Raw genomic sequence first — 114097 nt, 5'->3', positions numbered from 1 at the left:
TTCATAATGAACACGTGTTAAAAGAGAGATAATATCTGCAGAGGAATGATTCTCATTGATGAGATGTTTGAATACCCAGTACCCAGAATTCAACTGGCAAAAATGTGAAAAATAATTAAATCCTACAGTTTTAGAAAGCATTCCCTCTAGGAAGTTTAAGAGGAATTTTTTTTTTTTTTTTACATTTATGCAGCACAGTTTCACTGGGCATAGTGTTAGTTTTTCTGCAGTTTTTGTCAGAAGTGCTCATTTTCAGCAACAAAGACATTGGTGATAAAGCAATGAGAGCAGAGAAGCAAAACAAGGGAGGGAGGAGAGATGCTGAGGGAGATAAGCACCCTTCCAGTTCCTCTTGTTTCTTTCCCCTTAAGTTGCTGTGTATTTGCAGGGAATAAGTAAATAAATAAGAAACCCCCAAACAGCCTGTCCCACCCTCCTCTCCATGTCTTACTCCTAGGCCGTACCAAACGTCTGTTGTGTAAACATGACCTGAGAGAGATGTGCAGGCTGTTCTCCAGGACCTTTCCCACCTGCCACTCACATGTTTCCCAGGGGTTAAGGGACAGGTCTCTTTGCTTGGCCATCCCTGTGCACGACGCAGGTGGAACTGTGTGGGAGAGCAAGTTGTTTTTTGATGATGGTAACTAGGGAGTAACCTTTACTACTTGGATCTGCCTCCAACTCCAAAACATTTGACCAGTAGAGACTTGTACAGGGTTCACAGGGGCCAAAAAAACAAGTTTCATCTCACGCAATACATGTAGCTCAGCTGTCTTGAGGGAAGTTATTTACAGCTAGTTCTACCTACCTCTTGGCCTCTCTAGCCTTCTACCCCCCCTTCCCCAAATTCTTGGTTGATTTCCAAGGTATGACTAATGCATTTCTATAAATGCTTTGGGCTTCACACCTCAGTTCTTTCACTTTGATGATTTGTTTCATCATATTCCTGTTTACTAATGTTTCAGTCAACAAGAGTTGTTTGCTGCCCAGGGGCAATGCAGGACTAACAATGGCTTATATTATTCCTAATCAAGTTCCAACTCCTACCAGATGGGTGAGATGAGAGATTTATTATTGTTAATTTAATCCTTGTGAGACATCAAATGCTTTGGTGGTGGGTATCAAGATAAGAGCTCAACTACATAAACAGTGGATGAGATTAAAGAATGGTAGTATTAATGATTAAAATGAAAGATCATACCCTTCTGCCAGTGAATACAAATTGGACATCAGAACAGTTGCAAACACTTTCTGTTGTTTTATTTAGACTTGTCTAGGCCAGCATTTATCAAGAGATCTACCCCATTACAGCTCCATTGCAGTGGGACTCAAACTTTTTAATGTAGGAGAAGTGATGTTATTTTATCAGTTTTAGCCCAGGAAACTGTAAACTGTACACTTGTAAACTGTTGGATCCTGTCTGGTAAAATGAGTGGCAAGTAGTGCAGGAAAGCTACCCTAAAGAGATACAGAACGGAAGCTGCAAGCCCTGGAAAAATGGCCAGCTGTGTGTCTCCCATCTACATCCAACAGAAAGCACAGGTTGGGATCTGGCAGGGGTCAGTAGCTGGTAGGAGGCATCTGGCGAAGTGCAAAGGAGCCTTGAAGCTCTGCCTAATACCTGGAGAGGCTCCTGTGGGTATGGGGTGATAGGTACAAGAAGAAGGCTGATCTAAGCTGGAGTTCATGGTCAGAGGCTGGAAATGTCACTGGGATACTTTATATTCTTCTTCCTCTACTCTCTTGTACTTGGTTGAAGTGAGCTCTGCATCCAGCATGTACATGAATATTTGTATTCTTTCTGTGCACTGTCACCCCAAAAGACATTTAGACCTTGCTGAGTTGTTCACAGAGATACAGCCGTTAACATGATTGCATGTAGGTCCACAATGTCATGGTCAAGATAGTGTGCTGACAATATAGGCAAACCAAAAACTTGTAGAAAAATTAATTCATTTCAATACAGATGAATAATGTGTTGAGAGTAATCTATCCAGCTGAAAAATCAGGTGAGCATAGTCTACTCACAAGACTTTTTCATTACTTTTCTTTAATCTCACAGTACAGGGAGATGCAATACTTCAGGAATGATCCATCTAACAATGGAGAGAAAGCAACTGAGTCTGGAACCCCAATTGGGAAGAAAGGGTGCCATTCCCCTTAAAGGAAGATGGAATAATGCTCCCACAGCCTAGTGCATGCAGGCTGGTGATGACAACATGAGCGGTTGGGCGACCTTGGGCCTTTGCTAGGTTAACAGACACATACATTGGTTTTGAGCAAGAGCTGTTCTTGCACAGTTTTCTAAGTTCTAACCTGTTTTGAAGACTACAGTAATCTACGTAATTAACAAAATGTACACTTCTGCTCCTGCTGAGATCCAAAAAGATGAGAAAACAATTACACCAAGAGTGTTTACCATCCCACCTCCTTTATTGCAGCTGCTGTTTTATCAGTTGTCATTCCCAGATATGAGCAGGTAAACGCCTTCCAATTTTTACACTACAATTGACAAGCCCTTATCAGCTAAACTTTTCAGTTGTTGCTTTGTGGACGTTGTAGAGCTGATAAGTAAAGAACATTGGTAGCAGCAAGTGAAGCATCAGTTCCTTTCTCCAAAAAAAAATGTATTGAAAGCCAAACAGTGTTCACAAAAAGGAATTCCAGTGAAGTCTCTGCCACATCTAACCTAGCTTGTACCTCAGATACTGATAGCAGTGTTATATCACTTAAAAAAAATAAACTATATTGTTTGCTTGATATAAATTAACTGACATTTTGTATTTGAAAACCATCCTCCAGATATTTTCAAGTCTGTCTACTGCTTTCAATACTCATCTGTTTTAGATGATTTTGGACATAGTTGCTTTTGTAGAATTTTACTTGTCAAGGGTATTAGCAAAGTTCCTTTTCACTAGGCTTCTCACAGCAGAGACTCAGGCATGGATTACGGAAATTCTAAAATAGATAATTTATTTTCATGGTAGAGCATAGAACAGATTGAACTGGGTACCTCTTGGATAGGGATTCTCAGTGGAAAAAACCTCAGACAAGCCTAGCCTGACAGTCCAAGCCCCCATGCTCTTGTGTGTCGCTCCAGGCCAATTGCAAAGGCACAGTCTGGGGATCTCTTAACTTTCATCAAGCAGGCTGTCAGTCAAAGTCCTGACCTTCATTTGGTATTACACGTGCAGCTGGAGAAAATAAGTTCTTGACAACAGCCAAAACATTCTTCTGTTAGACACAGTTTTGTTTCTTTACTTATCTCCAGGGACATGGCTCCCCTTATCTTCTAGCTTGAAGACTCTGAGGCCTTTTTTACTTAATGAAGCAGAAAGTTTCAAAGTTTCACAGCTTGCAGAAGTTATGCTAAGAAAACTTACTTGTGCTAAGCAAATTCTATATTAGCAGTTTGTAACCAAGTTCTACAAGAAGCAGTATACCAAATAATTTAATCAGCTAAGGCAGTCTGTTCTCTAGCAGTGGAAAGAATTCTGCTACTTGTTTGTGTGTTTCAACTGGTATTTAAATTCTCATATTTTCTTAAATTAAATTGCACATGTTTAACAGCAACGGAAGTACATATTCTCTCATGTAATGTGCAAAAATAAAACTAGTGTATGATGCTGCTGAAGGCCTGGATGGTATACTCAGATAAAAAACATATAGTTCAGGGAGTTTTTGCTTTTTCTATTCCAAAGCATTATTAAAAAAAACAAACCAAACCAAACCAAACCAAAAAAAAAAGACTTAATCAGTCATGGTGGCTTTTTAAGTTCATGACAAGTCTAAGATGTACTTGCACTGGACTCAGTGTGCTCATCACTTAAAGTTTGTATGCTTATCCAGCACATTTTTCCTCTGATTACCCCACATCTGCACGTGGAAAGATTGAGTTTTCTTCCTGTGAACAATTCCCAGATCCTGTAAAATATGAGCATGGACAAATCAGTTGGAGTCATCTGTGGGTAAGCTTTTGCTGAACTCCAGCAAATCTTCAGCAGTAAGTCTATGAGGTGTGTGACCCGCAGGTAGACAGGGACTCCCCCATGGGACTTGCATACAATCCCTTCAGTATCTTCCAACTAAAGTTAAATGATCTGAGCTGCTCAGAAAAAAACAAGTTATAAATAATGTGATAGGATGCACTGGGTTGGCACTGTAGTCTGCTCCAGAGCTGCTGGCTGCTACAAGTCCAGCTTGACCTCCTGCTGAGCATGTGGGCCACTTCAGTCAATCAGGAAACAGCTGAGGAACTGGCAGGAGGAGGGGACATGAGCAGTTAAAGGACTCCTGTTCTTGTTAGGAGTAGGTTTTCTGGAAGTTGTTCACCTGGTTGAGAAGCACTTCCTGGATTTCTTAAGAAGATTCATCTGGTTGTAGAAAGTGGAAATGTGGCAGGAGAGGGCACCTGGATTTCAATCAAAAGTTTTTCAAACTACAGCCCAGTGACCTTTCCCTGAGATCTACCCTGTGTTCCTGCAAGGTTGCTGGCAGTAAGAGTTTATGTGAAAAGAGATGAGTACAGATTGTTTATTGTTTGAGGATTCCCTTTCTCAAAACCTCTTGTCTGTCCTGGTTAAACTAGTTAAGGTCTCAGAAGCCAGAGGGAATCGACAGCTGGCTGTAAACCCTCAAAGGGAAAAGCAAATTGCACAGGTATGCCATCTAAGCAGACATGACAATCAGCCAAACAGACAAAATCTAAGACTCAGAGAGTCAGAAACTTTCACATTTCCTGGTATAGGGTCAAGAAGCTCAGACACCTGACAGAATTTACTCACACATGTAATAAGGTTGACAGAAAACAAGTGACTCTTCACTGAATTTCTTCTAAAGAGCATTCCTATGGGAGAATAACATGAAATGAGGGAATGGGGAGTTGATACGTCACTGCCTGTTATCAGCAGGAGCTGTTCATACCAAGAATCACCCAAGTCATTAAATATGGGAAAGCTTTTCTGTCCCAAGGAAAATAAGGGCCCACAACACTCTCCTAACTTCAAACTAAAATTCTTCAATAACCTCACCTCTGACTGTAACAGGCACCCACCATGTTTGTGCTATGGAAAAAAACTAATCACTGTTTCTTGGATCTTATTTGTGAATGAGTCTATATAAAATTAAAAATGAAAGATTATGGCACATCCCTATAGAAGTGTAGATGTTTCTTAGTACTCTTCGTGCTTGGATAACCTAAACTTAAAAGTGAAATTTTAAAGAGTAGACTCTTGATTTCAAGTGCAGATGGTTACGATACTAAGATTTTATTTGACTATGACTGAGCTTGTTACAAATGGAATTTGTCCTTAATGTGTGTCCCCTGAAATGTTTTAGATGGTTAACTGGTAAGACTTATATGACCACATTATTATACAAATTTCAGGAAATAATATGGCATGATATTTTATGGGGAATAAATTGAGATTTTTTTTTCTTACAGCTGTGAAAATGACATGCTAGGTACTTTCAAGAAGTCTCTAGTGCAAGGGGTCATTATCTAAGAGGAAGACGAAATGACAGAGAAGAGGGAAGTAGAACAGTAAAAGCTAATTACTATTGAAACAAAATTCTTGACAAGAAAAGAAAAAACAAACAAAAAACCCCAGAGATCCCAGTGGTGTGTTTCTGGAGTGGGACTGAAGACAGAATTAAAAGTGGAAATAGTCATGGCCTGTGGAGAAATCCATGCATGGGCTGTGGGAGAGCTATCAAACAAGGCATAGAAATGACTATGTGAGAAACTGGCAGTCACAGAAACAGGAGTGACTACTTAGTGGAGTGCTGCGACATGAAAGACAATATATGTAGAGAAATATGTTTACAGAATCTTGAAAATGAAAAAAAAAAAAAAAGACAAAACCAAATAATACTGTAATTTCAGGAAGGAGAGAGAAGGTGCCCAAAGCATAGGAAGGCACATTGGAAAGGTAAATAGCAAATAAAATCTAACATACAGAGCCTACATGCTCATTTGTTCTGTGCCATAAGACGTTTCCATTTTGCAGTTCTGTCCCCCCAGTAATACTAAGAATACTGACACAAATAATGCTGCATCAAAATTGCCCCCAAATTCTCGTTTATTCTCAGAGGCAAATCACCTTCAGATAGGGTACTCAGATATGAGAAGAAATGAATGATATGGTGGGTGGACTCACAGAGGCCCTGGAATAAGAAAGGGCGGGAAATTATAAAGAGAAACTGCTGTTCCTATTCTAGATGAATCATCTTTATCTTTTATCATTGCAGGCAATTCTGTGCAGATCTTGCCTATGGTGGAAGGGTGTTCCAGTTAAACAACTAGGGATAAGGATCTTAATTTGTTCCGAAGGCTGGCGCTGTTAAGTGCACTCTTAGGTTTCTCCAGCCTGCTCTTTTCTTCTTCCATTACTTGAAGTTCCTTTGTCCTTGTGTTCCAGCCAAAACCAGGACAGCAGCCTATTTTTCTCATGGCTTTGTTCCTTCTCCTTTATACCAACAGTGCCAAAACTGCTAAAGCAATGGAAGTGCAGAAAACAAACAAACAAACAAACAAAGGAAACAAAGTGTTGTAGTTCAGAATCACATGTCTTTTTGCATAACTGTGTAAGGAAACCTCAGAAGATTGCACAGACAAAACAGACAGAGTTAGCCATTCACTTCTCACTGATCAATGAACACATGTAGTGGTTACCTGAAGAAAAAAAAGTGCTTCCAGTTTCTGTAACTGCATGTGACCATTCTCATTGCCGCAGCAGCTCTACAAAATAAAGCCATTCTTGCAGCCTCTATGCTTCTGACAGCTTATGTTATCGTGATTGTATATGGCACTTTAAAAAAGAAAATAAACGGGATACACAAAAATTGATTGATTTCTCTGGGGTCTAAAGCTTATCAATTCTGCTTTTTTTTTCTTTTGCTTTTTTTTAAAAAAAAAAAAAAAGAAAAAAAGAAAAAAGGAAAAAGGAAAAGGGCACAATCATGGATGCAAGTTGTGAAGAGAAATGCAAAGGCATAGAAGGTAAGCATGTGAGTCAATTCAAGAAGTTGTTCGGCAGATGACTGGTGTGGATGAAGGAGAAAAGATTTTCTGTGAAATAAATTGTTTTGTGCAGCCAGAAGGGGGAAGAAGAGCTCTCACAGTATTAATGTCTACAGGAGAGGAGATCAAGATGCAAGGCAAAAGCAACTTTGAAACAGAACAGAAGGTGAGGGCTTCAAGTACTTGAACATCACACAGCAAAGCTGGAAAGTTTTGAACAAATGTAACAAGTTAAAAACCCAGAGAAACAATTTTGCAGTGATGAAGGACAATGTGGGTGTAGGAAAGGCTTGAAACAGCTTTGTTATTCAGACATTAATAGAATAAAGTCAGAAGTATAGCAGTCTGCCTTCCTCCCATAGTTGAAGACAATAGCTCAAGATATGGAAAAGGGAGCTGGGTAAGACTGAGAGTTATGGGAGATCAGCAGAACAATAGAAGTGCAAGACATCAGTGGGTTGAGAAGCACTGACTGTAAAAGTAAAGTGGAAAACCTTTGGTGCTCCAGTGAGTGTGGGAGAGGTGAGGAGGACCTACTGAAGTATCTTTGCAGTGACTTCCCTGAATCTTGACAAAGTGGACTTAGATCCACTTATTTCAAAAGTACTGCAGAAATGGATGCCGGACTTAACTGATCACATCTATGCCTAGCCTCATGTTTTTACTTTTTTTGTCAGATAGATAGAATTGTTTAGATATTGTTACACATATCTGCAGAATTGAGTGATTCTTTTGGAACAAATAATTATGAAATTGTTAGCCAGGAGAAAGAGAGAGAATGAGAAGATTAAAAAAAAAAAAAAAAAGACTAGTTCTAAATAATCGAACCCTAACAAGAGTCTTACGCTTGTGTTACAATATTTAGTAGTGTTTTTTATGCACCCCATTATATCACTGTATTGCTTTCTGGACAATAAGGTATTTCCAAATAATTGATTTATTAACTATGGTTAGTAGAAAACAGGTATTTTAAGCTGTGTAAAGAACAATTGTGTACCATGATTGTTTTCAAGAATAAATGAGCTCAGACTGCAGTCTCCTCAGGGCAGGAATTTTGTGTCTTATTGTGTGCTTGCCTAGAGAAGTCTTTGTAGGGTAGCATGTTCACTGGTGGTGCTTCTGAAATGCTTATAAATAACCACCTCTTTGTAGCTTAGTGAACCTTTTTAAGTCAAAGACTTCTGGATATTTGGTAACTGAGTTACCTTATAAATATATACTACTCTGGGGAAGACTTTTTATTTTCTGTAGTGAATTCAGTGTTCAGGATTCACAGCTTTGAGGAATGCAACTATTTTGTCTCCCACAGAGTAGTGGATAGTGGGAAACAATGACTGCTAACCCTTCCTCCTTGTATTTTTACATGGTTGCATTTTATGGTAGTGCTCTGACCAGTTTTACTTGACAGCGAGTGAGTCTCTGGAGGTGCCTGCTGTATAATGTCCTCATAATTTAAAGATGCTTGTTCAAAGACTTGGCTAATCTACAAAGACCTGAAAGAAATGTGTTTATATCATTGGGGAGGATATTTTTTCTGTCAGTGCTTTCTCTTGATGTTTATGGTAGGTAGATGCTTTGGCCCAATCTCCTGGGGTCTGTCAACCACAGAAGCTCTGGGTCATCTAAAACAGGGACTGACCACTTCTGCATAATTCTCTGCCAGATTAGGAGATTATTATTACCAGCTTTTTGCTACCATCTGCTGAGTAAAGGTTACCACTAAAAGGCTTGTGCCTGTGGAAGGGATCCCATGAGCTGTGAGTTATCCACATCAAGAAAAGTCAGGTATGTCAACTTAAACAACCTGGCTGGATAAACCAATTTTGAAATGGACAAGAGAGTGCTTTGGTAATGCCTTTTCCAACACTGGCTGTGGCTGCCAGAGGATGGCAACAACCAGTCGTCTACCAGAACAGCCATTTGCCAGCTAACCATTTGTATTAAGCCCTCAAATATTTAGGCTTTTTCTTTTCCTGAGGCCTCTGTGAGTCAGGTATACCAAAGAAAAGCCTTCCATATATGAACTACCCCTATATGGTGTGTATTTTCTGCAGTTTTTGTGACAGCTAATTCATATTTTATTGCATTTGCCATATTCAGCTAAGCTGAGAATGAAACCTGAGGCAAAATGCTCAAGTGGTTGGATTTGGTTGGTGACACAATGCTTCCATAAATTAAATGCAGTCTAAGAATTTGTGCCCTTGAAATCTTAGAATGATGGAAAGATTGATGTAGGAGCTGAAGTCCACGTGGAGCCGAACATATTTTTATCAAGCTGTGACTTACCAAAAGACCATCGCGGTCAAGACCGGGTTTCCTGAGAGTCCAGACACAGCAAGAAATAGCAGAAGCAATAGTTTCAGTATGTACCCAAACCAGCCATTCTGAGTTTGACCTTGGAGCCCTTTCTATTACCATTGCTTTTCTTGTCAATGTTAATAAGCAGATGCATTACCCGACAACCCTGCTAAATAGGCTGTCATCAGAAGGAGCTGGTATTGAAAGTATGAGTAAAGATAAGGAAGATAAAGATGATTCATCTAGAAGCGGAAGGACAATGTGGCCAGTGACTGTCATCACTGCACTTCCACTGTACAGCATATTGCCCTCAGCAAAGCATGGCCTTTTGTTACCAATATTAGCCTGTTTCATTCTGCTTAGGTCTGTAGCGTTTTGGTTTTTTTGCGTGTGTTTTTTTTTTTCTTTGTGTTTTTTTTTTTTTGTTGTTGTTGTTGTTTTTGTTTCTGTTGTGTTTTTTTTTTTTTTTTTTTTTTTTTTACCCTTTCATAATTACTTTAAAATATTTCTTAAAACATTGGGGGGAAGAACATCCCATAATCATAAATGTCCCAAGTAACTGTCCCAAGTTACTTCAGTACCACACAAAGACATTACTTCATGGAAGAGAAAGAAAGAATGGTTGTTACATCTCCTTTTGGTCCACACAAACTTTCAGAAGTTTGTCTCTCGTAAGCCAATGAGCATTATGGAGCTTTTTCTTGGAAGAACTTCTTTATTTGGTAGTTTCTTGGGGAAAAAAAAAGTAAGCGTAAGACATAAGAACATTTAAAATTGCTGTAAATGATTTCATGGGATGCCAGACGACAGAAAACCATTTGAGCCAAGAAAAATGGTGTTTCTCCTTGGTGCCATAAGCATAGGCAAATAGTGTGCCAGACTAGCATGATGGAGACAAAGGATATTATATTGGTACACTTCAATCATTGTAATTGTATATATATCGATGTACTAATTTTATTGTTTGTTTTATGATCCTTGGATGGAAGATAATAAAGAAATATGGAAAAAATATAGGTATTCTCAACCTATTAATGAGGACTATTGATGCCAGATAAACTTTAATATCCTGCACTGTGTCTCTATAACTTGCTTTTCCCTTTCCAAAGAAAAAAATGAAGCCTAAAAAGTTGCACCCACCGTAATATATGTTCAGAAGGTACAAAATGGGACCTGTTCTGCCAGAAGTCCTGTAGTACATTCATTTTACCCTGTACTCTTTGCTGTTTCAGTCTGCCCCATGATATACTAAAAGAATGATTAACATAGCTGAGTAGTGCTATTGTTTCTGACTTTTTCCCCCCTTCCATGACTTAATGCCTCATTCTGAAATAGCTTTGAAATCCTGCCAAGAATTCTTCTGTTCCGTGATTAATAATTCTATTTTGCAGGCATAGAGTGTCATGCAGCATTTCATTTAGACTAGATTTATTCAGACTTGATTATGTGATCATTGCACATCACAAACACAGTGTATAGCTCCTTGAGAAAATTTTTTGGTCACTTCGCTGCATCCTGAGAGAGACACACAAACTTGTATCCACATTTTTAGTAAGTGGTATTACTAAGTGATTCCAGCTGTTATAACCAGAAATCAATCTGAGGTTCAGAGAAAGTCCTGAGGAGGTCTACCAATGGAAGTTGCCTCAAACTGCCATGTAAGAGTCACACCACATTGGCAAATGGTGGAACCTCCAAACACAGTGTGAACTAATGATTTGCTGAGTAAGACCTCCTAGGTTCAAATTAAAAGATTCTTACTTTGCTTCCTGTCCGCCTGTGCTCCATCCACCATAGCAACATGGCTTTGGACATCAGTTAGCATCTCTGTAGCTCTTTAGCACATGTTTTGAAGGAGCTAACAGAGCTCAGTGTCGTAGTAATTTTCACCTTGACTATTGCACAGAAATTACAGGGACGAGGATGCAGGGATGAGGTGCTCAAGCAGTTTGTATCTCTGCCTCATCTCTTAATGGCAGTAACAGGGCTCAGAAAATTGTATTCCTACAAGTGGATGGAAATCCCTCTTTTCTGAGCAAGGCTTTCAGTGGGTGGTGCCCATCTCTTCCCTCAGGCTGCAAATCAGAGTATAGTGTTTCTGTTAGCTAAAACAGACATGTGGTACATAAGAGTTTACAACTCAGTATGCAAAGTTAGCCAAGACAGATTTCAGCCTGGATTGCAGAGGCCTCTTGCTATCCCTGACTTGACTGCTCTAGATTTTGGGCAGGCTTATTGAGATGTGGGAACTGGCTATACCAGTCTCCCTAGTCTGATGTTTGGAGGTGTGAAAGGAGTGGTGGGAACTATCAGTGTTCTTGTGGACAAACCTGAACAAACAGGCTTTTAAGAGCATTTTGATTTTTTTTTTCTGGTAGCTAGTATTCAGTCAATGTTTAATACTTTGAAGTTGCAACTTTATTTTTTAATAATTAATTTGCTCCTGGTTTTCTTTCTATGACCTACTTGAAAAGGATTTATCGAATATTTATTTTTCTACTTTAAATGAATTTTAGCTCACCTCTCAGCAGATGTGTCTGTCTATGAAAAGAAAATCAACCAGAAATATTACATTTGACATTTCCAAACATATAAGTAAGAAAAACTTTTGTAAGATGTAAGTTTGTAAACATCCAGCAATACAAGAGGTATAAGTAGTCTGAGTCACAGTCTGTCTGCCCTGTTCAGGAAATTGTGAACAGGTTCTTATCCTCACAACCATCTAGCCTGTAGCATAGTTGAAAATCTGACTGAGTTGATCCCGTTCTTGATACAAAAGCTTTCTAAAGGTGTTGTTTCTGGAAGCTTTAGTCACAAGAGGGCATTTCATATGGCTTTTGACAATGGAAGGTGGGAAATTTCATGTGCTTTCTGATCCACAAGAATACCTTTTGTTTCTAGCTACTCTTCTCTGCTGGCTTAAAATAATAGCTAAGTGTATAGACCTTCATCCAGCACTGTTCTTTGCTAAACAATGGCTATGGTCTGTTCCCTTTTCATGCTGTACAAGTTTCATTTTGTAAATGCAGTTAGGTGAAATGCATGCTTTTGGGTCCCATTTGCTGTGACTGCTTTGGCAATGAGACCATGATAGAGAAGAGGTGAGGTTATTTAGTACTAAATAAGTGTACTATGACGGGTGTGAAAGGCTCCTTGCTTGTGTTATGCATTTGTGGCACAGTGAGTTGGAATTGTCCTGCACTATTCCTCGGGTGTGCTGTACTGTCAGGTGTGCACCACTTATCTACTCTGCCAGTGCCCTTGTGAAGTGCACCTTGTGTGGATGGCATAGCAAGACAAGTAAAGATTAATTATTATAGTGATTTCAGTGAAATCCATGTTAGTGAAACTTTACAAGTTGTGAGTTACAGCTATTACTGGTTTTAAAACAGTCTTATGGTTTGGGGATAATTTCTCCTGGGTTAACTCAGACTTGGTAAAAACATGAAAATGAAGACACAGCCTTGGTCTGTGACATCTAAGTCAGTGGGTGGAGCAGTTTTGTGTATAGGTACAAAATTTTATTTAAGGATATGACACAAAAAAGACAAAAAAGAAGGTTTTTTTGACTAATAGGAAGAATACTTTCCTCAGGAGGCTGAAATGAGTGAGTGAGCAGAAAGCAGAATTCTAATCCTGTTTACCAGTGGAAGATATTTACTAATTTGAAGATTCAAAGTAGGATAGCTTAATGTTTTCCATATTTTCTTTCTTTTATTGAAAGGGAAGGAGGAGGACAGCGTAAGGTGAAACTCTAAAAATCCTTTTTTTCCAGGCTCAGGAATGCCAATCACTGTTCTCATTGTCAGCTCTTCCCACACACCTGATGAGGCACAACTGGAAAGTCTGAAGAACCTGAAAAATATTTTTTTTATAAGGAGGGTGGTGAAACACTGGTACAGGTTGCCCAGAGAGCTGGTAGATGCCCCATCCCTGGAGACATTCAAGGCCAGGCTGGATGGGGCTCTGAGCAACCTGATCTAGTTGCAGATGTCCCTGCTCATTGCAGGGGAATGTTAAACTAGATGACCTTTAAAGGTCCCTTCCAACCCAAAATATTTTATGATTCTGTGATTCTGTGATTCTATTATAAGGTGGATTCAGATCTATACTGGTCTTTAGGACATATCTGCGTGCCACTCATGCCTGTGCCTGAGCACCACATGCCATGTCACTGTACTTTTCAATTTATATTCTTCCCATGACAACAATATCTCAAAAACGTGGTAAAGTTCTCAGTTTTCCCTCAACAATCAATTTTTTTTTTTTTTAATCTAGTGTGTGGGCAGGAGTTTTTTATATGTAACACTGAAGTATAAAATCTGAGCACTCAGTCTTCTGCCTAAGAATTAAGGGCTTTACCTCAGGTTAACATTGAGCTCAACCTTTGTAATTTGCAGCATGAGAAGATGTATTTTGCTAACAAAAACTTAATAAGTAATAAAACACTGCAAACGGCTCATTATTCTAATGCTGTTCATCCAAACTGCAGTGCTGGTTTTCTTGTTGAAATTAAGGATCCTCACATTACCTTGATTGAAAAAAACCAGAACTACATGGATGTAAAGCTGGCGTAGTGGAAAGAGGAATCAGTCCCCACTCTTTAAGGAGCTTCACAACTGCTTTTGTGAGGACCCTTGGCTTGTTGCTTTTGCAGTCATTCATAAATACTAATGCTCTGGCTGTTAGGCCATACATTTAAAGACAGAGTAACATCATGGAAAGCAGACACCTGCGCCCCCTGTCATGTTTACTTAATATGCAGACTAATTGGGAGCATCACCTGATATCAGCTCTGGGGAGAGATATTTCCCTTGCTTTAAAATAGGTCAGGAGGAAACCTGACATTTCTTTGACTACCTGATTGCTGTGTTTGGCAGTCTGGGCAAGCTTGCTCAAAATATCTTCTGGGAATGAGAAACAAAAAAGTGTGAAAGGGCTTGGAAGTCCTTACTCTGCATAATTTATCAGTTTCAGCTTTCTGCTTTTTTTTTTTTTTTTTTTTTTTTTTTTTTTTTTTTTTTTTTTTTTTTTTTTTCCCCCTGAAGAACAAATGACTCTCACCCTTTGAGCCTTCACAGACAAAGTGATGTAAGCATCTGATTAATTTCTTGGGTAATCCAGAGCAGAGAGGGGAAGTGGCTGGTTGGAGAGGACTGTTTCTTACTGTCTGGGGAGATACTGCGAGGTGTAGATATGATGAAGGCTTTGGGGGTGACTCAACAGATGATCATGGGTTGAAAAAGTTGTTCAAAAGCAGCTGGTGCTTCTCTTTCTATTTTTGTTCACTTCACCCATCTATACCAGCTCAACATATTACACCCTGTAATGACATGAATGAGTAATTTCTTTCATTGCTCAATATTTGTTTTGAAATTCTGATGCAGATTTGAACACCAGGCCACTCCTTTTTCCATGATGACTTAGTTTTAAAAAAAAGATGCAGAATTTTTTAACACTTGGTTTAAGGAGTTACAACAGGTAACAGCCCAGATCAACAGGAACATGCTTCTATGTGAGAGTAGCGTTCATCCCTGGGATGGCTCGAGGATTTTTTGTGTGTAGTGCAGCATACACTGGAGTGATGCTCTGGCTGGGGTCTCAAAAAGAATGAGTTTTGTGACCTCCAGACACACAGAGCTACAGCATCCATGTATACAAACAAGCAGGGAATTTGTTTTTGCACACACAAACATTTCTACTTGTGTAGTTGTAACAAGTGGCTTCTTAAAATAGTAAGCATCAGCAAATTATTTTAGATGACTTGCAAATTTTCAAACCCCAAGTCCTCAGGGCTATGCACCTACCTCCTACATAGCAGGAAAAGGAACAGAGTTCAACCAATGGTGTGCAAAGGCCATGATAAAAATTGAGCTGCACCCACCAAAAGATGATTTAAAAGTCTACAGTTTAGTGCCAGCCATTTTTCCTCTGTCTTCTGAGCTTTCTCTGACTCCTCCATCTCGGATTACTTCCTCCCTCTCTCTTTCTCCTTGCTGCTTGCACTACAAGAAGGTGATATAAGATGACAGATGTGAAAATCACAGGATGCTAGCCACTGACTTGTCCAGCTGAGGACAACCCTTGCAGCTGTTTGGCATCTGTGACATGCTGCCCTGTGTGGATCTGAGGAATGCGGAACATGGGCAGCTGCTGCCACCCTCTTTTCACTACCAGTCCTGGCAGCCTGAGAGAAGGGGATTAGAGGAAAGACAGGTGTCTGTGACACTTAGTAACATAACAGGGTTTGTTGTGCTGCAGAGCTTGCTGGGCCTACTTTTTCCTGCTGAAGGGTAGCTGTCCATCACAGCTGAGACAAGCTCTGTGGTTTCCTGTGACTGTCCCTGGAGGGGATGGAGGCTCATGCATAACACAGTTTCTGTCCCATTGGTGAAACCTGGCAGATCCTACAAGGAAAAAGTAGTCACTGGTGTGGCCTCACCAGTGTTTGTCTTGCAACCTCAATCAGCAGCTGTAGTTTCCCTTAGGAAGGCAAACCAGTCTAGTACATGCTGCAGCATCATGAATCATGGGCTTTGCTGCTCCAAGCTACATTTATCATGGATGGGTGAATGTATTTAAAGGGTATAGAGACCCTGTTTCTGTTTTATGTTTGCAGAACTGTGTCTTGAAAGTTTTCATGATGTGCAAATAGAGACTGAGTAAATTTTCTGGAATATGGCCCTGGACTGAAGAATTCAGCTGTCCCATCAGGGCTGCCTAAAGCAAGTGATTGCAGATGTTCACTAGAGTGCACCAAGCAATTCCCGTGTCTCTGACCTCTTTTACTGAGTGGATCTGTGACTGTTACACAAAAAATGCTGATCAGATGAACACAAGAGTGACAAAGACTTGCTGGACTTGGAGTACAGATGTGCACATCAGAGCTCTGTGATGGAGGAATCACTTATTGCAGTGTAAGGAAAGGAGAAAGGAACTGAAGGAGAGGGTGAGAGGGGGAAAAGAGGAAGTGAAGGTAAAGATTTAGCCATGTAGTACAGAGTAGCTGAAAAAAGGAGAAAGTCAAGACCAACAGGAGATACAGGGTGAAGCCTTGTTTCAGTAACAGTACTTGTGTAAGTACATTAATTTCCATGCATAGGGTGAAGGTCATTATACCATACTCAGGAATGCTGGGATATGGCCCTGCGGGGCGGGGAGATGCTCAGCCCCATTCCCATACAGTGAGTCTTACCTAGAGGACACCTGTCCGACTTCCTGGAGTCAACCAGACTTCACAAAATGCTTAGCTAATGCTAAGCCTCTGTACCTGCACTGCTGAGTATCAGCCAGGGAGACCAACCAAGGTCGGGAGAGAGGGATGGGAGCGGGATGGTGGGTTGGAGAGAAACTTAGTGGAACTACAGACAGAGGCCCCAGCTGCAGGAGCTTTTCAAGTGTGCATGCTCTGACTCGGGGCATTAGAAATGAGCTTTGAACAATCACATTGCCAGGATACATGAATGTTGCTTTAGTAATTTTTTTTGGGCACGTAAAAAACCAAACTCCACATCACCACTTGTAGAAGAAAAGAACATTGTTCACTAGGCTCAGAAAATGCTGGTTTTTTTTTTCTTATTTTTTTAACAATCAGTGAAAGAAAAAAAGGCAGCAAGAATTAATAAATAAACAAAAGAATAAACAAAAACCAGACTTAATTCTCATTGGCAGTGCGCAGCTTTCTCTCTGGAAATCATGCTTGTATCCATACAGAGATCTTAAGGGTCCAAATTGCCTCTGCTCCACTTTTCAATAGACATCTCTGACTGTAAGTCATGGTGACTTTTCCTGGTGTGTCCCCACAGGATCTTGCTGTTACTGCCTCAGGAGAAACTAGCAGTGGCTCCATTCTTCTCGTACCACACCACACCACACCACACCACACCCCACACATGTCAGTGTTACCAGTCCCCTCAAAGGTCTGGATTCAGAATATTTCTTCTACTGATATGAAATAATTTTGTTGATTCACTGCCCAGCACACAAAATTAGCTCAAATTGAATCTCCTAAAAATAAAGTGTTGGAAATTCTTTTGCATCTGTGGTGACAGCTATTATCTAGCTCTTAGCAGTTCTACATGCAAATCAAATAAACCACTTAGAAAATAAAATACTTTCATAAAACTAATGTTTGCAAAGAGGCCAGAAAACCACCCTGCAATGCCTGTGTTGCCACTGAGCTCTGTGACAACTCAACGACAAACCATCAGCTGGCCCCTAGAGAGCACAGCACATGTCAGGACTTGGCAGAGGATGGCTACATCGGAGGTATCAGTCTGTTGTGGCTTGTCCTCAGTGATCTAACAGATAATGAGTGCAGTGCATCAGGCAGAGTCATTTGTTTGTGGTCTCTTCCAGTATGAGTGTTGTGGGGAGCAAAAATCCAGGCTGACTTCAACATGAGCAGAGGTGCTGGTTTATCAGGGTGGTGGGAGGGTGCCAAAGTAATGCACAGGCTGAGGGACAAACTCATGGAAGACAAGTCATCTGAGTACTGGTTAATGCACAAGAACCATGTCAGGCTCACGAGGTCTGTGAGCCAAAGAGGGTTAGAAGGCACTAGAGGGAAGAGTCAGAGATGCCTGTCCTGCATAGCTTGTGCTTATAGCCACTGTTACAGACAGGATGGACCTTTGGTCTGATACAGATAAGCTGTTCTTATTTATATATATGCAAAAGTACACAAACTATTTTGAAATAACAAGCCATTAAAATAATGGTGTGTTACTTTGAAAAATGCCCGAGAAATATTTTTGAAGATGACAAAAATGACAGAGGATCTTGATTTTCCTGATGATTTTGAAAAACAGTGTTCTCTTGCTCACTCTTCTGATGTGTTTCTAAAATGTTCAGATGTAGATGAGGAATAATAACATTGCTGGGGGGTCTGTCATGAATAGGGATTTGCCTTTGTCATGGGGAAACGTTTTAACTCAGAATTTTTGTGTAGGCTTTTAGCATAAGTCTTAAGTGTATAGTTGTACATTTTTTTAGGAATTCCACGAGTTAGAAGGAAATTACAATACAAAATGTAGGTGGAATGGTTTCCAGAGGTAGTCTCCGCATTTGCAACAAGTGTTCCCACTCACGTTTTAGTGCCCGTGACTCACCGTGGAGGTTGATATTAATTGTCAGTGCCGGTGCTTTCATGCGAGTCTACTGATTTAGTGTGGCTCAGTGTTTGGGTGCTCAAATGAAGATGTAATCGGGAACTGCCTCTAACTGACTAATTCCTTCTAGCTTCAGTGGGTGTTAAGTGCTCCACTATGTAAACATCCTTTGTGAATCTCGCTGCTTGTTGTTCTGCACTTAGTGGTTATCTTCCTTTGTGCTTTGTTCGCCCCCTGGACAAAAAAAGGGGTGTAGAAGACCTTATTCACCCTTACATATGCCTCTGCTATGGAAACTATCCTGAGAAGATGGCCATAACCTTTGCTCATCAAAGGCTGATATAGCTGAGATCTTTGAAAGCACATTGATATTCCAAGGTTTTGTTAGCTCAGCAGGCAATGAGTAAACTAGCTATGCCTGGCATAGTCTACAAGAGTGACACAACTCTCACATGAGAGATCAGTGTGGTTAAAACCAATAAGGCTTTTAGATCATGGGGTAGTGTATAAACAGGAGCACACATGAGCTTTTTATAGCTAGCACTGATCGGTGCAGTTCATTAATATAACTGACATAATGTCACAAGCTGGTAATTAGCCTGAAGCATGTTTTGCCATGGTTGTGCTCTTCATGTTGTTTCACAATAAATCAGCACAAATAATGAGTCATAATAGAAACTTCATATTTTTGGTTGTGACAAAACAAAACTCAAATGATGGATTTTCTGCTGTTTAAATAGTAAGAAACTGGGGACAGAGCACAAATGATAACTCTTGGGTAGAATTTTGTTCTGGTACTTCCTGCCAATCAGGAGCATATTGCTTTTTCTTGAGTGTGTCCTCCATCAAAGCAACTGAGAACTAGTGTAATGTCATCACTGGCAATATTACACTATCTGTGTGCCCTGCTCTGGTTTCACTGACTTACTGACAGTAGTGCTTTAATTACACCGAGAGGCCCAGAATCCAGATGTATACCCTTGCAAACTGTGTATATGTTCTTTTTTAAGTGCTAGCATAAAACTAATAGAGAAAATAATCACCAATACTTATACTAAATCTGACCAACTCAGAGCACACCAATTATGTTTCTGCTTATGGACAACCATCTCTGATCTCTGCTTCAGAAAGAACGTAGGGACATAAGCCGATCATGTTAGTTCACTAATATGTAAACTGGCAGTTGAATGAAATATCTGCCCACAGTATGTAAACAGTGTCATCCACAAAAATGGGATTTTGCATGATTTTTTCTCTTCTGAATTATGTCATTGAGTCAATGAAATTTTACTTTAAAAATGAAATCCAATGCAAAAGTACCTTGTTAGTACAAAAGTAGCTTTTGTATTTGTCTGGCTCACTATAAAATTCTAGCTGTGAAAATAATCTGATATACTGATATTATTTTTTAATTATTTCTCTGTCCATGTCCGTTTTCCTGCCTGAGAAAATGCCGTGGGCTGTATACATAAAACACAGCACTATAAGCTTGCAAGATTTCCCTGGTACATTTTATGATTGAACAAGCTCCCTGTGCAACTTCTTCAGATCTTTCAGTAATGAAATCTGTTCATATTTCTTCTTATCAAAAATAAATATTTTTGATTGAAAATACGTGATCTCTGTTGTATTTTTTATAAATTAAATTATCAAGGCAAAAAAAGAGTGAAAACAAAAGAGTAAAAGAGAGATCACTCTCTTACAAGATAATAGGCTGAAAATAGGTGGGAGAGAAATTTATATTAGGTTCATCATTAGTTCTGAGTAAAATGTTAAGATAAGGAAAAAATAATTCCCACAAAAGATCTGAGATTTGCTCACTGCTGAGTTCAATAACTTTTACAAGTTCGATACACATTTTTCAATTGAGTTAAATACCTGAAACCAAAATAATGAAATGATTAATTGTAACAGTGCCCTACCATCTGTAGGAATACTCCCAAAAACCTCCATAGACTGATCTGGGCACTTTTCAGAGCATGTGATTTGGCTGATCCCTAGTCACTGACCTTAACGTGATCTGTTCTTCGTGATGGTTTGCCATTGGTTTTGCTGAGAATCTAACACATCATGCTTATGCCATTTGGTAAGTAGAAACAAGGTTAGTCACTTAGACACCTAATGGCTAATTGTTTTCCTGGATGAGACTGCTCACATGCTTCAATGAGCCAGAGTCTCCACTGGTCATCTGGGCAACCTCTACTGCAGTCTGCTGTTTCTGGAAAACAGTGACTCTTTGTCACTGTGAAGGTGGTTACACTTTCTGAAGGTTTCATTTTGTTTTCACAGTCTCAGAAAAACAAAACAAAACAACACAAAAAGCAAAACCAACATCACCCTATGCTTCAGTTAATTCCTAAGAAAACTCTATGAAATATAAATAGGAAATGCAGAAGCAGAAATAAAAGAAGAAATAAGGATTGCATTATTCTCTTACTCACCCTGCACCAGTGTAGCTTGTGTGCTACAACTTAATTTGTACAGATGCAGTTTTCTATTGCTAGGTCTCAAGGCAGTGGTATCCACTTGTAGCAGATGAGGAAGCAAGAGCACAGAAAGGTGAGATGTTCTGCCTAAAGTCACACAGCATTTCAGTATTAGATCCAGGTCACCCAAACACTTTCAGTCACTTCTCCATGCAGCAGGCCAGAGTCTCTCCCAAATATATTCAGGGGTCTGCATAGACAAATAAGTAATCTTGCATTCTAGAAATTCTCCCTAGCACTTGCAGTTTTAAGAACATTTTTGTAAGCTTATTATGAGGGCTATTTCTTTAAAAGAGAGGCTATGTTCAGATGACTGAAGAGCAGTGATTTTAAGAATAAATACTAAATATTGTGAAACTTAAAAATAAGTTTCTAGTGTAGCAATGTTATTGTTGGCTACTATTTAAAAAGCAGGACTGGAGGAAAGGAGAGGAGTAAAATAAAAAAAAAAAAATTGTGTCTATGCCAGAACTGAATCAAAGATATATATCTTCTGAGTTCCAGAATATATCATTACTGTTCAATTTTGTTTACATTCCTGATTTTGCCTGATCAGGATAAATAAATGCTTACATAGTAAAACTCAGACCACAGATTTTTCTGACCTGGCTTGAAGATTTTGAGATCTTATAAATGTATCTGTTCTTGTAACATTTAAATGTTGCTCTGCTGGTGCAAGAGGCTTATTTAGCATGAAAAAAAGAAAAAAAGCACCCATTCATGACTTTTGTTGTTCACTATTGCTGAGAGTTGGGATAGTGAGTGAAAGTGACTTAAAAGTTTACAGATATTATGTCAACTTATAATGTGAAGTATGTGACGTTTGAAATGCAACTGCTACTAGGAGCTATCTATAAGAAAATAACCCTTTTTTCTACTTCAGGTGTACAAGTCAGTTCCACCATACGCAGAGATAGGTGTGAAACATTAATTCTATAGGAAAAATGCATATTTTCTGGTAATTGCACTTTTTCAGTGTTAAGGATCTTTAGATTTGTTTGTAATGGGGAACAAGTAGCCCCATTTACTATGAAAATGAAATTATGACAAGGGAAATACTTTGGAACATCATAAAATATGACTGAACTTTGGGGTAGCTATAGAGGTTTTCATTTAGAGCCATCACTCTATGTGTACTCCAGTGACAGGCGAGCCTCTGCCTGCTGAGAAGCAAAATCTTTCCACAGATGGGTGTGTAAGAGAGGCCTGCCTCTGTGGTTTTAATGTCAGTGAGGCAGAGCCTCTTGATTATCTCCCTGTAGTTCTGTTCTGCAGAAGGGTAAGCAAAACCTGCGTCTTTTAAGATTTTCAAAACAACTTTTAAAGAACTTGGCCATGACCTGTTAGAAACAGAAATGTGCTGAAATCTCCCAAGGAAAAAGTCCTTTTTGATTTACAATGAGAATATCCTTAAATAGTAATCACTAAGTGAACTGGAAGTGCCTACTGCTGACCATGACTATTGCCAACATGGTTGTGAAAAGGCTTGTGTTTGGCAGACTGACTTGAATCAGCTGCCATTTTGTGGTTACTGGTTGGTGTTAGTGTCTATATTAAAGGATCTGTGACAGCGTTATCTGGGTTAAATATTCTTTCATTTACAGTGCTAGAAATTGAAGACTGCTTTGTTTATGGGTGATACTGCAGAGATCAGAACATGATCTGTAAATACACAAGCATATCCCCAAGTCAGACTTAGATGAAAATTCTGAGTTTGAACTACATTAAAATTTTAGGGAGGCTCTGATGCAGTAATGAATTTCATGTCTTTCCTTCTCATAACAAAAGTTGGATCCCATTTGCACAGGTTACAAGAGTATATTCTTAAGGCTATATAGGATTTACACTAGGGAAAACTTATTTCCTTAATCTTAATTTCCTTTGAACCTCTGAAAGAGTTCATCCCTGTTTCAAACACAGACTCATTTGAACAACTTATATTCTGCTCTGTGTAAAAAGATAGGATAATTTAAGCCTGCTTTACTTGCAGAACCTTTCCAGGAATCTCCACAAAAAGCTTTTTTTTTCCACACTACTGATCATCTTCTCCATCTTAAATTCATATATTGCATTTACATAAAGACAATGAAAAATATTCTCCATAAGTAGAACATGATGAAAAATTAAGGGATATTTAAGCCTACAGCAAAACCTTATTATTAAAAACAAAAAACCAAAAAAGACAGAACAAAACATTTTATAAAGGAGCTTGTGGAAGAAACATGATACTTGACAGAAAAACTGATCCTTTCCATATTTTTTTTTAATTTAGCTGCTCCCTGAAACACAAAATAAAACAAATACTTGGATTTTGTGAGAATTTTAGTATCATTTTCTTCACTAAAGGGATTAGTGATCACTGGAAGGATTCAGTGAAGCCTGGGGCTGCTCCAGTGCTGCCTCTTCACCTCCAGGATCCATATGTGGCCAGGCATGGCAGGCTGCATCTTCAGTTCATTGCTTCCACCCATTGAGCTATTTTGGTAGAGCCCGAACACTGCTGCTTGAAGGGAGAAAAAAACATGATCAGCTGTAATTTTGAACTCATGGCTGTTGATTTAAAAAAACTTATAAAAATGGCCACCAAAAATGGATTAGAAGAGAAGAAGGCTTGTGCATTCAAGGCTTTCCTCTGCTGGTTGTTTTTCTAAAACACTTCCATATTCTAACACCTACTCTGATTGGCACATTGAGTAGCTGATTTCTGCAGCTTACCCAGCTGAGCAATGAAACTTTGGTGATTCAGTGTAGAGGCTGCAAGGACCCTCCAATATCTTGGGAACTGTGGACACCTCCAGGAACACTCATATGGATAGGTATGGAGACGACTTGTTCTTGCGCCTGCATTTGCAATGTCCCTAAGAGATTCAGATTACCCTCTGCATGTAAAGAGCAGTTCATAGCAAACTGTAGGCATGTATAACAGCAAGTTTCATCTGTCCTTAATAATCCCACAAAGAGTGCTACATATTCTTGAGTTCCAGCTACTGGAACTTTCGCTATGTCATATAAAGTCATACTTATAAGCACTTTCATATCAGCTCCTTCATGACAGCATTTACTGCCCACTTTGGTGGTGGAGCTTACTTTATCCAGGACTGTAGGGTAAGTTCTTCACTACGCATCCCAAAGAGAACCCTCACTTCTTCCCATACATCCAGGACCCAGACCCCAGAGACCTGCACCAAGCTTCCAGACCTGCAAAGTCTTCATGCTGGTCTTCTGACAAACAACATACATATCTCAGCATTCTAATTCTTCACTGTAATGGTTTTTCCTTCTCTTTATCCTTTCTTCTGCCTTTGAATGTATCTTGGGACAGAAGCTAAAGTGCCTCCATTGATGCATATAAACAACGTATGCATAATTAGCTAATGGCAAACCGGCTGATCAGAGAATCATTGAATAACTCAAGTTAGAAGGGACCCATAAGGATCATTGAGTTCAACCTCCTGCTCCTCTCAGGACTTCCTGAAATGAAACCATGTGACCGAGAATATCATCCAGACACTTTGAACTCTGACAGGCTTGGTGCCATGACCACTTCCCTGGGGGCCCTGTTCCATTGACCGGCCACTCTCTCAGTAAAGAACCTTTTTCTAATGTCCAGTGTAAACATTCCCTGACACAGCTTCATTCCATTTCCTTGTGTCCTATTGCTGGTGACCAGAGAGAGGACATTAGCACCTCCTTCTCTGCTGCCCTCATTGAGGAAGCTGTAGACTGGGATAAGGTCACCCCTCAACTTTCTCCAAAATGCACAAGTCTAGTGACCTCAGCTGCTCCTTGTATAACAAGTCTTGCCCTCAAGGCCTTTCACCATTTTGATTGCTATCCTCTGGACACACTCTGTTTGTGTCTTTCTTGTATTGAGGCATCCAAAACTGCACGCAGTACCTGAGATGAGGCCACATTACTGCAGTATAGAGTGGGTCAATCACATCCCTTGACCAGCTGGTTATGCTGTGCTTGATGCCTCCCAGGACATGGTTGGACCTTTTGGCTGCCAGAACACACTGTTGACACATATTCAACTTGCCACCAAGCCAGACCCCCAAGTCTCTAACAGGCTGCTTTCCAGTGTCTCATCGCCCACTTGCTTATCGCTCCTGAAAAGTCTATAACCATCCATCATTGTACCCCAGTCACATGACTTATCCCACTAGGTTTCTTTTATACCAATGATGTTGTAGCTCCGGGATGAGGCCAAACCTTCAAGCTCCTCTTGCTTATTTCTTATATGTCTTTCCATACTTGAACACAAATCTTCAAATGTGATAGTGAGGATGGATTAATAGTCATAGATTTGGAAGGATGATACAGGTAAATAAATTTATGGGATCGATTATTAGAGGAAAACTGGACTTTATTTAAGAAGAGTGGACAGGTGAATAGCAAGGTTGATAAATATTCCTGTCCATCTCCCTGTCTCTGTTTATGTTTGTCTTCTCTGTACATACTGTTTTTGTAAGGAGAGGTTCACAAAATTATTTGTAGATGTTTAAGTCTTACAGCCACATTTAGGTTTTTGATTCATGTGCCTTCTGAATATGTGGAGATAGAATTTTGTTTCTAAACCTGCTTTTTCTTCCAGATGGAAAAAGAAATGGTAGAAAGCATATATATCTTCTTGCTTTTCTTTCCAGTTTATATTGTTGAGTGGTGCATTTTGTGTGCATCAGCATCCATTTACTGTTAGAAACAACAGTCAAAGAAATGAGATTTGTGTGTAACACCAAAAGTGGATTCTATTCAGAGCCTTTGTTTCCTGTAGTCTAGGTGTTGTTCTGAAGTTGTTTCATTTAAGCCATATCAATACAGTGAAAGAGAAGAGAGCATTTGTTTTCTGTCATTGCCTAGGTGACCAAGAATCATACTTTATCTCTGCCATCCAAACGCTTGATCAGTTTAAATCTAACAGGTCATGGAAAGTAGGGACATAGCTGACATGGTGCAAGATTAATGTAGTTTAATACTGTGCTCTCTCTTTTGTTTCTTCTAAACAAAACCTCTGTTGGGTGCTCCTTGGCTTTCTTAAGTAGTGACACCGTGATTTTCCTCTGTGGGTTTTGTTGGGAATGGAGCCCTTGCATTAAGGTGCGACTGATTCACATACATTGCCATCTGCTGATAGCAGCTGAAACTGCAGCTTCTCGGGAGAGGTCTTCGTGCTTGGAGTTTCTCACATTGTAATCCAAATTATTAATAGTTTAACAAAAGCTCTATCTGTCTGTGTCTGTCTGTCTGTCTGTCTGTCTATCTATCTATCTATCTATCTATCTATCTATCTATCTATCTATCTATCTATCTATCTATCTATCTATCTCTATCTCAAAGCTAGATATTCATCAACACTGCCCATGTTTCTAGCCTTTCATATTTTTACAAACTGAGTGAAAGGTTTTGAATATGTATGAAGGCTCTTTCCTGACACTTTTGACTGTTGTGGTAAAGAGTGACAGAAGTAATAATCTGATAATCTTTCTCTATTTCTTCAGAAGCAAGGAGTTATTAATTAAGTCAAGTAATATAATTTGACAGACATGCATATGTATATGTGGAAAGCTGAAATTAATAGGTGGGTGTTGCATCACATAATAAAAACAAATATGTGCTAATAAAACTGTCATATTTTTTTTTCCCAGAAAAGAAAAGTCTTTCTATGCCTTGTGCTCAGCTACCTCACCCTATCCTGAAGATGGCTGGAAAGCTGACCCAGGGTCTGGAGGACCAGGACTGTCACTAGTATTAAATCTTTGATTGTAGCCTCTTATCAGGACAATTCTGGAGTCATCTCCACTGAGGAAGTGAGACTGTGTTTTTCCCAAGGATCTTTCCTCCATAAATGATGACACGATGTTGCCATGTTCAGAAACAAGGACAACGTTATTCTGAAAAAGATCTTGCAAAATCATCTCTGTGTTTCAGAAACTACCAAAGCTTATGTGAAGTAAAGCTCACTTGCAGGTCTTGGTGGTCATGTTCTTGATAATTTGTTCAGTAACTGATGATCTACATTTTGCCTAAATCACATCGATTTTAAGACAAGCTTTAGACTTTGCTACATTTAGTGATAGTTTTCAAAGGACCTTTGATGTTGCAAATCATTCTTTCAAGGACACTTAACTTTGTAGCTTTAGTTCTAATTAGAATGTGATTTTATGGTTTCAAGAATATATTTCAAGCCTCAGTTTGTCCGTCTAAGGTTAGACCATACTAGTATTTTTCCTGTTGCTGTTGACTGCACGTGTGTGTATTTTTGCAGGCCTTCATTGTTTTCCAAACATTTAATCTTATTTTATCCTTGATTTGTTCTGTGTTTGTGTGATATAAGAATATTTATTTCCCTCATCAGCTGAATTGCTGGATTTGTGTCTCAAGAGATCATTAATAGTCTAGGATATTCTTAACCTGCAGTTAACTTGTTGAAACTTTAACCTATTGGATGTGGTTGTTCAGGGTTGCTAAATAATAAAAATTATGACTGTTCAGCAGCTATTCAAAGGGTCAGTAGAGAATGAATTAACAGGTTCAAAATCTTCCCTAATGGGGGGATGTCCATGTATCAAAGGCTGACAGTATCATGGACACCTATTGGCATCCATTCTGACACATCAGCTCACAAAACTGGGGTTGAAAGTGTATGGAAGTTAAAAAATGTCTTTTCACTCATATTATCATATTCTCACAACAACCCTGAGGCAGATGTATTTTATGGGAAGTTTGCCATATGAGTACTTGAAAAGAAACTTTTTGTTTGTTTGTTTGTGTGTGTGTGTGTGTTGTTTTTTCCCTCCATGAAAACAATTTTCTTTCTCTTCTTCTAGTGCGGGATTTGTCCCAGTACTACAATAAAGATGGCTGCTGTGCTTACCTTGTTTGACCTTGTCCTCTTGGGATACTTACTAATTCCTAGGAGCAGGCACTGACTGAGTACATTGGAGGACTATAAGCAGTGTTATTAATCTTTCATTCAGTGGCTGAAGAATTTGTCATTGAATCGACTACTTGTTGCACTGCTCTTCCCCAGACTCCTGCCTTTCATTTGTATTGTATTCAGTTGATTTTACAGGAAAAGCAGAAGAGAGAGGTATGAATAGACTGGTTCCTCTGGCTAAAGGTTTTATGTCCTTGATCTGCAGATGATGTTTTACCCTGGGGTTTTGCTTCACATTCAAGATTTTACTTTCTAACTGCTGACCATGGTGGAACATGGTTCTGATGCTTTTTATGATTTCCCTGAAAAAAAAAAAAAAAAGAAAAAAAAAAAAAAAAAAAGAAAAAAGAAAAAGAAGGGTCATTGTTGCCTTTATAGGACTTTCCACTTGCCATGGCAGCAGAGGCACCAGAGTGGGGTACAGATGCTAACTAGGGAACATGCGGAGCTCATTATGATCCTAGTGCTTTCAAGACATATAGACAGGTCCCTTCAAGCACTTGCAATGGTCAAAGTCCAAAGAGATGAGTCCCTGAAGATGATTACAACCTTTCCACTTCCTCTGACATGTGGAATGGTGAGAAAAGTTTTGAACTGTGCCAACTATGCCTACTAATTCATTACCAACAGCCTGAAAAATGCAATGAAACCTTGGAGTGGAAAGCAGACACTCTGGAATGTTATGTTTGCTGAGTGTAATGGCATGTGTGTTATCTGTTATAGTAGTGTGCATTGAAGTGGACATGGTATTTAGAAGGACCTGATCTGTGATTTACATGGGTCATTGATGGCTGTGGAGTCATAAAGTCTCAGGATTTTAGCACTCCCAAGCACATCCTGCCTTAACCAGTCTGTGCAAGCTAAGGCTTCTGTTCATCCCTTTTTGTCTGCTGCAGCTGCACTTACTACGCAAACAAGTGCTTCAAGACATGTAACAATTAGTGGTTAGTTGTGGGTTGTTTTTTTTTTTTGTTTGTTTGGTTTTTTTTTAATCTAATCTTAGAACAAATAAACAATAAAGAATTGCACTGAGAAGAAAATCTGGAGTCCCTCAATTGAGTGCAGCCACAACTCAGCAACAAACACAATTATCTGAGCAGTGTGCCTATTTGTCAGCATAGCAGTTGCTGTGAGAAGTTAGACATAGCCAACAGTGTGTGATATCAGATGTTATTAAAGAAAGCAGCTGTATTAATGACCATTCAGTTGGTCATTAATTTTGCTTAGGATAATGACAATAATATGATTCTAAGTAGAATTATCTAAGTAGCGTTATTGTTAGAGGAAATATATGTACACATATCTTCAGATGAACTTCCCAAATGCTTGCAGTGATGCATTTTTAGAAGTGTTCTAAGGAACAGTACATAGGGATATTTAGAAACTCTGCTACGTATTTCCCTTCCTAATAAAAATTATTTTGGCAGAATTGTAATGAATATTTAGGAATTTAAAGATGTTTTTGAGCTTTTAATTAAACATTCTGATTAATTCTGGAGCAGGATAGATTCAGTGATCAAGAGCAATTTGGATAAATACCTCTATGTCACATATAGCACCCTAATTTATTGTGATTCACATTAATTGACAAGAAAATTTAAAAAAAATGGCTTCTTCATGACACTTCTGAATTTTTTCCTCTGAATCTGGCAATCATGTCTACCAGGAGAGTGTAAAGCACCTAAGTATAATGCAAATTCCATCCTGCTCTACTTTTGCCTTAACTTCCACTTTTTCAGAGACACTTGAGATACAGTATTTCAGAAATGTCAGAAAAGCTACAAATGGCTTCAGAAGCAATAACTGCAGAAGTCTGTTTGAATTTTATGTAGATTTTTGACTTAGCTGTTAGATTTCCTTTTCATGGGCTGCTCAGAGACCTCTAACCAAATAAGGTTTTCCCTGCAAGTAAATTTAGGCTGTTGATGTTTTCGCTGTGAATACCACTGCACCATCACAAGAAGGTTACTTGTGTTTCTGTTACACAACATTCTCTAACCAGTGTTCAAGAGCTGAACATGTTGATTTGGGAGTTAATATTCAAAAAGGATGCAAAACTTTTGAAAGTTTCTTACATGAAATTAATCAATCTGATGTGTCATCTGACTGTGCCTGCCCACCCTCACCAGGGTCCTCCCAGTGCCACTGTGACAAGCCTGCTCTGCTGGCACTGCTGCAGGATGGTGCCACTCAGGGAGGTTTTGACCTCCATCCCCCCTCAGTCCCATCCTGCTGCAGCCTCCCACTGCTCCCAGACATGAGCAGCATAATCATCTACTCAGCTGTGAAAAAATGTGGGATAATGGGGACCGTAGGCTGGTTAATGCTGTTCAGGCTCATCTGACTCATCTGGATGAAGCAGGTCAGGGAAAGATCAACTTGAGTATTATATTACATAGAAAATGATGTTTTAACTGGCATAGCTACATTGCCAAGGGTTCAGCTTGTTTTCTGCTTCTAAACCTGCCTGATTTTACCATGTGCTTCAGTAGGGCAGAATACACATTTTGCGTGCTTGAAAGCAAAATGTCATTTTAAAATCCCACCCTGACAGAAAATTATTTATTGCCCTAAGTTTTGCAGTACGTCTAGAAACTGATGGAAAATACATCCAGAAACAGTGTTCACAGCTGATGTGTAGAAGCGTCAGGAAAGAAATTACAGTGGCTATTTCTTTGTGAATAGGTTGTGGCACAGTAACTTACACGTTGATTACAAGCAAAATTGATGGTTGTGGGTTTACTGAGGTACTAATGTTTGTATCAAACATAGTTATATCATAATTCTTTGGTGTTGTTTTTGTTCCCCTTGGATTTATCCAGTTGTCAGATGGCTGTCAAAGGGCTTATCAGTTTAGTGGTAACAGGTAACAGGTATGTGTACCAATACTTCCCTCTTCTCCTTTATTACAGGTTTTTCTATGAGTTTCAGCTGTGATAAAGGGATAATTGTGCACTTCCTTCCTTATCTTTTGTGTACCACACATGCTTCAGCACTTTGTATATATATTGTCTGACAATGAGATACAGATTTGAATAAACCAGCAAAAATGTGTCATGCTTTCCAACAATAGAAATTTTTGCAGTATTCCACAAATTCGTTTAGGACTGAGCCCAGTTCTCTGAACCTGTCTGCACTGGGGCCATTTTAGTCATTAATTATATCTTTAAACCGAACTGTGTTCTGATTTGATTGGTATTAAATAGAGTTAAATCACATTAAAACCCCTTATTTTATTTTATTTATTTATTTATTTATTTTCTTTTTCAGACTGGTTGCTGTAAGGTGAACCTTCTGTAGATGTAAACTGTCCATGCTCTCTATGCAATCATTTATATTTGTGCTAGGGTGCTATTTGTGCACTAGGGTGCTATTAAGTGAAACTGGTACATTTTGTCTGCAATCTCTGCATAATATTTGGTACCAGTGGTAAATAGAAACATAGGATGTAGCTCCATGCTGTATTATCTCCAGTGGCAATTCTGTCTTCAAAGGTTTGAGCACACTTTCTGCTTCCTGACCCTGGCTACCCTTTCCCACATCATGCCACAATTTGACTCCCCCGTCTGTGCTAATACAATTGTTTGTTGCACCATGATGTGGAAGGGATCACTGCACTAAGCTAACATAAGAAAGCGATTATTTGCTTTGATTAGTGACCCAACTTACAGGGCAGCCCCATGGACACTGGTAGAGGTAAACCGGTGAGGGCAGCAAGTGGTGGAACTCAATGAAACAGTTAACTTCTGCCGCCACAAAAATAAACCACAAACCAGACTGGATCTGGCTTGTCTAAGCTAAGCAGTTGCACTTTGGTAAAAGCATTTGACTAAATGTGATCACTGTCTGAGTCAGGAGCCCTTGAGAAAAAAATAAAATGGAGTGTACATTTCACTGATATCACAGCAAATGTTCACCCAGTGACTACATTCAGACTGCATGTATGACCTTCTTTTATTTATCTGTCTTTCTGCTTTTGATATTCTTGTATTCAAATATTTTCCAATGTGGCTAATAAAAGAAAGTGAGGAATTATTAACTTAAATTTTTGATGAAGACTTAACAGTTCCATCAAGACTAAGGTCCTGATTTGACTGCAACTGTGAAACATACAATTCTTTCACTGCTTCTTTTCACAAGTACTTGTAGAATCATTAACTTGAATGCCATGCTCATGATCCACACACAGAATCACAGAATCACAGAATGTTAGGGATTGGATGGGACCTCAAAATATCATCTAGTCCAATCCCCCTGCCAGAGCAGGAACACCCAGATGAGGTTTCACAGGAAGGCATCCAGGTGGGTTTTGAATGTCTTCTGAGTAGGAGACTCCACAACCTCCCTGGGCAGCCTGTTCTGGTGTTCTGTCACCCTCACTGTGAAGAAGTTTCTTCTCATATTTAAGTGGAACCTCTTGTGTTCCAGTTTGTACCCATTGCTCCTTGTCCTATCATTGGTTGTCACTGAGAAGAGCCTGGCTCCATCCTCCTGACACTCACCCTTTACATATTTATAAACATTGATGAGGTCACCCCTCAGTCTCCTTTTCTCCAAGCTAAAGATCCCAGCTCCCTCAGCCTTTCCTCACAAGGCAGATGCTCCACTCCCTTAATCATCTTTGTTGCTCTGCGCTGGACTCTCTCAAGCAGTTCCCTGTCCTACTTGAACTGGGGGGCCCAGAACTGGACACAATATTCCAGATGTGGTCTCACCAGGGCAGAGTAGAGGGCAAGTAGAACCTCTCTTGTCCTACTAATCACCCCGCTTCTAATACACCCCAGAGTGCCATTGGCCTTCCTGGCCACAAGGGCACAGTGCTGGCTCGTGGTCATCCTGCTGTCCACCAGGATCCCCAGGTCCCTTTCCCCTACACTGCTCTCCAACAGGTCATTCCCCAACTTAGACTGGAACCTGGGTTTGTTCCTGCCCAGATGCAAGACTCCACAATTGTCCTTGTTATATTTAATTAAATTTATCCTGCCCAACTCTCCAGCCTGTCCAGGTCTCACTGGATGGCAGCACAGCCTTCTGGCATGTTATTATAGAAGTCTACTAACTGAATCTTTAGAACATGATTATTCTTTTTTTTTTTTTTTTTTTTTTTCCCCAGATTTCTTAAAACCACGACTTATTACACATGGTGTAACTATGGATTTTCAGAGATTATTTGAATGTTTTCTTGCATTTTGTTTTTGCATCAGAAGTCTTTCCCAAGGACATAAAAACACAGGAGTCAGGATGTAATATGACGACTAATAAGAGAATGCAGTGAAAGAAACAATAATTGTTCAGAAACACATTTTTAGACAAAGGTGTAGGTCCTCTTATAATTGTATGTGTAGACTTAATCTCTCTGGGAATATTTAAAACATAGAAAATAGGACTAAATACCTGGATGCATTTTGTCTGTAAACTGAATTTCAAGGACAAACAACAGCCACAAATATTTTCACAATTTCCAAAAAACTTCAGTGCTAAAATTTGAAATTGAATAGGTAAGCTAGGCAACATCACTGGATAAACTTCCAGATGAACTTCCTTCAGGCATCTGAACAACAGCTCCAAAGAAAAACAAATGGCTTTCACTGTGATGTGGTAGGAGGATCCAGAAACCACTCAAGAGGATCTGAGAATGTGGGGTGTTTTGCAGATGCTTACTGTTTTTTTTTTTTTGAGCTGTGTCACATTGAAAGAACTCCAGAGGAGGAATACTGGGGAAGCTCTGAAGAAATCACCTAGTTAAATACAGATCGATAATTGTATCTTGTATTGTTTTATTTGTAACTTGTCATTTTATTTATAACAAGCTGTTTCAAATCTTTTATGTGACAGCCTGACCTGTCTTGTTAATTAAATTTTTGCCTTGTTGTACCATTAAGCTTGTCTTGTGTTGTAGATACAAGGTGAATCAGGGTAAAACTGGTAAACTTAAGATGTAATATCAGCATAAAGACAGAAGCAAGGAGTCTTAACAGAACTCCAAGGTCATGAAAATATAAACCAGCAGGTACATCAGCATCTGTCTCTTTTTGCCTTCAGAGGTTTTAAATCTGTGTCAGTCTGTTAAAGCTACACAATTTAAATATGTCTAAAATAAAGGTGTCTTTTGTGAGAAAAAAGAAATCCATGTAATGTCCTCTGCATGCTGAAGCGTAGACTTGCATGCAGCATCAAAGTGTGACTGTGTGGACAATGTGCAACATCCTCGCTCAATAAGGCGCTTAATCCTTTAGATGTTAGTGTTAGTCGTAAGTCAGTATAGTGCAGGAGTGTGTTTATTTTTTTTTTTTCAGTAATGATAATAAAGAAGGTTAACAACTTCTTCTATTCTTTTGACCCTAGCATGCCAAACCTAAGTAGTAAACTAAACATTCATAAAAGATTAATTACTTAGGAAATTAGTATCTTCTTATATTTCAGGCTGTGAAACTTCACCAGCACCATCCGTTCAGTGACAGACAGCAGACAGGACGATGCTGATGTGCACTTCTTGAACTCAGCCTTCAGACTATCTCTAATATAGGAAGCAGGTGGAGAAGCCCTGTGAAATACAGCCACGATGCCTCAACATGAAAAGCCAACTACCGTTGAAGGAAATGGTAATTGTAACTGGAATTATGCATCTTAAGCACGTATCAGTTTTCTGCGTGTAGCTCAACAGTGTGCAAGTTTTGTTTTCTTCTTGTTCTTTCTAATACAAACTGTCCTTTGTCACAATTCATTGTCTTTTGATTGGAAATGTATTGTACTTGGCTTTTGAAAGCAGCTTTGCTCTGTCAGTTGGTTAGTTGCAGCATGGCAGTGTGGCTTTCCATTGGTTCATAAATCAAGAGTGCAACCACAGCCCTGTTACTTGTCTATTTATATACAGTTTATAGGAAAGATTAATAAAACAAGGATATTGTGTGGCTTCTGTAAACTGAAGAAAAGCAATGCCTTCTTTTCTTATTACTTTCAGTATTTGATATGAAATATCAAACGTTTTCCATAGTAAGTTTAACAATACTTGTATGCTCATAATGCACTCTTCTTGATGTAAGAAATGTTTTTGTAGGATAATAATGCCTAACAGCTTATTGATATGGGAAGTACTTTCAGTTCTCATGGGCTTATCTTTCCAAAATATGTATCCCTTTCTATGGAACAGGCATGACATTTCTGATCTTCAGCGTGGAAGAGAACTACCAGGAACCTTATTTTAGACCAGCTTCTGAATGAATTCATTAGGTCTCACTGAGTAGCAGGGCTGGTACTACTAAACAGTGTTTTCCATATTTTTAATCCACGTTTATAATGTGCAGTAGTAATAAAATGGGATCTGCTTCCGTAGAAAACATCAGAAGGGACTACATAACATTTCAGCAGGCTAGAACATATAGCTGATTTTAAGAGTTCATCCTATTTTGTTTCCTTTTGTTGTCTGAGCACCTTCATTGCTTTTTCCTCCATTTTTTTCTACAAGCCCCATTACTGACCAATTTAATTTTCAAGCAGTACATGGTAATGGAGCTCATTGTAACATGAGCGAAGAATAGATTTTAATGTAGCATAGGAAAAATACTAGTTTCAGCAGACTTTTTATCTGAACAAAAAATAAAATGAGCCTGTCCATAGAATATACACATTTTAAAAATTATTTATAATTAACAAAGTCTTTTAATATCAATGATTTAAGTTTACCTTAAATATCTGCCTTCTACTTGCAGATATCTGGCTGAATTGACTTACCTTTCGATTCAGTAACTTATTATTCATTCAAAGTACGGAGGTTTGCATTCCCACAGTGAACAAAACCCACACATCTGTTAATTGGAGAAGGTTGAGATCTTTAGGTTGTAGAATCATGATCACTCTTTGTCCTTTACATAATTTATAATAAAATTTAATTATCTTAATGACAGTTATTAATATATTTGGAGATGAGATCGTGTGAGTAAATTCAAGACTCAGTCTTGATTTAAGAAGACTTAAAAAGCTGGAGTTCCACTATAAGTAACATGAGCTACTTTCAGAATGTGGTTCTGAGTCCACATTTGACTTAAAATGTGCTGAGAGCTGGAGCTAGTCAGCACAGCTCAGGCATTAATCTAGTTGCAATTTCTTTACAGGACATTTTTCTTCATCATTGCTGACTGTCTTGACAAGTATTCTTGCAAAGAATGGACCACACCAGCAATGGCAAAAATGAGGTCTAGGGCCATACATTTTTACCTTCTGATACCTTTAGCTCTAGTGAAGCCCTGATTTGGCCATTTTTCTTGTTTTGTAATAAGTCTTCTGCAATATCTATGATAGTAGGAGGTGTATGGTTCATTACCCTATGTTCATGAATGTGAATTCATTGTTCTGTGCTTCTCATACAGGAAAAGAAGACTTAGGGAACAAATCTTCAGAGTGGGTATTTAAAAAGGATCAGATGGGAAGTACCTGTTCTCTAAAAATAGCAAAGGGAATCTGTGGTGAGCTGGTCAGCCTCAGGTATCAATCTTAAAAGAGTTGTCTTCTTATGAGATAGTGAAAAATAAAATTGACTTCAGAGCCACTAGGACTGCTAAATTTGTAACTTGAATATAAACCATTTTTTCCATGTTAACATGTTCTTCCTGTGTTAACAGTACTATGAATGAATTATAGTAAGCTAAGTAAATAACATTTCAGAACCTGGAAAGGTCAGATTGCTATGATTTACTGCAGTCTCACACTTCCATAATACTATTGGACACCTAATATTCTGATCCTAATTCTTGCACTAAAGACTTCAATGTAAATGGAAAATTGTCTGCCATCAACCCAACCATGTGATGAAGAAGCAATACAAATATGTATTCTCCTTGTTTTATTGCAGTAATCAGTGTGTCCTGCAAGCTTGTCAGATCTCTAGTCTTGGGTAAGACAAAGAGTTACATGGTTAGGTCTTTGTCTGGTGTAGGTAGGGTAATGCAGGTGTATCCACAGAGATAATGTATGACACAGTGGCCTGCGAACATATATCCATGCTTTCCTGAAAAGAGTGAAATACTGAGGGGTTTCTCACTGAATTATCTTCCTCCTCTGCCTTTTGTAGGTTTTATAATAGTAAAATTAGATTTGACCTAAATTTTTTTTGCACTGAAATTGTGCAATAAACCTATTTATCCCTGAAAGGGAACTTTGCGTAAGAGACATCCTGACTCAGAAACTGAGTGACAATGCTAAAACCTTGTGGTGTGTAAATACAGATCTGAAGAAAACTGGAAAGAGGAGAACACAATCAAATTATGTGCCTGATGACAACCACAGTGCCAACTTGATCTATACAGGCTTAGTCTTGTCATTTTGGTAAAACATTTGTAATTTTTCCTTACCAGTAGAAAACAAATGAGCAATTTATGGATGTGAATTGAATGAATTCCATTTGTTCCCTGTGATCATCATATGTAATTTTTAAATGTTCACTGAGATACCATTAGTTGACCAAATTCTTCTTAGTGGCAATCTGAAGAGAGGGAAAGCTTATTGCCCCTCAGGCAACTTGTAAACTCATTATGTGTAGAAGTCTGCAGGCCACAGCAAAGACATTAAGACTAATAAGTCTCCTGAGACACTAGTGGCTTTATAAATCATAGTGTAAATATTCTGCTTACTTTAGCATCTACTACCTGGCCAATTCAGGTGAAGAAAAATAAGCAGTATACTCATGGTAGCATAACTGAACAGCAGTTATTGTTTTACTTCATAAATTTATAGCTATTGCTGGACAGGAGTTTTTTTGGATTGTGATTTTTATTTTAGGCCATTGGAAGAAAAGATTGCAACACTAACTGGGAAAAATATAGAACAGTCAAGCCTTGTCTCCAATACAAAGTGTGCAATTTCTTCTATAAATTCAATTTTTAGTTGTAATTTCTGTGTTTCAAGTCCCCTTCTGTGCCCAAGGTAGGCCAAGCTGTTTTTCCCAATGATTGGAAGCACTCTAAGAGGATAAGGTCTACAGTGTTAGGGTCTCAAAGCTGGGATGTTGAAGTCTCCACAAGTTCACTCTCACCATAGAGTTTCTGTGAGATCTTGGTATATATTTTCTGGTGTGTTCCACAGAGATCAGCTGTTACTTCTAGTGATATTTATCCTCACGGAAGTGTTGTGAGACATTCTCATATTTACATGATCAGAAAGAACAGTACAGAAATATATGTAAAAACATATGGAACTGAACATTGTACAGCTCTTCCTATTCTTTATGACTAATATTTCACATGCATTTCTTGTCTAATATGATCTCACATTGCTGACATTTCTACATGCTGGGAACCCAGTTTATTAGCTTTCTCAGCTGATGTCTTCCTGACACTGAAAAAAATCCAGCATAGTTCAGGCTGGAGGGAGATATAATAGTTGCTTGCGAGGCTCTACCTGCATATGATCCATTACAGTGGCTCGGTAATTAATAAATAGAGTAGAAATTTGTTTTATAACATATACCAAAAGTGTAACAGTATTTTTTTGAATTGCAGGTTACTTTGTGTACCATAGAACTTTTTAATGATACCAGCATGTAGAACTGCTTAGAAGTAGTCAGTTTTACATAGCAATAATGTGAGCAGTGATATCACAAAAGTGGGACATATTTTACGGAGTAATTCCAAGAGTCATTATCCCACTCACAGTGAAAAATCAAGGAAACTTATCAGTATAAAACAATTTTTTAAAAATCCCCAAAACATGAAATCTAGGCAGTACCATCTGGCAAGTGGTGTACAAATAACTTTGGAAGATAAGGTAAAGATACAACAGCTCCCACAATCTACTAAACAGACATGTCATATAGCAGAGTCCTATGGTTTTATACATATTTTTCTGTCCTTAATTTCCTTGCCAGACAACATGTCAACATTTTGAGCTCTCTCCTGAGATGTCTGATGTTCTGTCTTCGCTGCAGTCTTTGACTTGCAGGTTAATCTGAGCCTATATTCAGGACCTTCTCCTTTAATCTTTTTGCTTATTTGTGTCTATAGTCTAAAGCATAAATAAGACTTAAAGTAAAATGATAGCTTACTCATATTACACTTTCCCTGCCCTTAGTTTAGAAAGATGAGAAAGTTTCCCTTAAACTACTGTGGGGGGAAAAAGAAAAAAATCAGAAAGTGATTTGGTTTCCTACAGCATAAGGAATTACGGACTGTAGCTCCAAATATACCTAGTAATGGATGTGTCATTAAGGCAGGATAATGCATCCTGGAAGATGTAACAGCTAACAATGGTTTGCTCTGGGTTACGTAAATTCAAGTTAGCTGACTCAAAGCCTAATAAGCAGATATTAGTCCTATGAATATTAATACTGTGAAGTAATGAGGTCCTATCAACCCTTTTCTGGAACAATGAGTAATCATAGACAGTGCTTTAGTGAAACTTAGTTGGCTTTGGTGGAAGATTGATTGGACTTTTGATAAGTGGGATCAGATGATCTGTTTTAAAAAGCAGAAGACAAGTATATAGACCTAAAAGTACCCCATATAGTGATGGTTTTGTTCCTGCATCAAAGACCATACATTTCTATTTTAAAAAAACAGAGCATAAAAAATACTCTTCAGTTTTTCTACAGGATGATAACATAGTGCCTGGAGAATGCACTCTATTGTTTCTCTATGTTGTGGTTTATAGAAGAACATTTAAATTTAGTACTAAACTGCATTTAGATTTACTGTCACTATGAAATGTAATTTGTTTATTATTGAAATGCTTCTCCCATAATTCAGTAAGACAGGCTTTGCCACAAACAGCTGAAGTGCTGAGTTATGAGCTGCCAAGCCTCTTGCTTTCCTCTTTGATAAGTATTACAGAATTAATGGCCTGAAATAGCTTTTTAATAATAATAATAATAATGTTAAGTACAGAAATGATTACTTATGACTCTTATTACTCAAATACCAAATCAACAAGCAACATTGGTCTTTTAATGACAGATGCAGAAGCCCCAAATACAAAAAGACAATTATTAATACAGCTTGTCCGAATTACAAGTCTCCAGGGCTAGCTGTAATGTGGATGTGGTGTGGTGTGGCTATGTATCTTGTAAGAACACATGCATACGCACTATTCAGGACAGACCTCCGGGGTGCTAAAGCTCCTTCATCCCTCCCCTCAGTGATTCTTTTCCTCATAGGCATTACAAACTGCTGTCACAGCTGACACAACTGAATAAATTTTACTTCTACCCTGAGCTTCCTTTTTTATGCCAGTGACACAGCTCATAACATAAAGTGTGAGGTAGCTGCGGGTTAGAGTGTTGTCCCTAGTTTCCAGCTTCTCTTGAAAATAAATATTAATACAATGTTTTCTGCATAGTAGCCCAAGACCTCAGAGAGATCTTTTATTTTGTGGATACATCAGAATTAGAAGGACAAACCTCTAACATTCTTCATAACAACAGGTTTCATCTCTCTGTGACCATGGGGCTGTGGAGTCAGAAATGTTCTGAAGTTCAGTTTGAAACCATAATTTTAAATTTTTGCAGAAATAACTTTTAAGGCTGCACTTGTGCTTGTTGGGAATGTGTGTAGTAACCACTAATCTTCTAACTACATGCTTCCATGTAATCACTGGTCATTTTTTTTCTAGGCTTTTGTTTGATTTTATGGTTTTGCTTAATTTATTTAAAAACTTTATTAGTTGAACACTCTTTTACCTGAAATGTTGGATTCTGACTAACATGTTTGTTACATTTATACTATCAGAATTAATTAAAACCAACAGCTACCTCCTGCCCTGCCTAAGCTTTTGTGTTGCTTAGTCCACTGTCACTTCTACTACTGTATCTACCCGATGTCAACTCGAGCATGATACACTTTCATTTGTAATGCATGTTCCAGTGTATGTGATAAACCTCTAGATGTTTGCTTGTATGCACTCATCAGAATTTGCAGTGAGGTCAATCTTGTACTATCAAAGTACTTCCCTGGGAATTTCTGCTTGGCTGGAGGAGATCAGCAAAAGCATTAGTTGCAATGCAAGACCCTGCCCTATTGTTGCATGAAAAGTATCTCTTTAGAAGCATCTGGCTTCATCTTTGCAAGATTTCAATAGCAACATAATGATCTTTCTCAAATGCAGATCCTGTTACTGTCAGCAGCAGAAGGCATATGTCCAAACAGAACAAAGGAGTGCTTATTTTCACATTCCACTGGTGATATTGAATTATAACATTTTTGCATAGTCTTAAAAAATTATTGTGCAGATGCTGTGGAAATGCTAGAAAAAGTAATTACAATGAAATGGAGGGACTCTCTACATATATTTTTGTTTTAAAATGCCTGTCAAATTCTGGATTATAGCCCTCTGCCTGTTACTACACTAAGTGAAATGACCTCAGATTCCCTCTTGTTTGCAGCATTACATATTTTACTACTTTTCTTTGATACTAGATAAAGCAAAGACGTTGTGTCTGATAGTTGCTACAGTGGTCTCTAGATAAATCAATTTGTGTATAAATTTTTGATGAATCACTAATGGCTTTTTAAAATTGATATGAAGAACTAGGGTACTAGTGAATGGATAGAGTAAAACAATATAAAGAAAAATTCAAAAGTATTACAGATGAATGAAAAAGGAAGAAAAATGTAGTTTTTTCTTGCCTGAAAAATTCAACTATGACATGATCGTGATGTCACCTGTCCTGTCTGTACGGAGGAGGAATTAGGCAACATACGTCTGGAACTTACATGATACGTAGGAGCAGAATGACAGCTGCCTATTTCTATTCATGGTAGAATTTTTTAGTCTTCTCATTAATCTCCTGCTACTATGTATTTCTATGTATTTCACTGCTGTGTCTTATGTACTGTCCTACATATACAAGATCAGAGGTACCCTAAGAGACCCTGATAGCTCCTGACTTCTCAGGTATTAGTTGGGTTGCTTCTGACAAAAACATTACTAGTGAATGCCACTAGCAGTTTCAGGAGTAACCCATTCAATAGTATATTTGTACCAATATTTGCAGAGAGCATATTCATTAAGTATTATGATGGATATAATGTGCATGAGAGGGGTATTTTATTTATTCTCTTTATATGCATGATGCCAGTTTCAAAGTGTATCAGGCAAATAAATTGGATGCTTTCCTGGTTACTGATGGGTAGCAGAGACAGCATCTCCCGTTGAACTTAATGAGACTGAAAAGCTTAAGCAACAGATCTCCCTCAAACCAAAGATGTTTCTGAGCAGAAATACTACCTGCTTGTGTAAATAAGCTCTCTCTCTTAGAATCTCCAATGTTTTTATCATCTTCTGACTGGTAGATGAGGACTGTGGTACAGCATACAAGCAAGCTGGGTCAACTTTTGTCACTTTGCTTAGAGATTTGATTGCAGAAATGTAAAGTAAGTCTCCTCTTTCTTCTGGGACTGCTCTCTGCAGCCATGCTGCAGCTGTGAAGCTTCATGCCCCCCAGTCATTCAAATCAGAAAATGATTCTTTTAATCTTCTTTAATCTCAGCTAGTGCCTATCTTTCATATGTTTAAAAAGAAATTTGCCTGAGAAGCATTTTAATCTTTCTTGTTATTTTCCCCAAATTGTGGGATATTGCTATTATGTTTGTTTTTTGAGGGTCCTCCTGTTTTACATATTTCTTCCATCAAAGGGAGTTCTTCACAGCATCAGTTTAGGGCTTACTTATTTGAGTGCTGAAGGAATGTGTAACTATTTTTTCTGTCTTCATCTTATTTCTCAAAAACTTTTGGCACGTTCCAAAAAGCTGTGTTTGTGAAATGGTGTTAGGGAGCACAATGCAGTAATTGCCAAGAATTTCTTAAAACCCGATGTTCCAAATGACTGATCCACACTTCACTTGCACTGGCCTTTATTTTCATTCCACAGATGGCAGTGATGTTGACAATGAAGAAGGCAGTGCAGCTGAGAATGAAGAAAATGTCAAAGGTACAGGTCAGTAGTGTGGATTACTTTGGGTCCACACTCAGATGTTTTCTGATTATCTGTGTCAATGAAGGAGGAGGAAAGTCCTTCCTTTAACATACTGCCTTCGCTAATGTGTTCTATTTTTGTTTTTTCTCTATCACAGATAAAGTGGGGAAGAGAGCAACACCGAGAACCAGAAGGGGACATGCTAGAGGGAGAACCAGGCATGGTGATGAGGAGGATGAGGATGATGAAGATGGAACAAGGAGAACTGGGTATCGCAGGCACAGGAACCGTAGAGGACGGGGAAGAGCAGCTGGAAATGAGGGCAGTGATTCTGATATAGACCCTGCAAAAGCCAGGAAGAACCAAGCAAATCAGAAATCCAAGGACGATGATGAAGAAGAAGAAGATGAAAAAGGAGGTAAAAGTGGGAAAGGCAAAGGTGAGAAGAAACAAGACAAAAAGCCTGATAAGAAAGGAAAAAAAGAGAAGGCCAACAAGAAGAAAAAAGACAAAAAGAAATCAGGATCTGGGTAATTCAGTAATTTTTTTTTTTTTCAATATAAAGCAATGTTCATCTTACATAAAATTTGCTTTCATTTATATTTTTGAAATATTAAGGGCCATTATGACTCCCTTACTCATTACAGCCCAATTAGGGCTCGATAGATTGTTTTTTCCTTTAGTGTAAAAATGCTGGCTTAGTGAAATGGAAACTTTCCACAAAGCCATATCTACTTCAGTGTAAAGAACTTAGGGGTTTGCCACAGGTCCACGGTAGGACCTTGAGAAATGATTAGCCAGGCCCTTCTGGGACTGCTGATATTCTGAGGATTAGGACCAATTTGGTCAGATAGAACAGGAACTCAGGCCAGGCTCACCCTAATTGTAGTTAAATATCCTAAATGATTCTCCATAACAGAGAACAACTCTCTGGAGAGATGGAGTGGAAGAGTAAAAGTAACAGGGGAGGGGAGCAAATGACAGAGTGAGGTGATAACATGTGAGATCTCTCCTGCTTTTTCTTTCCCCAAAACTAAAATCCCCCAAATACTAAGCTGATAATCCTCCAAAAACCCAAAGTCAGAACCAAAGTCTTGACACTCTTCGCAAGAATGAATTCTTGTTTCCCAGCCAGGTTTGAGACAGCTTTTTATAAAAGATCAGTGCCAAAATTTAAAGAACCCAGAAGCAAAGACTCAGATGGGGTTTTCCAGCCTCTCTCCCACTCAGTCTCTCTGAAATATTACTGTTCAGTTTTCCAAAGCATTTGATTCAACCTGGAGTCTTTGGAAGACCCAACTGACACAGAGCACTTTTGAAAATTATTTTTGATTTTGCTGGCATCCTGTCATTTCATTGTCCCTGTCCTTTCTCATGCTATTGAAAGGAAACAAACCCTGGGAATGGTGTATAATGGAGCATATGAAGCTAGGCATGCTTATCTCAATGGAGGGGTAGAGGGATCCCTTTTCCCCCATCCAGTACTTGCTACAGCTGTTTGTGTTCCCAAAGGCATCACTGGAGAGCACTACAAGAGTCAAAGGAAAGAAAAAAATACAGTGAGACACGTTGTTGTATTAATTTGTTCATGATCCCCTTTCAATATACTTCTACTTCATTTGCCTTCCCTACGAGAATGCCTAAAATCTTTGTGCTGGCTCTTCACTGTATTGCAAATTACAACCCTCTGTGCAACGCCCTCTACTGACATAGCAACAGTCCTGAATGTGTCAATCCATGTTCCTCTGCTCATTATTGTCTTCTGTTGTAAACATTTATTGAGTGTTAATCAAAGGAAGACCATTGAAAATATAAAATTGAATGTAAAATACATATGTTTGGACTAAATAATTAGAAATGGCTACCTGGATCCAGACTTGGTTCCTGCAGTAGTAAACACAACATCTGAGGGAAAACTGAGGATGCTGTGGAAAACACCTAAGAGCATCATATTTTTAGATTTTTAGGGGACAATCTAGACATCGTAGCAGAGTAATAAATGTAAGCATAGTTTCAAAGATTTTTAAAAGATAAACAAAAATCAGGTAAGAACAAAGGAAAATAAGCTGGTGATTAGTTCAGCTGTGATTCAGATAAAGGATTTACAAATGTTCAGGACAGAAAAGTAACAGTATAGAAATGCAGCCTGTCCAGCAAATACATGAAGACCTGCCACAACAAATGCTGTGTACTGTTTAAAAGTGCATCTTGTTGGTGCAGTTTTTAAATTGCAAAGATATTTTAGCCTGAAAAAGCATGATGAAAGTAAAATAAGGAGTTGAGAAAGAAAAAAAAAAAACTCTCATAAACAAAAATAAAAGTAAAATTAAATGTGATATTATTCTGCAGAAAGGTAATATTGTGCTTGCCCTAAAAACACTGCTCTTTTTGGTTAGGTCACAGTATGAGTCAGTCAAATCTGGTGCTGTTACCTTCTTCTTTCTTCCTACTTTTCATCTAAATCAGGAAGACCTTTTTATGCCCTAATTATTTTACATAAAGCACATAAAGGAATCCTAGATGGGCTCATGTTGATCCTTCTGCTTTCTTTAAACTGATTATTTTTATATCTATTAATCTGTGGTAGCAAATTTCACAGGGAAATTCCATGGGAAAAGGAGTTATTTCTGGGTGAATTTTGAATCTTCTGCTATTGATGCTATTGGTGATCGATGTGGCTGATTGTGGGAGGAGAGTCTGCTCTGCACTGTTCATAATCATTGTCCCAAAAATATTAATGATAAATTGCTCCTTGTAGTCTTACTGTGAGGATCTCTGATATTCCTAGATTGTTCTTTACTGGCTTGTCTGATTGCAACTGATTTGACTTAGATAGAAACTGTATGCAGTCACTTGAGCTACAAATTCTCAGTCTTACATTCTGCCTAGCCTGTGCATTTTCTGTTTTCACTGTATAGGTCTATGTATGAGCAAATCAAATGATTTTGAATGGGATTACTCAAGAGTATAAAGCTTATGTAAAAGTGAAATTATTTAGTAATGCTTTATGTTCTGTGTTAGCCTGAAGCTCACACTGAATCCTTCTGGCCTTCAATTGTAAGAATCACAACCTTTCATGAAAGGCTGAAAATTTTGGTTGCATAAGACAGAATTTTGACTTCCTGGATTGAATCTCATAATGTCCAACCACTCCAGCTGAAGGAAAATCTGCTGTAGCTATATAAAGTTTGACTACATAGTGTAAACGCTCTTGAAAATACAGATTTCTTAAAGATGCTTAGAAATCTGGAATTTTTATTATTTGTCTAGTTCCAGAGGAAGGTGAAAAATGAAAGATGAGATGTATTTGTAAAGACAAATAAAGCAGTAGTGGGCAATGGGCACAACATCCAATAGTATCCCTACATTATCTGTGTTCTTCTCAGCTTCCTTTCCTCAGTGAGCTCACTGCATTAGCACCTACTGATCATATTCCCCACTGCTCTCGCTGTAGTCTTGTAAGGATGCATATTTCAATTTTGCGTAACCCCGTAAACTTCTGTCAAAGGATATCCTCAATATTCGGCACATTGCTGTCTGCTTTATAAAATGCAAAACACCTGTTTGTAACAACTAAGAATTTAAAGTTCTCTCAGAATGAGACTCCTTTAATCCTTCTATTCTTCTTAAAGACACAACTCTTTTTTTTTGCATTGCAATGTCTCCAAATAAAATGTCCAAATATAATTATTGACATTCAACCATTTGACCTCAGTTTTCATGCAGTCCTTCCCTTGCGTCTTACAATACTGGAGTAACAGTATTTATGTCTGCTGTTTAGCAGCAATCTTTCATTCTGTAGATTTAAATTTTCTGTGGCACTGTTTTTTATTACATGAAGTCTGCAATTTTATGGCTAATGTGTTCAACTTTCTAACATGACCATCTTCTGAATCTTTTTGAGTCTTTAATAGCAGGGCATCTGATAACTATGAAAGTCTCTTTTCTTGATGAATTTAACTGCTGTATGTCTGAAATTTCTGAACAGATGAAAGTTAAAGAGAATGAGAAATTTGTATTTTGCTGTATTGCAAAAATAATTTTACTTTTATTGTATTTGTTTGTTTTGAAACTTTTCATAAAATTCTTACTGATAAATTCTTTTATCCTTTATGTCATACAAATAAACTCTTTGACCTTTATGTTACACAAATCTTTAACTACAGTTATGTCATCTGTTTTAGTAGAAGAAAAAGTTTATAGATTTTTTTTTATGCAGAGGATAGAAACTATACAGCTAGGTGACTTTAATAATGAATTGTTCAGCTTTGATGTCAAATTTTGAATATCAAACTCTCAGAAAGTAGAATTATAAGCCAAATATTGTTTGATAAAGTCTGAATGAACTGTGCCCCCCAAAAAAACCATAGAAAACCATTTTAAAATACCTGTGGTACATTTTTAAGCACTCAAAACAGGAAAAAAAAAAAGCAAAGGAAAACACAACAAGAAACACATAGCAATGCATCAAACTGCTTTTACTAAGAGTTCACTTAGTGGTAGTTGTCACTGTCAGGTGTTTAGGGCAGGAAGTCAGAGTCTAATGTTTTTCTGCTTTTTCCTGTTTGCTGACATAAGAAGAGGAAACACTTGTCGCTAATGATTTTCTTTATGCCATTGTCTGAGAAACAAGGTTGCTCATAGAAAAGGATATCTATGCAGGTTTTAGGAAAGCGGATGTTGCCTTAATCAGCTATGTTTTCCAAGAATACTGCAAACCCGTACATGGATACGAAGGTCAAGTTGCAAACACAGCACATATGGAGATGCCATTACTATTACATGTGCTTAGTCTGAGTGCTAGAACACATCGCAGCCTTGCTGCCACATAGCTTTGAATCATTCCTGTCTCTGAAATGTTACTGCCTTGATCAGTGGACGGGCTGTCGTCTGGTGTTGAAGCTTGTCTTTGCGGTGGCTGTGATATCTCTTTCTCTTCTCTCTTCTGCGTCACACTGAAGTGGGGAGAACAAGTACATTTTTTATGGCTGCAGTTACAGTGGCCTCATTTACCTGTTGTGATTTTGGGTTTGATACTTAGGAGGCTGGTTAGCACGTGTCAGCTACTTCCCCAAGAGTGCTGCCCACTCTCCATGGGATTCTCTGGGTGTAGGGCTGGTTCAGCTGTGGCTCTGCACTTCGTGTGCAAGTTTTAACTTTCATAGTAAAATTAATAACAAGTCTAAGTGAACTGTGTCCTCCCTTCTGTGCAACAGTGGAGGCATTTATCTAGGTCTCAAAGTTAACAAGAATTAATACCAATCATGTGCTTCAGTGAAAACTTCTGTTCTTTCTGAGTTTTGGTGACAGTTCTTGTTTCTGCTTTTGTTTGAAGATCTGATTCTGATTCTGAGGAGGAGATGATTACAGAGGAGGAACTGGCCAAGCTGAAAGAAGAGGTAGAAGAAAAAAAGAAGCTAATTGCCACACTACGAAACAAGCCATGGAAGATGAAAAAGAAGTTGTCAGTCCTGAAGTATGGTTTGATTTCCACAATGAATATTTGCTTTCCACTTAGCATTGTTTTCCTGAACCTTCACTTTATTTCTGCACCTACTGACACAAATAATTTTAAACCATTTCGAGTCTCTATTTTGCAAGATATGCTTTCACAGAAAGTGGAGGTAAGTGGCATTGCAGATCAGTGTTTTCTTGTCTCTGTAGACAAGAAATCGAACATGAAAAACTCAGTTATTTTTCTTTTTTTGTTTTCATCACATCCTCCTGAAAATACCTTTCATTTCCTTGTGTTAAGTTAATGTTGGTAAATTCATCCTCTGTTAAGTTTAATATCTCATCCAAGAAAAAATAATGGAATGTCAGGAATATCTCGAGATTACCGGGGTGGGAAGAGAGGATTTATTTTTTTATTCTAACTTTTTGGAAAGAAAAACTTTTTTTTTAACTTATGAAAAAGCAAACTTATTGGAAACTGAGCTCACATTTTTATGCATTTTTAGGTATGCTACATGTAAAACTGTATTTTGCCCTAGCAAACCTATCACTACATTTTCATTAAAGCTAAAAATTTTAATTTACAGTTAAATTTCCATGAGGCATATGAAACTGGGTAAACACAGAGAACTTTGTTCTTTAGTCAACACAGGTATGCTTCTCTGTTTAGAGTAACTCATTCACTGCAGTACTGCCCAAACACCAACAAAATGTATGATCATGTTTTGTGAGACACATCTAACAGAGAAAAGGTTGTTTCTCCTCCAGATAGTTTTTGTTAGGGATAGAAAACACAGACATAATGGTAAGAGAGAACATACGAAATATGGCGTGGAAGGTCTACAAATTTTTCATTCTAGAAGGTAAGGTCATTTTGGAAAGGATATTGTTACAAAGAGAGAATGGAAGGTATGTTGTGAAAGAAGCTGACATGGAAAGGAGTACAAGAGAATGGAGTACTTAGGAGACGTAGAGTGAAAGCATAGTGGAGGTAAGAGAAATTTCAGAAAAAAAACCCCAGATGAGCAGATTAGATAGTCAGATAGCAATTACATTATTTTGCGTAGTCTATAACTGAAGAATCTCCATGTACAAAAAGTTAAAATTTGTTGCAGTCTTACTATAATATGAACATATTTTCTATTTTTATAGACATTCTTCTATCCCAGCATTCCTAGTAATTCCTAGTTCCTAGGAAACTTCCTAGCCTGGTATGGCAGTTGGACTATTACACATTAGTTCTCTGACATGTGGTTGGCTATTAAATTGCAACACACAGTCCAAGGGCAATCTAAAGAGACTTTCAGGCCTTGGGACCATTGATGAGGGAATATTGAGCACAGGCAATTTTTTCCTCTGTCCTTCCAGTTGTAGTCAGGGTGAAGTGGTCCTTGTACATGCAGCATGGGCAGCAATTCTACCTGAAGGTCCATTAGTTTATCAACTTTTAATGTCTTATGTTTATGAAATCTAGGCTGGGAGACTAGACATGCATTTGGTTTTATTTGCTGCTAGTAGAAATTTTATTTTAATTAGAAATATGCATTAATGTGTGATTCAGGCAGTTCGCACCAGTGTTTTTGTTTTTATATGCTTTGCTACATTCCTCTCTGAAATAGGCTTGGAAACATATTGTCAGCCTATTTGCCCTAGGAAAATGTGTATTTCAAGAGCAAATGATAGTTCTTAGCTTAGCATATTTATTTTGGACTACTTTTATTAAATGAAGAGTCATGTTTATTGCTATGTTTCTTTGTCAAATAAGATTCCCAAAATAGTAACCTTTTATTCCAGGCAGTCCCATTCAAATTATCACACTTCTGTACAGAGTTGTGCATATCTCAGCAGACGAAACACATAAATCTAGCAAAAAAACAGAATAAAAAATAAAAGCTAAATGATAATATTTGGTCACATTTTTCAATGTGTATGCTGAGAATTAGACATTTAAATTAGTGTTTAGCATCTTAGATGAAAATGACAGAATTTGGAAGCACTCAGTACCTTTAAAAAAATCAAAACAAATGATTTACATACCAAAATACAGCCACAGGCAAAGTTTTCTAGAAACCTCTTTTCGTAATTGACTCTTTGGAGCCCCTGTTCAACTGACTTACAATAAAAGGCCTGGTGTTATTATGATGCTTAAAAGAAGAAGTGATATCTTATCAATGGGCTCGCTATTGTGATTGTGGTTATAACAATACAGAAGTACCTATATCAGCATATTTTAATTTTTTTGCATATTTTAATGAGTTCTTTCAGATTTATTCCAGAATCATCAGTCTGATTCATTTGTATTGTTCTTGTATGTGTGGAAAATAGACACATACAGGCTTTAACTGCCTTTAACTTGTTAATTAATAACAAGTGATTTTGAATACTCTTATATTAGCCTCTCTTGCTGTCGAAACTTTTGGCCAACAAAATTATTAGCAAGTATTTGCACATGTTGTCTGCTTCTTCCCCTGCACAGGTTTCAGAGTATTATGAGATATGTAGGGGGAAAAAAACCCCAAAATTAATCTTAGAGGTAGAAGAAGAAATTTCCCTTGTCTTTGCCTTCTAGTTTCCACAACAGGGAGATACTTACAGCAGAGAGATACTTCACTGGAGATTTCTTCTCAACATTATGAGAAATGTTCTTTACTGTGAGCCAAAACCCACTTCCATGTTTGTTTCGTATTAGCACCTATATTTTTCCAAGAATGGAAAAAAAAATATCCCCAGGAATGCTCAAGGATTTGTTACATGCTCATGACAAAATAAGACCAAAAAATATACTTTTGCATTTTACTTTGAAAAGTGAATATTTGGGTTGATTAGGACTCTCAATTCTAAATATTATTTTTTTAAAGAAAGTGTTAATGTGTCAGAACAAACTATATTTGGAGAGAGATTCATATTACACTAAATCTTGTGTTTTAAAAAAGTGATAAGAAACTTTAAATTGTTGAAAGATGATGTTTAATCATTTTCAAGTCCAAACAACCCCCATGCTTTGATGATTCAAAACTAGCTTTTTTCCAAGGGAGTGTTTCTTCATAGCTAAAGAAGTGTAGTGTGGGAAAGACGATTTCTAGTTAGCTCTAGTGAAAACTTTGTAAAATAGTTAATATTTTATGTTTTGCTCTGAAAATGCATAAATGAAAAACTTTAGAACACAGATGCAGAACTAGTTGCTCTGTAGAAAATGCCTTCTATCAAAACCTGGCTGAGATACTCCTTGCTGAAATGGCGTTTTTAATACAGCTGCACTGCTAAATTAGATCAGCTCTAATTTCTAATTTACATCCCTGTGTCTAGAAAATGCATTTCAAACAGCCCCTCGTTATTCTCTGAAGAACTGTGCCTGAGGATATTGTTCTGCTGCAGAGTGTTCCTCTGCGGTTTGAAGCTGGGTTATACTGGCACTGTCAGACTTCAAATGCACCTTGAGACATGGTTAGATCTTCACAGGTCTGGAGATGTGAAAAGACTGAGGAAGAAGTTGCAGAGAGGAATTAAAAGATGTTGTTCAGGAAATAGCATCACCTCTCCCAGGCCCTAAGGAATAGACATGTTAGACTGCAGGCTAGAGATTTAGTGATCCTTGCTGTTGAGAACATCTGTGTGGCTGGATGTGACTTTGTTGCCTTTCCAAGACAAATATCCTCCTTTGGAAGAGTTTTCTTGTTCTTTACATCTTCCTTCGACTGGTTTACATGATTTGTGAGTGCTGTTATTGTGCCTTTTCTGTGGGAGATGGTAATCTGTGCCCATTTCTTCCTGACACTGCCCATTCAGGCCAGCACAAAATTAACTGAAGAGACATCAGATGATAATGACCATCAATCGTTATTTACAAGACTGAGGGGTTAAACTATTGAGAAGATTTTTGGATCAGAAAAAAAGTACAAAAAATAAAAGTAATGGGCCGTAGTTTCAACTGTTGCAAATTGGAAAACCTTTATGGAAAGTTATCCCAGTGATTTCGGGACTGCATCACTCTCTGTGCATTCTTCTGGTTGGGTTTTGCATAGATAAGAAGGAAAGGGGAAGGTTTAAAAGCATGCTACTGTGTTTGGCTCTGGTACACCAATCCCCTTGTTAGTGCATGTAACACTTTAGATAGCCAGAATCTTGTGCTATTAAATAGCAAAGAGTATTAAGAGCTTTCTAGTTCATATTCACCAGCAAAGCCTGTTATGGTACTGTATAGTTAGAGAATTGAGCACAAGAACCCAGAAATGTACCAACAGTGGTCTCACTTTAAAGCTGTACCACGAACTGGTTAGAAAACTATCAAAACAAGTGAAATGACAATATTAAAAAAAAAAAAAAGGCAGGCAGTTGTCAAACTTAAGCTTTTTAAAGAACTTCCAATTAAATACAAACCATAAAGAGAGCCATGAGAACTTCTTGTTTTTTTTCTAAGAAAAACAGAGCAGAGCAGTCTCCTCTTCATCTGCCAGGAACAGAAAATGATATGACCATTGTTCGGGTTCTTTTCAGCACCATTTATTTTATTACAGGACTTTGATTACCTATAAAGACAGATTAATTGGAAACAGAATAATTTGTAAGTGTACAAAACCCAAAGATATATAAGGTGCATGTGTGGGCTAGTGGAAATTTCTCATCTTTGTATATGCTCATTGTACTTCAATGAATCAGTATTTCAGCTCTTTTTCTGTAGAAATACTGGCAGTCTTGGAGGCCAGTGTGAGTGTGCTGGAGGCCATCTGGGTATTAAATAACACTATAATTTGCCCATTATTACTGCTGAACTGCTTTTCAAGTGAGCAGTGCCTGACAAAAGTTGTTTTGCAGTCAGTTTTTATCCACTCTCTTTAAGACTTGGAGAAGTCCAAGGTAATAAATATTAATATGTCATTTCTTTTTAATGAGTTTGTAGATCTTGGAGACTGAAACCTTCCTGAACTGTTACTGAAAAATGTGACCAATCCACTTGAATCCTATTCATTAGCAACAACCTCTGAGGGCTGTAATTCATCCTCTCTCTGCAACACTGAAGTGCCTGAAGTACCGTACCCCTAGCACTTTGGAAGCTGTAACTCCACACCTAGTATTAATAATTAACTCAGGCTTCTGTGAGACGATGCCCAGCCCCATACAACATTTATTAGTGTCTTGTGTCTGTAATTTGATTAATAAGGTTTCTCTGAGGCTTCTTTAAATTCACAGTTAGCTAACGGTGCACACTTTGGCCTAACTTGTGATATGGATAATTTACCTATAACACATGATACCAGTGATTACAAAGCTCAGTTTTGTTACTCTGTGTTGTTTTTGACACGTCCTTGTGTCAGTGAAGTTGTATTACTTCCAAGTAGGCAAGCAGATATAGGTATGTGGTTTTGGTTGTTACTGTGGTTTCTAAAAGAGTTCTGTGGGTTTAGGACTACTTTTTACTGTTTGATCATTCTTTCTGTCCTAACACCTTAATTTTAGCACAAGACAAAGGGAGGAAAAGACAAAGGGTGGCAAAAGTCTGCAGGGATGTGCGAATGGAGGTGTTCTGGTGAAATAGTTTAGACATCAAGGTGAAAACCTGAATTAAGTAATATATTGGATTATATTTACAAAAAAAAGAGTATGTGTCGTAGACATGGAAAAGACAATGCAAGCCTGTTCCCCATCTGAATGGTGCCAAATTATTGCTGAACTTTTAAAGCCAGAAAGCTTAAGCAGAAGTCAGGGAAAGGTCTCCTTAATCTACAATTTGCAGAGGTCAGGAGTAACCCCGTGGGACTAACTTGCTGCAGAACTCTTGAGGGAAGAAATATTGGAAGAAAAGCTGAGCAGGAGGGAAAAAAAATTCTGTTTGATGGGTCCAGCATAGTCTGGTAGTTATAGTTGCTGTATTTCTTCCTTTTACATAACCGCATTCATGTTTCTGCCTTATTATCCATGGGCCCTCTTTCAAGCTCTGCTTCTGCATTGATTTTGCTTTTCAAATATTTAATTAAAACACTGGTGGGAATTTTTCATAGTGTCAAGTTGTTATTGAGATTTACATTTAACTACACTTAAATAAGATTTTTAAGTCATGCAAATATTTGTGGATGCAGCTAACAGATAGGCTGCTGAGGCACTTAACTTGTACTTTTGCATGTGATTGGATTCTCTTGTAAGTCTTAGACTTTCTAAATGAGTGATATGAAAATGCTACTTAGAATGCTATTGGTATCATCCACCAAACATAAAAAGGTAAGACATGCTTGTAGAACATCAAAGGTAACTTGATTTCAATTATTCCATGAGTGAGAGAAGACTTGCATTTTTTTCTTTCAGAAAACAATGTCTAAAAAAAGAAAGGTTCAACTGCATAATAATCATAGAATCATAGATACATTTAGGTTGGAAGAGACCCTTAAGATCATCAAGTCCAACCGCCAACCTAACACTGCCAAGTCCACCAATAAACCATGTCCCCTAAGCACCACATCTACATGTCTTTTAAGCACCTCCAGTGATGTTTCGGTTTGTCCAGGAGGAAAAGCTTAAATGCTGCTAACACTCTGACTTGAAAGGTTGCTTGATGGAGAGTCCAGGATGCAGAGAGGGATAAGAAATACTGATTTTTGTAGAAAACCCTGTAAAAAGACATTTCAAAAAAGTGAATGGAAGTCTTGGATTAAGAGTTTAAAAAGAAATATTTTTTTATGGCTTCTAGTTACTTCTTATTTTGGCTTTGCTGAATTTTCTAGCAGAAAATGTTTGTGGAGAACTTTTTTGTTCAAACACAGATACAAAATAGGTTAATATCCATTAGGGAGTATTTTTCGTCTGTTAAAGGTTGTTTTAATATTAATATTAATATTAATATTAATATTAATATTAATATTAATCCCCTTAAATTACTAACTTACTGATTCACTGGAAAAAAAAACCCACCTACAATTTGAAATCTTCATATGATGCAGCACAACTGCATATAACTAACTAGTGACTGAAAGCACATGTTTTCTAGAGCTCTGTATGTTTCGATTTCAGTAATTTTTCATGAACAAGCTCCAATGTTTCAATTACCTAGTGACAGAAGTGGTGGTAGAAGGGTTCCCTCTTAATTTCAGAATATAGTATGCTGACTTGGGAGATTGGTCCATGTCTAATTTATTGATTCTGACTGCTTTCACAGTACTTTTCTGGCACAGAGTTTACAAGGAAGCTGCCATATGCTGTTAGGACTGTCTTGTATCTCGTAACAATGCAGCAGGATTTGAAATCCCAGGGACATGGATTTAAAATAGACTGTCAGACACTGGTTTCCTGAATCACAGAATCACAGAATGTTAGGGATTGGAGGGGACCTCAAAAGATCATCTAGTCCAATCCCCCTGCCAGAGCAGGAACACCTAGGTGATTTTACACAGGAGTGTGACCAGGCGGGTTTTGAATGTCTCCAGAGTAGAGACCCAATAACCCCCCTGGGCAGCCTGCTCCAGTGTTCTGTCACCCTCACTGAGAAGAAGTTTCTTTTCAAATTTAAGCGGAACCTCTTGTGTTCCAGCTTGAATCCATTACCCCTTGTCCTACATTGGTTGTCACTGAGAAGAGCCTGGCTCCATCCTCATGACACTCACGTTTTATATATATTTATAAACATTAATGAAGTCACCCCTCAGTCTCTTCTTCTCCAAGCTAAAGAGACCCAGGTCCCTCAGCCTTTCCTCATAAGGGTAGCTCCACTACCTTAATCATCTTCGTGGCTCTGTGCTGGTCTCTCTCCAGCAGTTCCCTGTCCTTCTTGAACTGAGGGGCCCGGAATTGGACACAATATTCCAGGTACGGTCTCACCAGGGCAGAGTAGAGGGGGAGGAGAACCTCTCTCGACCTACAAACCACCCCACTTCTATTACATCCCAGGATACCATTGGCCTTCTTGGCCACAAGGGCACAGTGCTGACTCATGGTCATCCTGCTGTCCACCAGGACCCCCAGGTCTCTTTCGCCTATGCTGCTCTCTAATAGGTCATTCCCCAACTTCTACTGGAACCTGGGCTTGTTCCTCCCCAGATGCAATAATCTACACTTGCCCTTGTTATATTTCATTAAATTTTTCCCTGCCCTACTCTCCAGCCTGTCCAGGTCTCACTGGATGGCAGCACAGCCTTCTGGTGTGTCAGCCACTCCCAGTTTGGTGTCATCAGCAAACTTGCTGATAGTACACTCTAGTCCCTCATCCAAGTCATTGATGAATATATTGAATACGTTAGCTACAGTACAGAAAGATTAGACTCCAAAATCTAGAATATAAATGTAATTTGGAAGTGCAGAATTGAGAATAAGGAATCTAGAGCCCTAAAAGGATACTGAATCTATCCCTGCGGAACACTTAAAAATGGTGAACAGGTGGGATGTATGGCTGAGGTTGTGGCTGGATATTTTCTATTTTTATCTGAATCTGTGCATGCTATGTGTCACAGAGGAAATTAAAAACCAAACCAAACCAAACCAGAAAAGAGTGGTTGGATTTGGCTTCATGTAATCATGTGTACCTTTTTGTTTCTGCCAACCTGTGATTTTGAAGGAGGAAACGGGATCTCAGGTGGTAGGAATAGGCATGCTTAACTCCTAGGGAGTTCAGATGCACTGGTACTGATACTGATGCCTCACCAGTAGGGTTTATGTGTGAGCACCTGGAAAATGAGAATACTCACAGGGCTTTCGAAGAGGGAAAGCTCTCAAAGAGTGAAAGCTAAATTCAGTAGCTTGATTTTGCACTGTCTTGGGAAGCACAGAAAGAAAAGGCTGTTTGAAGACTTGGTATTGCAAGCTGGAGAGGTGAATGCAGAGGTGTCTAGTGGGGAAAGGTATGAATAGGACTTCAAATGATAGTATGAAGATCAACCTAAGCATTTCCAGTTACTAAAAATATGCTTTTTTTTTGAAGATGTTGAGATTTTTAACCATGAGTTAAGAGAAATTTTGATGTGGCTAATAGCCTTCTTCACACATAATTATGGTTTTCCTTTATCACAGCAACACCACTGTTCTGCCAATGTTACTGTCAGATTTTGCAGTTTAACAAAATCTTTTTGCTTGCTTACATAGAATATTTGAGCAGAAGATAGAAGCATGATAGTTTATTTCACTCCGTGAAATCTAGTGCTATTAACATTTTCCCAATAGTCTACCATTTCCCAAGTGGTTAGTGTAATACCTAATATAATATACAATTCTTTGCAGTCATTAAGTGCAATGATGAAATAGTTATACAGTCTTGTGCATACCTTGATAGCTAAGAATTCTTAGTCTATTTTCCAGGTTTTAGATTAGGATGTTTAGCCTTTAAGGCACATTTTCTCAATAGAACCACACAGGAAAGCCATACTTACAAATGAAAATGAGAAAATAGAAAATATTAGTAGAAAATATTAGTATACTCCTTGTCTTATCTGTTTATTTTAATCCATTGGACATTATGGCTTTTAAAAACAATCTAAAAATCTTCCTTTGATATTTGTATCACCAGGATATTTAACTTCCATATCTTTATAAGCAAAACTTCAGTCTTTTGGGAACCACTGAAACTACACTTCTAAGAAATTATTCTGAGAATGGTACAGTCAGAGATTATATATGCAGAGGTTCTAAAGAGCTGAATTAAATCTAATCTTGAGAAGGCCAGACACAAGGGAACCAAGGTTCTAGTGTACACGTATCTCCAAAACAAAAAATAAGAGTAGATTTCCCTTAGGTAGCTAGACAACAATTTATATTAGGTGGAACCAGGAGGAATAACAGTTTGTAAGTAGCACAAATGGGCAGCAGCTGAACTACAAGTCACTGTCACAAAAAATATTTGATAACATTATGTGGATGTAGGCAGATCTCGGAGCTCCAAATGCATTTGGATTAGAGCAGATGACTCAAGTTACTTGTTCTGTTTGCACTACATATGATTAGTCTTCTCTGAAATACAAAATCTCAGAGCTTTTGTTTCTAAGCATTATCAAGGGAACAAGATTTTACAAAAGTCTATGAGAAGTTAGAACAGATGAAAAATTACATTGCTATAGTAGAGTACATATTATGCTTACCATAACACCATCTACATCTCTCTTTTTGCCCTCATTTTCCAGGGAAGCACAGCTTTTTGTTGAAAAGTTTGAAGGTGCCCTTGGAAAAGGAAAAGGAAAAAAGTTCTATGCATACAAAGTGATGATGACCAAGGTAAATTTATTATTTTACTAACTTCATGTAATGTGAATGGGGAGCCTTTTGCAGATTATTGCCACAGGTACCCATCTTCCAAAAGAGAGTTCCTTGTCTTTATTTGCATTTTAACACTTTTATTTCCACTACTCTCATGTGAAAAGATTTCTAATGCAAGCTCAGTTTCATTGAGACTTGTCATAAAGACAAGAATAAACTCTTTTGCAAGAGTTCAATATTTTGTGAAAGTAAATTTCTCTTCATGTAGATTGGGTTTTTCTGTGGAGTGAATCCAAAGCTCAGTTATCCTCTTGAGAAAGGCCTCTGTAAAGGATAAAAAGTGTCCTTTTGCCCAACAGCAAAAATACTGGGGCATCTCCACAGAGCCAGGGCTTTAGGGCTGCGTATATCCTATGAAGCAGTATGGCACTGTAGGATTGTGACAAAAAACCACAAAGGGTGGTTGCTGGACGCAGTGTCCACACAATATGCATCTGACAGGTATTTCTTTGGGCTAAGTCCTGTGTGGTTCTGAGGATTAAATAGCCAGGAGCAGTGGATGTGGATTAGTTTACTACTCAAGTACACTCCTCAAGCACACCTTTTGACTTAGTTTTATGCTCTGACACTGCTTAACAGTGTAGGATAGAATCAAAGAATCATAGACTCATTTAGTTTGGAAGAAACCTTCAAGATCATCAAGTCCAAACATAACCTAACTCTAGCAGTAAACCACGTCCCTAAGCAACACATGTATACATCTTTTAAACACCTCCAGGGATGGTGAGCCAGCCTGTTCCAGTGCCTGATAACCTTTTCTATGGAGAAATTTTTCCTAATATCCAATTTGAACCCTCCCTGGCAAAACTGGAGGCCATTTCTTCTCATCCTACTGCTTGCTACTCAGGAGAGACCAGCACCCTCCAAACTACAACCTCCTTTCAGAGAGCTGCAGGGAGCAACAAGGTGTCCCTTCAGCCTTCTTTTCTCCAGGCTAAACAGCCCCAGTTCCCTCAGCTGCTCCTCATCAGACTTGTGCCCCAGGTCCCTCACCAGCTTTTTTGCCCTTCTCTGAACTCTCTCCAGCACCTCAATGTCTTTCTTGTAGTGAGGGCCCCAAAACTGAACATAAGATTTGAGATGCGGCGTCATCAGTGCTGAGTACAGGGGAATGATCACTTCTTCAGTCCTGCTGGCCACGCTATTCCTGATACAAGTCAGGGTGCTGTTGGCTTTCTTGGCCACCTGGGCACACTGCTGGGCACACACATGTTCATCTGGTTATTGTCGACGCGGAAGCCACAGACTAGTCACACGATCAATATGATCAGATGATAGCCAACTTTATTAGCAAAATCATTTGACTTATATATGCTATTTGTTTCCTCATCATGCACTAGCAAGTATCTGATTGGTTACATGTACTGTTCACGGGCTGTCCACGAGCCAGAAAGCTGCATATAATTGGATAATAGCTACTGTTCACGCGCCACAGACTAATAGATGATTGCATTGTACATTTCTGCACAAGCTCTAACATTAAGTAGAATGTATCTTTATTATAGCTAACTTGCTGACTCTTTTATTCACTAGTCAGTCTTTCTTTTGTTTTACTCGAGGTTCTACAAAGTCACATGAATCACGTAGGCTGCTTGACTCTTGCTCTCTTGCTGTCTTGCTCTCTTGCTGAACACGTAGGCCCCAGAGGCCTGCTCAGTTCAGTCCATTAACTTCAAGAAAATCCCTCAAATCTTCCACAGGCTATCAGTCAACACTCCCAGATCGTTTTCTGCTAAGCAGCTTTCCAGTCACTCTTCCCCGAGCCTGTAGCGCTGCCTGGAGTTGTTAGGTTGCAAGTGCAGGACCCGGCACTTGGCCTTGTTGAACCTCATACAGCTGGCCTCAGTCAGTAGATCCACCTGGTCCTGATCCCTCCGTATGGCCTTCCTACCCTCAAGCAGATCAACATTCCTGCCAAACTTGGCGTGATCTGCAAACTTACTAAGGGTGCACTCAATCCTCTCATCCAGATAATTGATAAAGATATGAAACAGAACTGGCTCCAATACTGAGCCCTGGGGAATACTAGTCATGACCAGCTGCAGATGGATTTGACTCCATTCACCAGTGTTCTTTGGGCCTGGCCATCCAGGCAGTTCTTTACCAAGTGAAGAGTATGCACATCCAAACCATGAGCTGCCAGCTTCTCCAGGAGAATGCTGTAGGAAGCAGTCTAAGCATAATTGTGGTAAATTTAGATGATTTGGGAGATTCATTTCAAAAGCACACTCCTACCCCAACCTAAAATGCTGATGCAGAATGATGCTAAGAATGTTTGGCAGGACTACTTGCTATGGCCAGGTTTACCCTCAGTTAGACCTGATTTTCTGCAAGGAGTTGTATAGTCACATCTCATAAGCATTAATGCTCACAAAAATTAATTAGGTTTTCAAACTCAGTTGGGCACAGGAATCTCAATTACAGAAGTTATACTTATCCGATAGATAAAATACTGGGTAGAGTAATTGCAATTAAATGATGGAGCTTGAGCTCCAGGTCTGAGTTTTGATTAGCAGAGGAAATAACAAATTAAATTCTCAGAAACATTTAAAAATAAGTCATGAAAGGAAGAGGTTATTTAATCATTCTTCTTGCAGAAGAACAGGGACTTCACACAAAGCCAGTAGGAGGCATACTCAGAACTAACAAAAGGAGATGCTTCTTCATAAGCTAGTGTTTCTATTGCAGTGGACTCTGTCAAAAGATACTGTCGATGACTAAGGGGTTACATTAGCTCAAGGGGAAACAATATTGGCACACTGAGATGAAAGTGGTGGTCGATTTAATTAATTAATTAATTAATTGTTTGTTTATTTATTTTTACATGTGATCCTTTTCAGAAATGGATGAAATTTCAAAGGGATTTTGAGAACTTTAAGACAGCCTGCATACCCTGGGAAATGAAAATTAAGGAGATTGAAAGTAAGAACTTACAGAAGTTAATAGTATCTAGTATTATATTCCTGATGAATGCCAAAATGATTAATTACTTTTCAATACCTGAGAAATATGTGTCAGTATTCAATATGTAGTAAAAAATCAATGTATTTATTTTTCATTAATATTTGTTGAGCTTGATATTATAGCTAGTTGAACATTTCATTAAGAGATTGTTAGTTACCTTACAATTGAAAATCCTCAACATAAAGTTAACAGTTCGGGAACCAGTGTTGAAGTTAATCTCAGAAAGTGGAAATGGGATTTAGCTATTGCCTACCTTCACTTTAGTATGTCTGTATTTATACTATAATTATTTCTGTGAGTTTTTTTTTTTTTCCATCATTTAAAGCCTTTTGTAAGAGGTATTTTGGTATTATTTATGTCATTTTCAACCACATAATGAAACACAGAGAAAACAGTAGTGGTCTTGGATGTCTCCATATATTATGCATAAACATAAACAAAATGGTCTAGTTGGTACTATGGGTATGTTTTAGGATATGTTTTTGGCACAAATCAGTTTTGTGTTCCAGTTTCAGTGACTAATTTAAACTACAGTCCTCTCTTTGAAGGAAATTTGTCTTAACTGCATGAGTACCTGAGTGAGGTTATTCCACTGAAGAAAGTACAATGGAAACTGATTTTAGAGAAGTTGTCTTTGAGAGAGGCTGCGAGTTGCATCAAAAGGCAGTAACCAGAACAGCAGAGGGACATAAAAATTATAAATTGTAAATTTTGTGGGGTTTTGAACTGCAAAACAACCCTTGAGGAGAACTTATACAATGTCCTTAACCATATGGTCTACAGATTGCTCAACAGATGATCTACTCACTTGAGATGCAGTTTAGAAAGAAACTGCTGCATATGTGTATTTACAATCAAACTCAATGGCAAGAAGTATGTGGTCTCTTACTAGTTTGAACACATAATACACATCTTGAAGATATGTGAGAGTGACATTCCTGGAAGTTTCCATAAAGGAGTAGTTCTGGCACAAGCTGTTCTGCTAGTAGTAACTTCCAAGAGACAATTTCTTTCCTTGTAAAATTGTAATGTAAAAATAACACAGGGTCATTTTTCCAGTCCTGCTATTGTATCTATTTGTTTCTTCATTTGAAATGAGTAACATTTTTGCTGTCACCTGGAATGTCCTAAAATCACAGTGGGTTAGTATTATAATCTCAAGTGATAAGATCGTGAAGTTTACTTTTTTCCTATTTTTGTCCTGCTCATTGTGTTGCTAAGGCAAGATGCAATTGGCTTTACTTGCAGAAACAATCCTCTGCCTGAATATTAGTAATTTAAGAAGCACACTTAAACCATAATATGATCAAAACCTCTGTACTCTAAGGCTTGATTTTAAGGGAACAGTTCTGAAATATTGCTGAGGAAAATTCCACAATATGATCCAAAAGATTGAAGTAATCTTAATGATGATGCTGATAAAAATGCCAAGTCCCACTAAAAATAGGGAGGTTAGATAGTTAAAAAAGGTTAAGTGAGGGAAACTGAAATGGAAAAAAGCTAGTGTGTGTATAAGGGAAGAGTAGAGATTAAGATACATTGAGTCAGAGGGACCAAAAAGCTGATGCTTCAGCGTTTTCTAGAAACCTAATGGCTATCTGAATTCATATTTAGGTAGGACATATACTAGATTGATCACATCGTATCACATTTAGTATAAGGGAATTATCCTCTGTTTCTTGGCATTTAACAAACTGTTGGTGCCAAGTCAAGGATTTCCCTACATTCTCCAAATTTCAGGTTGGCAGAGTCAGTATGAGAACCTTTGTAAAACCATTTTTTATATCAAGCTCTGACCAAAATTGCCAGATTTGATGAGACATCAAATACAGAACATATTGGAGGAACAGCCACCTTTTCAACAGTCACCCTCAAGCTTACATGTATAAACTCCAGGGAATAAAATTTTCTTAACAATTACTGTCCACAAATGTGCAGTTGTGTTAGAGAAGCAGCAGAAGCAATTCTGCAAGGGGAGGCTTGTTTCCAGATGGCTCCAAACTTAGCAAGGACCTGATTCCCCTTAGACTTCTAGCACCAATGACTTTGTCTTTCGGGGCTCACTTCAGGCCTTTGTAAAATTAGAGTAGCACTACTGACTTGAACACGTGACATCAGACAATGGACAGGACACGCCAGGTATTATTTATAAAGAATATGGCAGAAAAAAGTCCTTAGTTGCTTAGGACTTTGTATAAGATTTGCTAAATGCAGCACAGTGAACACCTTAGAGAATTTTGCTGACACAGACAACAACTCACTTGTAACCACTGTATCCTTCAGTCCACCCAAAATACTGAGGAATGGTTGAAGAAAATGATTAAACACCAGGCTTGGACACCAAGATCAACATTTAAATAGATACTCTTGTTAGTGTTTTTTATGGTGAGTCCTTAGTCATGAGTTCCCGTGGGCTGCAGTCTCATGTGACAAAAATAAAAAAAAACAGTGATTTGCTTTGAAACTTGTGCTAGAGAATTTAATATTAGTAAATATGATAGCTCTTACACAATCCTAATACTCTATATAAATAATACTTCTATATTTTTTGTTTCTGTTTCTCTTTTCTCTGTCAGGTTTGGGAATGCTAGTGTGCAATCTGGGAAAGTGTTACTAGAGCTATGGTAATAAAAAAATGAAAAGCCTCACCTGATTTTATTTCTTTTAAATGAACTTTGAGCATCTTTGCTTTAAGTTAAAATACTGTAAAAGGACTAACTTATCTGCCCTTTTTTCACATCTCATATTTTCATAGGTCACTTTGGCTCATCAGTGGCATCTTATTTCATATTCTTGCGCTGGATGTATGGAATAAACATGATTCTCTTTGGACTGACCTTTGGACTTGTAATGGTGCCTGAGGTAACAATCTTTTAATTGTCTTTGAGAATTGTCAAGTGACTTTCTGTCTTTGCAGTGATATTTCTTAGTACTGAATCTTTAAATAAAATTGTAATCTGTACTCCATTTAGAAGTATTATGGTGTACCAAGGCTGTAAAGATATATTTTCTTTGTGGACAGTTGTCTCTACAGAGTCATGTTTTGAAATAGGGTATAGGGTTATGTACTGAAAGTTGTTTCTCATGTTCTGGGATGTTGCTAAACTTCTTTATTTCTATAGAGAACTAAGGAGAAGAACTGACACTAAGAAGCAGGGAAGTTGAGCATCTTGGCTAAAATGTACATTGCAATAGAAAGATACATTCCAAGCCTCTGAGGCACCATGGATCCTTTTCAGTTGCCTGAATACTCATATGCTGATAGGGCCCAACAGGGCTGTAAAGACATGAACCCCCTCATGTTTTGCACGGTGTGCAGCATCACTGTTAATATTGCTGCCCAGAGCATATGTAATTCAAGGGGAAATCACTTCTGTGAAATGTAACATTCTTCTACTTCCTTTGAGCCACCATATTGTCTTCCTAAAAGAGGGCTTATATAGAATTAAAGGTATTGTGCCATCTCCCTGATTTCAGTATTCTACATCCCCTTACTACTAGTGAGGAGATGTGAAAGAATCAGGTAAGAATTTCCAATTGCTTCCTAGTGCAGCATTTCAATAGCATGACCCATCTTCCACTGAAGCCAAAACAGAGAAAATGCCCAACAGTTTTCAGGGTAAAGCCTGGAAAGGACCCTGTGAGGACATACACTGTAACTGGGCAAGCATCTTGCCAGCAGCAGCAGTGGGATTCTCAGAACTGAATTTCTATCATCTTTGCATTTCAATTAAAAGCCCAATAAAATCCATAATGCAAGAAAAATTAATCATCTGATCTTGTCTGTGGAACAAACACCACCCAGCAGAGGAATTTGGACTTCTGTGTTCCCTTTGAATGGAAGAGGCACAGTTTGACAACCCACTGGTACTACTGGGATATCACTTTAAACTTAGAAAGCACCATTAATGAAAACTTTAAACATAGTTTCAGTCATTAGAGTGAGGAGCAAAGAAAAGAACTGGAGAAATAGGTCAGCCTGCTTTATGCTTTATACTCTTCAGTTTAGGAGTATAAAACAAGTCTTCCTAAGAAAAGAAAGATCACTGTCCATTCCCTTTGTTGGTATTCTTCTTTAAAATGTAAATTGCTCTCATTTTTCGGTTCCAGGCTCTAATGGGGAAGCCATATGGCTCTTTACCTAGAAAGACTGTCCCAAGAGCTGAAGAAGCAACTGCTATGAACTTTGCTACTCTCTGGGATTTTAGTGTAAGTGCATAAATTGCAGTCCAACATATTCACATGACTTGTTGATTCTTATGAGCTTTTGCTTCATTATTTAATATTCAGAGATCTAAAATTTCAGGAGAAAATGTCCATAGTACTAATTTACATATTTTCTCACAACTTCTTTGTATAGATGTTTCCTTCAGACAAAATATGTAATGAAGCTCCATATCCACTCACATGTTTCAGTATCTGTAGCAATCCAAAGATACTGGGTAAAAAGTCTCAAAGTTGAATTATCATCTCTGGGTACTGACTTTCTATTTTTTTATGTATGTATTTGGTCATCTGTTTTTCTATGATTAAGGTTCTGACTTTGAGGATGCAGTGTGAATTAGGAAAAAAAAAAAAAAAGAAATTCCAAAAATGTGATCTGTAGTTTTTTTCTAAAACAAAGAATACTGGTTTTAGTTTTTCTTTGTCTTATAGTATATGCAGGTACTTTTGTTGAATTGCAAAACAGATAATAAATCTTCACTATTGATGTGATGCCCAGTCTAGCCTGAGGATCCATGTCTCCTGTACTGGCTAGCTAATGGTATATTTCTAAATATGTAATACTGCTTTTTCCTCCTGAAAAAAACAGTTTATCTAATTTTGCACATGGCTTGTCTATGTAATTTGAGTCTTTATATAGAGATAATACAACTTTGCAAAAGTCAGCTGGTGATAAATTTGTTATTAAGTTATGTTGTTTAGAATGCTGTCAGGTTTCTGTATGGCACATAGTCAATGTCACCTGTGAAAGGGTGTGAGTATTCAGTTAAGGTTTTCCTTCAGGCTAATGGAAGCAGCATCCATTGAACGAAGCGTGATTTCTCCCTCAATCTGCTGCACTCTTTCCCTTCTGTATGAAGTATCAAGACCTTTAAAGAGTTCTGCATACACATGCCTTTTAGCATTTGAGTTGTTTCAGCAACAACAAGCATGAATAGGATGTTGGAAACAGACCCCTTTCTTGGAAAAATAAAGTCAGGCACAGGTTCTTCCGGCTTACAACACATCTTCTCCATTTGTCTGCAGAATGACTCATCTAAAAGTGACCTGTCCATGTAGGTTTGGCCCGTGTGAGGTTCTGTTCTACCCATCCCAGTGGGGAGGACTATGCAGGCTGTGGAGTTACGAGGAGTGGCACATGCAAATTTACATACCCGTTCCCTTTCCTACAGGAGACCAGCTCTGAACTCTCCTGAAAAAAACAAAATAAACCAAAAAACAAACAGATAGAGGGTATGGTGTCTATGTTTCTCATTAATATTGTCATTTTTTATTATAGTTAAGGCCTGGAGAAATCCCTAATCTTGTGACATGCAGATCTCAAACAGGATCCTGTGTTTTGTGGCTCAGTACCTTCCTGTGGATACTCAGTTGATGTCAGATTTTGGTCCTTCATTTAGCTTCCTTGGCTCTATTTTCTATGTTCGACTATCAGTTGAGGAAAAATCAGGTTGTAAGATGACAGAACATTGGAAAAATCTTGACTGGATATAACCATTTTCTTATTATAAAGGAAAACTTCCATATATATATATATATTATATATATATTTAAAAAAATAACATAATAATGGCTAGAAATTATAATCTTTGTCCATCTTTTGACTATAAAGGTATATAGAGACAACAGACTACTTCTGCTTTATTTTGCCACATAAAGTGATGACCCTTCTTGTATACAAAAGGGTAGAAATATCTCTCTGAAAAGTTACATATGTAACATCTCGCAATGACTGCTGCATAAAATGACATGGCTTCTGGTTCATGGGAAATTGTATCTTTGAGTGACAGTGAAGAACAGATCTAGGCATGTAGCTGGGTAGTTAGATAATGATGACAACATTATCAAATGAGAAATTAAAACTTCAGGGAGAAATTGGAGAAAAAGGAATCGTAACTTGCAGATTTTGTAGAGAGAATAGAGTCTATAAGAGCTTTATACAGCAAATATGAATGGAGTTTTAAAAGTAAATGTATTTGAGGAAAGATGAATGAAGACAGATGGTGTAAAGAGAAGGCAAGTTTATAATAACTCATAGAAACTAGATCTGACAGCTCTGAAGAAAAAGTATAGTAAGAGGTTAGCAGTTAACAGAATGAGCAAATGCAAGGGTAATAAAAACAGAACAGGGCAGTGAAAGAGATGGAACCCCTGAATACTGAGGGGCAAAAAGAATTTTCTTGAGGCATATCACATTGACAAATACTCCCTGAGGACAATGACATCTATAATTTAACATCATGGGAAATAGTACCTTTTATCTACTAGCAGTTCTTGCATGCTACCAAGTAAGGTACAAAAAACTGAAACCACATCAGCAAATGTTATTTCATGCTAAAAAAACCCCAAACAAAACAAAAACCAAACCAAACAAAACCCCACCCATTTTTAAGATAGTAAAGATCAACATATCTTTTGCCTCTTTTCTTTTTCTTTTCTTTTTCTTTTTCTTTTTCTTTTTCTTTTTCTTTTTCTTTTTCTTTTTCTTTTTCTTTTTCTTTTTCTTTTTCTTTTTCTTTTTCTTTTTCTTTTTCTTTTTCTTTTTCTTTTTCTTTTTCTTTTCTTTTTCTTTTTCTTTTTCTTTTTCTTTTTCTTTTTCTTTTTCTTTTTCTTTTTCTTTTTCTTTTTCTTTTTCTTTTTCTTTTTCTTTCTTTTTCTCTTTCTTTTTCTTTTTCTTTCTTTTTCTCTTTCTTTTTCTTTTTTTCTTTTTCATTGTACTTATTTTCCTAACTCAACAGAAATTAATACTTTTTGATTTTTATATATTTTACTTGGGATTAAGTTTTAACATTATATATTTTACGGTTCTGATAATAATCCAAACATTAAAAACCAGACTCTCAAGGCTCATTTCAATGAAGTGTTAGATCAATATTCTTATTTCACTTCTCTTTTCTGTTAGGCTCAGAAAGAAGTGAAAGAGATCTTCCACACATGCTTACCTTTACACAGCTGAAGATATTTCAGGCCTCATGGTGAAATGTACACAGTGTACCCTGTTTCCCTGAAAATAAGACCTACCTACAAGACCTAGCATGAATTTTCAGGATTTCTCAGGATGCTCAAAATATAAGCCCTACCTCAAAAATAAGCCCTAGTTACCATTCATTAAAAAAGTCATTTGAAATAGCATCGAGGCAGCTATACATGTAAAAAAATAATAAGCTTTGGAGGAAAAAATAATGTTAGACCCTGTCTTATTTTCGGAGAAAAGGACAGGAATAATCTCTGACTTTGTAGAAAACAATGACTTAAGAAGCATTTTAATACTCTGAGGAATCCAAATGATTTTCCAGAGCAGCATTAGTACACACACACACACACACACACACACACATATATATATATAGTGATCACCCAACGAACAGCTGACAACATTGCTAGACAGAGAAAGCCTATCAGAATTTTATATCAAATAGGCTACTCAAGTACAATTTAGAAATGTGAAAATTAAGTTAAAAATTTTATCTGCAAATAATTTGTAAGGCAAATTTTGTAAACTGAGCTGGTTTTGTCTTTACAAGAAGTATGTTGATGAAAAAATTTTGACTCATTAAATAAAGAAGTACCCATGAAGACTTGTAATGATAAAAGATTTGAAAGTTGACATAAAATATTCTAAGTCTTTCTAAATGAAGGAAGAAATTTTCGGTCCTGTGAGATTTATTATAGCCATGCCTACAACTGTTTTGAATGCATTGAAATGAATGTTTCAGTTCATTGTTATTGGTACAATTTCTGATCACATGCATATTTAACAGACGTGATATTATAGTTTTTGCTGACTTTTCAGGGATTTGCACAGTATTCTGTACTCTTTTATGGTTATTACAATAACCAGAGGACAATTGGATGGCTCAAGTTCAGGATGCCTCTTTCATATTTCCTTGTTGGAGTTGGGACCATTGGCTACAGTTTCATTATTGTCATTCGAACGTAAGTTCTCCTTGGTTCTGGAATAAACTACATTCAAAAAGGCATATAACCCCAATGTTGATCCCTGAGACTATCTCTTTTAAAATATGACAGTTCTAAGGGCTGGACAACACAAGATTAAGTGCAAGATTAAAGTCATGTAAGATTCCTTCAGCCTGTATTTATTTGTCTGCTGTTCTTCACCAGTGGCTGTGTTGCAATGTTGTGGAAGTGGGAAAAATCTTTATTGAAATAACATAACACTTTCCTTCCTCAACTTCAGATTCAAAAATGAATGCATTAAGTAAGGAACAGAGCTGTCAGCCCATCTTTTGTAATATTTTGCATCCAGCAGAATATCAGTTAACATCCAGGAAATTAAATTGTTCTACCTTTAATGATACCTTATGTGAATTAAATTCTTTTAAGAAGGAAGAAGACAAGAATGAAAGAAACATACAGCAAATAATTCTGTGTGAAACATTCAGTCAGCAGTAACTGGTTCTCAGCAAGACTATAGTGGCTATGTCATGTTTGCACAGTGGTGTAGAAGAATCAATGCTACTGGCCATAGTAAGGGTTTAATGTCTTGTGGAATGCAAAATAATATCCAGCAGTGTGAAAACTGTGCTAAATATAATGTTAAGAACATGAATGTTAAAACAGCAGGTAGCATAGGAGTAAGTGAAATAAGACCTAGGCAACACAACTGATAATATATTAATCTTTTGACTCTCAAATTCAGTTTTGTCTTATTCTCAGAATTTAAATGAAATAAAATTATTTTATAGCCTAATTCACTACTGGAATAAATTGTGATAATTCTGAATCATTTTGGAGATAATCTACTAATTGGACATGATTTAGTGCTACAGTTATGTTGTGGTTGGACTCAATGATCCTGAGGGTCTCTTCCAACCGAAATGATTCTATGATTCTATGAATCTGTGATTGCAATCTGTAATACCCTTGATTCAAACAAGGTGAACACGTATAATGATAATACAGTTAGCTTTACTGGTGGATTTAAAATATGTTTAGGGTGAAAAAGATCAGAACATTGTATGTCAAGATTCAAGAACACTGGTGAATATAGAGAAAACTGTGACTGCTCTATGTCCAATATTTTGTGTTGAAGCCAGTATTTTCCCTTCCATGACCGCTACATTAATTCATGTTCAGTAGTTAAAATATTACCTAGGGCAAGAGGAATTTCAAAAGATAAAAAAATGTCTTTGGTTACATATATATATTTTTGGAAGAGGAACAAACTGCTACAATAAAAAAAGTAATTGGTTTAGCTCAAAAAGCATTTTAAAATATTTTTTTAAATATTTTTTGATAATGTAGCTGTGAAGATCAGAAAAGTCTTAGATGACTGTATTTCAATGACTGTCACCCAGACAAAAAAAAAAAAAAAGAAAACAAAAAAACCCTGCAAAAACCTTCTAGCAGAAAAACTTGGTGGCTCAAACAAAGGAATATCCTTGTGGAGAAAATACATTGTATTTGTTAACATTCCACCTGGCCATATGCCACTAATGCTGATCAATATTTAGGTAGTCTTATGAGCAGTTCTTGCAGGCTTCTGCTGTTTGCTGTTTCTCCAGAAAGCAACACAATGGACACAGAAATTAAAAGCAGTGTAACAGGAGGTGCTACAATTTTTCTACTGTTGACTGAGTCCTGAGAAAGGGAATGTGTATGTGAAGAAGGTAGTGAGGATTATAAACACTATTATTCTATTTAGGAGAAAAAAATAGATGTAGGGCTATTCTCTGCAGCTCTTCAAGTGCATAACATAAAATGGAAACATTTCCCAACCACAAGACTGTTCACTATTTAATTATGAACTCTTGAGAAGGAGTTACATTAGTCTAGAAACCAGCAGCAGGGCAGTTCCTACTAATAACCTTTCATGATCTCTGTCCCTTCTACATATGAGCAGTAAAACAAACAAACAAAAACCACCCTGGCATTGATATGATAGCTCAGAAGGATTTTCTGCATTATTTACTCACTATTATCTCCCTAGATTTCAGAGTACATAATTTACTGGACTTTTAAAAATGTGGTATGTAGAATGTATTGATTTTAATAACAAAACTTTCCTGCACTAACAAGCTTTAAAATACATGTTGTCTTTTCCTGACTAAGAAATCTATATAAGACTGAAGGCTAAATGGTTTTTATCCTACCAGTATACTCCATCTTTGTGCTTAATGGTTTGAATTAAGTGATAAATTATGCAGAATCAAGATCATAATTATTGCATGAATGACAACACTTTGAAAAAAAGAAGTTAGTAGTCAAGATTAAGTCAAATCACTGAAAAAATAATTTAATGTTTGTGGATATCATTATAAATCTTGTTCAAAAGGGCACAGGAGATGAAAGGGAAGATAGGGCAACAAAGATGATTAAGGGAGTGGAGCATCTCCCTTATGAGGAAAGCCTGAGGGAGCTGGGGCTCTTTAGCTTGGAGAAAAGGAGACTGAGGGGTGACCTTATTAATGTTTCCAAATATAAAAAGGGTGAATGTCACGAGGATGGAGCCAGGCTCTTCTCGGTGACAGCCAGCGGTAAGACAAGGGGTAATGGGTTCAAACTGGAACACAAGAGGTTCTGCTTAAATTTGAGAAGAAACTTCTTCTCAGTGAGGGCGATAGAACACTGGAACAGGCTGCCCAGGGGAGTTGTGGAGTCTCCTTCTCTGGAGGCATTCAAGACCTGCCTGGACGCTTTCCTGTGTAACCTCATCTAGGTGTTTTTGCTCTGGCAGGGGGATTGGACTAGATGATCTTTCGAGGTCCCTTCCAATCCGTAACATTCTGTGATTCTGTGAAAGCTCTATTAGTGATACTTTTGTATGGTATAACCAAGCTTTGTTCTGGCTTGTTATTTAGAACTTTTTTCCTCTTTATGAAGTCTCTAATAAAATCTATTGTAGTTCAGGATGCTTTGCAGCTTTCTGTTTGAGAGGTCTTCTTGATATTGTTTTCCTATTGAGTTTCTTATCCAACAGATTTTCTCTGAGGTGTTAAAGAAATGAATTAATTCTTTTTCATCAAAATGTGTGTTGTGAGTTCATGAATTGTCTAAATATGAAAATCTCCATCCTTACCTTTTGTTTCAGACTGAACATTCCAGATTTAGTATCACATGATTACCTGTAATAATACTTTTTTCAGAACAATGTTAGAATTTAAGAACAATTTAAAAATCATGCTCACATAGCAGAACAAATTCTAACAAGGTCTTCTTGTGTCTTTCTGGCTTTTGTAGAATGGCAAGGAATGCAAATGAAGAGGGTGGTGGGGATGATACTAGTTTTAATTTCAGCTGGAAAATGTTCACAAGCTGGGACTACCTGATTGGCAATCCTGAGACAGCAGATAATAAGTTTGCTTCCATCACAACAAGCTTTAAGGTAAAATAGAACTTACTATAGAGAGGTAACCTGATTTGTCTTTCCAACTAGTGTGAGTCAGATGGAACCTAGTCAAGTATTAGCTGTGCCTGAGGCTTAAAAGCTTAAACTAAAATTGGACAGCTCTATAGCCTTCCAAGTCTGGATCTTTGTGCCTTGCTGTCTTGATATTTTGCTTTTGATTGAGGAAGGAAGAGCATTAATGACATCCCTTGTGTCCTCTGTGACTGCAGTACTAGTTTTTTTAAAAAATTATTTTACTGTAAAAATGGTATTTTCCTTTTTCTTATCTCTGACAGCTTCTAGTTTACTTGGTGTTTGTCTGAAAAACTTTCTTAAAAAAATGCTGGTGACATTTTGCCAAACTCACATTATCATCTTCTCTTGCTACATTAAAGAGATACTATAAGATAAAGCAATAGAATCATCGATAGAGGGCTATCCATTTCAGTAAAATTGGCCTCAGAATTCTGAGTGTATACTTGCTTTTCAGTAAGAAAAAAAAGTTTACTTTCCTTGCCTGATGTAGAGTTTTTATTGTCAGATTAGTTATGAAATATAGCGCAGTTTGCAAGGCAATGAAAGGTGTTTTAGGCCTGTTTTCAGTTCACAGGATATATAAAAGGGGTTTTTGTGAGAGGAATCTGAGGCAGGATGTGAGATGCACTGCTGTGAGAACCGTGAAGGGGATACATTCTATGTGTTGAATATAAAAGAATGCGTTTCTATACTGGGGTCGCTGGTGCACAACAGTGCAGCATGTAAAGGCAAATTTAATCTTCAATGTAATAATGAAGAGGGAATACACCAGAAAGATGTTGGCAGGTCATGAACAAGATGTTAGACTTGCAGCCACACTGACAGCAGACTGTGCGAGAGATGGATGACCAAGCACGCTCTGTGCTATCCAATCACACACAACACCCTTCCTTTCTGCAGTGGTGATATAGACAATATACCTGCTCTAGCCTGCCTGCCCTCTCAACTGCAGGCATAAGAGGTAACTGGGCTCAAACGCAGTAGAAATAAAAGGTTCCAGGGAAAAAAAAAAAAAGAAGACAATGCTGACTGAAAGCACAGAAACTGTGTGAACTTTCCCTACCCACCTAATGAGGTCAGTTATTGACAGCTGTTTGGGCAAGAATACAAATCAGTTGAGACAGATACTTATTTTTGAGAAATAAACTAATGAATCTTTACTGTGATCTTTGCAAATGAGCAAGGAACATCAGAGAGAAAGGGTGAAGTCTTGGCTTGGGTGAGGTCATGGGAGTTTTGCTCAAGAGCTGCTGTTATCTCCATTTATGTAACAAACACAAGTCACAAGAAAAGCAATAGTCATTCAGAGTCATTATTACAATGCAGAAATTCATCTTCCCATCTGGGCAACTGATCTCCATGCTAAAGTGAGCAACTGTAACCTAATTCCCATTTCAAGAGGACACATCTTTCTGCTGGCAAAAGTAGGAGCTGCAGATCACAGCTCCACCAGAGTCTTAACATTTATCAGTCCTGGCCAAGGGTAAATGTGGAACAAATGTTTTATTCTGCAGTCTGAGCTGTGCACTGTTTGCCTTTTGTGGGATTCCTGCCTCTAAACTGCCTTCTGGAGTGCTGACTTTCAGAATAAAACTTTTTACTCTTTTTTCACAAATGCAAGTGTGACAATTCCTTTTCTGGCAGCTCATCACACATTTATCCTGCTGGGTCACTCAGCCTCATCGCAGTTTGCAAGCTGACAGAACATGCTGGTTTCCTTTTGGCACATGAGTGGAGGTGTAACGAGACTCAGAGGGGACACGCTCAACAGAAGCAAAGCAAACTCTGGGGAGCCAAAACCCCAGGATGTGCAAGCATCCAAAACAGATTTTATGAGACAATATAAACTCCTCTCAAAATATGATGCCCAGGTGTCCGTTTGCATCTTTGTAATTTATTTAACTGACTTCTAATAACTGAGAAAGAAATGTGGGGTCTTAACCATTAAAGTACTCACCGTATTCTTTTCTTTTCTTTCTAACAAGTGCAGGAAGCTATTGTGGAGGAGCAGGAGAGCAGAAAAGAGGAAAATATTCACTTGACTCGATTCCTGAGGGTTCTTGCTAACTTCTTAGCCCTGTGCACACTTGCTGGGAGTGGCTACCTCATCTTTTTTGTTGTCAGAAGATCCCAGAAATTTGCCCTGGAAGGTCTGGAGAACTACGGGTGGTGGGAAAGAAATGAAGTTCGTGCTAGCACATTCCTAAAATAGATGTGGTTTGAAACTGTGTTCCTCTACTCTGCATGTTGCCATTTTTTTTCCTGGGAATTTAAATCCTCTGACTGTGGGTAGCAAATGTCTAACAAAAGAATTGTTCTTGTCTCTCTGCTTCCTTCTTTGTTAAAATGATCGTTCCTTGGTTGGTTCTTTCAAAGGTCCCTTTGTATTTAGTTTTTATTTGGGATTCATTACCTTTCCTCCTCTGTGCTCTTAAGATTGTTTTCCAGCCACTCTATGGACTCACAAGATATCTGCAAGGAGCCCGCTCTCTTGTTGCTTTTGTCCAGAGACTGACTCAAACAAAGTGACTGATCTGTGAGCATGTCCAAAATTATTTTGGGTCTCATGGATACAACTCTGCAGTGTAGCAGCTCAATGAAACTCATGCCTTCCAGTTCCAGCTGCCCAGTTCAAGAGTCCAATACATTTTTTTTCCTGCTTAAATTGCTTCCTTCTGGGGTACACACAGCCTTGCCTGATAGAAGTGTGCATTGAAAGGGATTGTGTCTGCTCTAACAGTGTGCAGTAGGCACCTGAAGTCAGCACTGCTGTATGAAAACCCAGGCAGGTTTTACCTTCTTAGCAAACACACTGCTGTGTATGTTGTAAAACCAGTTGTTTGTTACTTAAAGCTCATCTTCTGAGCTGGAGGGTAAAGCAGATACCTGATTTAAGGTAAAGCAAAAAGATGCTAGCCTCACAAAGCTGCTGGGATGGGTGATGATGGAATGAGGAAAGTCAGTGCCTAATTTTCAACAGCAAAACCTGACTGAGAAGGTAACAAAAACTCCAGCAATTCACCTCTGGAATCCAGAGAAATGGGGTTGTTGAGATTGGGTTGAGTTACTTGATAAAAAATTTTACACTTTGGTCTGGTGGAAAAGACATGTACAAAATTGCTTGGCTTAAAGAAACTTGAGTTCTAAGTGTGACAACAGACTAGCAGAGAAAGGATGTTCAGGAGAAATTCAGTTTTCAGTTGGAAGGTGTGGTAGCAGATTTGTACTAACATGAACTGTGCTAATGAAAGCTGGTATATATATGCTTATGCTACAATGTGGAAAGTAGTTAAACATTTGCATATTTACATCCATTGTTTTACTTTGGTTTGCTTTACAAAAAAATACTGCTAGGGAGCCTCTGTATCACAGAACTAAGATCTGGAGCAGGTGTGTCTCTAAAAGACAGAGACATATAAGACCACATTGCCATTATTTGGCTAAAGAAGTTTTCCTATTGGCAGGTAATTAATATATTTGTGAGGTACAAAATACTGCTCTTGATTGGGTACTAATATTCAATTAAGTAAATATATATTTGGTTTATATGTAACAGCCATTAAAAAAAAAATCTTATTTTCTACATCATGATCTTTCATGTTTCTATCATTAATAAATTAATTAAGATTTTGATGAGAAAAAAACCCCCATAAACAATGTATTACTTAGAGCAAATTAAAGTGCAGGTCTTACATATAATTCAAGCAACAGCATGTGAAAATTGGCATTCTTCATAAAAACATTAAGCATATTTTGTAAGAATTTTATTTTTATCACACTGTAGTAAGGAATTAAAAAATGTTTACAGATGATTATGGTGTCCTTGGAGTAATCCAGGCAAGCTCACAGCCTAATAAAGTGCCACAGGTGACTTTGTGGCAGGACCTTTATTTTCTTCTTAATTTTTTAAACTCCCTCACGATATCGTCATTACCTAGTTCTGTCAAATTGTAGTTCAGATAAAATTGTCTAGTGTGTCATGGAGAGCAGGAAATTAGTGGAAATAGGCAGACTGGAACTGTTAAGAGATTTCATCAGCCTTTGCATTGCTCCTCACACATGGCTGTGGCCTGGTGATGAATTGTGGATGAATTATGTTTCTGCACTATGTGACAATTTCCACATGACTGTGGAAATTTTGGTAAAATGGAGAACAATGACACCGATTCCTTAGATATTCTGAAATTGGATGAAAATTACCAAACAAAATAGATTTTTCTCATTTGATAGAAGATAATTTGCAGAGCTAGAAGGTAGTATGAGCAATTCTCTGGTACTGCTGTACTCTATTTTCTCAAACATATTCCTGTTCTGTTTAAAAATAAAGCTATTATGCTTAAAAGGAGAGAAAACTTATGAGGAGACTGACTGATTTCTCTGAATCAGAATCATTAACAACATTTGGGCAAAGTTTTAAAAAACTTTTTTTTTTTTCAACAATAAAATATAGCTTTAACATTTCAAATCTTGAAAGCTGAAACAACTCCACAGATCTTTTGCCAAAAATATAATGCTATTTACTTTAATGTTCCTACTAGTGGATATGAAGTACATTTGTATTGAAGTTTTTAAGCCATGTTGTCAATGTTCTGTTTAATTCCAGAAACCCTCAGGCAGTTTTGTTTATTATAAAATATAATTTCTCTAATTTATTTTTTTTAAATATTAAACTGTATTTACTAGAAAAATAGGTCTTTCTTAGTGCTTTCTGCAGCAGATGCTAGATAAATCTGTGACTACTGCAATCATTGTTAGTGGAAAATATGATTTCTTTAGCTAGAGTATTGACTCTTAATGAACTTATAATTTAAACAACAAGCAGTCAGTGTTCAGTATTTAATGTTGTGTCGGCACAGTTTAATCTGCTCAGGGGCTGGTGTTTAGTTGTGATTGCAGTCAGAGGATTTCTTAGCAGACTCATAGCAGCTGGAAAAGCTTGTGTAAACTGCAATTTTCTAGCTTTCAGTGTCACATGGGTACTTGGTATCTGGAGTAGTTAATGTCACAGAGGGATAAAAAATTGTGTTTTGAACCAGAGTTTTAATAATTAGTGGGTGCCTCTTTGTTGTAATTCCTTTCTTAGAGAAAATTCTGGCTTAACAGGGCAGAGAGGGCTTTTGAGAGTCCCTTAGCAGATAGTGAATGTAAGACCACCTCAGCTATCAACAGTAACTCTGCCATACATGTATGCTGGCATACTGCCCCTCTTCTGGCATATCCTTGTTAATTTTAAGTCACACAGAGCAGTGAAACTGTCACTGATAAAACTGGGCCAGAAAATATGCTCCAGCACATGACCTTCAAGTTGACAAGAAGTCCAGAATATAAATTGCCTGCTCTCCAAAATCAAATTAGATTAAAGTGGCTAAAATTCAACAGACAATTCCATGGATGATTTCTTTGTTCAGCAAAATCCTTCACAAGAAACTGGAAAGTATAATGATAATATATCTATGAAACTTTATGAGCAATATATAAACTTTTGAAATATAAAAATAGTAGATTTTGGATTTTGAAAACTCAATGTGCTACATTTTTTCTGAGTTAAACATTGCATTTTTCGTTGTAATAATTTCTCACTTTTCAGCTTTGCAACTTCCTGTGCCTCATTTAACCTCTTATCTTAATAACATATTTTCTCTAGGATTAAAAATGCTCTTGAGATGTAGAACATGAATAGTCAAAGCATGGAAAAACAAGTATAGAAAGCAAATTAGGAAGAATATTCTTGCTTCAGATAACTGGTACAGGAGGCAGACACAATGAAAATAAATAAAATATTGAATGTCCAAGAGAAAGAAAGCAGTGACTTCTGTCCTGCCTCTCCCATGCAGCAAAAAGGAAACTTTCAATAAAGTTAGCAGAGACTGTATTTAAAACTGCCCAAAGTACATTCCTTTTCTTCAAAAATACATATTTACTATGTCTTCCAGTATGAGAACTAAGGGAAATTAAATGAACTGAGTAGAAGTCATGTTCAGAAAAAGCAAAAGAGAAGCAAGAGAAGTCATAACACTCTTGATAGCAGGAAGTTAGAAATTTATTAGAATTGATAATAGTTCTAGCATAATGGGTTACAGCATGGCTGAAAAATGCTAGTTTCAGAGCAATCAGAAAACTGGAGTTCTGTGAACCGTTATGGCTTTTTGTGATTAATAAATTATTTTTACTTAATTGTTTTAATATGATTCATCTCAAACAAACATAGTTGCATTTTCCAGCAACCTTTCTAGTTTAGATTGAGACATTTTCTGTTTCCTGTTTATTGTCTTAGTCCTTAAAGATATAGTTTTTTGTTATAAAATTTTATTTTAAAATGAAATTAAATATCTGCCCTCTCAAACTTTTTCAATTATTTTCATTTTTGTCTGACACAATAAATTAGAACCAAAAGGTTCAAGCAGACTTGAAATAATTTTCAGCAATCACTTAGGAATGTTATATTACTAGAATGTCTCACTTGTCTGTAGAATTTATAAGCTAGGCTGTATTTTAAACTTTCTGTAAAACCTAGTTATCTGTTTTTCTCAGTTCACTTTCAGTAAGCTTGTTCCATTTCCATACTGCTAAGATGGTGAGTTAATCTTATCAGAGGTTACTCAGAAAACAGGGTTGATTTGAATTTGCTGATGCAGTGAGGACATGAGATCTGAGATAGACTAGAGAGCTGTGCAATCACCAGCCTCATGAAATTTAGCAAGAGCAACTGCCAGATTCTGCACCTGGGTTGGGGTAATGCTGGTTATACATACAAACTGGGGGTGAGAGGCTGGAGAGCAGCCTGGCAGAAAGGGATCTGGGGGTTTGGGTTGGTGGCAAGTTGAAAGTGAGTCAACAGTGTGCCCTGGCAGCCAACTGTGTCCTGGGGCGCATCAAGCACAGCATTGCCAGCCAGGCGAAGGAGGTGATTGTCCTTGCTCTGCTCTGTGGTGTTGCAGCCCCACCTCTAGTACTGTGAGCAGTTTTGTGTCCCTCAACATAAGAAGAACATCACGCTATTAGTGGGTGTTAGAGGAAGGTGACCAAGATGGTGAAAGTCCTCAAGGGCAAGACTTACGAGGAGCTGCTGAGGTCGCTTTGTTTGTTCAGCTTGGAGAAGGCTGAGAAGTGACCCCATCCCAGTCTAGAGCTTCCTTAATTGGGTCAGTGGAAGGGCAAGTGCTGATGTCCTCTCTCTGGTGACCAGCAATAGGACATGAGGAAATGGAATGAAGCTGCATCAGAGGAAGTTCAGATTGGACATCAGGAAAGGTTCTTCACTGAAAGGGTGGTTGCTCTCTCCAACAAGCTCCCCAAGGAAGTGGTCATGGCACCAAGCCTGTCAAAGTTCAAGGAGTGTCTGGACAATGCTTTTAGTCATATGGTTTAATTTTAGGTAGCCTTGTGAGGAGCAAGGAGCTGGAATTTATGTTCCTTATGGGTCCCTTCCAACTTGAGATATTCTGTGATTCTACAGTTCTATGATTCTCTAACATCTAGAATTAACTTTGGGTGAGACCGCAGATAAATTTAATTTGGTGCAGTGTTTTTGTAGGAATGTTTTTTATGGAACATTTATGTGTCTGCTGGGAAGCTGTGGTAGGGATGTAGCATAAAACAGTACTGGAAATGTGTTTTGCCATGTTCTCTGATAGTAGAATTCAGGTTAAAATGTAGGTTCTAGTCAATAACTAACAACTAATTCTTTCAGATGTTTAAAAAAAATGTAAAATGAAAAAATGTCACATATCCATCTGTAGTAGATTATATCCAACTTCTCACAAATTTCTTCTTTTGAAAAGAAAACATCTTGTGAGTCCCAGAGTGGATTTTGTTCTTCATTAAATCAAACACCAAATAAAAAGTACTAATAGAAGCACACCCTCCACATGAATCAATAATAATGAAAGAACTTGCCTATAAATTTCTCTCTCTTTTTTTTTTTTTTTTTTCTTTCTTCTTCCTTCCCCCTTTCAGGTGAACATGGTTATGTCACTTTTAGGAATGTTCTGTCCAACTTTATTTGATGTAATCAGTTCTCTGGAAAACTACCACCCTCGAATAGCTCTAAGATGGCAGCTGGGACGAATCTTTGCCCTTTTTCTTGGCAATCTCTACACTTTCATTATCGCCCTAATGGATGAAATCAATCTCAAGGCAAGCTATTTACTTCCCTTCACTATTTTTAACATGTAGCTGGGCAAGGATGAGAACTTCCAGCCAGTCACAGAAATGTCAGCAAAAGATGTTGTTTTCTTCCTGTATTGTAATTATTCCCATGTTATTTAGTTTTCTATTTTTTTCTTTACTTAGTTGGAAGAAGAAAAGATTGTCAAGTATAACATGACAATATGGGAAGCCAGTCTATACAACGGTACTATCCCAGAAAATTCCACTGCTCCTCCAATACAGGTGGACCCTGCAGATGTCCCCAGAGGACCATGCTGGGAAACAATGGTAGGACAGGTAATGTCAGCTTTGAGCTCATATTTGAAAATAGATCATAATCTGTTAGAAGATATTTTTGTTTCTGCTAATAAGTGACATTAAAGTGGGAAAATGTGAGGAAAGGCAGATGTGTGACTTTTTCCTGACCTAAAATGTTGAGTAAAAAAATATTTCAGTTTCCTTGGACCCTGTCTTGTACAAAAGTCTTTGTCTGGATAGTTGAGAGTATTGAAAGCATTTTTTCCCCCCTCCATTTCACTATTGTCTTCATTTACCTTCTCATTCCTTATCCCATTTTTGTCTTTCAAAACCTTTTTAGCAAGTCTGAAAAGTTGGATTAATCACAATGCCTAATAAATGCGCTAATTTTGATTAGAGTTTTGATCAGAGAGCTATTAGTTTCTGACTACAACAGACTTACAGAAAATATATAAAAAAGTATCGCCATAAGGAAATACATGTAAGATAACTCTTACAGCAGCATCCTTTTGAGAAGGCATCTTTATCTTTAGACAAATAACATAATGCAAAAGAGCAATAATGGTTTAATGTAAATCTGCTCAGTCCTTTTATTTGACTCAGTTGAACATCTATTCTTATTGATGTAGTAATATAAAATATCATATCCAAAGTATTTTCTAACATCCCCCTTTCTTCTATTTGATCATACCCCATTGTTGGATTTTTGTGCATGTGAATGAATTCAACACTGAATCACAATTTTTGCTGTTTCTTCATCACTTTGACAATCTCATCATCACCATCATCTCTGCTCCTGATTGAATAAATGACCAGCAGGGAGCAGACAAGTAGGAGAAACAGTCCCTCTATTCTTTTCACTGATGCTGAATAATAAGCTAAGAACACCGAGAGCTCATCACTGCACTAATTTTCTCCTTAATTTCAGATAAGTGAGAGTAATAGACTTTTGGGCCACTGGGGCCACTAGAGTAGGATTTAGTGAGACTTACTAAAATTAAAGAAGAGAAATGAGGATTTCCATTAGGATTTTCTTCTGTCTTCTCCATATTAACTGGGAGTTGGTGCTCCTGTTTTTCAGAACTGGTGGATCTAGAGGAGGAGTACAGTCTTTTCCATGTTGAAGTAGGGGAAGCAAAACTAGCAGTCTAGTCCAGTATTTAATTATTACTGTGATTACTAATTTCTTAAATATATTCTTAAAAGTAAATATTGCTTTAACAGGAATTCGTACGGCTGACAGTCTCTGACACAATGACAACATACATCACAATTCTAATTGGTGATTTCTTGAGGGCTGTGTTTGTAAGGTTTTTCAATTACTGCTGGTGCTGGGATTTGGAGTATGGATTTGTAAGTATCTGATTTGCTGTTTTAAATGTCTTTGTCAGATTATCATTTCACATTTTTTCAGTAAATTACATTTTCCTTTCAATCCTACAGAGTTAACAACTGGCTAGACACATCAGATTCAAAATCCCTGAGCAACATTGTGTTAGTTTTTCTCAGAATTTTCTTATGCCTCAGTGTTTGATTTCGTCTTTAGACTTTGGTAACTTTAGACTTTTTTTTTTTTTTTTACATTTGATTGTATAAGAAAACTGGGTACAAACTTTTAACATGTTTCAGATTTGAAGACTCATTTACTGTCGCACAGAATACAATCTCATTGATTTCTATGGGATTTTGGACAGGGTAATCTAGCATACTGGAGCATCCATTGTTTGTGGAGAGAAATATGAAAGAAGTTGTTCTAGAAGTCTTATTATATATACTTTTTGCTAGAATTAGTTTAGCTGAAATAAAGGTAGTAATTCCCGTAAGACAAGCCAGTGTAGAGCTCTTCACTTGGGAGCTGAGACTTTCACTCTTTTACACAGATCTGAGCTAGATTAGATTAGCCAGCCAGAATACCTACACTGTAAGGTCTGATGCTGTTTTTTCACCTGTTAAGCAGTAGTCAGGGTACTGACAAAGCTTGTGAAGCTCCTGAAACCTCTTTTGTACTTACTGAGAGGTATAGGTAACATTGTAGTTTTTCTGCCATCCTTTTGTCCTCTTTTCCTCAAAATTTTACCTTCATATGTGTACAAATTTTCCATTTTACTAAAACCAACCTCTTCTGAAACTGTAGTTTTCCAGAGGAGGAGAAAGTTTTGGTGTTTTCTACAAAAAACCAGTTTTCTGGTGTATTAATCTCATTGTTATTGGTTGGATCCTATGAAATTTCGGCCTTTGTGGCAAGTTTCAGGTTTCTCTCTCTTAATTCTACAGTGTGTCTCAAACAGGACTGGTGTAAGGCTGGAGACAAAGACAGCCAGCTGGCCAGGTTGTGGACAAACAAGTTATAACCTTTGTACTATTGATATCAAATACAGGAATATGAATACAGTGTGGGCAGAGAGCAAACACAGCTTGTGGAACTGTGTACTTCCATATATTAATACTTAAATTATATCTGGAGCTTCCTCACGTTTTCAAATATTCAACAGCCATCGCAATAGCTAAGGCTGAATGTGGGGAACACATGAGTCATTGTAGCCTGAGATACATCTGTGAGGAAACAGTTCAGATATTGTATTTTCCAAAGACATTGAAATCTTAGTCTGGACCTTTTTCCTGTAAGGATATCCACAATCAGTGAAAGAACCTGAACGAATACAAGCCTGAAAGCCATTCTGAAGATCGCAGGACAGATTTTACTTAGTGTGATTCAGCTTTCATTTAGGCTTCCTGAAACCTCTTGTCTCTTGTTATTTACTCTGAATCAGCTGCTTTTTATGCAGGAAATTTTTGCTGCATGATCTGTCCAATCACAGGTGCCCTACAGGTGCCCAGTGCTATTTGAGATGACCCTGGGTATCCTGAATAGCTGTATGAGTCTACCAGACATACAGATATATATAATTTCGTTTGTTTGTTTGTTTGTTTTTGTGAGATGCCTGCAGTTTATTGGTATTGGGAGCCACACAGTGAACTGCAGGACAACATGGCTTAAACGGAGAGTTCCAGTTCTCAAATGAAGACGCACACATCCACCCATTAATACTTCACACTTAATATTTGTTCTTTTTTTTTTGTTAACATTAGGAATGTTAATGGAATATAATACAGTAATTCAATCAATAGAACAGACCCACAAAAGAAAGAGCTCTAATTAAGGATCTGGCCTAAAAGGCTGCACAAATACCATCTTTCTTTTTAGTCACTTGTCCATAGAAACAGTAAAAAACATAGAGAGAGGCAGTAAGCAGCAGGAGTGAACCTCACAGCCCCCACACAAGGGCTTCAACACTGTTAATGGAAGCTGTGGCATTTTTATCCGACAATGAGGGGACACCTTATTTCCAACAATATATTATTGTTCTCAAAGGGTCAACAACAGAGCTGCTGGTAGTACATGCTGAAAACAATTTATTATTGTAATTTTTATTTGGGAGTATATAAGAATAACTATAATGGTCCGGTCCATTACGGTCCTCAGGTCCAGCCAGCTATCTGAAACAACAACCAGAAGTGGAAGTGCAAACTTAAATTCTTAAATTCTTCCCTAGGAAGCTGCTATATCTATGACTCTGTGTTTGTTGGTTATGATGTACCTATCATCCATTAATTTTTAGTCTTTTTTTTACCCTAAATATTTTTAACAACCAAAATATCATTTGGCAAAGAATGTCAGAAATTAACTTGCATGTTGTGTGGTAAACCACTTCATTTTGTTTGTTTAAAAATTATTTTAAAATGATTTTATTTGTTAATGCTAGCTCCTATGTTATGAAGAACATTCACACATTATTTAGTTCTGTATGATTCTATTTATCTCTCCAAGTCACTTATGAGATTCTGTTCCTTTATATAGCTCTCCTTAGTCAACTGCTTACTAAGTTGAATGCTACTAACCTGTTTAATATTTCCTCGTGTGGAAATGGATTCATAAATACAAGCAGCATAAATATGACAGTTTACTGTAAACATTTACATATAAAATTGTACATTTACTCAAACTTATATGGAAAGAGTGTAGGGGCTTCAACTATTCCAACAGCATAACATAGTGCTATTCGAAATTGTGACTTGAATTTGTGATTTTAATAGAATAAATTTGTCTTGGTTTAGTCATAAAGAAATAGTTGGTTTTGTCTCTCATGTCACTTCCTCCCTTTATCAGTCATCCATGTAATTAATACCTGGAAGTTACACATAGCCTTTTTGTCCACTCACTAGGGTAAATCATGCACATCACCAGCTATGGTGTAGCAAAACTGTCTTTTATGAAAAAGCTGATTAAAAAAAACCTTTGTGACTAAGAAAAAACATATGAATTATATGCTTTAATCAGCCATTTAGGTGTAAAGCAAAAGTTTACAGCTACAATTTCTTACCAAAAGGTTTTGTTCTGGTGCATATGTGTAATATATAAGTGTGCATTTCAATTGTTGCTCAAATGCAGTGTATTCAATATTTGCAGATAGAGGTCTTCATGAATGAGAGAATAATAAATAGGGTAAAATAAGAGATGTGGAAATGATTAAAGATTTGGAAAAACAGAATGAAAGTGTCAGATGAATGGTTCAGAAATATAAGACTAAATAGTTATTTGTTTATAGTGTTTATATGTCTATACTGGGAACAAAAATTTATGAGTGCTTTCTTCATAAGACAGTGATGATGATACCCCACATCTGAATATTGAAGTAAAATTTAGAATGAAACACACTCAAATTAGAAATAAGAGATTTATATTGGGCAGAGAAGACAAAGTTAGGCAACATCTATCAATGCTTAAAAATAATTCTTCATCAATATAACTGTTAAAATATGAAAGATGGTGTTCAAACAGGAATTAAATAACAGCAGCCCCATGGCTGGTACTGCATTGCAGGACACATCAGTTGACCAGCAGTAGCCACTCCAATGGAAAATTTATGAATCGTTGTTTTAAAATTTAGCCAGTACACAAAACTATTTTTAATATTCCATTAGCACCTTCTTCTGAACAAAGCCAAAAATGATTTTCAGTAAAATACTACAAGCTGTATTAAAGTCTGCCTGCTTGCCTTGAGTCATATTAATTTGTTTTGTGATTCACTGATAAGATGCAACAAGAAGCCTTACAACACGATGCCAGTATGCTGCTGTTATTGGAAGCAACAGTTCTAATCTACTGTAAGTCATCTTAAAACCCTTTGTACAAGCCTAATGAAAGCATCTGTCTTATTTCTTTCAGCCATCATATTCTGAGTTTGATATAAGTGGAAATGTGCTGGGACTGATCTTTAACCAAGGCATGATCTGGTAGGTGCGGTGAAGCATGTTGTGTCTGCAGGATGGTAAGATTTAGCCGTATCTGTGAAAGATTCTTCTGAAATGCTGATCCTGTCCCATTGCTTTAGTTTGGTGGAAATGCAATGGAATACATTAGTGTATCAAACTCGGGTGCACTGCAACCCGTGGGACCACTTCAAAACTAGTTCTGGGTAAGACTAGATGGACAAGATGCATCACTAGGGACAAGATGCATCAGGATTTTGCAATGAGCTTGTAAGACCAACCAGTAAATAGCTGTGTAGATGAATCTTATATTTTTTTGACTGACTACTTGCTAGAGCAAACACCTGTCCTGTTATGTTTGTCTTTGAATTTCAGCCTTTCAAAATAGCTTACCACTCTTTCCCTATGTGTCCTGTGAAAAATGGCCTTTTCTTTCAGAAATTTGTGTATACTTATTTGTGATTGTGAATGTGTATAAAATGCTATTGCTGCAGTATTAGTCCTTTAGCTCTAGAGGAGAAGAGCTCTATGTTTCATCCTATTTTTGGACTTCATGTGAGTGGTAAAGAATACTAACTTGTAGAGTCCTCATGCACGATGCTCAGTCTTCCTCAGAAACAATCCTTCTCGAGCACTGTTGACTTCTCACATTTAATTCTTCCTAAGGACTCATTTTTCACCTTTAATACGACTTTCCTGATCAGACCTTTTGCTTGGTGAAAGCCCTCACTTCTGTAAAGCCCTAATGTTATCTGTTGTGTGCATGTCAAAGAAATAACACAGAAATATGGCAAAGAAAGAGGCAAATATCTTGCAGCCCCTGCAACCAAAGCCTGTTGGAGGGATGGACTGAGGGCTGCAACAGCAGCATGGTGAGTTTACTCAGAAGGCTGGTATACCGCTGGGGATGAGCACAGCACCACCTATGGCCTTCTGTTGATGTCATGCTGTAAGAGTTTGGCTAGAGAGAGTCCAGCCCTGCTGCTGGCCTGTGAGGCACTTATATTGTGTTTTGCACATTAGAAAAGCAGCTTAGCTTTGCAACTGGCATTTTGCTACCTGCCTTAGGGCTGGCATTATAATTTATGTTAGAAAACATTTCTCAGGCTGCTGTTCACCCAAATGATGCGGGTGCAGCTTAAACTCTTGCAATTTTATACTCAACTGGTGGCACTAATCCTTGCTACCACTGTAACTAATGCTTTGGAAGATAGGTTAGAAATCATTCTCTACCTGACAGATGTTGGGGACTGGGAGTGGGAGTTGATTAATGATTATTCTCTAACCAAACTTCTATACATGCCTATCATTTTAATATTTCATTACATGTGCAGTCTGTGTGCGTTTCTAAGCTACCATGCGCCAATACACACATCCTGGCTCAGAAGCTGTGACCTGTGCTTTTGCGATGCTATTTAGATACAGCATCCTTCTGCTTACAGCTTCTTGCAGGGTTGGGGTCCACATTTACAGGCTAATTGATATTTGCGGGAACAAGTAATTCACTAGACCTGTAGTGTTTTTCAAAATAATGTTTCTTGATTTAAACTGAACTAAATACATCAGAAAAAAAACAGTTTGACTGAATTATAATAAACACATGCTGCCAAAGCTATGTCTATCATTCATATTTACATAAGATAAATTGGTTTCGGTTTTACCCAAGCTGTACAAATTCTATTGGACACATTTATGCTCATCTGAAACAGAACAAAGAAGAGCTTCAGGTGCAGCTGGTGAGATGACACTGTCACAGAGCCAGAAAGTATACAAGAGGCATGCATATGTGCATTTATTTTATGTGTATGAGAGAGATACCATGCAGTTAGGAAAACTCCTCTCTTCTCTTTGTGTTTTCAAAAAGTAAGTGCAGTATAAATCATTTACAAGTCTTCTCAACATTAGCAATCTCTGGCAAGAATTTGTCTAGCCTATAGTAAATGTTACACTGAAACATTATGATAGGGGCCATAAGTTACCCAGACTCAGAACTAATTGAATTTGAGGAGTATTTTGCAACTGATTTCCATGAAGTTAAGAAACAGGGCCATGAGATGCTCTCTCAGGTATAGACTAACAAACCCTTTATCACTTCATTGAAGATACACGAAAAAAAGGAGAGATTTTAATATAATGGAGTCTATAAAAATATTTCTGTACTTGGAAGGTCTTTCCAAGCATGCAGATCTATCTCCTGTTTTTTAGATAGAAAAACTGAGGCAATCAGAGGCAAAGCAGCTCAGCCCTGGTCACCTGAACAATGATTAAGGAAAAAGTAAATTCCTGATCTCTTATATTGTGAATCATTTGGCCAGACAAATTAAAGTGATTGCTCTTCAGTCAACATGACACAAGAAACAAGGTGTGATAAAAATAAAATGATCCCAACTGCTTCAGTGTCATAATCATGTAACCATACATAATAAGGAAAAAAAAAAATTAGTAGAATCAATAAAAAGTTTGTCGGAATTAAGTGCTAAATAACCATGTCAACAAAACTAAAATAAATGTCTGCTAAGCAAAAATATCCTTCCTAAAATGGTACTAGTATATGAAGAAAAATAAGAAAGAATAAATGATTTTTTGTTAATACCTAGCCTACCATTTTTTATACAAGACAAATGAAATGCTACCTGAACTAAAGGGACAAAGTAAGAGTGGATAACATTTCATCAGGTGATCTTTAATTTGCAGATAAAGAGGGCTTCATAACTTTGGAACAAAAAGTTCATATGGAGAGCTCTCTCACATTTCTTCAGTGCTTAAAGCAAGACTGAAGAGACAAGACCAGTAAAAAAAGTATAAAGATGGTTTTAGAACTTTATTTCTGAGTGCACAGTGTGTATGGCTGCAAAACACATTGACATAGGGAATGGGTGGCATACCTAGGAAGACAGAAGTCCTAAAACAAAGTGGTTATTTTAATTTTTTGTTCTGTTCTAGGATGGGGTCTTTTTATGCTCCATGTCTCCCAGCAATCAATGTGTTCCGCCTCCACACTTCCATGTACCTGCAGTGCTGGGCAGTGATGTGCTGCAATGTCCCCCAGGAGAGGGTCTTCAAGGCTTCCAGATCAAATAATTTCTACATGGCCATGCTACTTTTCATCCTCTTTCTCTCCACACTGCCTGCTGTGTATACCATTGTCTCCATCCCACCATCTTTTGACTGCGGTCCTTTCAGGTTTTTTCATTTTACATCCGTCGTTTTTTATTGAGATAATGAATAGCCTCAACATATCACAGTGAATGTTCCAGTAATTGAAAAAGAGCTGCTATAATAAGTATTAGCACTTGATAGACTGAGTGTTTGTGTTGCATTTCTTATCGTGGGTGATTCCTGAAACTGGAATGTAAAAACTGTAATGGTTTCTGTATTTAATCCAGAAATTATTCTTAAGGAGTTTCTAACGTCTTCAAGACCTCCACATTCATTAGTCCCTTCTGAAAACTAGGCTTGCCTTGTCTGTGTAAACATGTGCCTTGTATTCAAGCTAGCTTAGATGTTGCCACTTTCTCCTTCTGTGTGCACTACCTGGAAAGTCCAGGACCATTTTCATCATCTTTACCTGCCAGGTAGCACGGCATACAACTATAATGAGTACACAAAGTCAGTTAAAATATGAAATGAAATATTTTAAAATACTTTAGTCTTTGCTATTGGACAAAGTATTAGCAAAGCAAGAGTAGGATAATAGTAAAAGAGGCATCTTGATTCCAGTGAAAGATTTGAATGATACATTATTGTTGTGAGTAAAATGATAGTTGCATAATAACCAGTGTAATTTGTATAGGAACAGAAGTCTTGCCATGTTAACTTTGACCAAAGGTAAATACCTGGGAGATTGCTATGGTCACAGTCACCTAATTGGGAGAATTGTACAACATGGCAAAAATTCTTATGAGACAGAAAATTGCCTGAATTTATAGAAGCAATGATAACAAAGCAAGTGATGCAATGTAAGATTTTGCATGTGAGTCATAGCAAAGAAAGAACAGAGGGAGATGTCTAGATTCAGATCTGAGTAGCATTAGGTTGTTCTAACAATAACAAAAATCCCCTAAAACACAGCAACCGACTTCTGTGGCATTGGTATACAGCAAAGACAGAGGACAATTAGACTGAACAGTGTTGAAAGAAAACAAATTGCAAGCAGATTTTTTACTTGTCAACCATACAAAGGTGGGGTTTGATTTTTTCACCGGGACTTTATAGGACACAAATTGCACTACAGTCTTTGGTTGGTGGTATGGAGTTGACATGTTAGGATGCTGATTCTCTGAGGCACAATCTTGTTGGTAACTGAAGGCAAAATCTATTATCATACAATAAAAATATTAGTGTCTTCCCCCCACCACCCCCCCGCCCCGCCCCCTTAAAAATACATAAATACTATTTTAAATGCTTTTCCTTTCAGAGTGTCAATTTTTAAATACTGTGAACCTATAATCTATTATCCTTTTCCTGGCTTTGATGTAATGTGATTAACCTATGTATTCACACTACTGAATTGTTATTGCCATAATATTTGTATGTGATGTATTTCCAACTTCTCTGTTTAATAGTGGGAAGACTAGAATGTTTGAAGTCATATCAGAAACTCTGGAGCATGACTTCCCTTCCTGGTTCGGGAAGGTATTTGGTTATGCCTCTAACCCTGGACTCATCCTACCTTTTATATTGCTGATGGTGTATGTATAGCATATGAACTCAAGCTTGTTTAATCTAAAGTCTGCTAAGATTCTTCCACTCTGAATCTTCACTACCTGAATATCTAACTAAATGCAGTGCTGATTGATTGTCCTGTGGTGAGGGACTTGAAGAATTCATGAGGCTTTAATTTTCTTTATTTGATCATAATTTATGTGCCTTTGCACAGAAGATGTCTTTTTTTTTTTTTTTTTTTTTTCCAATGGCTTTGTTTTTGTTATTGCTTTTCAAAAATTTTGTTCCCACAATAATGGCAAAGCTATTAAAATGCAGAAGCCTATAGGGGATCTGAAGTGCTATGACTTTGCTCAGCTTGTCTAGGAGGCAGAACACACATCATAGATACAGAGCAAGTTCAAAAGAAACATGACCACCATGAAGCAGAGTTATTTCTCAGTAGCTTTCAGTGAGTCTGATCTTCAATGCCTTGGCTTTTCCTTGATAAACAATGTGCTTCATGCTGTTGAGACAGGAGTGTGAGGCAAGGTGTACGAGACTTTGTGAAACAGGGTTAGTAGAGATTTTTTCTAAGTCAGTACTTGGTAAAGAATAAGACACCAGAACAGGCTTTCTCAGAAACTGTATTGAATCCTGTATTATAAAGGCATTTTAAACTGCTGTATACATATATCAGATTATTCAGTATACTGCTGAACTTAAAGTTAATTCTGTGTAGAGAAGGGCTGGGATTTAACTCTGCATTGTAGAACTGTGAATAAATATAGAGAAGAATAAAGAATAAGGTAGAAATTGCAGAAGGATTTTACATGAGCAAAATGAAATTTTGAGATAAAATTTTGCCAAGATTCATTTAACATCATACTCTATTTTAAACCTTGGCTAGAAAAACAAAGAATGTAGGCTGTTCTCTGAAATAAATGGTCAAGTCATACTGATATCTGGCTTTGAGTGCTATTCCTTTCCTGGAGTTGTCCAAGGGAAAGATACTGAAAATAAATTCAGAAAAGAAAGAGAAAGGAAGGAAGGAAGGAAGGAAGGAAGGAAGGAAGGAAGGAAGGAAGGAAGGAAGGAAGGAAGGAAGGAAGGAAGGAAGGAAGGAAGGAAGGAAGGAAGGAAGGAAGGAAGGAAGGAAGGAAGGAAGGAAGGAAGGAAGGAAGGAAGGAAGGGAAAATACATAGCAATTTCAGGCAAAATAGAGAAAACAGCATATACAGATTATTTACTGCTTAACCCTATCACATCAATAATTAATTAATGACATCAATAAAAGACATTATCAGAATTTCTCTAAATCAGGATAGTGAAAAATACTAATTTCATAGGTTTTATCACAAAAGTAACAAAATACAGTGAAAAATAAAACTTGCATTATTTAGTAGAAGAATGAGGTTGTAATTCAAAACAAAAATGGAAATCACTGCTTTTGGCCATTTTCTTGGCAGTACTTGAGTTTTCCTATTGTATTAGTTCAAAAGCTTTTAAAAATATAATTTAGTCATTTATAATGTATGTCATACAAGCTAATTAACTTTTACAAGTTATTCTTTACAACACACTTCATAGTGTGGCATAGCTTTATGGAACATCTTGATTGAATGTAGAGTATTAATAGAGAGAATAAATTCTTTCAGTTTCTTTCCCCCCTGAAATAACAATCTTCTTCATACTGTAAAGAAGCACACAGTTTGTTGGCAAAATAGTACTACAGATTAGTCATTATAAATGAGGAAATGATACAGGTTTTTTATTAGCACAACCATAGTTGTTGCTGTAGGAATGTTGTAAAGAACTTTATATTTAAATAATTACCTAACAACAATTTTTTTTTTCTTTAAATTTAGCCTGAGTATTTATTATCTGAACGCTACATCCAAATCTTACAAGGAAGCTAACTTGGAACTTAAAAAGAAGCTACAAAGTGTAAGGAATAGAAAAGAATTGATTTTTAGTTTTACTGAATATTAGAGAAGCAATTCAGGTCACTGAAAATGTCTCATCTCTCTCCCCATCATTAGCAAGCAGAAGAAAATAAAAGAAGAAATAAACAAAAGGCACAGAAATCAAATGAACAAGAGGAAAATCCATTTGAGACAGAACCACCACAACCAAAGCAAAAGGGAGACAAACAAGATGAATCCACTCAAAACCAAGGTAAGGGCTATTTTGAACTCATCAGGATAAGGAATCATTGTATGCCAGACCATAGTCTTCCTCACTGCCTTGGCTGTTTCCTTTGCCCTAATCTCCTGAAAGATATGCACTATACTGAGTCACAAGTATTTAGCCTAATCTCCAGTCTATTTTTCTTTCATTTTAAAATTATTTTATCTGAACACATTTCAGACAACAAGAAAGGACAGAATGGCAGTGAAGGGATGAAGACAGGCCAGCCACGAGAAACCAACTCCTCTCAGGCACTCCAGAATCCAGGCCCTGCCCTGAATGGCCACTATTCCCTGCAGAGCAGAGGAGGAAACCTTCCTCCCCCATCCATAGCTGTGTCAAGGCCACCAGAGCCCAGGGGGTATGGAATGCCAGGCTGTCCACCTGGAAACCCACGCTTCCCAGGGGCTCAGTCAGGAATGCCCAGGGGCCCTCCCAACTACAGATAAGGACCCTCAACCACATCGTGATATAATGAAGGATGCTGAAGAACAGAAAAATAGTCCTAACCCCAAACACATTCCTGCAAGTGCAGAACCCCATTGTGTTCATTTTAAAACTTCATATGCATAGAAGTTACACATGTGCTTCGGTTTTTGCAGGATGGAAGTCTTCAGAAGAAAATATTGCATATGTCTTCTTGCATTTGACAGCATTGCAAAAACATGCTATCTGTGTCAATAGGTTACTAAATGTGGGGATATTTATTTGAAGATATTTATTAGAAGAATGAAAAATGTTTTTTATTAAGTTGATTACTTAGAATCCTGAAAGTGTGTCCCTAACATATTTTCCTTTTTCTTAGAAGCATGGTTCACTGAAAATACAGCTTTGTACAAAGTTTATGAGAATCATTTATACTTAAACACTGCATACTGAGGCAATGTAGGCCCACTGATGAGTGAGGTGGGTGCCCTGGAGAAAGAAGATACAGAGAAGGCAGGGTTACTGAATGCCTTCACTGTCTCTGTCTACTCTGCCAGAGGCTGTCCTGAGGAGCCCTGTACCTCTGAGGCTTTGGAGGAAGTCAGGACAAAGGAGGAGTTTGCCTTGGTTGATGAGGACTGGGTTAGGGAGCAATCAAGCAATCTGGACATCCATAAATCGAGATGGGATGCACTCGTGGGTGCTGAGGGAGCTGGCTGAGGTCATTGCTAGACCACTCTCCATCATCTCTACTAAGTCGTGGGGAACGGGAGAGGTACTTGAGGACTGGAGGAAAGCAAATGTCATTCCAGTCTTCAAAAAGGTCAAGAAAGAGGACCTGGATAACCATAGACCCATCAGCCCCACATCCATCCCTGGGAAAGTGATGAAACAACTTATCCTTCGTGCCATCTCAAGGCATATCAAGGATAAGAGAGTCATTAGGGGCAGTCAACGTGGCTTCACCAAGGGGAAGTCGTGCTTAGCCGACCTTATAGCCTTTTATGAGGACATAACAAGGTGGATAGATGATGGCAGAGTGGTGGAAGTGGTCTACCTTGACTTCAGTAGAGCATTTGGTACAGTCTCCCACAGCATCCTTGCAGCTAAACTGAGGAAGTGTGGTCTGGACGATCAGGTAGTGAGGTGGACTGAGAACAGGTTGAAGGAAAGAAGCCAGAGAGTCGTGGTCAATGGGGCAGAGTCTAGTTGGAGGCCTGTATCTAGTGGAGTGCCTCAAGACTTGTTACTGGGACCAGTATTGTTCAATATATTCATCAGTCGCTTGGATGAGGGAATAGAGTGTACTATCAGCAAGTTTGCTGATGACACCAAACTGGGAGGAGTGGCTGACACACCAGAAGGCTGTGCTGCCATCCACTGAGACCTGGACAGGCTGGAGAGTTGGGCAGGGAAAGATCTAATGAAATATAACAAGGGCAGGTGTAGAGTCCTGCATCTGGGCAGGAACAACCCCAGGTTCCAGTCTAAGTTGGGGAACAACCTGTTGGAGAGCAGTGTAGGGGAAAGGGACCTGGGGGTCCTGGTGGACAGCAGGATGACCATGAGCCAGAACCGTGCCATTGTGGCCAAGAAGGCCAATGACATCCTGGGGTGTATTAGAAAGGGGGTGGTTAGTAGGTCGAGAGAGGTTCTCCTTCCCCTCTACTCTGCCCTGGTGAGACCACATCTGGAATATTGTGTCCAGTTCTGGACCCCTCAGTTCAAGAAGGACAGGGAACTGCTGGATAGAGTCCAGCGCAGAGCCACGAAGCTGACTAAGGGAGTGGAGCATCTCCCTTATGAGGAAAGGCTGAGGGAGCTGGGTCTCTTTAGTTTGGAAGAGACTGAAGGGTGACCTCATTAATGTTTATAAATATATAAAAGGTGGGTGTCACGAGGATGGAGCCAGGCTCTTCCTGTTGACAACCACTGGTAAGACAAGGGGTAATGGGTTCAAACTGGAACACAAGAGGTTCCACTTAAATATGAGAAGAAACTTCTTCTCAGTGAGGACGACAGAACACTGGAACAGGCTGCCCAGGGGGGTTGTGGAGTCTCCTTCTCTGGAGACATTCAAAACCCACCTGGATACTTTCCTGTGTAACCTCATCTAGGTGTTCCTGCTCCGGCAGGGGGATTGGACTAGATGATCTTTCGAGGTCCCTTCCAATATCTAACATTCTGTGATTCTGTGATTCTGTGATATAGCTTGTCTTCTGCAAGACAGGTAAGTGTAATCAAACATTTCAGATTGTACATTGGAAATCTAGGATCTTTCCAAAAGCTGGATATTTACCTCTGAACTCTTTTGGAAAGTATTAAAAAGGGAAAAAAAAAAAAAAGCAGTATTTGCCTCTTGTTATGAATAAAATGTAATTCCTATTCCAGTACCATTTTTAGTTCATAATAATTTAATCACTTTAGGAAAAATCGAAGTGATGAGAAGTATCTCCTGTGCAGAAAAGCATATTTGAGGAACAGATGTAAAGCACTAATTTTCTCCAAATACCTAGATTGTGTTATGGCTCAGAGATAATTACTATTGCGTAAGAATATATGCTGTATAATCTGCTTCATGGATTTATCATTATATACTTGTATTGACTATAATGTCTAGGGTAGAACAGGTTCTTAGCCTGGTAGGTCTTGTGGAAACACAGGATAGATGTAAGCTGATATGCAAGCTGATGTTACTTATTCCAACAAGAAAGCTTTATTTTTGTGTTCTAATTTTATTTCCTTGTCCATGATTTGGGTCTAGGTAGTTATTTTAAGACTTATGATATTAATAACAGCAAAATTATTCAACTGACTGTCTTCTAAAAAATAAGTATAATTCTGTTGGGGGCCTTCTATATAATACAGGGCCATTTTGTACAGTAGGAAAACTTTAACCATATCTTGGTATAAAACAAGTCTGTGACATCACCAAACAAACTCTGTGTAATTAAATTGCAGAACTTACAAAAGAGACCTTACAAAAAAACCCAGTATGGAGTTTATATCCCTGTGACACACAGTGATCGAGATGCAATTTCCAGCTCAAGCAGTCTTTAAATCAGTCGCCAGAACCTGGGAAGATAAATGAAGGGACAGTTCACTTTATACTTCACTTAACTCTTGTACTGCTTCAATAAGCATCTGCTATCATCTGGAGTCAAGATATGTCAATTAGACCTTTAATGAGCACTAGAATGGCTGTACTGCATGTAAACAGTAAGTGCTAGCAATCAAATAAAAAAATAAGTGCATTGCAATAACTACAAGGGAGGGTCTTTTCTGGTGAGCAGACTGGAAATGTGTTATTCCTAAGAGGACAGATGTGTTAAGACTGGAGCCCAAGAGATGTCTGCACGTGGGATGCAGTGAGTCTTTTCTTTTAAATTAGAGCAAGTACAGCTAAGTGCAGTGTAAGTTGTTTTATCTTTCTCAGATAAGATTTCTAATGTGCAGACTTCTGACATGTGGAAAAAGTACAGTAATTCCAACAGTCTTTTAATTTGAAATATTTTAACATGATTAATTTTTAAACTGCATATGTTTTTAGCCCAGTAAATTAGAAGATTGTCTAGAGTCTTATTGAAGTTAAACATGAGAGTGTTCTAGGAGTTCCATGCTTTCAAGACAAACTTTTTCCTACAGCCTAGGATTGATCTGTCATGAGACACTGACTTGCACAGAGGTTTTAGCTCACTGTATGTTAACATTTGATAATAAGTAAACACCAAATATTCCTTAGAAAAAGGAAGATACTATATACAACAAGTGAAGAAACTGATTTTAAAGATGCTTTATGGCTTGGTGATTCCTCTGACTTTTTTAAAAGGGTGTTGGAATAAAGTAGAGTTGTAAACTGGTTTTGATGCAATCTGGTTCCCTGAAATGCAGAGGGAGGTTTATGCTAATAAGGATTATTTGTTATGTTAGGAGTTAAAATTTTCTCTGAGTATTAAAAACTTTCTCATTATTAACAGGCTTAGTATTTCATTCTGTGGGATTGCTTTACATTATGAATGGGAGAAGGACACAGCAAGGAATCCACCAGCTGAAGTTATTCTGAGGAACTTTATGTTAGATCTGTATGCTGTATTGATTTTCAGCAATAAATGTGTTCTCAGAATGCACCTATATATGAACTGATGAGCATGCAGTAGCCAACATGAATAACAATAACAAGACTAGATGTTGCTCATGCCTGTGATCAGCACCAGACTGCTGTGACTGAAAAGGAAACATTTATTCTTATTTTTTTGTGCTTCTAAGGAAAGGTCTTTCATGAATGTGTTTCATGAAGCTGTGCTTTCAGTGCTTCCTTGTCTAGTTCCATTTAATTGCCTGCCATCTTATTCATAATATAAGATCGACTTAGCAGGTAAGATGTGATATTTTACCTTCCAACATTCTACACTAAGTCCAACTTCAAGAAAACATGCTTTTTACTTGGTAAAAGTAATTTTGAAATTGTTACATGATCAGATTTCAAGTAATATTTCCTTTCAGTATAACCTCCTATATTTTGGATATTTCAATTCAAATGTTTTGCCTCTGCTTTTATTTTTTTTTCTCTTTTTTTTTTTCAAAAAAATCACCTCAAGCAACCTTCACCCACTTACCCACACAACTAATGCTCTGTTTGAGTCTTGTACTCAGCTGAACAGGTAGCAAATACTCTCAACAACAGGAATAATACTGTGATTCAAATAATGGCAAATAAACTTGCTTACAGCAACAGAATAGATTTTGTTTTCACTAGTGACACATATACCATTTCCTTTCTTCTAAGATATTAGACATGTAAGTTGTGCTAAGGATACCTCAGAGCTCTATTATATAATTACTATCAGTGAAATCAGTGCTCAGTGTGTTTTAGCATGTCCCCCATCTTCCTCTGTGCAATTAATATGCCATCTTCATAGCATTTGGCTGAGCATTTCATAAAATTTTCTGCGTAATAAAAGTGCACTTCACTATGTTATTGTACTGGTATAGCGGGACCTTGAAAATATTTTGAAGTCCCTGCCAAAGATTTAATTTCTCACTGATCTGTGAAAATTATAATTACTGTAAAATTATGGTTATTGAACACATTTTCCTTCTCCTATTAATCTTTCTTACGCTGAATTAAATATTTTTACTCAATGACAAAGTCCTACCCTGGGACTATGCAATGCTCCCAGATGAACAGGAAGCAAAAGGATGAAAATAAAGTCCAGAATTTACTGAATTCATGGCAAGAGAGAGATATGATTTTTTATAACATATCCTTTTCAGCACTACGTTTGTGGTAGCCAGGACCTGAAAATAACAAGTTTAATACATGCATGGAGATCTGGAGAAATTTAGACCTGCTGTAAAGCTGACAGAGATTTAAATCCAAGGAATCATTTTATTACCCTACATTGTTTACAAAAAATCTACAAAATGCTCACTGGAAAATTAGATGCAGTTTTTATCTGTGCTGAATCCTTTGCTTCACTTCCTCGTCCTCTGTGAAAAATCACACTGTTAAACTCTTAATGGCTAGAGATAAACTTCAAAAGCAGGTAATATCTGCTCTGTTTGTTGAAAAATGAGTCTCTATGAGTTCACTGTGAGCTTTATGCTGTCCATGCCACATAACCAATCTTTATTAATATCTTCAAATTATCGAATGGACAAAATAAAATATAATTGCAAGGTGACACAAACAATGATCCCCTACCTCCTGTTGAAAAGGTGATATAATCTGAGGATCACCAATGTTTATAAAAATGTTATGAAAAACAGTATTTCCCTAAACTAAAGAATGACCTGGGGATTGTGACAGGAAGTTCTGTATGGATGTGGCAAACTCTACTTCACCTGCTGTTTACAGTCTACAAAGACTGGACTATAAAAATGTCTGTGTGTTATTGTGCTGAAGATAATGCCTCAGCTACCACTGGGAGAGAATTTTTCACTTTCTATTACTCTGCCTGATGGGTGGAAATAAAGGTGTTTCCAGGTCGTTGTGTCAGAGGAAATGCTGAGGCAGGAGGATGTGTGGCTCAGCATATGGGTGTGATTTCAGCAGCAGGCTACTTCCAGAGAGGTGTAGCACAGAGGGCTTTGCAAGCCATGGCAGGAGACTTGGAGAGCTTCCTCTGACAACTCAGTGATGCTGCCATGCAGTGCTGGCGTGGAAGACTCTGCTCCTTGGGCCAAAACTGTGTGTGGATGAGCTCTGTCTCACAGACCTGATTCATGTAGGGATACTAAGATTGTACACAAGGGAAAGGATACCAGGTCAGAGTCACTGGGATGCCATGGGAATAGTTTGTGAGATTCAAATGCCAGCATGGTTGCTCATCAGATACTCTTTGAAGGTGAAACCAGACTGCAGGGCTTCAGCTGCTCAGTAACTGCTTTGGAAGGGAGCAGGGGCTCTGAATGATACCACATCTTGATCCCAGCCAGATATTCTCCCTTGGCCACAGCAAAAGAAGCAAGGAACAAGTCCTGCTACCCTCTTTCTTGTCCCCTTTTAGTTTAGTTTCTTTCACTTGGTACTACGAGTACTGTACTTGGAGCTGGTGAGGCCATGCCTTGAATCCTGTGTTGACTTTTGGGCCTCTCATCATAAGAAAGACATGGAGGTACTAGAGAAAGTGCAGAAGAGGGTGATGAAGCTGGTGAGGGGCCTGGAGCACAAGTCTGATGAGGAGTAGCTGAGGGAACTGAGGCTGTTTAGTCTGGAGAAAAGGAGGCTGAGGGGAGACCTTATTGCTGTCTACAACTACCTGAAAGGAGGTTGCAGCATGGAGGGTATTGGTCTCTTCTCCCAAGTAGCAAATGATAGGACAAGAGGAAATGGCCTCAAGTTGCATGAGGAGAGGTTTAGATTGGATATTAGGAAAAATTTCTTTGAGGAAAGGGTTATCAGGCATTGAAACACACTGCCCAGGGAAGTAGTGGAGTCACCATCCCTGGAGGTATTTAAAAGGCATTTAGACGAGGTTCTTAGGGACATGGGTTAGTGCTGGAGTTAAGTTATGGTTAGACTTGATGATCCTGAGGGTCTCTTTCAACCAAAATGATTCATTCTATGATTCTATGAGGACTGTCTCTCCCTGGCCATACTCTATCACATGTAGCCACCAAGTCCTATGTACACTGCCTATGTACATAATGTACCTCACAGGTGGCCATGTCTTTAAATAGCAAGGTTAACCAGGGAATTCACATGTGTCTTTGTTAAACAAAAGCCTCAGAACCTAGATGTTTTTATGGTATTAAGACTTTTTCGTATTGCCTAAATGCTGTGGAAGGAGACTATAATAAATTATAGATGGCAGACAGCCTGCAAATAGAAATTTTGCTAAGGTTAGGACTGGAAAGCACTAACAGTATCGTATTTGGGTATAAATATTCTCAGTGGAGTATTTGCTTGTATTTACACTATAAGAAGATTTAGGTTAGTGTAAAGAGCTGAAAGATGTTAGACATTAATAATAATTCAAGGTAGAAATAAATATCAGCTCCCTACCTGTCTAGGGAACACCTGAGTATATTGACCTGCACTTCAAGACTCTGATTCTTTTATTCTGCTTAACATGAAGATCTAAAGAAAGGAGTTTGTATTCCATATGAGAATTTTTTCATTTCCTTTGAAATGTATCATCTCAGCTGCAGTGCATAGTCATAGAAAGCTGTGAACCACATCAGCTGAAGTATTAGCAAAATAATAATAATAAAGAATATTGAATACTCTATCTGAGGCTTTTTTTTTTTGCCTTGACTTCATGTTGGAAGAGGTTTTATGTATTTGTACATACTACTATGCGCAATTAACATCATAATGATATCTATTTTGGAAAAAAGATGGTTATTTAAATTTGAAATTGCACAAGAATTGTGGTTTAACTCAGCAGCCAGCTAAATACCACATAGCCATTCACTCCTCTGCCCCCTCAGTGGGATGGGAGAGAGAATGGGGAAACAGGGTAAACCTCATGTTTTATGACAGAGACAGTTTAAGAGAACAGGAGAGGATACTACTACTGCTGGTGCTACTACCATTACTAGAACCTATAAACCAAATGATGAACAATGCAATTTCTCACCACCGGTCAACAGATACCACATCAGTTCCCAAGCAGCGGTACCCCATGCCAGATGCCCCCAAAATATGTACTAGATTGGACTAGAGGATCTTTCGAGGTCCCTTCCAATCCCTAACATTCTGTGATTCTGTGATTCTGTGAAGCCTGATGCTATGGAATATCCATTTGGCCAGTTTGGGTCATCTGTCCTGGCTGTGTCCCCTCCCAGTGTTTTTTACACCTGGCAAGGTGTGAGAAGCTGAGAAGTCCTTGGCTACTTCCAGACAGTGTAACAACTAAACTGTCAGTGTATTACTAACATTACCCTTATTCTAAATCCAAAACACAGCACTATACCAACTGCCGTGAAGAAAATTAACTCTGTCCCAGCTGAAACCAAGACCACAAGTAACGAGAATTTTAAAACCTTGTGGTTAATTTTCTGCTTAAATCCATTCTTATCATGTGTACATTGCTATCATACACTAATGAGGTTTGCAGTAAATTATCTTTGTCACTTACCATTTGATTCTTTTGTCTGTGTCTTTGCCAGCTCTCCATAGCCATGGGGTGAGCCTTCTGTATTTTCAACTTTTAATACATTGTGAAGAACTTCCTAAAAAATAGAACTAGAACGTTTTTCCCTCTGTCTCAGAATTAGATCAGAAAAAAAATAGTCCAATATGTAATCTGTAGTCAATAGTATCTGTAGCCAATAATAGTTTTAACCCATTATCTTGAAATTCTGGACCAGGAAACAAAACAACTATATTGGAGATATTTTAATTGCATAAATCTTAGTGTAAATAGTTTGCAAACAATCCAAATTCTACTCATGAAAGCCATTAGCTTAAAAGTTTGAACTTTTTGACTGCATATCTGTACCTATGCTTATACCAAGTGGTTGACTCCACAAACTAAATGCTATTTTTATGCAATGAGCTAACTAAAAGAGAGTCAAAAGACTAACAGACCATTAAAAACATGAGTTTCCTTCTCTGATAAGGAATAAGTCCTGTTTTTTCCACTAGATAAAGCCTTTTTTTATGACCTGGTAAAAAGAATAGAAGAAAAAGTGTTATGTAATAATTGTAGGAAAAAAATCTCCTAAAATACCCTCAGAGGTTCTGAAAGTATGAAGGCCTAATCTTCATCAAAACACCAATATCCACAAGTACGATGACATAAATCTAATACATATCCTATATAAAGTAACAATTTGATCCTTATAGTGTAGTAATATGAAGCACAGTTTCATCATAATCAACCTGGGTTTAATTTCCTGCCAGTTGAAGGTAAACATGATAATTCAAAAACTTATTTTTCCTTCCTTCCTTCCTTCCTTCCTTCCTTCCTTCCTTCCTTCCTTCCTTCCTTCCTTCCTTCCTTCCTTCCTTCCTTCCTTCCTTCCTTCCTTCCTTCCTTCCTTCCTTCCTTCCTTCCTTCCTTCCTTCCTTCCTTCCTTCCTTCCTTCCTTCCTTCCTTCCTTCCTTCCTTCCTTCCTTCCTTCCTTCCTTCCTTCCTTCCTTCCTTCCTTCCTTCCTTCCTTCCTTCCTTCCTTCCTTCCTTCCTTCCTTCCTTCCTTCCATGTATTCTCAAAGTCATATTGTTTTTTGGTAGGAGCATTCCCTTCTTTACTGACTGCATCATGTCCTGAGCTATATGTAACCTCCTCAGGGTAGCTTGAACATTTTATCTGCTTGTGAGCCTCCCACAGCTCCAAATCTTACTAGGACTTACTAGGATCTTTGAGTGCTACTAGAAAAGTGAGCCTCCAGCTGGGTGGGTACTTCACCATTAGTTTCACATTTATATGTGATATCAGATATGAGTTAATCTACTACCTGAATGCATAATAAGAAATAGTTTTAAAGCTTACAGTGAAGTAAAAAGGGCCTTTTTTTTTCTTTCCTTTCCAGTTGCCTGAATAAAGAACCAAAAATCGTGTGCCTTGGTCTTTCCTCCAGCAGAGGTCACAACAACATAAAATATTGCCATGCAACTATGTGCACAACTGCCTTAGAAAAGGATAAATTCTTACTATGTAATCCAGTAAAAGTTCATAGAAATAAGGCTGCTAGTAGAGTTTCAGGTCGACCAGCAATTCTGGGCAATGCCAGAAGTTTGCTCATGTTATGTCTGGATTAATGCCTATAGTAAAAGCTTTGATGTGCTATGGCTATCTAAAAGGAAGAAAAACTAAGAATGTAATAGGCCATCTGACATAGTACATGGGAAAATCCAGTGGAAAAAAAAGCACCAAACAACTTTCCCACATTTTTGAGTTTTTCAGATCTAATAACTGGTTACATAGTTGCTTGGGAATAAGTCTGTTGGCTTCTGTTTTTAAAAGCAGCATTGTTGAATCATATAGCTTGACCTGTAAGTATTTTGTGGTTCAAAACATGTTCCCTCATGTCAAACATGATAATAGGCAATGCTTGTTCAAAAAGCCAGCTTTAAACATTATTTATAAGTACATAGAAAAGGCAAAGTGCAAACTTATCAAAGTGAATTTTCATTTCAGGAGCCTCTATTTGGGAAAGAATAATACACCCCCTGTCTTATGTGTCTTGTTTAAAGTAGCTGAGTAATTATTTTATGTTTTGCTGGATAAATGCATAGATGTGTGGTAATATTCACATAGCAAAGCCTTATCCAAATTAATTTGGGAAGCAATTTTGCAAAGCAAACTTGTTTGGACAAACTGTAAATTGTTATTCCCTCAATGCAGGTAGCAAACTGCTGTGCAAATCATTCAGCAGTACTCCATACCATGGGGCATCCGTAATGGCCCAGACACCACAATGATGAGATCACACGCGGATATATGATTAAAGAGAAAGCCACAGTCTTTGTAAGCTGTGACAGAATAGAGGGAGAGATGGTCCTACCTCATATAAACAGCCCATATAGTTAAGTACGACACAGCTTCAAAACCTGAATGGTGAGGCATTTGTTTCAGGAAGTTACAGGTACTTATACCTTCTTTTCCACATAATGGCTGAACAGGATCAGTTATACCTCAGACTACACCTTTTGGTTCCCTAATACAGAACAAGAATGAAGGTGCAGGAACACCTGCATTACAATGCAATGTAAGGCAAAGGGGCCGCCAGGTTCCCCATACAACAGTGTTATATTCAATCCCTACTTTGTTTTAAGTTAACAACTACCACAAATAAATGTACAGTGGCAAGCAATACTCCCTCTAGACAACCTCTGGCATTGCACTAGAAAAGACAAATGTCACCTTAACTCCAGCTGCCACTGTGTAACATGGAGTAAGTTCCTCCTGTTTCCTGAGAGTCATAGGCAAACTAAAATGAGCATGTTGCAGCAAGAAACAAGGAAAGTTAACACCAGGGAAGCACGAATAAAAAAGACCAGTATCATCAGGGTGGTTTACTTTCCTGTATTAATTGCTAGAGATATTTTTTTACTTAGGTAAGATTATTTTTGTGTTGTGTTTTATGATGTGCCAAAGATACATAGCAGAATTGGTCATGCTATATTTCAAGTGACGGTACCATCCATCTCCGCACATATGGCAAATTTTGGTTACATCCCAGCTGCAGCAGACTCTGCTGCTTTAAACTGCTCTTTTAGTTTGGCTTCTTTTCCTAGGATTAGTCTACAACTGAATGCATGGCCATCCAAAGTGACTCCGTTGAGACCTCTCTGCTGGATCATCAAGGAATTAGTGGATACTCTTCCTGTGTCAGCTGTAGCTGGCTGAGAGATATTAAGTAAAAAGCAGTAGCTGAACCCACAAAGACAGACATTTAACTTACACTTTCATTGTGTATATTCAGAATTAGAGAATATTTTTTTTTTTTTTATCTGCCTTGCCTGAAGTTATCTGACCTTTCAGTGAAAACAAGTTACTCTGTTACTCAAATGTCTACTAGGGCATGCAGAGACCTGCTTAAGACTTGATTGTTACAAGTGCCAAAAGCGAGGTTACCCAGTATATGCCCAAATTCTACTGAGGGTTACAAACTCCGATTCTGGTTTAAAAAGTATCAGCTTTAAGTGTCTAAGCATTGCAGACCACGACTAATGTTGTTTGACAGTCAGGCCAGTGCTCCCATTTTTCTGTCCAAGGGTTCTGGTGGTGAATGGATTTTGTTGTGCAGCATTACGATTTCAAATCTCTGGTACCAGATTTTCCCAGTGTCTCTTCTCTCTCCAGGAAATGCCAATACAGCTCTATAGATGGAATTTATCCTTTGCTCCTGTTCCACTTGCAACAAAGCATCCTTGTTGCAGAGATTGATCCAAAATGACTCCTGAATCTAGTGACTATTCCCTGCAAATGCAGGAAGCTGGACCTGACTCTGTGTTGTTTAGCTGCCCTGTTACTTTTGACTATTTTGCAATTGTTAGCTTGGTGATTAGTATGCAAGATTTTGCAGATTTAATTTCAGTGTTCGTTGTATGCCCACCAGGATACTGAGAGCTCAAGGCACCTCCTGGAAATGTTCTTGGACAGCAGTGTGCCTTCTAGTTAGACTGCAGCCCTGAGTAGGGTAACTTTTATGCTATTTTGTCAGTGTCCTGGGAGTTTGCAGGTGTGTTCTAGGAGGAATTTCAATAAAGAGTAAATATATATAGATACATTTTTAAAAAATGTTTGAACCTAATTGTATTTTAGCTCTACACATAATTTATATGGGATTGTGGCATAGAAGGTATGATTTTCTCCCAGGCATATAACAAAATAAATAATATTTCAGCATCCTTGCAGCTAAATTGAGAAAGTGTGGTGTGGATGATCAGGTAGTAAGGTGGACTGTGAACTGGCTGAAGGAAAGAAGCCAGAGAGTTGTGGTCAATGGAGCAGAGTCTAGTTGGAGGCCTGTATCTAGTGGAGTGCCTCAAGCGTTGGTACTGGGACCAGAACTATTCAACATATTCATCAATGACTTGGATGAGGGAATAGAGTCAGCATGTTTGCAATGGCACCAAACTGGGAGGAGTGGCTGACACACCAGAAGGCTGTGCTGCCATCCAGTGAAACCTGGACAGGCCGGAGAGTTGGGCAGGGAAAAATGTAATGAAATATAACAAGGAAAAGTGTAGCATCTTACATCTGGGCAAGAACAACCCCAGGTTCCAGTCTAAGTTGGGGAATGACCTGTTGGAGAGCAGTGTAGGGGAAAGGGACCTGGGGGTCCTGGTGGACAGCAGGATGACCGTGAGCCAGTGCTGTGCCCTTGTGGCAAAGAAGGCCAATGGCATCCTGGGGTGGATTAGAAAGGGGGTGGTTAGTAGGTCGAGAGAGGTTCTCCTCCCCCTCTGCTCTGCCCTGGTGAGACTAGATGATCTTTGGACTAGATGATCTTTGAAGTTTCCTTCCAGTCCCTAACATTCTGTAATTCTGTGATTCTGCGATTCAATTCTAGGTTAAAATAGGATCCTTCTTGTTCTGCAGAAATTGTATCATTGTTTATTCCTGTGTTTGTTATTTCACTGACTGATCAGTTGATTTAAAGTAATGTTGTGCTGTCACCTCCTCGATGCTAGGAACATGATTTTTATAGAAATCTTTCTGCAGGTGTTCTTTCAACCAGTGATTTTTCTTCATATATATAGATTTGTATATTTGTTGTTGAGGAAGTTCTTGTATTGCGTTATGGCAAAGGAAAATTTATTTACTGTGAAGAGAAAACAAGACCAATCTGTCACAACTGTCTTAGCAGTAGAATCACATTTCACAGATAAGCCATTTTTCAAAGCCTTCTTTAGACCCATGTTAATAGCTTCATCAAAGATTGAGCTGAATGTCATCCTACCCATTAGCAGGTTACCTGTGGATTACTCTACTCTTTCACACAGCTATTTCTTAAGCATTGACAAGAAGGGAGAAAATGCAAAGAGCTGAAACATGAATTAAATAAAATAAATTAATTATTCTAATCTGACTGCCTAGATTCTCAAATGGCTTATTTTCATTTGCTGGGTACAGAGTATCACCATAAATATTACTGATGTCTGAGCGACATGATGGCTTTTCTGCCTTATGTACTTGCATTTTTTTTAAGTCCAGTCTTAACTAAGAATTATCTGAATCTGTCCATTATGTTAAGTTTATTCTATGTATGTTTTTTTACTCAATTCTAAATGATTCATTTATATGTTTACATCTAGTCTTTTGGGTTATGTACCTGAACTTCATAGATGATGACTGAAAAAATATGATGGGGTGAGATGTTTAATTTATTGTCACTTTGAAATGTTGTAACTGAAAGTTCATTCTTACAAATGTTAAAGTATGATAATTACCTTAATTTTCCAGCCTATTACATAAGAGGAGGCATTTTCGTTCTGTCTCTGAGAAGGTTCAGCGTGCTTTCTGTGTCAAATCCCCATTGACATTTCTGCTAACATATCTTTTCTGTGGGCATATATATTTTCTCCCCTAACAGTAAAGATTCTTAATTTACTTTATATATTTGCTCCTGGTTGGTTTTTTGAGCTTTACTTTTTAAGCCCATAAAGGTTTGGGGAGATAAAATCTTACCCACCTTATTCACCAGTGTCCCCCTGCCTTCATCTGATAATTCTGAACAAGATTGGACTTCAGAATTACGTATTTTGCTAGGTGGTTGTATTCCATGTGCAAATGTATGCTGCCACTCACACTCACAGATTTTTACATCAGTACTTTAGAAAAGCAAGTTTTCTCACAGAGAGCACAATGACTAAAAAGGAAACAGATATTTTCTGTTTAATCATGTAATGTCTTATTTATACAATGAGAATTTTAGTTTTAAACATTTAACTTGTTTCTGGATTCTTTCAACTGGTGTGCTTTTTTTTCTGTCCTCACATTTATTATACATTGCCCTGTTTGAATACCATTATTAAAAGTCTCACCTTCAAAATAATTTATTCAATGTAGCATCCAAGAGAAAGATTAGTTTTAAAGGAGTCCATTTGGTTTGTTTAAAAATTAAAGAGCTAAAATGCATCTTTTAGATAAAACACGGTTTTAGAAGTTAAAGCAAAAACATCACACAAACAGCCCTCTGGCAATAAAGCACCAAACCATGATGAATGACTGGTTCTTCTGTTTACAGCATAGCAATGCTTACAGGAAATTTTCACCTGAATTACACGGATATGTGAAGCTGTCAAAATTTATGTTAGTGACAACTGACACCCCTAGAAATCTTCAGGTTTAAAAGTCTCTTTTTGGATGAGACTAAAATTTTTGTATAAGCTATAGAATGTTCAGGCTGGTCTCTGTTGTCAACAAGTCAATGCCAGCATGGACAGTGCTGAGTGTTTGATTTAACAGTCAAAAATGATGTAAATCTGTGCTAGATTTGGTGGTTATGGAAAGTTTTAGTCTGTTAGGAATCGATCACTTTAATACACAGCAGCTTCTCCCATATAGCCCTTCGTATGATATGAAGCAACTCCTAATGAGCTGTGAATCTCTTCTTTCCAGCTGTGGTAGTGACAGAAAACCACAAGAAAATCTGAGTCAAACTGACTCATCCCACTGTCCTTCCAGGCAGCTCCTTGTGTGCTAGGGAAGTAGGCATAGAAGGAGGCAGTGAAACTGCTATGACCTTGATCTGCACAGCTATGTTTGTTGTGAGGGAGAAAACATATGCATTTTTCTTCCCATATGTTTAAGTTTTTAATTTTCATAATCTCCTGTTATGAAATAAAATTCTGACATATTCTGTTCTTGTAAATATAGTCCATAATACAATGACTTACACATAGGCTCATATTTGTGTATCAGTTGCACAGTATTAGTACTTAAATGTAGTTTTTTATAAGCAAAATATTTCCCAAAAAAATAAAAAAGAATGAAGCAAAAGACAGTAAATATGTTCAACAAATAGATGTTATAAAAATGTAGTCATCTAGCAAAATAAATTTTTAAAATTGTCATCCAGTGTCCATAAAGCTATATACTTAAGTAGTCCAACCTCTAGCAGTTAATAAGGCAGTGGAGGTTAACTATTCAGCCTACACATTAATGAAATCAGGGAAAAGTGACAGATAATATGTTGAAGGTTTTACAAGGGCTCTCTTGTTTAGTGGTAGCTGGTACCTCACATACAGAAAATAAAAATATTGGAGTTGACTCCTGAAACAGCAACATATTGTCAGACATGATCTGTCTTCTGTCAGTGAGCAGTGTAATGCATGGACATTTTTCCTTTTGTTAAAGATAATTAAGACCCCTCTGAGGAGGAATACAGTGATCCAGTACAGCTTGAGGAAACATTGTGAATGAAACACATGCTTTACTGAGTGTAAGGTTCAGATTCCTAGGATACTTTCTTAGGCAGATTAACCTCTCCCTGCTGTTAATGGCGACAATTGTTTGCTTCTGTTTATTTGCTGAGGTCTAGAGAGAAACATAATGAAATCTAACCTTTCCATCAACAAATCGCCAAAATGCAGAATATGAAATGTGCTGTTTATCAGACTGAAGTTTGTTTAGCTCTATAGTGAGGACTGTTTTTTTTTTACCAATTTCTATAATACCATGGCTAATTGTCCATGTAAATAACTCCACAATTGTATTTCTCAATCATATTTAAATTATTTATTACCACATTCAACATGGAAAGCTAATTTCATATTAAACACCTCTTTTATATAGGTGGCAAAAGAGAGGTAGCCGTGGTGTGCAGGAGAGTATGTGCATCAAGGGAAGCTGGCTGAAGTATCAGAAACCTTACTGTTTTCCCATTGCACGTTAGATGTCATAAGGGGAGACTAATAAAGAAATGATATTTTTGTTTGTTTTTCCGAGATGGAATTTGAGTATGCGAGCTGTGATTGTTCCTCTTCTCTACCTTCTTACTGTTACTTTGGCTGTGATTGCTGCTCCTCAAAGCCTAAGAATAGGCGACCAGCGGGCACTTTGTACCCAAGCGCTTCTTTGTATTTCTGCTCTTTAACTTGGTCTTGTAAAAGATATCACCTCTTTCTAATCATGTCGTTTTGCATTTAGACCTCCATAGCCACAACACTGTTAATGATGAGTTCTATCTCCATCCTCCTTCAGACTGAATCTCCCTCATGATGTGGATATGTGAAGCTGACTTTAGATTCCTTTTGCTAGCTTTAGTTAACCTATTGTTGTGGCTTAACCCGAGCTAGCAATATAAGCACCATAGTCACTCGCTTACCCTTTTTCCCACTCCCAAATAGGGGAGAGAATCAAAAGGGAAGGGAGAAACACAGTTTAATAAAATAACAAAATACTAATACACTACTGGTAAATAAATATATATAAAATAGAAATAGAATATAAAATAAAAGATACTCAATACAATTGCTCACAAAGGAGCCAGTCCCAGGAAACAGCACCTGGTCCCAACAGCTGATCCCAGAGACAAGAGAGGAAGAAGGGAGAAAGGCCCAGAGGTCTCTGCAAAATGGCAGGATGGCAAAAGGCTGAACTAACGGAAGTCCTGAACAGAACACTCCCGACTCTGACAAAAAGAGCGAAGAAAGTGAAGAAGTCAAGAGAGAGACCGGAAGACCCCGACTCTCCTTAAATATGAAGCATGACTCTAATGGGATGGAATACTCTCACTGATCAGTCTGGATGGCAGTCAAGATCTGTCCCACCCATGCCCCCTTCCTCCATGCCTCACACCCGTGGGCAAAGCACTCAGAACGTCCTTGGCTCTCAGACCAGAGCAATTAAAAACATTAACTCTGTGCTGGGGTGTTATCTTCTTGTTCTCAAAATAAGTCCAAATAATGGCCATGCTAGCTATGAAAAAGAAAGTTTTCGAACTTCATGAAGAAAATTAACTCGTTTTCAGTCAAACCAGCACAGCTATGCCCAAGGCCTCCCATATTCAATAAACAGAACCCCTTTCTGGTTGAGGGCATTAAAAAATAAATGCCTTTTTAAAAATTTTAATTTAATTTAATTTAATTTAATTTAATTTAATTTAATTTAATTTAATTTTATTTTATTTTATTTTTATTTTATTTTAGATAATTTTGACTTACTGTAATACACATAGAAGAAATAGAAGACTGATCTTCCCTGAATATTCCTCACCAGGAGGATACAATAAGTTAATAATATTGATTAATAATTAGTATATTAATATTGAATAAATAATTTGCAATTAGTGTTTACTGTGTATATTCATCATACCCCTGGATATTCATCTGTAGAGAGGTTATGATTTTCTTGTGTTCATTCATCATGCAAACATATGCACTGGCATTTTTCCCTGTAATTAGAACTTGACCGGTGTGCCTATGAGGGTCCATGCATTGTGCTGAAAGTAAGTGCTTTGCTGATTAGTGGTGGGGGTGTATAAGAAATAACTTCCATGGATTCTTTTCCTTGAGGATATATGGAGACTGAGAAAGCCACAGAATCTGATGCCTTTTATAGATTGTCATCAACACAGTGGATAAGCAGGGTCAGAGATTCTTTATGTAAGAGTCAGCTCCCTAAGAGGTACTGTGCTTAGCAATACACGTGGTTTGTCCATTATAAGAGTTCTTAAATATGTGTTGATGTGTCTATTAATGAGACGTATTTATCGTCCAAATACAATGTTCATGTGACACATTTTCTCACTTTCGTACAAAGTCCCTCTTGGTTCTTCAATATAGCTAATGCTCTATGTGAGAGAGCAACTACAATGTACTAAATTCTGCCCAGGAGTGGATGATGAGAGAGTTGAGACTGCATCTGGAATATTGTGTCCAGTTCTGGGCCGCTCAGTTCAAGAAGGACAGGGAACTGCTGGAGAGGGTCCAGCGTAGGGCAACAAAGATGATTAAGGGAGTGGAACATCTCCCTGATGAAGAAAGGCTGAGGGAGCTGGGTGTCTTTAGTTTGGAGAAGAGGAGACTGAGGGGTGACCTTATTAATGTTTATAAATATATAAAGGGTGAGTGCCACGAGGATGGAGCCAGGCTCTTCTCAGTGGCAAACAATGATAGGACAAGGGGTAATGGGATCAAGCGGGAACACAAGAGGTTCCACTTAAATTTGAGAAAAAACTTCTTCTCAGTGATGGTGACAGAACACTGGAACAGGCTGCCCAGTGAGTTTGTGGAGTCTCCTTCTCTGGAGACATTCAAAACCCGCCTGGACATGTTCCTGTGCGACCTCACCTAGGCGTTCCTGCTCCAGCAGGGGGATTGGACTAGTTGATCTTTTGAGGTCCCTTCCAATCCCAAACATACTGTGATACTGTGATAATTGTGGACAGTGTTGCTTTTTCTCATTTGATTCACTTATTTGCTTGTCAGACATTCTTATCTTCCAAGGGCAACAAATCTCTAATCTTGCTCAAATTTTGCCAGGCTTGTCCTTGCTGTCACTAGGCAGTGTGCCCCATGGTACTAAGTATGGTCACTATGTGTAAGAAGGAGCTTTATTCAGTACCAATATAGAATCTGTATTATTGGAGTCACCAACCTGCAAGAAGCCCATAGGTAAGGCCTTGACAACTTGTACCATTTGCTAAGATATGATGATACAAAGGTGTGCCACAGCTGTATTTGTGCTGTATAGATATGCTATGTCATCAAAGCTTCTTAATAGTCTGTAAAAGAGGTACTGGTGGGATTTTTCTGCACAGACAGTGAGAGGATTGTGCCTAGTTGCACTGGTTTGAAATGTTTGTCAGAGTTTGTCAAATTCCTCTTTATGTCCAGAGCCATTTTGGATTGGAGTGTATTTTGCACATGTAATTGCCAAACTATTATTCAGTCATGATCTTATACTCTACGTAGAATGGTACACAATATGAGGATATAAACTAAAATAATAATTAAAAAATGTTCTTGTTACTGCCTATTCTAGCTTGCTTGCTTCTAAGTAACACTCAGTACTAATAATTTTACTTGGAAGAATGAGCTACTTCTTCTCCAATCGAGGACAACAATATTGTGTTTTAGTTAATACTTCTCCCAAATCTGCCTACAAAGCCTGCTAGTAATGTGTAAAAGCAGCTGTGGTCTCTTCCTCTTGCATGGCCAGTTTATTATACTGTGTATGAGTCATCTTTGTTGATGCCCTTTGAGGACTGTTTCCCAAGTTAGATTTCAACAATCAAATCACTCGATACTCAG

General features: G+C 37.8%; 1 protein-coding gene across 1 annotated transcript; it reads left to right on the top strand.

Annotated features, from left to right (window-relative positions):
* Positions 1 to 34414: 34414 nt before the first annotated feature.
* On the top strand, positions 34415 to 93961 carry TMC1 (transmembrane channel like 1; the record flags this gene model as incomplete). Its single annotated transcript, XM_082075019.1, has 20 exons — positions 34415 to 34454; positions 42707 to 42772; positions 42909 to 43281; positions 48087 to 48227; positions 58297 to 58387; positions 61270 to 61351; positions 64149 to 64255; positions 65504 to 65602; positions 69411 to 69553; positions 72818 to 72962; positions 74992 to 75186; positions 80958 to 81137; positions 81294 to 81446; positions 82632 to 82760; positions 86635 to 86702; positions 89622 to 89861; positions 91244 to 91369; positions 93191 to 93269; positions 93365 to 93500; positions 93693 to 93961. The coding sequence occupies 20 exons, from the start codon at positions 34415 to 34417 to the stop codon at positions 93959 to 93961; spliced, it is 2862 nt and encodes a 953-aa protein (XP_081931145.1).
* Between the last annotated feature and the right edge of the window lie 20136 nt (positions 93962 to 114097).

Source organism: Streptopelia decaocto (assembly GCF_964273445.1).
Source record: "Streptopelia decaocto genome assembly, chromosome: Z".
Taxonomy (NCBI): domain Eukaryota; kingdom Metazoa; phylum Chordata; class Aves; order Columbiformes; family Columbidae; genus Streptopelia; species Streptopelia decaocto.
The sequence above is the reverse complement of the archived record's forward strand: the minus strand, read 5'-3'. Positions and strand labels throughout refer to the sequence as shown.